Below are 104,337 nucleotides of genomic sequence, written 5' to 3'. Positions count from 1 at the left end.
ACCACCACCCAGCTCTCTCAACGCTCTCGGGTGTATCTCATCAGGCTCCATGGACTTATGAATATTCAAATTATGTAACTGATCCCTAATCCAGTCTTTGTTGACTAGTGGTAGATGCCCCGTGGAACTATTCCAGGTCAGATTGGATGGGGCTTTTGATCAACCTCATCTAGTGGAAGACATCCTTGCTTACTGCAGAGGGCTTGGACTAGAGGACCTTTAAAGGTCCTTTCCAACATAAACCCTTTTATGACTCTGTGATTAAAAATTAAATGTTAAGTGTGACTCCACAAATGAATATAGGAACAGCAGCAGAGGACCTAACAGAAATGAAAAACAAGGACAGGTGACCATTCAGAATAAAGCTCAGAGATTAAGGTATTCAAATAGCTTGCAGTCCACAACTTGACAGTTAAAAAAAAAAAGCTTGCAGATCTAGTGTCTAACTGGAGGTGGACATGAGGAGGTCCACATGAGGGAACAATAACTGTACCTCATCTTAAGTGGAGAAAAATTATCTGGATATCTGTAGAAAGATAGTTGAAGAATGAGCAGAAATAAGGACAAAATGGAATACATATTTGTTTTTGTTTTTTTTTTAAATACGACTCATCTCTAGACAAAGAAAATGTTCTTTACTGGGATTTCAGTAAGTTGTTTTTAAGAAAAGACTGGATGAGGCACTTAGTGCCATGGTTTAGTTGATTAGTTAGGGTTGGGTGATTGGTTGCACTTGATGATCTTGGAGGTCTCTTCCAACCTGGGTGATTCTCTGATCCTGTGATTTAATGTTATTTCAGGTCTGAGTATTACTTAAAGTAAAGAGGATAAGAACTGTAAAGATTCAATCAAACAGGAACATATAATAGGTTGTCTCAATAAAAGAGGCACTGAACAGTAAAGAAGATATTACTGAAACCCACTGAAATGGGTTTTTAGGATACACTTTCATAGGTACTGCCATTAGGGACCTTCACAAAATACAAGAATGGGAATCACTGCCAGTGCAGTGGAAAATCAAGTTGTTACAACAGGATGTTGAACACTGTCTGTAGTAGCACAGAACCTTGTGTTCCTGAGTGCTGATGAGCTGCTAATGAGAACTCCTGCCATAAACTACTGTAGCAAAATGAAAATGAAGATCAGGCAAACCACCTGATTATGTGCTTACAATGATCAGTTTCTCATGTAGCAGGAGAAGTATTTACCATGGAGGTTAAATGTATAATTTAGTATATGTGAATTGAGAAAACATTAATTAAAACTTGAAGAGGTGTAGAGGGTTAACGTGATTGGGGGAGGAAGAGGCATTTATTTTCTGATAAGCTAAGCTCTTTCAGACTTCTCTCTAACCTTTTAAAATAGTTTGAGAAGGGATAGAGTTACTGCCTGTAAATACAGCAGGGAATAAATGCTACCAAAAGGGCATCTTTCATATAGGAACAAATAAAAGAATTTTAATGGAAGTATCAAAGCAGATTCATAAATACTGAGGTTTTATCACAAGCCCAGGGACGTACAGGGCAGGAGGAGGACCATTGCTTTCCACATTTAGCTTGGTCAGGCTGTGAGGGAGGCCATGTAGTTGCTTTTTTACAAATGGGGATCAGACTCAGTGCCCAGGCAAGTGCTGTCAGTTCTAGTTTGCACATAGCTATAGGTAAAATCTTGTTCTCTTTGCTGTAATTAGAAAGACTCACTTAGTCACTGCTTAAGGAAGATCATGGCACAGCTCAGTGCTCCTGGAAGTGTCTGCCAGCTCCAAGTCTCCACATTTTCACCCTGCTGGGAAAACACCGTAGCTGGTCTTTGCCAGCAGCTGCTGAGGAGGCTGCTTGCCTAAGTGGAACAGATTGACTCAGGGATCCAGAGGCTCCTATGTAGACCTTACCTGGAGTAAAGCTTTGTAGTTTACAGAAAAAAAAATATTTTTAAACACAGATTTGGAATAAAATAAAGATGAAATTAAATAAAATTCAGTTTCTTGTTACTCAAAATTTTTCTTTTTCCTTTTTTTTTTTTTTTTACCAGTAAGTAACAATGGATGTGTAAATACTCAACATATGGAAACTTGCATATGGAAACACAAGACATTTATATTTAAAAACCATCTCTACTAGAGCTGTTAGAATTCATAGGTCCAAAGTAGCTGCCATACCACAGAGATGGCACTAGTCCAGGAGCTCCCAGGTCAGTTGGATCCTCTGGCTTCCACAGTTTGGTTACAGAGAAGAGCAGACCTGGATCTCAGCAGACTGGGTCTACAGCCCCATAACATAAGTGCCAGGGATAATCTGAAATTAGGACCAGTTATCCCAGAGAATCAAGGGTGTGGTGGGTTGAAATACCCCCCCCCAACCAATGTGGAGAACAACCTCTCCCAAAATAAAATTGCCAGACAGCTCAGTTTGGGATGGAAGCAAATGAAGCTGTATTTACAAACAACCCAAAATCTAAAAATATGAAATGCAATGAATATGTACAAAATATGCAATATTTACATATATTTATAATTTATAAACAACACCAGGACCCCCCTGGACAAAACTAGAGGGCTACCAATAGCTTCCACCTCTCTGCCCCCTTCCCCCTGTACAAGGGAAAAGAGAAAAGAGAATAGCAGAGAGTAGCTTGTTAGTTACTTAGCCACAACAAGAACACAGCCAAGGTCAGCAACAGCCAAGCAAAAGCCACCAGCTAGTATCAGGTAGAGTGAAGAGATGAGAAAGGGATGGAATAGTTTATACAACTAACTTTATGTTAGTTATCAGACCAATGGGATTATTTAGACCTTATCATTATTTTCCCTTTACATCCAATGGTAACTTATTTACATTCTACCACTTTCTACTCAGTATCTGTGGGAAATTTCCTAGGCATCAGCCTAAAACTGCCACAGAGACAGCAATGAGATAATTAATAGTCTCACCTCAAAATATTCTTTGCCATTCTAGATTTAGGCACTGCAAGTTTATCATTTGCTGGAGATAAGCTATACACTTGGTGATGGTGGAGACCTTGGGAAGCCAGTGGTACCATCATAATGAATGTAAAGCTGCAGAGGTGAAAACAAAACACCTGGAAGGAGTTTAATGCAAAATTTGGAACTGGAAAACACAGTCTAATATCACCTTGAAGGAAAGATTATTATTTAGGCAATTCTAACCATATCTCAGTAACTAAACACAATGCAGGTGGCAGCGTCTGGGATTCACCTTGGTGAGTGGCATAGATCAGCCTAGTTTCATTTGGAAGTCATCCAGGGAACTTCTAAGTGGTGAATAGGCACAACAGCAGCTCTGACTAACTAGTGCCTGCTACTGTTACATTGAAAAGAACAGAAAAATAAGCTCGAAAAAGAGCTCAGTAATTCATTAGTATATCCCACAGGAAAGGATTACTGATACAAATCTGAATCACACCCACAGTTCCCAAGTTTTTCTGGATATCCAAGCCTTTCCTTAGCATGAGCTAATTTTACTGGGAATGGATTCTTTTCCCTGAGAATAAACCATTTTACAAGCATTTAGAGGTCAGCCCTCCCCACAGCACTGGAGCTAAAACAAGACCAGCCAGTGTTTCTGGAAGCATATCCACTTAGGCTCAGCCTTGTGCACCTTAAGCCGCTGAGGACTGGAGAAGCTCCCTGGTGCATCAGTGGTTTGTGCCTCAGGATGTATCCATGCTGAGACAAGCACAGAGGTTTGATACTGTGCATTTCAAGATGCCTCAGAGCAAAGAAGGGCACAGAGCTGGCATGTTTACAGGGGCCTGAATCTGGCTGACCAGATCTCCTCTGACACAAGTCGATCAGATGAGCCCAGGGGACAGTTTTTGGTGAGGATAATACACTGGTCTGAACCTTGTACAGAAGGACAAGTGATATATTCTTCCACTTGGCTTGCAAGCCTTGTGGGATGGGGCTCTGATCCACAAACCCCTGTGTTCCCAGGGGGTACATCCAGACAAAGTGCCCTGATGATGGAGTCACTTTTCATTCTAACAGTATCCCCAGCTGCCAAGTGTCATCTCTACAAAAAAAGTTGATAAAGTTTAAGAGAGCACAAGTGGAAAGAAGACGTGTAATTACAGTTTCTTTGATATGACATGCTCAGCCTTGAAAGCAATGAAGATGGAGGACAATGAAACCTAAGAAAGACAAGGCAGCAAAAGTGACAGCTCCACAATTACTCGATTTGCTCAAAGTTGAAGCAGGGAACACAGGATAACCTCTCTGGGGAAGCAAACGGAAGGGATATACTCAGGTGTGAGGTGCGAACCACATGGAGGTTGTCCTGAAATGACAAGTGAGGAGTCTGTCCTTCATCTGCCATATCCAGATGTCTTCTTCCTTTTCTTCCAGGATAAAGACCATTAATAAGATAAATCTCAGGAAAATGAGAAGGAAAGAATGCTGGAATTGTGTTTTATGGTTTGTTTCCCTCACCTGGGCCTGTTTCCATGAGCCTTGGAAAATTAATATCTTCTTATCTGATGGTTCAGTTTATCAGGTGGTGGCAGGAGCATGGTGAATCAGGACAAAGTCAGCAGTTTGGAAGTGCATTGATCCTACCTGCAGGTCACCACTGGAGACAGGGCTCTCCAGAGTGGCCATGTACAAAGGAACGCCTCTGGCACAGCAGAAGACAGGAATCCATGGTTCAGCATCAGGTGACAGTGCCAGCACAGCAGCTTGTGTTCCCAGGGGCCAGCTTTCTGGTTCCTTCTGCTCGACACAAAATCCAGCCCCATCCCTAGCAGTATCTTCTGTTCCACTTGACAGGTCTCAAGCTGTCTTGCTGTGATGGAAAGTCTATAAATGTGGATGTATTCACATGGGCTACACTGAGCATGTTTATAAAGGAAGGTGCTGGGGAGACCAGTGATTTGGGATGAGAAACAGCTGGGACAACTGCTTTAGCAGAAGTGTGGGGACCATGGGGCATAGCACAGAGCTGAGACTCTGGCACTGCCACAGAGCAAGGAGTCCATTATCTTGTCTGATATCTTCTTGAGTGTGTAAAAATTGTTTGGGAAAAGGAGTTCCCCCATTCCCTTCTGCATCACATTAAAAAAAAGTGCTTTGCTGTTTGGACTCAAACTTCCTGCCTGATGATTTCAGTCGATCATGCAATAATTCTTGAGAGAGTAGGTTCTTGTTCCCTGCTCCCTGATTCCATACAAACCAGAAAGCTATGGGCATGGACTTCACCAAGCTGGGCAGCCATGCCTGCTTTGCTCCTTCCTGGTATGGAAGCCGTCCCTTCTCCCCAGACAGCCCTGGGGCCACAGATGTGCTTTCTCATTCTGACTCTTTTGTGATAAGAGAAGCAAAACTGTGGGCAATAACTAAGAGGAGGTTTCACCCAAGGTTTATACAACAACAGGATGGCGTGTGTGTGGGTTGTTTCATTTTTTTGTTCCTTTCTTGGTAATTCCTGATGCTTACTTCACTTTTCTTCTTAGCAAGCAGTGAGCTGACATCACCATGATGCTCTGTTATCTTCTTCAAGTTGCGTTAACTAATTTAAGTCCACCCTCATGCTGTGCATCCTTGATTACACCACCTGCGCATCCTTCATTGCACAACTTCGCATCTACCAACTCAGACTGCAATCTGCTGCTGATGTGCCAGTCACTCAGCAACGTTCAATAATAGCCCTTGAGCTCTTCAGGATAGCTTCAGTCCTATAATGCCCCAAAGTAGTGTCACAGCTAATTCTGTTCCATCACTGCTCATGTGCCTTTTCAGACAACTTATAAAGATGCTGAAAAGCACAAGCTTTATTGTAGTGTCCAACAAAGACATCTCTGTTACTTCCTTCCCACTTGAAAACTGACCTGCCATCCTACCTTCCATTGCCTGTCTACTTAACCATGGGGTCAGCATCTTAGAACATGAAACCAACTAAAGACACCTGGTGTGAGATCTTGTTCAAAGTTTTTTTGGGGATCCAGGTATACTATGTGCATATAGTGGGAAAATTAATATCTTCTTATCTGATGGTTCAGTTCATCAGGTGTTGGAAGGAACGAGGTGAATCAGGACCCACACATTTCCTGTTATCACTGAGGAGCAGGAGAAAGTCAAGATCTGCCCTGACCAGAGTTGTGTCATCCTCTAACCTCAATAGAAATAAATGTTCTTTCTCATCTGTACATTATTAAGAGGGGACATCCTCTTCTGAGGGATCATTCACCCGTCGGTGAGAAGAGACACCCATTGCTGAGGGGTGCCTCACCTATCACTGAGGGGACACCCACAACTGAAGGATTCTTCACCCATTGCTGGTGGAAGGAGACACCAACCGCTGAAGGGTCGCTTGTCGATTGCTGAAGAGAGGAGTCACCAACCACTGCGGCAACCTTCGTCCATCAGTGAGGAGAGGGACCACCCATGGCGGAGGAGTCCCAGCTCCACCAGTGAGAAGAGAAGACACTCCCAGCTGAGGAGAGGGGACAGCCGCCACCGAGGGGTCCGAGTCGCCGCCGAGGCTCCCTAGCCCTGTGCGAAGATAGGGGCAGCCCCCGGAACCTCCCGGATTCGAGTCCCGCGCCGGCAGCTCACCTGGCCGGGCCGGGCCGGGCCGGGCCGGTCGGCGGCAGTCTTTGACTCTAGCCTCTGTAAAAGGTAACGGCGGCGTGAGTCAGAGCCACCGCCTCCTCCCCGCCCGCTCTCACGTACGCGCAGCCGGGCGGGCAGGCAGGGAGCTGCCGCCGGCAGTCCCGCACCCGCGCACTTGCTGGAGATGAGGCGTGCAGCGCTGCGGGTCTGCCTCCTGGTCTTGGCCGCCCTGGGCCGCCCCGGCGCCGGCAGCGAGCACGACGAGGAGCACGACGGCGAGGACCTCTCGCACTCCCCCGAGAAAGGTGAGAAGGGGGTCCCCGGGCGCCCCCGCTGCATAGGGCACCCCGCTGTTGGGTTTGGGGCACCCGATGCACGGAGCATCCTGATGCATGCTGCACCCCAGTGCGGGGTTTGGGGTCCTCGGTGTCTAGACACTGATGCATGAACACCCCAATACTGAGTTTGAAGTGTCCTGATGCATGGGATGCCTTGATGCACGGGGATCCCCACTTGCCGGATTTGGGACCTTTGATGCATGGGGCACTCCAGTTGTATGGGGTGCTGGATCTGGGATGTCCGATGCCTCGAGAGGGTTCCCAGTGCTGTAGAGCTTTGAACATGCTTGGTTTGGGGGAGGTGTAGGGGACCGCTGTATCTCCTACTGCACCCTTGTTAAGGGCTCAAGTGTGCCCCGGTATGGAGAGCTCTTGTGAGGCTGTGCCCTCCCGGCATCTCCCATCTATAGCAGCTGCCCCCCCCTGCAGCACGTCCCTGCCTTTGTCCCTGCTCCCGCCAACTCCTGCGTGGCCCGACCCCTGCCCAGGGGCTGGGGGCCCTGATCGTGTGTGGAGCTCTTTCTCTCCACTAAGTTTGTTTTGCATGAGATCGTCGGGAGGGTCTCACGGCTGCTGGTATAGGGGCAGAGAGGGCTCTTCAGCAAGCAGTCTTTTGCTGGGGCTATTCGGTGTGTCCAGCCCCAGCCCCCGGCATAGTGAGACGGCAGCCAGTCCCCTTTGTCCCTCAGCATGGCCTCTCCCCAGTGGAGTCTGCTGTGCCTGGCTCTGCGTCTACGCTGTCCCCCCACAGCTCAGAGAGGAAAAGCTCTGGTCCTGCTACGGAGTTTGGTGAGGTTCTGCCTCATGGCTGACAGTGGGGAAACAGGAGATCTGAACTCGGGACGGGGTGGTGGTATGTGCCCCTCCAACCCTGAGAGCTGTCTTTCTGGCTGCACAGGGGCTTTCAGGCTTCAGGGACACAGTTTTTGGGGGAAAGTCCTGGGTCTTTGGTCTTGCTCCCTTTTTAGATTGAAGACTGTGGTGCTGCCAGAGCTCAGCAGGGATTTTGGGGCAGTGCCATGCATTTGCTCGCGTGGGGCTGAGCGCTGTGCTGGGACGTTCCTGTTCCTGGATTCACTACTTATCGCAGATTTGCCCATGGGTTTATTTCCCAGTCTCAGCCACAGCATGTCCTTGGCTTTTTCCTCTGGTAAAGAGTTGCCCTGACCTGTGCCAGGTCCACTGCCCTGTGGTATGGGCTGGCAATTGTTTGGTGCTAGGAACTGCTTTTGTTATTACAATGAATCACATTTCTTACCAGAGCCATTCTTGCAGGGCTGAGCACTGGACAGAGATGGGAATGCAGATGGTCCTTGCCACAGAGATGAAGTAACCCAGGCCACAGGGTGGGAGGGTGTCAGGCATTCAGCATACTGGTGTGCTGTGCTGGCAGTAAGCGAGTGGGCAGCATGTGGGGTTTGGGATGAGTAGCTGGAGTGATTGAGATGGAGATGAGAAAAGTAGATGAGGCGTGGGAGGTGGCAGGGAGGTAGGTAGGGAACAGGCCCTTGCTATACCATTACTACAGGCTGAAGGGTCTGTCTGGAGTCCTGTGAGGGTGCCAGTCTGGGTTGGGACACAGTAAAGCTCCTGCCAGGTACTACAAGCTCTGTCTCAGCACTACAGCTACATGATGTGCTGGCATCCTCTTCCTTGAGACTTGTGTGTGAGGTATGGCTGGTGGTTACTCAGCCCTGGGCACTCAGCATAAGCTGAGAGGTTGTCCCTGAGGCTTTGCTATAGGGTTGCTCTCTGAGGGGCCTCTGGCGTGCTGAGAGATCCAAGTCCTGTGTTACCGGTGTCTCTGGGAAACAGTAACTACCTTTCCCACTGCAGTCTGTTTACACTTTTCCTCCTATTGGGACCTGTCCTGTTCTGTGTCCTCTTTTGGCTCATTTCTCAATGCCCTTTTCCTCCACCTGAGCCCATTTCTCTTGCTTAATACCCCTTATTCATCTCATTCCCCAGCACTCATCTGTCCCCTGGAGTTTCCCCATTTTGACTCCTCATGATGTGATGGTCCTTTCTCTGCAGCACACTCTGATTGTTTTATCTTTCCTCCGGCACTTGACAGAGCATTTAGGTTCACAGAGAGCAGGAACATGCCCTAGAGTAAAGGCAGCCCTATGCTTTCTTCCACCCTTGCCCTCTGTGGGGGGGAACTGTCCCAGTCTTAGGTCCCATACCCAAGCAATCCTCCCCCAGGAGCATAAAAAACAATCCTCGTGGTGACCTGTGCTGGAAGTAGCAGATTAAAGGCTGATCCTAAAGGCTTGCAGTGGGTGAAAGTTTACAAACACAAAGGGCATTAATATAGCCAGACTTGGGAGTGATCAGTGCACAGGGTATGTGTCTAGGTAGAGAAACCAGAGTTGTGGTGGTGTGAGGTAGAGAGACACTCCTCATGGGGTTTGGTGGAAGGATGCTCAGGTTGTGATCGCTGCTGCCCAGACCTTGTACCTGTGCCATGCTTGCCACAGACTGGCCTAGGCAGCTGGCTGTGAGCACTGTGAGCACAGAGGCACAGCTCAGGTTCCATGATTAGGTTATTGCTTTGAAAGGACAGTGCTTACATGTGTTTTGTGGACTAGGACCTGGCTGCTGTGGCTGGTTCATGCTTTGGGAAATGCTTTCTGTGCACCTCTGCATGTCTTGCTACCTCCTGGGTCACTGAGCATCAGCAGTAAGACCTCACTCCCCCACTTCTCTGGGCCTCTGCTGGTTCTTCCACAGCCTGGGACTGATCTGCAGACAAGGACTTTGTCCTTGAGAGTACAGCAAGGTGATCATTCCCTGGAATCTTCTGCAAACAGGCTTCTTCCCCCAGGACTCTGGCCCATGGATGGTTTGCAGCAAAGAAAAGGATCTGTCAGGATCTTAGTGCTCTCTGTGGCTAAGGACAGGGCAGTGTGCCCAGACAATTAGAGGGCTGGGTATCTGAACTGGAAGCAAACCCACTGTCCTGCCCACCACCACACACGAGCTGTGAATGACACATGGGTTTCCATGCTGTCAGGTGCCCTGCAGCACGTTCAGGTTTTGTACCCCCTAAAATGCAAAAAGCTGAGGATGGAGTGGGACAGACTTACAGGGCAGACAGTTTCCCTCCTTATTGCCTGGCTCTGCTGAGGGGTAGCTCTTGCTCTATGCAAATGATTCCAAGCCCTTCGGGTGCAGGGACCATTTGTCTGTCCCTTTGGTAATGTCTGCTGGGAGCAGCCTGCTGCATCAGTGTCTTTTTTACTGGGATTAGCAGAAGCCCGTGGTTGTGCTGGCTCCTCACCCCGCCGAAAGCTGCTCCTGCCCTCCCTCCTGGGCTGCAGGACATGCCGAGCAGCACGCTAGTAATGGCAGCGTCTGCCTGAACTCGGCAGGAAAGTGTTGTTGGATGGTGTTGGGTATCAAGGAGGAAAGGGAGCCGACACTTGCGGCAGCAAAATGGGAGGGCTGAGAGGGAGTGGGCAACAAGGAGGTAGGAAGCACAAAGGAGGGAGCAAGCAAAAGAAGTAAACCCGGCTGGATTGCAGGCTGCTGGGGAAAGGGGGGTGGCCTTTAGTGGTCAGCTGGACCAAAGGGACTCAGTGTGACTGAGCGTGGAGACTTTCTCTCCTGCAAGGTCTGGCATCTCCTCTATGTTTTCCTGATGGGACCCTTGCAGGGAGTCCTGGGTACCTCCCAGTGCAGCTATCACAGCAGCAAGGTTGTTTCCTCCCAGATTTTTGGGAATGCTTTGCAGTCCCTGCTGAGACTGGAGATGTTTAGAGGTAGGGCAGGGCTTGCAAAGACCTACAGCACCCACTGCAAAGGTGCAGTCACGTCTATTGTGGTGAGTGGCAGCAGTCCATCAGAAAGGAGACATGGCACCACGTGGCTTTCCAACGGAGAAGACTTGTTCTGGCAGGGAGTGTGGGTGTCAGGCTGAAATTACGCAAATCAGCGTTTGGGCAGGGCAGTGGGTTAATGTTCATGGCAAAGGGCTGTGAGATTGAGAATGCCCCCAGGTGGAAGAGACTGGAGTACTGCAATACTCTGTGCCATGCTGAGGTCAGGGCAGATGTAAAGAGCCTGACCCAGTACCCAGGCTGTGCTTGCCTTCATTCTCTCTTGCAGCATTTGGTGCACGTGCCAAGCAGGCCAAGCTTGCACAGCTGGGCTTGTGAGATGCCTCCCCAGGTGGGTGGCCTGGGTGTGCAGTAGTTGCACCCAGATAGATCCACAGGATGGGGAAACACTCAAGTGCCTTCAGTGCACAGATAAGTGCGAGTGGGTCTGTCTGCTTCTGATGCCAAGAGACCTGTGAGGGAAGCCTGTTGTGTTGGGATGGATAGGACTAACTCCTGGGTGTTCAAAGCTATTGGGATGGGCTAGCAGGAGGCTGCAAGTAGGGTGTATAGCCCCACAGCCTGGGGTAGGTGGCACAGTGCTAACACAGCAGAGCAGGTGCCAGCATGGTGCTATTGCTCAATATGTCTTACAATGTTTGAGTTGCTCTCTGTCAACATGGAGGCCCTGGAGGTGAGGAGAAATTGGGGTGCCAGAGTGGGCCATGCTGGTTCAGGCATGTGTAGCAAGCTGAGGCACTGTATGCCAGCCCCAGGCTGCTGTGCCTTATCTGTGCCAGAAATACCCCAAAGGAGTGCCCCTCGTGGTGGCTCCACCGTCTGATAGACACCCTGGTGCTGCAGGTAATCCTGCCGAAGAAGGAGCACACATGGCTTTTGTGTGAGAACTATGACCATGCAGATAGTGCAAGGTGGGCCAGGAGACTGGGGACAGGATGTGGAAAGATATGGGGTGTTTCCAGAGGAGGTTTGGTGTACTCTAGATTTTGGTGCATAACCAGTGTCTGGGGAGCAGGCAACTTTTGCTGTGAGCAAGATGGACAGGATAAATCTCAGCTTGCTGCAGCTGAGCTGGGTGCATCCCAGCGTAGTGTTATGCAAACAGGCATGAAGAGGGCATCGCAAGCTGTCCTGGTGCACATGTTCCTATCTGATGTAGGCAACGGTGGCTTGTCCAGTCCTCTGTTTGCTTCTCCTTCTTCACATGCCTTTTGGAGTATCTGAAGGTGCCTGGCCAAGTGAATCCCAAGTTCCTGAGCATCAGAAGCTCTGCAGAGATGAGTCACCAGAGATTCTGGAGGGAGCCCAGAGGGCTGTTCCCATCTCTGCAACTCCTGGTGCCCCTAAGCTCCCTCCAGCCCTTCCCAGCCTGGCTTTGCTGTGGCCATCTCTTCTCCAGGGCAGCAGCTGCACCAAAGGCCCTCAGCAGTGCCCATGCCTGGATCCTTACTGAGAAGAGGGCAGGATCCTGCTGGGCTTGTGGCCTCACATAGGATGTCTGGGCCTGGGAAAGTGTGTGCCTCTTCCTTTCTCACCCCAAGCTGGAATCTGCTCCTATTAATAGCAAGTGACTGTTGATAGCTGGGATGGGGATCAGAGTAGTGCCTGCTGAAGCCCTTCTGCTTTCTAGCTAGGCTGGCAGGTGTTTGGCCTCAACAAGAGACAAAGATGGCATTGGGACTGGACTGCACCTGCTAAATGCTCCTCCATGTCCCTGCACCCTGGGAAGTTGATGCAAGTGGGTGTAGATGCTGCCACTTTTTCCTGGTGTATTTACCCCTTCGTCTCAAGTCTGCCCTAGCCTGGACCAGCTTCTGCCCTCATGGGCTAGGATGTGCCAACAGCCTGTCCGCAATGACAAGCATGCTGGTAAAGACAAGTCAGAGGAGCATCCCATAAATTACCTGTTGTGCCAGCTAGGACAGAGGCATAATCATTGTGGGACACATTTCTCTGCTTGGGGCAAATCCAAGCCCTGCATTCTTTTGCCTGGAGCTTGTTGCATGTGGAAGGCCTGGTGATGGCCAAGATGTTTGGCCAGGGGCATCTGAGAAGAGGCTCCAGGGCACCTCTAAGGCCAGCTGAGAGCCTGGACTTTGCTGGCAGGTCTGAAGGAGAGAGTTGGTATAAGGGATCACTGTTCTAGTCTTGGGATCTCCCCCCTGGGTCTTTTGTACCTGTATGTCTGCACACCAGGGACACCCCCATTCATGGGAGGCTCAGGACACACCACGACACATCCTATCGTGCCGTGGCCAGTGTGTGCCCCATGGGTGACATTGGACTGGCAGAGGTCATGTCACAAGCTCTCCTGTCCTCCCTCCTGCTTTTCCTGGGGAAAGGTTTGTGCACAGTACACAGCTTGATGTGGGAATTTGTGTGGTCAGGTGAGTTGGGGCAAGGGCCTGCTGTGTTGGGAGCTGGATGTTTGGTCTGGCACATGTTCCTGTGGCTGTCTGCCCCCATAGTATGTGCACTCACTGATGAGGAAGACAAAGTTTTTGTGCTCATTTGCCTCCTGTGTTCTGAGTCCTAGAAATGCTTTCACCAGTGAAAGGAGAATGCATGGTAGAGCACCACTCACTGCCCACACTCTTTGTGGTGTGAGAACTGTTCGTCCCCACGTCCTCTCCACTTGCCTGGCTGTTCTTACATACGGAGCCTGAACAGGGAAGCTGCATACCTGCCTCATTGAGTGATTTATCATGGGACAGTGGGAGGTTTTGGTTACTCCACAGTAGCTGCAAGTGCACAAGCACACTGCTCAGTGGCGGAAGAAAATACCTGATTTTTCCATTATGAAGGTAACAATGAAGCATCAAGCTGTGAGATTTTCCCTGTGGCCGACATCTGCAGGAGACGTGGCCCTGCTCAGACGAGGCAGTGCCCTCTGGGATCATCCCCTTTGCTCTGGAGCAGGGAGAGGGGTGGGAAAGTGAAGGTGGTGGGAGCACAGAGACCTGCTGCCGAGACTAGCAGCACTGACTGGCAGAGGTGTGTTTCCTGTCACCCTTTCTCTTCTATTCATGTAGTTCTGTTGTTTTATTTGGTTTTATTTGATTGTTGTTGTTTTTTTTTTCTCTCAAGGTCCTGGCCACAGTCACTGGAGCTATGAAGGTAAATACTCTGCAGTTACTACAGACTTTTTTCCTACCACTCAGCAGACCTGGGGCCTGAGCCAGCCCTGGTTAATAATTACAGGGCTCCTGTGCGCACTCACCCTTCCCTTCTGCCTGACCCTGACACTTCAGTGGTCCCTGAATACAAGCATGGATGGGTTGGAGAGCCCAGGGTTGCTCTGATTTGAGCAGAAAGCAGCAGCTCTTCTGAGGGTTTCCTCAGGTGTGTGGGATGCCTCCTAGAACCGCAGTGCCCCTAATCCTGTGCCAAGTGGGGAAGGAGGCTAGGTTCTCAAGGCTGGACTTGCAGCCCATTCAGGGACTTTGACCAGCCCAGGGATTAGGTTGTGTCCTCATCTCTGTCCTCTGTCACCCTTCCTTCCCATCCTGCCTGGCCTGGCCCTGCCCTACCCTGCCATTATGGCTTGAAGGCCTTTTCCACAGCACCCATGATGGGCATCACTGCAGTGGTGGTGCACCAGGCCACAGCGCTGTCACCCTGTTAGGGACCAGCCTGACTTGCACCTATTAATGTCCAGCTCAGTCTTTACAGAAGTCCTGCAAGGGGCTGGGGATAAGCTTGGGCTTGCGCTGGACCAAGATGTGCTAGAAGTACCCTTCTGCAGTGCAAAGGAAGATTTCTGGGGCATCAGTCCTGGTTATTCCAGCCATGACACTGGCAAGAAGTGGCATTTTAAGCAGTTATCCCAGCCATGTGAGTTGGCCCTTTGCAGGGCTATAATGGTGCTGTTAACCACTGGGAACTCATGAGAGCTGCAACTGTGGGCTTATGTGATCCCATTGGCACTGTGCTTTTGTGCCCAAGTAGAGGCACGGATGAAGTAGTGTGTCAATACTTGCCAGAGGCCAGGCAGTGCAAGACAGCGAGTGTATGATGAGCTACAGAACAGCAGCTCCTCAGCTTGCCAAGTCTACTTGTAAATGATCTTCTTGCACTCTTCCCAAACACCCCAAAAATAGACTTCCCTGGCAGCTCACCGCTCACCAAGACCTTTTCTGATACAGCTGTATGCAGTCACATGGTGACACAGAGCTGCTCCCAAGCAGCTCTAACTTAACATGCATAACTTATTCCCTGACCAGTGCCTGTCCCCTTACCCACCACACACCAAACCTCCTTTCCCGTGGGTTCCTTGCCTGGGCTGTCTCACAGGCACTACCTCCCTTCTTCTTCATACCAGAGCGGGAGCACTGGGGCGAGGACTACCCAGACTGTGCAGGCACTTTGCAGTCTCCCATCAACATCGACATGTCCAGAACCATCTTCAGTCCACAGCTGCGGCCAATACAGCTCTCTGGCTACAGTCTTCCCGCCAAGGAGAAGCTCAGGCTGAGGAATAATGGGCACACAGGTGGGTGCAAAGGCACAGGCCAAGGCTGAAACACAAGCAGAACCTGCTCAGCCTCTCCCAGGAGGACTGAACTCCTCTAGTGCTCCTCCCCTGAGCTCAAGGAAGAGATTATCTTGCAGGCTGCAGTCACATTACCTTCAAGGCCAAAAGGGAAGCATAGGGTTGTTGAGCCTGTGTAAGCCTGTGTGCTTTCCTGATTGGAGGGGAGAAATCAGGACATGGAGAACCTGCCAGTCACTACCTCTGGGAGCTGACTCCAGAGGTTTATAAAAACCCATGTTTTCTTTAAAAATGTGTCCCCAGTATTTCTGCAGGTTTGCAGCCATTGATTCCTCTGCTGCATTTCATTTTCAAAGGACTAGCCAGTCTCACTTAGCTTTCAACAGTCAGTCTTTCAGGATACAGCACTGGCAAACTTCAAGCTTGTGCTTCAGGATGCTACCTCAAGATCATAAGAAAATTTTGTGTGTGCTTTTTTGCCTCCTCCAATTTTAACATTTTTGATTGTTGGGACACAACTTACTCATAGTATTTTAATATCAGTCTTGCCATGCCAGATAGGGAGGAAAAGCACATCTCCTTCCTGCACATCACCTTACAGCTGAGTCTTGGTTGCTACCATCTTTCTGAGAGCAAGTTGAATGTTGTGTGCATGCTGGTGTCTGTCAGTCCTAAGAAAAGGTAGTGGAAAAGGGACTTAAACATACTGGGGTATAGTAAGGCTATCCCTTGCCTTGGTAGCTAATAAAACAGTGGAACAGGTTGCACAGGGAGGTAGTGGAAGCCCCATCCCTGGATATTTTTAAGACCAGTCTGGATGTGCATCTGGGCAACCTGATCTAGTGGAGGGTGTCCCTGCCCATGGCAGGAGGGTTGGAACTAGATGATCCTTGGGGTCCCTTCCAACCCTGACAATTCTGTGACTCTGTGAGGTGGAGCTGACCTGTGTGCACAGCAAACTCAACAGGTCAGACTCCCCATGCATGGTCAGATCAGCTGCATGGTGTGTGCACAGAGCTTTATATTATATCCTGCCCTAGCATGCCTGGAGAGTTAAACTAGTTGAGCTCAGTAGTTGCTATTTTAGACACCCTGGCATCTGATGTTGCTCAGTGTTTAGAAAAGCAGTCAGAGCATTTTTACTGGGGTGTGCTTATAAAGATGTGTGTTGGTGAAGTGCTTACAAAGATGCCCTTTTTTATTCTGGCAGTTACCAGTCTGCTGTGTGAAAAGCCATAAACAAACACAACACTTGCAAAGCCAGTACAATGTTTATATGCTTCCTATCACACACAAAAATAAATATGTTGTATAAGCTCATTTTAAAGACCTAAATATGACTCAGGTAGCTGATAGAAAGAATACAATTATTTAGATATCTGCCTTCACATTTCTTTTGTATTAATTCCCAGGAAGGGACCAGTCCCTCCCTTGCTGTATTTGAGTTTTGTATCTCTGAACCCAGTGTCAGGGAACATGGGAGAGGACAAATGACTCATTAGAACCCTGTTTCATGGTTAATCTCAAATCTGTGCCCTAGATCAGTAATGTGATTAAGGGACACATTGCCTATAAAGGAGGAAGGAAAAGAGTTGATACTAAAATGGGAAAAAGGTGCTTAGAAGAATAGGACAGGCTTTCTCAGGGTCTGGGGATGCTCTTGATACTTTTGTCATGTGTCCAGGTAACTCAGCTTTTAGATTTGCTACACTGCAGCATGACTCCAACATAGTTGGCTAAACCATGCCAAAGCAAAAGGCAAAACCAAGTATGCCTTTACTGTACTCAATGAGGCAAAATTTTAGCTCTAAATGCTCTTACAAGATTGAATGCTTCTGTGCCACCAGTCCAGTGCTGTCAGACACTCATAGGCTACTTCATTTGAAAGGTCCCAGTTTGCCAGGTGCTGCAGCTCTCTCTGTCCAATTGCATTGCTCTCATAGGCATTCACTTCTCTGCCAATCTTTCTCCATGAATTTTATCCACAGTCTCTTTTTTTCATTCTTCCTTACTGAATAAATTTTTCAGGGGCATTTGGCTCGAAACTGGTCTCTGAGAATCTCTACAGAGGATCTCTACGTTTTCTGGCATTTTCATAGCACTTGTTCTTGAAGCTGATGTATTTACTGGGGTGTCTTACAACCCAAAGTTGAGAGTTGAAATCTCCTGCATCAGCCCAGCTCTGGGTATTGACTTACCTATAACCTCATGAAAGATGGAAAGCAAGTTTAGTTTTGGTAATGTCTTCCACAAGCCCAGGGTGACATTTTCTTTGCATACCTGTGGGATAGACTGGACTTTGTGTTTTAAGTGAAAACCCTCTTCCTTCCACCTCTGCAGTTCAGCTCGATCTGCCAGAGTCACTGGCTATCACTGGTGGCTATGCCCAGCAGTACCGAGCTGTGCAGCTGCACCTGCACTGGGGCTCTCTGTCGGGACGTGGCTCAGAGCATACCATCAACGGGCACCGCTTTGCTGCAGAGGTAAGGACCCCTCATAGGGGTGGATAAATCCTCTCTTTTCCTGGTGCTGCACTGTTGTCTTGCTTCTAGCCTATGGACCTGGTTGTCACTGTGTGAATGCTGCAGCCCCTGTCCAGGATCCCTGCTCCCCAGGCAGCTCTGCAGCAGCAGAGTTCAGTGTAGGGGGCCATGCTTTGGTGCTGAGCCAGGCTCACGCCTCAGCCTGCAGTGCAGAGATGAGTCCACCCTCCAGGATTCCTTGTCTGTGTGAGCAGTGCAGCCTCATCTTGGGTTGATGAAGCAGGAGCTGCAGCAGCCCCTGGGCTGGGGGAGCCAGCTCCTCGGGGACTGTTTACTCTGTACACACTGTCCTTCTGCTCTGCTAGCTCCCGTCTGGTTTTATCCCTCCTTCTCTAGCTGCTGTCCTCAAAATGAGCTTTGTTCTGCAGTGTGACCCCCAGTATTTAGGGCACAGTTCTGGTTTGCTCTCCTGGACTGAGGAAGTTCCTGCAGGCAGACCTTTACACTTGGCTGCTTTGCAGCAGCACATTTTCTCAGTCCCACCAGCATATTCTGCTCCTAGGAGAGGTGTTCATCTTGGATGAATGTCTCTTCAGCCTTTGCTCCAGCAGGCTGGAGACCTGTGAAGGTGAGCACCTCCCAGAGGTGCCCATCCTGCATTGGAATTGCTTGTTTCCCTTCCAGATCCATGTGGTGCACTACAACAGCAAGTATGACAGCTTTAATGAGGCAATGGTCCATCCAGATGGCCTAGCTGTACTGGCAGCCTTCCTGGAGGTGAGTGCTATAGGTCAACCCTGTGTGAGAAGGAATAGGAGCAGGTGGAGGGTAGGACTGGTATGGTCAGTCTAGCACATCTTTGGGAACTGGCAAAGGTGCAAATGCTCCTGGGAAGAAGGATAGAACAGGCAGAGCAGCTCTGATAAAAGGAAGATGTCACTGGGTTAGGGAGCCTCCCACAAGGAGTGATTCCTCCCTGCTAGCATTGCTATCACTGGTTGCTCTCTGTTCAGCCCCCATCCTTCTCGTTCCTGTGATGTCTCTGTGTTGTAGGTTGGACCAAGGGAGAACCCATACTATCAGGAAATACTTGAACACCTGTACAAAATTCAAGGTGAAGGTAAGGCCTAGTCCCACCTGGTAGTTTTCTCAGAGGCTGCAGCCTGGCAGAGACCTGCTGCAGCAAGCATTTGCTTTATGGTATGTGAGAAGGGCATTGCACAGCTTGTAAAGAAGCAGCTCTCTGCAGTGCCCTTTGCATGCACACTCTTTTCCTTGCCTCCAGTGGAAACCTACTGCTCATTCTCCAGTGGAAATCCACTGCTCATTCTCCAGTGGAAATCCACTGCTCATTCTCCAGTGAACCAGTGTCAGCAATATGGACCCTGGCACATGCAGTGTCAGACTGCTCGTATTCTCCATGCATGTCCTGCTTATTGTCCTCCAAGGGGTTGCCTTTGTCTTACTCCTCTGGTGTTTCTTCCAGGTGAAGAAGTCTGGGTGCCTGGATTCAATATTGAAGGTCTGCTGCCTGCCAACCTGAAATTCTACTTGCACTACAATGGTTCTCTGACCACCCCTCCATGTTACCAGACAGTGAAGTGGACAATCTTCAACCAGACCATGCTGCTCTCTCATGACCAGGTCTGTCAGGACAATGAGCTCTGTACTGGGTGTTGCCCAGCCTCTCTCTACAAGAGTATGCCATCTGCACTGGTGCCCAGGGGCTCACCTGGCTCCAGAAGGTGGGATGCAGCCCACTCTGCTCATACCATTCTCCCTCCAGATGTCAACACTGGTGATGACCCTGAGAAATGATGACAACAAACCCCTGCAGAACAATTACCGGCCAGTGCAGGGCCTACACAGGCGACAGGTGCTGTCAAGTTTCCAGACCACAGCAAAGCAGCTGCCTCCTGGTAAGGAACACAAAGATGGCATTAGGTGCAGGAGCTGAGGCTTCATGTCTCCTACAGCGATGAAGCATTTGTGTGTGTTAGCCCTGTCCAAGTAGGTGACTTACAGTAGCACTGGTCTTAGGATCCTACTCTCCCACACTACTGCACTTCTCTCACTCCTACCTGGGGGAGATTGATTTCTAGGAACTATTTTATCCTTGGTCTTGCAGAAATAACAGTGGTAAGACTAGAGGATGTTTCTCAAGGCAAACAGCCAGGTCCTAGCATCTCAGCTAGCTTCTTCATCCCCAAACACAACAGTTAAATTCAGTAGAAGCTGTGGAGGTACAGGCTTGCAGCAAGCACCTATCTCCAAACCCTGTGGGACAGCCAGGGCAAGGGACCCCTCCCTAAAGGCTGTGTTCTGCCAGCAGGGCTCTGCAGCTGTCCTGGCTGGGCACCTTTTCCCCAGCCTGAGACTTCCCTGTCCTTGAAGGCTTTTCTTGTTAGTGGTTTCCAGCAAGGAGTAGAAATTCCTGTTATTCCTCAGCAGTGACTAGGGCTCTGCTTCACTCAGTTCTTGCCTGTTGCAGCTCTCTGAAGGCACTGGGTTTTTCTGTCCAATGTTCCTTGTCTGTTTTCATGGCATTTCCCATTGTTGGCGAAGGCTAACAGAAACAGCTTGCAGGCTTGGTCCCAGGCCTTTGGGCAATGCTTCAGTAACCACAAATTGCAGTGCAAGGCACTTCCATTCACCATCCCACCTGCAGCCAGATCACTACTGGCTGCAGACTTTTAATCACCATGCTCTTCAGCCTGGCTAGCAGTTTCCTGTGTGGCACCACATCAAATGCTTCACTGATGTTGGGAGAGATAAAATCTACTGCATTTTCTTTTGTCTAGAATATCACTTATCAAAGAAGGATATCAGGTTAGGCTGGCATGCTCTATCTTTGGTAAACCTGTTAGGTACTTTATCACATTTTCCATTTACCTCTAAGCCTTTCTTTTACCACTTTCTTGCGCTGTTCCAAAGCCTCCGGACACTGAGGCTGGGGCAGTGGGGGAGCTGCCCAGCTCACCCTTTTCTCTTTTTGTCTTTCCTTATTTGCTATGTCTACCCAATAACCCCCGCTTTAAGAAAGCCACAAAGCCTTTGTTCCTGGAGTGTCAGGACACCGACCCAGTACTTCCAGATAAGGTTACTGGTCCCACACTTTGTGTGTGTGGGAGTGTTGGAGTTTTCTCCCTACCTCGCTGCTGATAACTGCCTGCTATAGCCCCAGGGTTGCTGAGTACTGTGAGGAGTGATATGGGGTCATGTTTTGCTTCACTTGCAGCTGCACCTCTTGCACCCACGCTTGTTGGTCTTTCTCAGCTACCCTCAACTCAGGAAAACCATTCCTGCCACTGGGTGCTGGGTGAAGGCGGTGGTTTCCCCACAGCAGCTGCACAGCTGAATATGGCCTGCAGATAGTGCCACCCTGCACACCATATCCAGGGTGTGTGCAAATGATAGTGCAGCTGTTTAAAAGCCACACCGTCACACTAGGTCAATATTTGCCCAGCACAGCTCCCGCCCAGCATGTAGGGCAACCGAGCCATCCTGCGGGTACCTTGCTAGCTGCCTCCTCCTGGGGAGCTGCTCACTCTCTCATTGCAGCCAACTGTCCCTCCTGTTGCTGCCTGTTGGGGTAACTCCATGCACCTCTCCAGGGTCTCCCGCAGGAACTTGTGCAGCCATGGGGTGCTGCAGTGCTCCCTGATTGCCTGCTTCCGGAGCAGTGGCAGCAGTGATCAGGGAGGATCTGGCTGGGCCAAGCAAGGCTTTTGCATGAGCTGTGGTTCAGGAATTGTCCTTTTTATTTAGCCCCCTGCTTCCTTCAAGGGGTCCAACAGTGTCAGGGCTAGGATTCCTGCAGCAAGATGCTGCAAGCTACTGGGTGTCCAGCCTGCAGCTCTCCCCTGCCTGATGGGGTGTCTTGCTGGCAGCCCTGCTTTGGTAGCATGACCTGAAGCCCTGCAGGCTTAACACTTGCCTTGGGCAACCTCTTGACTGTGCTGTCTCTCTTCCAGGTAATGAAGGCTCAACAGCAACAGGTAAGGAGGGGCTGGCCACAAGGAAGAAAAGAGGGCTAGGGGGTGTACCTGTCTGGAAAGGGGGGTCCTGGCAGCCGTATAAAGCTGGGGTGGCAGGCAGCCATGGGGAGCTTCTGTACAGGGCTCACATCCTCCCATCTTTGTCTCCTTTGCAGAAGGACACACCAGCTCTTCATTTCATGCAGGTAAGTCTGGTCAGCTGAGGCTGCTGCCTTCCTGTCCCCTCTGTCTTTGGGGCTACTGGCCTGCTCCAGCCCTGTGACATCTCTCTGGGCCAGCAGCTGAAGGGGACCATTCCTGGTGTAATGTGCTTATGCTTGGCTCGCAGGGGATGTGCTGGCTGTGCTCTTCGGGGTGCTCTTTGCCATCACAGCACTGGCCTTCCTGCTGTACATCCTCAAGCACCGCAGCCAGAACACACGGTGAGAGAGGGGGAGCTGCAGGAGGAGGGGGCCTGAGGGGTGGCACAAGTCCATGGCATGAGATAGGGGGTAAGATGGGTTAGTAGGTTCACCATGATGGCTCTAACACTCCCTGTTACTCCCCACTAGGCTGGACTCACCGGGCAAATCCAAGGTCATCTACACAGCAGCTACCACTGAGAACACTGCATGAGCCCTGTGCCTCTGTGGCACTCTCAGCCCCACTGGCTGCCACCCTCACTCCCACCCCAAGCCAAGGCAGGGCCAGCATGGCAGCACCCCTTGGCTGCATGGGCTGTCCACACAGACTGTTTGCATTGGGCAGCATCTGGCTCCAGCAGATATTTTTGTTACAAAAAATGGTAAAAATAATAATTAAAAAAAAATTAAAAAGTCAGTGCCTCCCATGGTGCCAGCCCTCGCACCTGGCCTTGTGCAAAGCTGTGGGGCAGGAAAGGGAACCAGTGGAGCTGGACCCAGAGTGGAGAGGGGTGTGGAATGACTCCTTCCAAACCAGCAGAGACAGCATTGATCTCTCTTCCCTGGGCAGAGCTCCAGAGCAAGCATCACAGGACTCCTTGCACGGTCCAGCCCTGCCCTCCGTCACTCTGGGACTTCTTCCTCCTCTTATTTGCACAAAGTGTATGAAAAACATAACAGCTTGCTAGGGCTGGAGAAACGCTGAAGGTGGCAGAGCCACCGCTTCCTTGTTGGCCAGCCCTGACCCAGCTCTCTCTAGCTCTACTGTAGCTGGAGCAGTCCCAAAGCCATGGCTGCTTACCACCTTATGCTGGTGCCTCCAGTGCAGCTGGAGCCAAGCCGCAGGAAGCTCTAAAGCCATGCCAAAACAATGAGAAATGGGTCTAGATTGAGGAGGAACCTGCAGGTCTTCACCTCTCAGCAGCCACCACATCCCTGTTAGGATGAAGAGTGCAAAACCTCTAGGCAACCCAGGTCTGCAGCTGACAGCCTCTCCCCCTACAGTCACACCAGATGCACATAATACATTGGGTTGGAAGGGACCCTCAAAGGTCATCTTGTCCAACCCCTCCTGCAGTGAACAGGAACACACCTCCAACTACATCAGCCTGCCCAGGGCCACATCAAGTCTAATCTTGAATGTCTCCAGGATGGGGCCTCAACCACTCCCTGGGCAAATGGTCCCAGTATTTCACCACTCTCATTATAAAGAGTTTCCTCCCTATGCCCAGCCTAAATCTGCCCTGCTCCAGTTTCAAACCATTGCCCCTCATTCTATCCCTACAAGCCCTTCTCAACAGTCCTTCTCCAGCTTTCCTGTAGGTCCCCTTCAGATATTGAAATGTAGCTACAAAGTCTCCCCAGAGCCTTCTTTGCCCCAGGCTGAAGAGCCCCAATTGCTTAGGCCTGTCTTCACAGGAGAGGTGCTCCAGCCCTCTGATCATCTTGGTGGCTTTTCTCTGGACCCACTCCAGCAAGTCCATGTCTGTCTTGTTGTAAGGGCCCAGAGCTGGACAAACCACTCCAGGTGAGGCCTCAAGAGCAGAATAAAGTGGCAGAATCACCTCTCCTGATCTGCTAGCCATGCTTTCTTTGATGTGATTTGCCTTCTGGGCTGCAAGTGTGCATTCTTGGCTCATGTCCAGCTTGTCCACCAGCACCCCCAACTCCTTTTCTGCAGGGCTGCTCTCAGTTTCATCATCCCCCAGCCTGTACTGGTATCAAGCAAAACAATCACAAGGACAAGAGGGTCATTAGGAGCAGTCAACATGGTTTTACCAAGGGGAAGTCACGTTTGACCAACCTGATAGCCTTTTATAAGGACATAACCAGGTGGATAGATGACGGTAGAGCAGTGGATGTGGTTTATTGTGACTTCAGTAAAGCATATGACACTGTCTGCCACAGCATCCTCGCAGCTGAATGAGGCAGTGTGGTCTGGATGATCAGGTAGTGAGGTGGGTGTGAACTGGCTGAAGGAAAGAAGTCAGAGAGTTGTGGTCAGTGGGACAGAGTCTAGTTGGGGGCCTGTATCTATTGGAGTCCCTCAGGGCTCAGTACTGGGACCAGTACTATTCAATATATTCATCAACAACCTGGATGATGGAACAGAGAGCACTGTTAGCAAGTTTGCTGATGACACCAAACTGGGTGGAGTGGCTGACACAGCAGAGGGTTGTCATGCCAGTCAGTGAGACACAGGCTGGAGAGTTGGGCAGGGAGAAATTGAATGAAAGTCAACAAGGGAAAGTGTAGGGTCTTGGTCCTGGGAAAGAACAACCCCATGGATCAGCATAGGTTGGGGACTGACCTGCTAGAAGGCAGTGAAGGGGAAAAGGTCCTGGGCGTCCTAGTGGATGGAAGGTTGACCCTGAGCCAGCAATGTGGTCTTGTGGCCAAGAAGGCCAATGCTTTTCTGGGGTGTATTAGAAGGGGTGTGGTCAGTAGGTCAAAAGAAGTTCTCCTCCCCATCTACTCTGCCCTGGTGAGGCTGCATCTGGAATATTGTGTCTAGTTCTGGGCCCCTCAGTTCAGGAAGGACAGGGGAATGCTTAAAGAGTCCAGCACACAAATGGTTAAGGGAGTGGAACATCTTCCTTATGTGGAGAGACTGAGGGTGCCAGGGCTCTTTAGCTTGGAGAAGACTAAGGGTGACCTCATTAATGTTTATAAATATGTAAAGGGTGAGGATGGAGTCAGGCTGTTCTTGGTGATGCCCAGTGACAGGACAATGGGCAATGGATGGAAGTTGAGGCATAGGAAGTTCCATGAAAAAAGGAGGAAGTATATTTTCACTGTGAGTATGACAGAACACTGGAAGAGGTTGCCCAAGGTGGTTGTGGAGTCTCCCTCTCTGGAGATATTCAAGATCTGCCTGGATGAGTTCCTGTGTCACCCGGTGTAGGTGATCCTGCTCTGGCAGAGGGGCTGCAATGGATGATCTTTCAAGGTCCCTTCTGGCACCTGACATTCTATGATTCTGTGAAGTACTGCTGCAGGGTGTTTGCACCCTTCCCAGACTGGTTGTGTTATTGACTGCACACAGCCCTGCTTGCTTGTGGTAGTTCTTTTTATTGGTATAAAAGTCCACTATGGATAAAACTGCCTTCTCAGCCCTGATCCAGATGCTCAGTATCAGGGCTGGTGCACACCTGAAAATCCCTCTCCATTTCCAGGAGAGGGCAATGATCCCCTAGAATGGCCCCCTGAAAGCCCTCCCCAAGCTGTGCTGGCACCAGCTGTGGGGTTGTATCCCCTTCTGAGCCCTTCACCAGCCTCTATGTCTGCTGGGCCCTTTGAGTACCATCTCTTTTCCCCCCTCCTCCTCCTTTCATCCTGGGTGCTCCTGTCCCTTCAGGTCCCCCAGCACCATCCTCCCTGCACCAGGATGCCAGCCCACTGCAGCTACCGTAGTCCAACATTGGGGCCATACCTCCCAGTGCAGTGAGGCTGGGCAAAGAGGCAGGGAAAGCAGCACCACAGCAGTCAGCCCCAACCCAGAGCCTGGCAGCACTTTGCAAAGCTGCTTCCTCCATTCTGTGGTGAGAATGTGATGCAGGACCCTCCCTGCCCAGCACAGGGGACAGGACATCTTCAGGGTGAGGGAGGGGAGAAGCGATGGCTTTCTTCAGGCTCAGGCCCCTGGCAGTCCAAGATATCATCCTTCTGAGGCAGAAAACTGGGGCTGGGCTTGTGGTGGGGCCAGCAGGACTGAGTTCCCCAAAACAGCTGTTCTCTGGGGGCTCCCAAAGGTGTGTTGGAACAAGCCAGCTTCAGCCACACTGGTAGGCTGGCTGCCACAGCCAGATGCCAGTGCTGGCCCCACTGGGACTGTCCAGAGTCCCCCAGTCCAGGAGAAAAGATATTGCAGAGAAGGTGACAACTGCTCTTACTACCAGGATGGAAGGAAGGGCAGGGGTGGCTGGGGACAGGAACATCCCACAAGGCCTCAGGATCCTGGCTGGGGTGTGGATCCGCTCTTTAGACCTGCAGGAACCAAGAGAAGAGGAGGTCGCTTTTCACTAGACTCCTTTACCCCATCTGCTAATCCCCACAAGAGGCAAAAACTCAGCCACAACCCCAGAAGCCAGCTTCTCCTCTAGCCTGGCAGCCAAGGGGATGACATCCTTGTTCTAGCCCCAGGGGCACCATCTCTGCATCCCTGTGGTAGTTCTGGTACTCAGGGAGACCCACAGGGTCCCCCATCCCCTTTATGAAGCAGGACTTACAGAGGAAGAAACGACGCAGGTTCTGGGTAGATCCCCCCGAGAGTGAGTAAGCCCAGGCAGCGGCAGCAGCCATCAACAGGTAGGAGGGCACCAGGCTGCCCACGTAGAAGGGGTTGCAAAACGTCTGAGGAGACAGATGGGAGACAAGAGGGGTGAGCAAGCAGGAAGGGACAGGCATAGGATGGGTGGCAGCATCACTGCCTCATTGAGTGGGACAGGAGACACTAGCTCCAGGAGTGGTTGTGAAGGGGCAGCTGCAGGTTCCCCAAACCCGACTATTTTGCAAGTGCTGGAGGCTATTCCCATCCTTGTACAGGGATCAGCACATACTACAGCTGCCCCTGAACGCTGAGTCCCAGCACAGAGCTCTGCTCCAAGCTACTCACCGACCCTGAAACAGCAAGGTGCATGACAACAACCGCTGTGATCTCCCACCAGCGCCGATGCTCACAGCCATGGAAAAAGAGGATCCCCCAAAAGGTGTGAAGAAAAATCAGCACCATGGTCATAAAAGCTACAGGAAGTGATAAAGGTGTGTCACCAAGGCACCACCTGGCCTGCAGACTCTAGCACATTAAGTATGGAAGGAATGAGGAACAGGAGGGTCAGAGGTGACAAAAGGAAGGGTTTAGCATAGAGAATTGGGACAGGAGACTGTGAAGGGCTCATGTGGATAGAGGGCGCATCACGGAAGCAATAGCATGATGTCCCTGGCTCTGCCACCTCTGTGGTGCGGCAGAGATGTGAGCAAAGGGTTCAGGTTCCTCACCTGAGGTCAGGAAGTAGAGCTGTGAATCCCCATGAATGCCCACAGTGCCAGGGCCTAATGCATCTGCCAGGAGATTGATCATGGAGAAGGCGCCACTCATGAGCCCAAAGCCCACGCCAGCCACTGCCAGGACAGAGATACTATCAGGACCTGAGTCTCCCACCACAGATACTGTCCCGCCACCTCTGTCATGAAAAACCTCTCCTTCCCCCTCCAGCAGCTTGGCCAGCCCTGCCCAGATGATCAGGGTGCCCTACTCTGCACAGAACTTACCATATGCCATTTGCTGGATGGAAATGGGGGAGCAGCCATCCTCGCTGAGGGCCACAAGCCCCTCTATGGCCTTCCTGTAGGGGAAGAACATGCTAGAGAATGCCACAGCCCAGCCCACTTCCCGAGGCATGGCAGAGCACCAGGATGGAGCAGGAGGGACTAGGATCTCATTCTGCATCATCCCACCCTCCTGGTAAGCTCCTCCACCACCAAGCTGCAACCATGGAGACAATCCATGTGATGACCCTGAACAACAGGACAATGCATGCATGTGAAAACCACGTGAAGCCACATAGAATGACTTTCCACAGAGGAATGTGAATGCCTGCTAAGTCCTGCAGCAGCCTCACATGGAAAGCAGCCCCAATGCAGGCATGGGGGGGGCATGTGCCCAATCTCTCCATTTATAATCTTAGAAGATGTGGGGGGTAAAAAAACATGCCAGGAGTGCAGAGTAAAGTTCAGAGATAGAAAAATTATTTGGGGAGAGAAACTGGGATAGGTGGGCTTCATAATTTTTATCATCTAGGAGTTTGGCAGGTGAGGACAACATCAGATGTCTCCTCAACCCGGAAAGGACAGCAGCACATGCAACTGGAGATCCGCAGGACACAGTAAACAGGCTGTTTTGTGTCAGAGGATGCTCGGTGGAGCTCTGCTACCCTCTGCCTGCCAGTCTCTGGCAGCACCTTGCCACAGGCAGCAGAGCAAGCCTCTATTCTGTGTGCACTCAGCCTTCCTTCAGCCCCACACCAGTGCCCAGCCAGCTGGGAAGTCTGGGAGATATGGGAGATGCTGTCTCCAGTGTCGCCCTCCTTGGCTGCCTGCCCATCTCCAGCACAGCATCCACCTGTCCGTTCAAACGTAGGACAGGGTGCAGTGTGTGCACACCCACCAGGCAGCACAAGCCAGCTGGTGGTGCCAGGCAGGCTAGGAGCTGCTGAGGCTGCATTGAGACTTTGCCCTGGGCTCGCCAGGGCACCACACATGGGGCTGGCAGTAATATGCTGCCTCACAGAGCCCAAAGCGATCTTCAGGCTGCCCCTGCTCATACAAATCAGTCCCCAAGAAAGGAATAAGACTTGCCAGGAGATCAGGGCAGATCCCTAATCCTTTTCTGTCCCCTACACAGCAAAACAAGGGCATTTCCCGGTGCTTGGAGTCTCCTCAGGCTGTGGAAGCACTGCTGTTACTAGTCAGCCGGACAGAGAGGATGTGATAGGTCCCACAGCAGCCCAAACCCACAGTCCACTTGTCCCAAATTCAGGGAGACATTGCTAGCTACCTCAGCCCTGGGTCCTCCAGGCGTTAGGGCTGCTCTGCTCCACCACCTGAAACCTACTTGAGGTCAACATGCTGACACAGATACCATAGGCTCCTGGCAAGGATCAAGATGGCTTGGTGCCACACTTAGCATTCCAACCAGCCCAGCAGCTCTCAGACAAAATCTGGCAACTGCTGTGGCTGGGAGAATGAGAGGATCATCCAGCAGCATTGGAGCAGGGTGGGAGACGCCCTTACCTGAGGAGCTTGTAGTAGAGGAAGCGAAAAGCCTCCTGCAGCAGCACAGAGAACATCACCCCAAATATCAAGAGCCCCTTCTGCAATGGTTCATCCTGGGGGTCGCTGGCTTTAACAGCAATAAACCAGATGAGGGAGGAAAGCAGCAGTGACACCAGCCAGAAGAAAGCCCTGCATTAGAGACAGAAAGCACCTGCTGGCACTGGTGCAGGTGCTGTGCCCATCAGCACTATGCCTACATCCTTCTGTGCGGGTTCTGGCACTGGCAGCTGTGCCCCAGCCTTGCCCATTCTAACAGTACCAGCACTGCTCTGGGGCAGGTGGTGACTGTACTGGTACTGATGCTGTGTCTGCACTCTGATGGTAACCAGAACTAGAGCAGTGCTCTTGTTGTGTCCACATCAGTACCAGCACCAGCATCATATCCCTGTCAGGCCGACAATGGTACCGATTACAAGTACCCATGCTTCTGCCATGATTCCAGTACAAGTATGGACACTGGTGCCCCTCTCAAACTCACAATGGTATGAGCACTGGTACTCTTGTCATGACCACCAACCATCAGTATGTGTACTGGTTTCCTCAATGTGCTCAGAACTGTACCAGGAAGAGAAACAACATTGGTGCCCCATCATACAAGCAATGGCACAGTATAGTTAAGTAAGTGGTAGTCATACCCTCATTGTGCCCACAAAACAGCACGAGTACTGGTGCACATGTTGTATGCCCAATAGCCCTGGCACTGGTCCCTCCGTTGCACCTTTTCCAGTACCAGCTATATCCCTGTCATACCCAGAGTGATACAAGTGCTCCTGTGATGCCCATGTTGGTACTGGTACCAACACCCCATTGCACCCATATTGCTACCAGTACCTGGACTGGTACTAGTGCCTCTATTACAACCGTATCGGTATCAGTATCGGCTCCGATACTAACCCCACTATCATACCCACACTGGTAACAGCACCAGCACTAGTACCGGTGCCCCTGTTACATCCGTACTGGTACTAGCACCGCCACTAATACCAGCGCCCTAGCACGCCGATACCGGTACCAGCACCGCCACGGGTACATCAGTACCGATTCCAACACCAGTGGCCCCATCACGCCCACCCCAGGATCCGCGGTGGCACCAGTGCCGGTGGGGTACTGACCCGGCGATAAGGATGATGATGCGGAGCGGGTCCCGGGCAATGGTGAAGAGGAAGAGGCCGAGAGCCGGCCCGAAGGCGATGAAGGTGCACCCGAAGAAGACGGCGAGCGTCATGACGGCGGAGTCTGGAACACGAGAGCGTGGACGGGACCCGGAGGCTCTGACCGAACCAGCCCCACAGCCCCCTCCCCTTTCCTTTCCCTTCCCTTCCCCCTTCCCCTTCCCCTCTCCTTTCCCCTTTCCCCTTCCCCGCCCTTCCGGAACGCCTGACGTCACCACCTGCGCGCGCCGCCAGCGGAAGCGGTGAGTGCGGTGAGTGCGGCGAGGCGGGGCCGCGGCCAGGGGCCAGGCGCCGGGGGCGTGGCCGGGCGGGTGAGTGCGGGTAGTGCCGAGGGGTGCGGCGGTCGTCGGGTTCGGTGACAGTGACACGGTGTGCGTGAGGGTAGAGGGCTCTGCAGAGGGACCTGGACAGGCTGGATCGGTGGCCCGAGGTCAGCTCTATGAGGTTGGATAGGATTAAGGTGGACGGTGTCTTTACAAATGAAGAGTCGGCTAGACCAGACAGTCCGCCTTTATCTGTGTTATATGTAAATCACAAACGGCCTCTGCTAGTGCCGTGCCAGGGCTCTGGTTGTAAATCAGCAGGGTGCTCCCCAAAGACGCTGAACACAGCCTGAACTTCTGAACTTCATAAATCTTACGAAGAGCGACTGAAGGAGCTGGGGCTGTTTAGTTTGAAAAAGGGGGAATGAGGGGAGCCCTCATCACTGGGATGTAAACAGTTAAGTTAAATGGACTGGTCCAAACGAGGGGGTGGCAGCGCTAATGGGGAAAAACAGCGTGTGAAAGGGTTCTTTGTCCCAACAGAAGGTCTAAGGCCACCCAGAGGCTAGGCCCTGGAGACACAGCCTGATAGAACCACGTGTCAGGCTTGTTTGCCGTGCAGGGTACAGGCTCCTGGAGAAGAGATGGGGTTTACACTGTTGTTCCTTTACAAGCTCCTCCTGGAAGGTGCTTTGACCAAACAAGGGAATGGCTCCACAGACGTGCTGCAGAAAAGCAAAGTGGACCCAAGGACGCACTCCAGCTCTTGTTCAAGGCCATCTCTGCAGGCCAGGACAGCTGGGCACTTCTGCAGCCCGTGGTGGGTTGCACACCCTTGGAAGACAACATGAAGATAAGCACCCCATGCAGGGAGAGCCCTTTTTCCTTTAGGAGAAGGTCTTGCACCCACAAACTAGAGGTGCTGGGCCAGGGAGAGGGCAGGAGGCCGGCAGCACCTGGGCAGGAAAGAGATGCAATCTCACCACCCTCCTTTCCTGAGCCGAGAGGTGCGGGAAATAAAGGAACACAGATAATGAAAGCTATCCCTGCTGGCTGCTCACTGGAGCGATGGCCCAGTTCAACAAGGGGTCATCCTGAATTGTGTTTCCTGGCAGCAGGAGGCTGTGGATTTAGAATGATAGCCGTTTGGCAGTGTGAGACAACAGAGCTTGATGCAGATCATGGAGGGCCCTGCAGCTGCAGGCAGGACTAGATCACGACTCTGGGCATCCCCAGGAAATAACAGTCCATTTTGGTGACAGTGATGAGACACATCCTGCTGCTTTTCTCTTTGTGTTGGGGAACATGTAGAAAACCACGAGGAAACTTCCTGAACACTTTGGGAAATGGTTGCCTACTGTGTTAGTATTTGCTAGCTCATACAGCTGTCCCTCAGGCAAGGCATTCAGTGACTGGCAACAGAAAATGCAACGAGTACACAGGACAAGCAGCTAATCCCAGACCTGGACTAGACCCTGACAACTAATGATGTGTGCATGCATGATCACAGGCTTATATGCCATATATGACACTCAGACAGTGTCATGAACATGAACCATGAGGCAGACTCCATGTCCAGGTCACAGACCTCATGGCTTCCCCAGGTGCCATACATGTAACATGCTGGCTCTGGAAGAGGACACACTGATGACCATATTGGTGGCCACTTTAAGAAGACTGACAGTTAGAATTTAGTTTCTAGCTGTGGAGGTTTCCTGTGCATCCCAGGAAAATAATGGAGACAAGAGAATGCATCCCAAACCATCTGTGTTATCACTCTCAGCCTGCCACAGCCATAGAGGACATCCTCATGCTGGCCGTAAGCACCCTGAAATCAAACCCACACAAACTGGGCATGGAAACCCCACAATGTCTCCTGGTGTCTTTGCCTGCCTGCAAGGACCAAATGCACCCATCCATCTTGTCAATTTGCTTTAATACTTGGACATGAAGACAGGACAGAGGCAGTCAGGCTGTGCACAGACAAGATGCCCCTGAGCCACGGTGTAAGGCTGCAGGGCTTCCCTTCTCAATGGATGTGTGGATTTGGCCAAGACGCAGTTCAGCTGATGATGTCCTGAGCGTGCCAGTGGGGTGCATATGTGGGGTAGGGAAGAGGAACTCTACTCCCCAGGGCAGCTCAGAGGTTGTTCAGCTCCAACAAGGTCTGATCCAGGACCTGGTGGATGCCCACGTTCTCCTCTTTGGCACTGGCCAGACTCTCTGTGAATACAAGGACACCCAGCCACGCACACAGACACAGCCCAAGTGTACCCAGGTGCAGCCAGACCCAGGCATACCACACCAAGCACAAACACATGCACACAGATGGATGTTTCAGTATGGCAACATCCTCCAGCTGAGATGGGCATCCCTGCAGAGCAGAGTCCACACAAGCAGCCCCATCACTGATAGGGATGAGCCCAGCTGCTCCAAAACCTGCTAGGGCAGCCAGGCCAGTCACTGGGGTAGGTGGTCCTCGTGCCACTCTTCAACATCTCCATCCTTTGTGGTGCCCTGTTGCCCATGGCCAAGCCTTCCACAGTGCAGATACTGCTGGCAAGTACCATTCCTTGACCAGCCACCAGCATGTCTTGCCCTTGGGCATCACCACTGGCAGACTGAGGGCATGTGCACAAACCCTTGGCTAGCAAAAGAGGAGAGCCAGTGCCTGCTGCATGACCCAGCAGTGCTCCGTGAAGAAAAGGAGAGAGAGAGCAGCCCAGGAGGGTGGTCAGAAAGGACAGCAGAGAGACAGAAGGAGCAGAGATAATGAGGCTGCAGGGACAAGCTCTGCCAGGCAGCCTGCTACCAAGGCAGCCTCCTCCAGTGTTTGCTTCCAAATGCCATCCTCCTTTGCTCCAGAGACAGGGCTGGAACATGAGTTCTGCCCTCCCAGCCCCAACCCCCAGCACATTCTGCTTGGCTCTTCCCAGTCTACTAGCCCAAGTTTGGGTCAGAGGGTGCTGTTGGATCCTCTGCTCCTATCCCAGCCCTCCCAGCACTCTGCAGGGACCCTACTTCGAGGGGATCCTCCCTGCACAGTTTGGGGTAACTAGAGTGAGGAGAAAGAGGCTGGCCACTAATTCCTGGGACAAGGGGAGGAAAGCAGTGCCACAAAGGACCGCATCCCTCCCTCTCAGGACCAGGCTGATGATGGGCAACAACCATCACCACATGGGCATCCCAGGACATCACAAAAACCCTCATTCCTCTCCCAAACAAAAACATTCAACTCCAGAGGGACTCCATCTCCCATCGAGGCAGGGGGTTAAGCCAAGGCTTCACACCCCACCTAGCCATGGCAGGAAGCAGATGGGGGCTCCCACCCCTCAGCCACCCTGGTCAAAACAGTGCAGGGGGGCTGGGCTGGGGCCAGGAGCTTTGGGCAGCTCAGTTGTTAAGTTCGGTAAGAATGACCCGCAGCTCGTTAGTGAGAATGCGGTTTTTCTCAGCCTCCCGCCGGGAGCGCTCTGGAGAAAACGGAGACATCAGTGCAGCAGAGGGGAAAAAAGAGAGAAAGGTGAATTAGTGAAAAGAGACATGTTCCACAAAGCCCTCACTGGAAATCCCACAGCTGCCCAGCCAGCAGCAGAGATGAGCTGGACTGTCAGGAGGAGACACCTGGTCTTGGGGTAGGGTTGGGATTGTGAGCCTATGAATTTGGGAGCTAGGTTCTGGTGCAGGGCAGAGTGCTGAGGGAGGAGGATCAGAGCCCCATTTAAGGAGTGCTACTAGGACACAAGCTCAGCCCTTTCATGGAGGAAGGATGATGCAGGGGAGATGCCTGGGCTGAGATTGCTGCTTGCAGGCAATGTCTGGGAGTGGGGACAGGGAATGGACAGGACCAGGTCTAACCCTGGTGTTTCAGGCCAAAGGAATCATGGAGAAGATGACGAGATGACGAAAGCTGTTTGTGAGAGCTGGGGGGTGGTGGGGGTAATGTGCAAGGCTGAGGCACAAGGGACCCTGTCTCACTCAGCCTGGCAGCTCAGGAGCCACTTGATGCTCAGCCACAACCATCACAGGGATCTTGCAGCTGTGAGCTGCCTGTGACCACCTACCACCCCACTGCCAGCACCCACATGAGACAGGCATCAGATGAGGGACAGAGCAGCATGAAGGAAAATAAAAAGAGAAAACAAGGAAAGAAAACGCTTTATTGAGATAAATTCAGTAACTTGGAGGGACAGAACATAAAAGTCATGAAATGCAAACTGAAGAGCAATGTGCAAAGGACAGAAGGAAGGCTGGGGCAAGGGAGTAGGCATCTGGGTGCTGCCTACCTACCTGCCTGCTTGGGAAAGGGCTGCCTGTGCAGCTGGACCAAACCCTCCATCCCTGGCCCTAAGCTTTGGCAACGGAGGTACCACTTTCCCCATGCAGGTCCTCCCTACCCTGAGTCCAGAAAGCAGCATTGAAAGCCTTTGCAAAAGGGATGTAGAGGGCAGGTGGCCACTGAGCCATGCAGCTGTATGGCTACCAGTGCTTCTGCTGCTGGACAGCCAAAGAGGAAGCTGCTGGATTGAAGGGCTACTGCTCACAGTCCTGGAACCCACTTGGCAATGCTAGGGCACAGACTTGCAACTGGATATGCACTGTCTGCTCAATGCATGTGGGTTCCAGGGGCTGCTTTCCTGCCTAAAAACACCCCATAGCACCTAGACCTTTTATCCCCACAAAGAGGGGTATTGCAGGAACACCCCAGGCTGGCTTTTGTCCCAAAGGAGCCAATGGAAAGGTCACAGGTTAGAAAGGGCAAAGGAGAACAGACAGGGCAGGGAGAGCAATGGGAGGGCCAGTCAGGCAAGCAGCCAAGCTGAGGAATGGGGAGGCAGATGGGGAATAGGAGGAGGAAGAGGCGAGGGAGTGCAATGCTGGTGCCTCACGGGGAGCTCAGAGGGAGGTGATGTCATTAAGTGCATTGTCCAGCTCCTCGCTGATGGCTTTGTACTTCATCTTCTGTGCATACACTTCGTCTGCAGGTGGGGGGCAGGTGGGGGGCAGATGGTGGAGCAGGGTGGGGGACAGGTGGCGGAGAGAGAAAGAAAGTGGCTGTGAGCAGGGGGAGCATGCAGGCACAGGATGTGTGGATGCGAATTTATTCCCCATCCAAGGGCAGAGCCCAGACTCCAGCAGCTCTGCATTCCCATACCAGACACCATGGCATCCAGTGTCCCCCCTCCCAGGACCCCTGTCCACCCCCTCATCCTGGCCAAGCACTGACTGGCCACACCAGGGGCTCGTTGTGGCCAGTGCTCCCTAGGAAAGAGGGACACGGGCCTGGCAGGGACATTTTACCTTCTAGATCATCAATGGTTTTCTCCAGCTTCGCCACAGACCTCTCCGCAAACTCTGCCCGGGTCTCTGCCTGCAGGAGCACAGTGGGGAGAGGGTGAGCTATGGGGTGCAATGAGGACAGTGTAGGTTGCACCACACTCCGGGTCTGCCCCATCTGCACTTCTGATACCCTTCTCCATGAACTCTCCACAGGAAAACGTAAGGGACAAGGACCGCATTGGACCCCCACATGCTAAACCATAGCATGTTGATAGGGGAGCATCCTGGACCCAGGCACTCACCAGGATGCAGGGCTGCAATTTGGCAACAGTGAGAAGACACACACAAACCCACACAGGATGGCAAACTCTTGCCTGCACCAGTGTGATGCTGGCACGGCACCCCTTACCTCCTTCAGTTTTTCCCCTAGAAGCTTAATTTCCTCCTCATACTTGTCCTCCTTGGTGGAATACTGCAGAAACAGAGACAGGTATCCATAAGACCAAGGGGACATGTCTGTCTGTTCTTCACCGCAGCAGGAGACCCCAGCACCCTCAGATCCCATGCACTCTGCCCAAACCCAGCAACCCCACTGGATCCTACCTTATCAGCCTGGGCCTCCAGGGACTTCAAGTTGTTGGTGACAATTTTCAGCTCCTCCTCTAGGTCACCACATTTACTACATCCCAAGCAGAGGCCACCAGGAAGGGGAGCAGGACCAAGGGGCAGGAGAGAGGGGGGAGCAGAAAGAGCAGCCATGGGGAAGAAGGAAAGAAAGAGAGAAAACAAGTTGAGAGAGAAGGAAACAGTGCAGGTGGAGGAGCAGAGCCACCGTGAACACGAGCTGCCAGGATGCATCTGTTCATCCATTCCTTGTGCTTCCTTGCACACTGCTGTGCATCACTGCTGACCAGGCTCCCACTGGCTCCCTGAGAAGGAAAGCAGGCATGGAAGGATGGAAGAGCGTGCCCAGCCTGCACCCGCTGGATGAGAAGGCAAGGGGAAGTTGATGGTGGAGGCAGCAGTGCAGAGAGGAGAGAGGTGGCTTGCACTATCTGAGAGACAGCGACAGAGAAGAGGGGGCTGCTGCATGTCACCCTGTGCCCCAGTACCTCTTCTTCTGAGGCAATGAGAGATTTGAGACTCTGGTCCATGGTCCGCAGCTCTTCTTCCAACTGTCTCACTCGGCTGGGATGGAAGAGGGGCAACCCAGGCAGGGGACAGCAGAGAACAGGGTCAAGGATGTGCTGCTGGTGGGCCAGCATCCCCCTGCCCTCAGCCTGAAAGCCCAAGGACCACCCCAATGGTGGATCCTGCCATGCCTTGGGAGGGACATCTCCATTGCCATGCAGACTGTCCTGTCCTCATGGCTGCCAGGGATCTGGGGCAAGGGCTACATGGAACACCCATGTGCTGCCCACTGGGAACCCTGCTCACCTCTCTGCCACCTCTGCCCTCTCCTCTGAGCGCTCCAGCTCTCCTTCAAGGACGACCAGCTTGCGGGCGACCTGTTGACAGCAGCAAGATGCATGCATTGGCCCTGTACTTGCCACAGCTGGGGACACAGCTCAAGTGCTGCCTGGGGGTCAGGTCTGGGGGAAGGGGACACAGACCTCCTCATATTTGCGGTCAGCCTCCTCTGCTATGTGCTTTGCTTCCTTCAGCTGCATTTCCTGGAGCTCCATCTTCTCCTCATCTTTCATGGCTCTGTTTTCGATGACCTTCATGCCTCTGAGGAAAGCCCAAGACAGAAGTTACTGCCATGTGTCAAGGTGGCACCTGCACCTCCTGCCTACCCCGTATCCCCACCATCCTCCAGCTCCAGAGACATGCAACATTGCCTAGGGATTCCAGAACTCACTGGCCACCCCACAGTGTCACACCAGCGGTACCCCAAGCACAACTACATCAGCAAAGCTGGAGCCAGAGCCTCAACCAGGCAGGCCTTCAACCCATCATTTATGGAAGAAAATGTCTGCACCCCAGGAGGAGCCAGCTGCAACCTGGCAGTCCAGCAGCCTTCAGGAAATGGCAGAACACTCCCGTGTTCCTGTACCTTCTCACATTCAGGGGCAATACTCACAAGCAGGGGTTCACCAAACCCTCAGAAACCCCTGCAGCAGGGGCTCCTGCAGACTGCTTTCTCACTCAGATGTTGTTACTCAAACTAGTCGTTGCCAATGGAAGGAAGAGCTCGTGCGGAACATGGAGACATGTCTAGGCACTCCCTCGCATACAACCTCAGTGCCCTTGCCAGCACAGCTCCTGCCTGGGAAATCTACTTGCCACAAGGATGGGGCAGTACATTGTACAGGACTGTTTTTTCTGACTGATGCTGGTTCAAAAGCTGACCTTGCTTACTCAGCACAGATATGCACACCTGGAGTGTTGATCCTCCCATGAGCTGAGGAGGCTGCTCTAGCTCAGCACCCTCTGGATTTGGTTACAGCCTGATATTTGTATGAACACCAGATGAATTTTTTTTCATGATATTAAGGGTGCCTTGTAAATTTCAAAGCCTTTTTAAGAATGCCTGTATCTGAGGGGTTCTCTGTGTTGTAGCGCTGCTCTCTCCCTTCAGAGTCTGCAGGAACACAGCCCCAAACTCACTTCAGAGAGACCCCACTACAAAACCAAGGGGGCTGCCTGCATGTGACATGTTGCCACTTTCACTGTCCTCTTCCCATCACACCTCTCGCTCTCATCAGCTGCCTTCTCAGCCTCCTCCAGCTTCTGCAGGGCAGTGGCCAGGCGCTCCTGGGCTCGGTCCAGCTCCTCCTCAACCAGCTGGATACGGCGGTTCAGAGAAGCCACTTCAGCCTCAGCCTAGGGGAGCAGAAATGCCTTGATCACTCCATCTCATACACATATATATTTTAAAATAATTTTCAGTGGTTACTTCTACACTCACTACCCGGAACAGCCCCCCATGGCATAGTGTGACAAGCCAGTACTTACTGGAATAGGATGTCTGATCATGCATCCCCTCATCTTTCTATAGAGACAGTGGGGTTTTCTCCATCCCTAGTGCCCTGTTTGATGCTAGCTCCTCCTAGCCATGAAACTCCCAGCCTAGCATATGCATCTCTCCACCATATCTTCACACCTGTGGCCCCAGCCCCATAGAACTAGGTGTGTTCACTGAGTTAGTGGCCTTGTTGTCATGGGGATGGTGTTTGGGGTTTGCAGAGCAGTGAGTGAAGGGGGAGGAATGCCCTGTGCAGCTCTGCTCCCAAAAAGGAGATCTCAGTCACTTGTGGATTTCCTGTTTATGGAGGCAGCAGAGCAAGCCAAGAGCCTGTCCTGAACCCACATTGGGAGCCATGGCTGGGATCTGGGGCCGGCTGGGATCAGTGGCCCTGGTCCCTCTCCAGCCTCTTGACACCTGGTCTTCCACACTTTCCCTTTGGTAAGGAAATCCATCTTCATTGCCATTGCCAGGAAGCACTGCCTCTGCAGCTCCCAGGTCTGCTCCCCATTGGGAGGGTTGTGGGAAGACAAATCCTGGGTGCAAAGGGATAGGTGGCAGTGAGGCCTGACTGTGGGGAGCAGTCCCACGCACCAGGACAGAGGGAAACATGCACCAACCCAGGGGGATAATGTTTCCTGCTTATTCACAAGCTGGAGCATGCCTGACTGGCTGCAGCATCTGGTCCCATCCAGCTTCATGCTCCAGTGCTGGCAATGCCCTGGAGGACACTGGCCAAGCAGGGGGACTGGGAGGAGCAAGGCCTGCACAGCCCTGCTAAGCACCTGTGGTCCCCCTGTGGCACGCTGGCAGGGTGGGGAAGGGTGCAACCAGCATCTTCCTGTGAGACAGCCCAGGAGCATGCCAGGAGGGCGACCAGCCCTATGGCTGACATAACAGCCACCTCCACCCCAAGAGCTCACTGGCTCGTACCTTGCCAGACTGCACAACAGGCAGCTGAGGTTGGCCCCCGCATGCCGATGCTCTGCCTGCCGCACCAGCCTCACCTCACCGGGAGCTTTTTTCCCAGGAAATCACCCCCAATGCAGGTCAGAGCTGCCCGGATGGACGCTTGGCAATATGAGCTCTCTGGCAGCCTGGCAACCTGATCTGTGGCTGAAGGAAGGGGCCATTTCCTCTGCACACAGCCTGAGCGACAACAACTCGGGTACCGCACCCAGCTCTGCCGCTCCTGATATTGTGAGGATGTTAAAGAAGTGGACATAGGAAAAAGAAAGAAAAAAACAAACAACTAAACACTCCCAACAGCAATTGAATGAAACAAACCAGGAAAAGGCTGCCGTTTGGAAATGCCATCCCACTGCCAGAGTGGAAATTTTGGTATGTGGCATCATGAAAGGCTTGTCTGCACGAAGGGACACATTGGAGAGCTGAAGACTCAGCGACTGCTGTAGTCTGGATCTCAGACCCTGCAGGAAGCCAGGCAAGAGCCTGGCCGTGGGGTTTTCAGCTGTGCACGCTGCTGGCGCTGGGGATCCTTTCCCAAAATCTGCCCGACCTCAGGCAGAGCTAAGGCAGAGCTAGGCACCTACCGCTCCCTAGTGACCCGCCAGCCGGGGAAGCCCTAGGCAGCCTCGCCGCAGAGCATCCCTAGCAGGACGCATGGAGGAAGCAGCTGGAGGAGGCAGCCCGCAGGCAGCATCGCTGCCCGAAGCCCCCCTGCGCCGCGGCACCTGGTGGCAGCCTGCCCAAGCCCACCCGGCGTTCCGCCCCGGTGGAGCCAGCCCGGCCACCGGGGCCGGGGCAGCAGAGCCGAGCCTGAGGTGAGGGATGCCGGCGGCGGGGCCGGAGCCGGTGGAACATCGCGGGGAGCTGCCGGGGCACAGCCCCCAGCCCCGCCCCGGCGGCCCTTACCCGCTCCCGGGCCTGCCGCTCGGCACCGGCCTCCCGGTACAGGGTTTCGGCGCGGTCCTCTGCCTCGTCGGCCACCTGCTGCAGGCCCTGAATCTTCTTCTTGACGGCGTCGATGGAGTTGATGCTGACCATGGCGAGGGGTTACCAGCGGAGAGGCTGCGCCGCCAGAGCCCTTTGTGGAATCCGCCTGGCTCGGGCAGGAAGCGCACAGGCAGCAGCCGCTCCCGCCGACCGCCCTGCCTCCATCCCTTCCTGCTCCTCCTCCTCCTGCTCCTCCTGCTGCCACCCGCCGACCTGTGCCGCCGCCCCGCCGGACAGCGCACACAGACCCCCAGCTGGGCAGGTTGTACGATGTCCACCCTCGGAAGGGTACAGTCGTGAGGGATACATGATCCCCTTTACCACACACAGGACACAGACTGCCCCCAGGCCTCGGGCAGGGGGTCACTGTCCCTAACACCCCTTTAAGGCAAGATGCTAACTGACTTCTGGGCAGTGCACACTTGTCCTCCCCATCCTAGACAGGGTGCATGATGCCTCTAGGCAGATACACAAGTTCCCGCTGGCAGGGCACATGGTGCCTCCCAAGATACGAGACACAGCCCAGGGTAGGGTGCATGATGCCCCCCAGGCAGAGGTGCACAGTTCCACTGAAGTCCCCCAGAGCAATCAAGAGGAGCCCAGGGTGTCCGTTCCCCTGTGAGAAAAAGGGCCGGATGAGTCTGGTGATTCCGAAATCTGGAATCCAGCCAGTGAGTTCCAATGGACACAGAAGCAGTATACTCATGGGTGCTCCCTAAGATCTGTTCCTCACACCCTTGCTGTAGAGTTCAGGGGTGTCATGTGGTTTCTCCATGGTGGCCATATGTAAGTCAATGAGAAGCACAGAGCAGATGGTCATCCTCCCAGGGTGCCCCAGGGCACGGTCAGCTCCCCAAAAGCCATCCTGCTCAGCCCCTCAGCATCCATTCCTGCAAAGGAGGATCTGGCTGGCAGTCAGCCCCACAGAGATCCATAAGTCCCATTGAGTCCCCTGCACCTATCAGCTACCCTTGGGGCTATACTCTATTGGGTAGGCCAGTCCCCCAGCTCCCAGCTCTGTATTCTGGCCAAGGCACATGCCTTGATCCATCGGGAGAAGCTGGTGCTGATGGCATTCAATCCTCCCTTAAGGAGCTCTGACAGCTCCCGGGCAGCTCCAGCTGCACTTCACACCTTCCTTCAGACATGCCAGTTCCTGGGCTGACCCTGCCAGCTGCCTTCAGCTCCAGGGCCAGGGGTCCTGGTGGGGACTTGGTCACACTTCCAGCAGTGTCCTGTGTCTCTGTGTCCCCCTGCCAAATGGTGATCAAAGAGGCAGTGCTGTGGGTCCTCTGGGAGCACATGGCCCTGGCCTCAAGTGCTGGCCAGTCCAGTCCCACTCCCCCCCGATGCTTGGATGCCAAGTGCTCCCAAGCCAGCAGTGCATGGGGCCCAGAGCCAAAATGTAAGTCCTCAACAACAACGGAGCTGGAGTGAGCAGGCTGCAAGCAGGCAAGGGGCAGGTTGGGAGAAAGGTTGGGGCATAGCCACACTGGTCCCTTGGCGGTCAGACTGGGTGCCTCCTTCTCCAGCCCCACCCAAGGATGCAGTCACTTCCCAGCAGAGCCGTGTTCCCTCCCACTGTCTCAGGGAATCTCCAAATAAGAGCAAAGTCTTGGCCAGGGAGAACAACTTGGGGCGGGAACTTGGGTGAAGTTTTTGGGATCATGGCCTGGGAACAGCAGAGTTTCCCTGTGTCCCTGCTGGGGTAGCTGGAGATGGGCCACGGACTAGGGACGTGGGAGGCTGGAGAGGACTGCTCCGGCTAAACCCTCTGTACCAAGCCCAGCAATCCCTGTCCATGTCCTGCCATGAGCATCACAGACTGTCCTTCTTGGGCACAAGAGGTTGTGGAGTCATGGTGGCCTCACGGAGCTCATGGCAAGGAACTGGCAGCAATGTGGAGCTGACAGTCAGGCACTCCACAGAGTGTGCCACCATCTGACAGCCCTCCAAATGCCCAAAGGGTCACTTTGCACCCCTTAGTGTGGTTCTTGTAGGATTCATGCACAGCCTTCTGGTGCCAGAGGCAGGGAAGTGCCAGAGCAGAGGGACACTTATTCTTTTAAGGCATTTGTTGATGATTTTGCTGAGAGCAGCAGTGTGCCTGGATCATTGGGATGGGCCCTGACCTGGCTGAGGGATGGGGGTGCTCCATACTTACAGGAATACACTGTTCTGGTATGAAGAGGGGCAGAAAAGTCCCTGGGAAGGCAGGCGATTGGGCTTTGTGTTCTACCCTGTGCTTCTGCTGCTGGATGTAGGAGCTACACTCTGCCTCACCCCGAGGGGGACGTGACACCAGCACTGGCACTTAATGCTGTCACCACATCCAGACCTCTGATGTGGAGACATGGTAACTCCCAGAGCCTCATACATGGTGCAGGTTGTTGAGGCTTCATCATGGATCTGGGGCAGCTGTTCTCGTGGCAGGCTCCCAGCCCTGCCCACAGCTCCCACTGAAGCCAGCATGCCCTCCCTAATGCTGCTCCCACACAGAGCCTCCTGCTCCAGCCCTTCCCTGGAGGAGCTGGTGGCTCCTATCCATTGTATCTGCTGGGATGCGACTCTCCATGCTGAAGCCTGCAGACTTACCGAATCACTGTGGACCAAGAGCAGGGTAACACACACTTCCTGGACAGGTTGGCATAGCATAGCCCACTCCCAGCAGCAAACTACTCTACACCCTGGACCTCTGCCCAGTGATACTGTTTGCCCCTTCTTCTGAGCCCCACACTGGGGACATCCCATCCACACCCAGCCTGTCCCACACCAGCACCAATCCAGTCAGACTAGTGCAAATCCCACTACACAGAGCAGCTACCTTGTCCAGCTTGACAGACCTGCCCCACACCAGGATAGATGTGCCCTTCCAGAGGATTTCCAGTATTTTAATTACTTGGTTTAGTATTTAACTAAACAGGGGCACTCTTGTAAGGTCAGAAAATAAATCTGGGAAGTCCCTTGGCTGCTTCCTAAGGCTCCAGGCCATGCCAGGGACTTGTGCTGCCACTGCTCGTCCTTGCCTGCTCAACCTTGTCCTTGGCAGAGGCCTCAGAGATTTGACACTTCTCCCTCATTTAGCTCTGTAAACCAGCTGGGATTGAATTTTTTGTTCTCAATCCTAAAAAGCCTGGCCATGCCCTGCTGGCTATACTCCAGCCAGCTCCCCTTCAGCTTCTCCTCCAGTTTCCAAGGTTGGTTTTCATCTAAGAAGGATTGGCTATCAAAAGGAGGATTTATTTATAGGGTGTCAAATACCCTGTGTGACAGCACAGGTGGTTATACCCTGTTCCTGAGTAGCTCAGTGGCCACACACAGCTGTTCAACCCTTCATCCTGGCCAGGCGCAAGCCAATTTCAACACCTTCCTAACATCTTTCCATCAGGATACATTTCCCAGGAGAAACATCAGTCATGACACTAAATAAAACTCTTTCTAGCTTTGCCCTTCCCAGGGCACAGGGTGGCACATTGGACTCCAAAATGACTGAGTCCCCTCGACGCAACCTGAGCATCCATCCTTGTAGGCAGCATTCAGCAGCTGGCCACAAGCAAGAGCATTTTCTGGTTTTCTATTTTTCATTCTCCTGCCAGGGTTTATCAAGTGCCACAGGGTTTTCCTACAAGCACCAATTGTGAGGTGCATGCCTGGGAACTAGTAACAAAGCTCAGGACACTTATCCCCATTAGCTTTGGGCAGCTGGGCAAGTGGCTGCCCACAAAGCTCCAGGTAGGACCAGTGATCTGAGCACTGCCCACTGCAGCTGCCCTGTTCCCCACACCCCAAGCAGGATCTGTCCAGCCTATGCCATGCATCTAAGCCCAGTTCAGTGCCAGCATTGCAGGAATGGGATCCTGACAGTCTTCCCCACGGACACTTGCCATATAAGGCCCTCCTCTTCCTTCACCCCCACCCCCCCCACCCCAAGGTCCGGCGCCTGTGCAGGGGAGGAGTTGCTGGTGTGTCTACATACGTCTGTAGCTTTCTTCTCTGCCTGCTCCAGCTTCTCCTGGGCCTCCTTGACAGACTCAGAGTACTTCTCCACTTCATCCTCAGTGCCTTTCAGTTTCTTCTGCAGGCCCTGCTGTTCCTCCTCCAGCTGGGGGACAGAGGGCAGAGATCAGGGGAGGATGGCAAGGGTGAGTGGGACACCCTCCCAGGGACACCCAGGGTCCCTCTGTCAACTTGGGGTCAGCATGCTCTTGTGGAGCCCTTGGTCTGAAGGGCAGGAACCGCACACAGCATCCTGAGCCCAATAGGGGTAACAGGGTGGTGGGTTCCCTCCCTGTATAGCAGACTGGAGAGGTCCCAACTTTGAAACACAGCTCTAGGGGGCACCAAGAAGGTCCCTGCCTCTGTGTGGCTGAGGTGGGACTGGCTGTCCTCAAAAGTCTCCTTGGAAAAGGGATAGGGAAGTGTCCTGCTGAGATAAGGCATATTCGGGAAGACCAGTGAGAGTGGTCAGGGGCAAAAGGCTGGAGTGGTGGTCACTGGGGACAGGCACACAGCTGGGCGAGTTCCCCAGGGATGGGCACACAGTGGGGTGAGGTCCTTACGTACCCAATGAGGTGAGGTCTTAAAGGATGGGCACCCCTAAATTTGGGATCTGCATCCATCGGGACAAGGTCCCCAAGGCTGTTTGCCACTAGGACAGGGGTCCACAGTCTGGACACCTCTAGGACAGAGGATCCACAGGCTGGCCACCCACCAGGACAGGCAGTCACAGACTGGACATTGGGATGGGGTCCGCAGTCTGAACATCAAGCAGGACAGGGTCCTTGGACCTGAACACTCTTGTGGTGGAGGGTCTTCAGGCTGAACACCCAGTGGGACAGGGTCCCAGGGGCTGAACACCCAGTGGGACAGGGTCCCCAGCGCTGGACACTGGCTGGGATGTGGTCCTTATGGCTGGTCACCCAATGGCTAGAGGGTCCCCTGGCTGGACACCCAAGGGGAAGGGTCCCCAGTCTGAACGCTCATCAGGACGAGGTCCCGAGGGCTCAAGACCCTTAAGGCACTGGTCCCTGGGCAATGCCGAGGGAGTCCGTGGCACACCCACCTGCTTGCAGCGGTCCTCTGCCTGCTTTTTGTCGGCCTCTGCTTGCTCGGCACGATCGATGGCATTCTCCTTGTCCAATTTCAGCATCTGCATCTTCTTCTTGATGGCCTCCATGGTGGCGGTGGGACAGCGGCGAGGCTTGGGGCGACGGCAGTGGAGCGCGGAGCACCGGGGGCGGCGAGAGTACCGGGGGTGGCGGGAGCACCGGCACTGAGCCTCCCGCCCCGCCGAGCCGCCTAAGAGCCGGGGAGGGGCCGCGCCGGGCGGGGGCCGCCCCGGCACCTCCCCCGCCGCCCGCCAGTACCTTTTAGGGACAGACTCGCCGCTGGCCCCCTCACCGAGTCGGGCGGGGGGGGGCAGCACCTCTGACGAGCATCGCCACAGCCCCTGCGCCGGGAGCCCACGAGGGCAGCAGGGGAGGGACACCGTGGGGACAGTGCACTAGGGGTACCCCAACGGCACCGGGCAAGGAACATCCCTGGCAACGCCTTAGGGGTACCCCGGAGGCACTGGACAAGGGACATCGCAGGGACAGTGCTAGAAGGGAACACCAGAGCACTATGCTAGGGGCACTGTATGAAGGACACCCTGGGGCACTGTGAGACGGACAGCCTAACGCTATTGCACTAGGGACAACCCAGTGGCGAGAGACACCCGGGAGCACCGCAGTAGGGGCATTTCTGCCGGCATTTCCCCCGTGGTGCAGGTCTTGGGGGACTCCCTGTGGTCTCTCACTGCATGGGCTGTCACTGTGCTGTTACTGCGCCCCAGGGACACCACCAGCGATCCACCCCCAGGGTTTGAGACCTGTCTCTGCTCCAGTCAGAGCTGTCTCAGTACTGTCCTAGGGACATGCCATACTTTGTTACTGCATCCTGGGGCCTGAGGGACCCTACTTGCTGGACTAACTTGGGGGCACATCAGGACCTGGCATAGCACTTGGGGGCACCCATGAGCTGGTACTGAAGTTCTGGGGACATTCTCAGGCTTGTGATTGTGCTTGGGAACACCATGGACTGGCATTGCCCACATGGGGAAAATCCCCCGGGAGACAAGCAAGTGGATCCTCTGACCACCCCATCCATCTCCTCCATCACTATGGGGCAGGAGGGTCCCAGCTCCATGCAGGCTCCCTGGCACACACGTCCCTGCTGCTTGTACCCTGGTGCTGCTTGTCCCTGGCACTCACAAGGACACCTGGCACATGTACAACCAGGTGCAGGGTGACATTTCAGGGTGACACATGGTGCACAAGCAGCCCACCGTCCTGCTTCATCTTTCTGCTCTAAATAAACCATATTCCACAGGCAAAAAAAATGCAAGCCCTTCAGATCCCAGCTCCTCCAAAAATAACCCTCACTTTAATAACACTTGTAGATGCTTCTGGCGCATTCCCAGCTGCAGGGTGGGCTCCGGGCCGGGGGGGCTGCAAGGAGGGGCCACGGGAGCCATGTGGCACATGGGGAGGTTGGGATGGGACAGGGACAGGAGGGGTGTGCACGTTCTGTGGCTGCATCCAGCCTTGCCTGCTGCAACTTTTTGGCCCTCTGCTCCAAGCAGAGAGGAGCAAAAAGAGTTTGAAAGCTGGAGAAAGTGGCTTCCTAGGAGCTCTCAGACCTGAGTTATTGGAGCACAGGAAGGACAGGAGAAGTAGAAGCCTGAGGGGCTGCTGGCACCATGGGGAAAGCAGCAGAAGAACCGCTGCTGGACTCTTGGAGAGCAGCTATTAATACTGACAAATTAGGCACATATTTGGACAAGGAGAGTCAGTAACCACCAGCACGTGGCTTCTGAGAGGAGGGGGAAGATCTGTCTCCCATAGTTTCAGGGAAGATGGATGGTTTTCTGCAAGATGCTTCAGCGTGGAGCAATTTCATGGGCTTGGCACATGGGGGAAGGACGATGACGTGCATGGTGTGAGCAGCCAGGCAGTTGTCCTGGAACCATGCAGAGCTTCAGCCCTCAGATATTCCCCCTAAAGGATGAAGTTTTTGCTTGCTGCCTTCTCCCATTCGCTCCAAACATCATGGCCATGTCCAGGCAGCACAGGTTGGGCCATCTAGGTGCGCAAGCCCCTAAGTCTGCCCTCAAAGCTATCCTTTCAGTTGACCTCTAGGACAACAGTGTGCAAAGGGATGTGCAGGTTCATCACTCCCCTTGCTGCACCATGTCCAACGCCACCCTGCTCTAGGGTCTGACATGCTCCCAGGGAGAAGTTTGTCCTGCCATCTAACCAGAACTTTCCAGATGCAACCCGTGCCGCAGCCTTTCACCCCATCTCTGAGATCTTTGAGAAGCTGGGCTGCAGCTTCCATGCTGCCTCCACCTCAGCCAGGTTTGGGTCCCTGCGGAAGTGCTGGCACCTCATGACTGTGACATCCCAGCTTCAAGACTCAGTGTGTGCTCACGCAAACCTGCCTGCCAAAATAACCCCTCACTCTAGCAGACAAATCACACCCTGTGTCCCTCCCCTGGTGCTGCCAGCCCTTGCCTGTATCCCCGCCTGGAGGGACACAGCAGAGTGTGCTGGCAACCCTGTGCAGAGGGTGCCAGAGCTCCTTTGGGCCTGTGGTATCAGGCTGAGGCTGGGGCCACTGCCACACTGTATCTGCTCACTGTCCTTGCTGGCCACTTAAGAGGGCCCCATGCCTAACTAGTACCTGGGTGAGAGCCTGGTATTGGGTCAGACTAGTGCAGATTGTCAGGGGACAGCTGGGAGGACTAGGATGCCTGCAAGAGCCACAAATCCACCCTGGAGACCAGCCAGAGGTGAATGTCTCAGGGGCCAGCCCCTCTGAGCCCCCAGGGATGTGCCTGCAAGGTGACAGGGGTCACTGACTAGGATGCTGCCCTTGCTGCTTATGGTGCCAGGGACAGTTCCTGGACAAGGGGACATGTTCCAGCTCACCCAAGTCTCCAATCCACCTCACAGCATCCCTGCTTGCCCTGCTGCCACTCACGCCCCCCAAACCCCTGCTGAGTGACAGGGTGGGAACAGGTGGGGACACGGTCACTCGGGGCAGCTGCTGCCTGTGCAGGTCGGCCCTAGGGGGCTATTTCGGGGTTTGAGCTCAGCGCCGGCAGCCGAGAGGGCTCCAGCCACATTCCCAGACCCACAGCATGCAGATCTGCTGCTTCCCCACCAGTGGAGCACCCGTGACCAGAGCGGTCCCCCACCTACACCGCTGTAGCACCCTACCCAGGGACATTTTCAGCTGACAGCAGGAAGGGGGACAGGAGCCCAGCTGCACTTGACCCTCACCTCCCTCTTCACTGTGCCTCACTTATCCCTAAATCCCAAATCCCCAAGCAACAAAATCCCCAGGTCCCCCTCCCACAGTGATGGCCCCCCTTGGCAGCACCTGCAAGGGCTGGCACATGGTTGGCAGCGGGGGTCCAGGCTGTTGGGTGCCTGAGACTGAACATGCCGCAAATATTTTCCATGCTGTATAAGCAGCCGTGCAACACTCCCCCTTGACCTCTGCTGGGAGGGCAGGTGCCTGTGGGCCCCCTGCCCACCAGCCCTCCCTTTCTCTCAGGGGGTCCCACTGAGTCAAGCAGCAAGAAAGCAGGAAAACCAGATTTTATTGATGAATGCGCCTTTTCACGGAGACACTGGCATCCCCACCCCACCCCAGAGCCTCGGGGGGAGCTGGTTTCCTTCAATGTTTAATATGGGATGCTTGAAGTATCAAAATAGTGAGAGAAGCCTCAGCAAGTGCAAAGGGGGAGGGATAGGGATCCCGAAGCCAAGGAGGGGTGGGATGCTGGGCTGCGGGACCCCAGCAGGAGACAGGTGTTAGTGGGCAGGGCATGAGCTAGGGGAAGCAGGAATAAATGAACTTTGAAAGCTGCAGGCTCAATACTAGAGAAATGGAAAAGTTACAAAAATACTGCAGATCTTGGAAAACAATGCAGGCACTTGGGAAGGAGGAGGAAGGCAGAGCTGGCTGGGGCAGGGGGAAGCCCCACAGGAAAACAAAGAGCAGCTGTGGGGGTGAACCCATCGCACTCCCCCCAGTACTGAGCACAGGCACCATGGCTTCCAGTCCTGCGGCTCCCCAGAGAGGCCCAGGCTGATGGAAGATGCTCATGGAGGGGGTGGGGGGTGGTGCTCAGTGCCTCCTAGGGAAGCTGTGGACCACATGGAGAGGAGGAAGGAAAAGAGTAAGACTCAGCCAGCAATAAGGCATTGGAGGTGAAAGGCAGCTCTTTGTGAGAGCTCAGTGAGGGACTATGCTGCTCCCTGCACCCCATCGCGCAGGAGAGGGCAAGCTGCCTGCCTCTCCCCCTCCCGCATGGAGGAGAGAGAAGAAAGGAGCCCAAGTGGGAACAACAAAGGCACACAGAAAAAATCCCCATCAGTAAAGAGCTCTCCCGCCCCACACCTGGTGCTGGCGGTTAAGCTCCGAGTTTGTGCAGCCCTGTCTCCCACCCCAGCTGGGGCCCTCTGGGCGCTCTGGCCCTGCCCTGGGTGTGCACGGGAAGGTGGATTGGGCGGCAAAGCGGAGTTGCTGGTGCAGCACCGGCTTGGAGCAGCAGGTGGGTTAGTCCCAGCACTCTGGGTGCAGGCAGAGCTCTGGTCTAGCCCAGTCAGCCCATCTTGAGGCGGGTTGTCTTAAATAGGAGCGGGCGGGCAGGCAGCAGTCTGTGCAGTGAGCAGCGGGAGGGCGTGGGGCTCAGTTCTGCTCCTCATCCCGCAGCTCCGAGGGCAGGAACTTGTACTGCTGCTGCCGGATCATGGCCAGCTTCTTCCGTGCCTCTTCCAGCTCTCGCTCCTTGCGCAGCATCTCCTCCTGGGCAGCAATGATCTGCCAGAAGAGAGCCCTGTGTGGTCATGGCTGCCTCTGACATGGATGGCTATAGCCTCTGCTGCAGCAGTACCAACCACTCTGCTGCCTCCCCTCTACCAGAGCCACAATCTCCCTGGGCTGGCGTGGCCCTAGGCACAAAGCACCACTATCTGCAAACAGCAGGGAAGCAGCACAGCTCCCAGAGCTCAGCCTCACGTACCCTGTTGAGGGTCTCAGCTGTAAGCCTGTAACCAGAAGGCCGTGTTGGGACCTGTGCCCCCTATATTGGGCAATTCTTACTCCTTACCGGATGCTCTGCCCTTCACACGTCATGGACACTGCACTAAGGAGAACTGTGGATGTTACATTGAGAGTATGTACCAGCACAGGCTGTGCCCACTGCTACGTGTGGCAAGACAAAATGAAGCTACAATGTTTAACTGGAACTGGGTGGGATGGGGGTGCCCACAGCACATTTCTGAGGCACTTTTGAGATGTGCCCTGTACTTGTAGGTGGTAGGATACACTCCTGTGAGAGCCACACTCAGGTTGTGGTGGCAGCTGGAGCCACCCCTATGCCACCAGAGTGGCCCCATTCCTCACCTGTGCAATTCCCCCGACCATCTTCTCCTTCACCACCACCGTTTCATCATGGTCCTGGAAAGCAGCTGCCTTCTGTGCTGCCTTTACCAGATTGTCCGATGCTCTCTTTACCGCATTGCCAGCAGCCTGCAGCAGGGAAGTCGGGGAGCAGCAGCATAAGTGACACTTCCAGTGTATGATGGGGGGATGGAAACACCCCTGCTCCAGGCCAGGCTGGCAGGCAGGACAGGCAGCCTGGTGTGCTGGGAGCTGCAGGCAGGGATTCCTTGGATCGCTGCCTTGCCACCCACTCATGACCATTTCAGGCACTGCTGCTTCCAGCTGGGCTCTGGATCCTGTCTGAGCCACAGGGCAGGGAATGGGGGGCAGCCCTGCAGACCCTCCTTGGCTCTTGGCTTGAGAGACTGACGCTAGGGTTGGTCCTTTGTCAACCGCCCCCCGACACACGGGCATTAACCTTTTGTTTGCCATGACTGCTAAGGATTAAGGCTGCTACAAAGCATGGCCCCCAAACATCAACCTCTGGAACGTCTGTGATGCATGGCATGCACTCCAAGGCATTGCTGTGCAAGTTCATCTTCCCTGAACACTTCTGGGCTTAGCAGCACTCACATGCCTGGCAACCAGCTAGCAGTGAAGTCCAAGCAACCTGGAACCTGTGTTCTAACGAGCTCCCTGCTGATGGTACTCAGGCAGGGAGTGTTAAGTCCTGGGGAACACCCACATGCCCTCATCCCACTGCCACCCATCCCTTGAGTAGCTCAGAAGAAGCAGCTGGGGCTAGCAGGGCAGCCTTGGACTCACCTGGAGCCGCTTCATGGCCTCTGAGTCGTGGTCTGCCTTCACCTTGCAGGCCACCAGGAGCTGTGCTGTGGAGGCAGCCACTTGCTTTGCAGAAGAGATGAGCTTCTCCTCACTGGCATGGCCCTGCACCGCTGCATTGGCCGCTTCGCATAGGTTGTTGGTGGCAGCAGCCACCATGCGTGCCTATGGTGAGTAAGAAAGCCTGTCAGGGAGCAAGCCAACCCTAGGGAAGGTATGCCCTAACCAGCCCCAAGGAGGATGTGGGGCAGTGACAAACAGTTTTCATGCCATGTCTCTGCTGGTGCGATAGGGAGCAAGAAACATGGCTGCTTCTTCCATCGAGGAGAAGTGCAAGGGGAGAGCATCCACATTTTTGCAGCAGAAATCAAGAGAAGAGTCCCTCCCCATCCCCTGAGCAGCACTGTGATACTCACAGCTGAAATGAGTCCCTGGGACCACTGTCCATCATCCACTGCGTTGGCGGGGATGGCACCCACCTGCGAGGGGGAGAGGACGAGTGAGGTTCATTGCCTTGTACAACACTTGCCATGGAGTACAAGGGCTACAAGAGGCCTGGGGAGAAGGTAGATTCTGTCACAACCCTACATTTTATTATTTCTTTCAGTTTTCCAGCTTTACCTTTCCTTGGGCCACTAATTCTCGCTGAGCTGCTGAGGCTGCCTTCACCAGGGCACTCGTGGCTGCAGCAATGGATTTGGCAGCTTCCAGGATCTGCTCCTCGAAGTTCAGGCTCTCGTCTGCTTGCTGCAAGCAAAAGCATGGTGTGAGGCCCACAGAGGGATGCTGGGGCAGACAGAACAGAGAAGGATGATTGCTGCAGAGTGTTGAGGGGGCACATACAAAGCTGGATTAAGGGATGCAGGGTGCAAGGGGGTGCAGGCTGCCCAATTAAGATGCAGTTGGGGATGTGGGTGGCAACAGGCCTGCAGGTTGTTGGATGCGCTTCACATCTCTCTGAAGCACACACAGGAGAGCCCCAGCCCACCTCAAGCTGAGCACAGGTTCAGCCAAAGCTCAGCACCACTACCTTGGGCTTAGCTCTTGGTTTCAGCTGCTCCAGCTTCTTGGCTGCAGCCTCAATAGCAGCTGCTGCCCCCAGCAGTTCATTCTCAGCGATGACGGTGGGGTCTTCTGGGTCAACCCACTCTGTTCCTGGAAAAACCAAGAAGGCAGGCAGGTTAAACCTACAGGTGGCCTCACCTTATTTCTGGCTTATCCTACTTGCTCCATCAGCTGCTGATACCTCCACCCTTATCCTAGCCTTGTCCTGCTCCTCTGAGCAAGGAATTTCCTTACCTTTCATGGCCTCAGCTGCCTGTATGAGCTCAGTGACAGAGCTGGCGACACGCTTGGAATAGCCTGCCAGCTGCTGCTTCAACTCGTGAGTTGGCTTCTGCAGGATCTGTGGGGAAGGCACAGACGTAAGCACCTGGAAGAGAAGTCTCCCCAAGGAAGGACATTGGGATCCCCCAGCTTTCCTACACCTATATACATCAGGTATTTGTGATGTTTTCCTGAGTGACTCTGGCTGGTCTCCTCTCCAAAAACAGGATGAGCTTCCCTTTAACCCTCCTGCATCCACAGCCTCTGGACCATCTCACAGGTACAAGACCCTCAATGCAAGCCTTTCTGCACTTGGCAGCTACACCCCTCCAGGATTCCTTCTTCCCTCAAAGCATTTCAAGCTCCAGAAGCATTTTCCCGTTGCTGTTCCCATTTTGGAGTTTTGTCTGTAAACACAAGCTGAGCAAAGGGGGAGACTCTGGAGTCACATCCCAGCCCAGGAAGGCTGGTTCTGTTGGGCTAAGGTGGCCCTTAGTAGGGTCCTTCAGTGGGGTGGGAACACATGCACACACCACAGCACACGTGTGCACACACATGGTGTCTGTACGCACAAGCAGAGCTCACTGCTGGCCTGACTCGTGTGGCACAGCTGGCAGCTGTCCGTCAGCTAGAGCAGGTGTGAGTACATAGACATGGACCCTGGGGTCCCTGCAGACACACGCAAGTGCCACCCCAGCACTGGGCTGGGCATGCAGACACACCGTGAGCAAGGCTCATGCTGAGGTTAGACACCAGCAGGCACCCCATTGTCACCTTACTCACCGGCTGACAGAGAGAGAGGGAGAAGAAAGAAGAAAGCAGTGAATGCCTTGGATAAAACAAGCAGGAACTGGGGACAGAGGGGCACAGGGAGGGCAGGGGAAGGTGGGTGCTCTTTGTTGAGGGGTGAAGGGCAGCCAAGAGGAAAGGTGGGAGCAAAGAATCAGAGGTCCTGGGTTAGGGAAGTGTGCTACCATCATCAGCTCATACTTCAGTCTCACAGGGCTGGGGGAGCTGGGGTGCCTGAATGAGGCTCCTATGCCTGCAGGAGCCACATACACTCTGAGCAGCCACAGAGCTGCTTTCCTCCCCACCCTGAATTGCTTCACTGCTGTTTTCAGCCACTGGATCTCTCTGCTTTTGCAGGGAGAGACCTATTGTTACCAAATACCAAGTCTTCATGGAGGTTCAAATTCCTTCCCCTCTACAATGAAACATTCAGGCTTTCCCACTCCTCCACTGGGAGCCACGTTTTCCACTCCAAGTCAAATAACCCTCTTTCTTGAGCTCTAACCACACTTGCTCACACTTTGTGCAGGGCACTGGTTCCCACAAGGCCACAGCATACAGCAATGGAGTTGTTGCTGCTGGGGAACAGTGCAGCATTGCATCTATCATCTTCCTTCCCATTACCCTACAACCTTCCTGCTCATGGATTTCCAGGAACCTGCTGCCCTCCGATAAATGGGATCCATGGTGCTTCATTCCTGCCTGTGCAAACTGGAGCATTGTGGAGTATGAAGAGGGTTTCATGGCTTTATATGTGTGATGGTTTGAAACTGTCTTTTTAATTTTTCCTTGCAAAGTTCAGAACAGATAAAGTGAAAGAATGTAAATAAGTCACTGTTGGGTGTAAGAAAGCAAAATACTGATTGTTCTAAACACTTCCATTGGATAGATAGAAATGTTTAAGAACTATTACCCAAAACAAAGTGGGCACTCTGCACATTCTGCGTTCGGCAGTGGGGGCAGTTGCTGGGCTGTCTGGCTGCTGTTTCTTCTTCTCTTCTGGCTGAAGATAACACACTGACCTTGGCAGCTAACAACTTTCTGCTCTAACTAAACTCTGCTTCTCTGTCCAGGGGGGTCTGGGGGGGAAGCTCCTGGGAGAGGGAGGCCCCTTTGGGAGGGTCCCCTTGGGGGGAAGCAAAGGGAGATCGGTTGTGCTTTTCTGTTGATTGTATATATTTGTAAATGTTGTGAATTTTGTATATTTGTACATATTCATTGCATTTCATCTGCTTGTAAATACAGCTTTTCATTTGCTTCCAGACTGGGCTAGCCTGGTTATTGTCGGTGGGGGGGGGAATTTCAGCTCACACTGACACAATATGGGACTTGTGTGAGGTCATCCCAGCAGAGTTGCCAGAGCTACACATGCACACCAGAGCTGCAAAGATGCTCCGAGTCCCTGAGCTGATTGGCTAGTTTGCCCTCTTAAGTACATTGAGACTATACAAATGCCACATCATTAAGTCTTCTATCTGCTCCAACAATGTGTTTAAAACTGCCAAATGGTTTCTTTCCATAGCTGAAAGCACCCTGGAGGCTACGAGTTTACTAAGATGCACCTTGGGTGGATGTTTCATGGGACGTACCAATGTACAGTATTCAAGAGACACCACAGAGTAGCTGGACGGTTACACCCAAAACACAGCCAAGTGTGTTCCTGCAAGTAGGCTGGGCCTCAGGCACTGCCACATGAAGTCACTAGCCCAATCATCTGCTAACAGGTCAGCCAGAGCAGTTCTTAGCACTCCAGCCTTGGCTGCCATGACTTACATGCTAAAGCATCTTCCAGAGAGACGTTTGATCTAGGTGCAGAACATGGAAAACTTACTGCTCCCCTCCTGCAGATAAACCACCTTTTGACTTGTCCTCCATCCAAGTTCACTTTCTAGCCACCAATTCCTGCCCACCTCCTCTTTGTACTGCCAGTGTTGGTTACCCTCTGCATAAAGGGGCTTTCCCTGCAGGAAACCACAGTCTGAGTTCCACTGCCTTGCATCCGCTAAACCTGAGTGGCAGACTTTCACCCAGCCCTTCTAATCAGGTCAGTGAAACCTTGTCATGGAGCTGACTGCTCTCAGTCTTTGCCCTCCCCCGACTGAGGGCTCTAGGAGTTCCACAAGGTGGGTCTGCACATCCCACCAGTGTTGACTCGTCCCTGTAATTTTGCCAAGAATGGAAATCACTGGGAGAACCTCAGTGGATTTTTTTCTACTGCTCTATGGTCTTAATTTGCTTTCTGTAAACTACACTAATCTTGTAGGACAGCTATTTAAAGCAGCCAGCTGAAGTCCTTGGGAGGATTAATAGATAAAGACCAAATGAAAAGGGTTCAGCTGGTGTTTGCAGTCATCACCTCTGCTGTCGTGGGCAGTGTCCATCTACCATTCTGTTATGAAATTAACAAGCCCTGTTTTCACACTTCCTAAAGTCTCTCACACCCACCACTTTTACTGGAAGCTGCTTCAGGATGTTGCTTCCATGTTGTCAAATTTCCAGCCTCTATCTGCTTATGGCAAATTAATCTCCATCTGTTGTTATCTAAATACCTTTCTTCAGAGCCTGCTTATCTCTGACATCTGCTTCCACAACAGTGGGTCAGCCATGTTGTTGTGCCAGCACAAGTAGTGATGGGGAGTCATGTGAAAACCTCAGTGGAAGGGGGTGCAGAGCCCAGAGGATCTTGGAGTTTGGGGATCACCCTGGTATCCATGAGCAGACTCTGCCCACCCAGGAACTGGAGTGTGGACACTCACCACCAACACATGCTCCAGCAGCTCCAGATAGCCATCAGCGCACTCCTTGCCAAAACGCAATGCCCGCTGCCGCACATCCCTGCTCACCTCTGGGTGGTAAGCAGCCTCCTGAAACCCAAAGACAAGAAAGCTCTGATTCGCATCCAGCTCCATCTCTGCTGGTACCCACAGCCACCCATAAACCTGTGACAGACCATGTCCCCTGCCTGCCCTACCTTGCAGGCACGCAGCATATCAGCGATGGCACGACGGCTCAGGTTGGCTGTGGCAATGACATCTTCCTGCCGACACGAGTTGCCAGCAGCCACTGCTTTTGCTGTGGCCATTGTGATGCCTTTTGTCATACGGATGAAGTCCTCTGGGGTGGAGACCTTGGCAGGTGGCACAGGGGAGGAAAAGACCTGCAAAGCAAGAGGCAGCAGTGAGGCACAGGGCAGCCTGTGCGTGGGATGGCAGCCACAGTCACAGCTGTACTCACTGCCAGCTCTTGACGTATGTGCTCTATTGTGGCCTCCAGTGCCCGTGTCCCCTTTGTGGCCTCATCCTCAACAGCCTTCACTGTCTTCAGCAAGGAAGTAACATTTGTCACCATCACCTGTGGAAGAGAGAAGGCCCGGTGAAGACCCACACAAGCTCTGTGCTGCTCCTGGCACCTGTCCCTCTCTCTTGGTTTGGTCCAAAATGGCCCTGTCTCCACACTCCACTTACACCACCTTATCTTGTTCTCCCATCAATGCCGCTTCTGCATGTTGTGCCCCGCCTTTTAGGTGCTCCTTTCTCCCCTACCTTGCCCTGACTACCCCCAAGTTGTCCTCATGTGCCTAGACAGGCAGAGAAGACCCCACTGGTCTTTTCTCCAGTGCCATCTGCCCCACCCCCTCCTTCCCATTGCATCCAGCTCAGACCTTTGCAGAGTTCTTCAGCTGGTAGACAGCAGGATCATCCCCGGCTTTGCCAGCAGCTGCTTTGGTGGCACCAATCAGGTCTCCAAGCGCCTTGGCCACATCCTTCACAGCATTGATTAGCACTACCTGCCGAGAGCAAGACAAGAACAGCTTGCTACAGTCACACTCAAGCTGAGGCTGGTATGTCCCAACAATGGGAAACTTGGGCACCCCAGGACACACAGGATATACATATACACAACATCCAGCACAAGACAAGGCCAGCCAGCCCTCTCCATGACAGAGTCCAGACTAGAGCACCACATAATACTTTCAATCCTCAGTTCCTTCAAGCAATCTACAAGCTGTCTCTGTTTGCCTCAAATCTGTCAACGCACCTGAGTCTCTGGGTCTTCAGATCCCAGGCTGGCGGCACCAAGTTTCACCACCTCTGCCAGGCGGGTGATGGTAGACACTGAAGACTGGGCAGCCTGGGCTAGTTTCTCCTGGCTGGCTGTGGCATTCTGCACCAGCACCTTGGTGTCCTCCACCAGTGCTTTGGCTGTCTTCAAGATGCCCTCCCTGAGGAGAAGTGAGTGAGTAGACACAGTCCTCTACAAACACACAGAGTCCTTGGGGGATAGAGAGACTGTGGACTCTGCCTTCTCCACATACAAGCTGGAGTGGAAACAGAGTTGGTGTGACCTGAACTTGTAGGCCTCCTTGGAGCTGTTTTATAGCTCAGAAAAATGGGAGGCCATGAGACACAGTCTGACTCCTTGTCCCTGGCTGAGCAGAGGATAGACAAAGACCATGGATACCTGTGATCAGCAAAGGTCTCAGAGTTCTCCCGGTTGAGGGTTCCTGCTGTGGCAAACATGATGGTGGTGTCGAGGTCAGCAATGATGCCAGAGACAGCGCTGGCTGCTGTGATGCAGGCTTGTGTCCCGCGATTCCCAGCTTGCAGTGCTGCCAGCACATGAGACACCTGCAGGATACAAGCAGAGAGACTGGGGAGAACAGCAGGCTCAGGCAACCCCCACTGCACATGTTTTCTGACACCTCCCAGCATGGAGCTGCTTCACATCAAAGAGAGGAATTGGGAATTGCATGGTCTGGACAACTTTTTTTAGCTTCTCTTTTTATTTTTTACCTTCCACCTACCATCTTGGAGTGTGTGTGGGGGGGTGGGCAGATGATACTGGACTCTGCTAATTTCCAAATGATTAATGGTTGCATGACAGGTGATCAGAACACTGTAGCTCATTTCTTCTTTAGCTGCTAAACTCAAGTTTCTGTACCAAGCAAGCACTTACAGGGGAACAAGTTTCCTGACGTAAAGCAGTCTTGGAAAGGAAGGACCTATAGGAGGTCCTGAGCATGCAGGCATGTACTAGGCACTGTGAACAGCTGTTCCACATTTGTACTCTTGCTTATAAGCCTTGCTGCTCTATCACTTCCTTATCTGTTATTCAGAAGTGTGTTCTTCATATTGACTGATGGACAAGATGCTTTCCACCAAACCAGCAAAAGCTGAAGGGGAGATCCATCATCCAGCATGAGTTGCAGGTTTGTCTGAAGGTGCAGCAAATGCTATGCCCAGCACTGCAAGAGCTGATTTGTAGAGCCCTGGGCTGCTACAAGTGTGCAAAGTAATCTCTCTTGCCAGGTCATCATTGTGTTGGCAGGAAGCACCTGGATATCACACCCATTGCAGCACCAGCTGCTGTTATGGTGCTTGGAGAGGGAGGATCCATCCTGTTCCCCACCAGCTAGGAAAGGTGAACATGGCTGAAAGAGCCAGCAGAGCCCAAAAGGATCAGAGAAGAACATAATGTGGTGGCTCCAAGGATACATGGCTCAATCCAGCGTCCTTCCAACCTCACCCTGCCATTGCCTCTCCCTTACCTTCTCGGAAACCTTGCGTGCACTCTCTATCAGTTCCTTCTTGGTATAGGCATCACTGGGGCTGCACTGCAGAGCTCCAGCCTTGGTGACCAGGGCAGCGCAGCCATGACCTAGCTCCTGCACCCGGTGCTTGATGTGGGAGCCAATCTAGAGAGGAATGTGTGTGAGAGAGCCAGCAGGAAACTAAGGCCCACATCCATACACCCACCGCAAAACACCAGGCAGCCCCACCCTCCCAATCAGGAAGAGGAAAAAGGAAACATGGGTTTGCTCCACATTTCCACAGCATGTTGCAGAGGTGTGAAAGCTGCCTGTCCCTAGCTCTGATGTGAGGTTCAAATGCCCTCGCCCTCTGCTCTCTCACTCCAGCAGACCCTGCTCTACCCCACTGCATGCTCTAGCACTGCCCCCATGCTCGCACCTCCTCATTCTCAGCGGTGAGTGCAGCTGGCTTGGCCTCCTGTGCCAGCTGCCCATAGTCATTGGTGAGCTGGTTGGCCAGTGTGCCCAGTTCGTCTGGGTTGGTGGTGGATTTAGTGACCTGCCAATGGAAGAAAAGCAGGGGTTGGAGGAGTCCTGCATTAGGATGAGCAAGAAAGGAGGGCAGCTGCCCTGCCTGAGTGGCCAGCAGCACCTTCTGCAGTGGTGCTTGCTTCTACCCACCATTTCCTGCACAGTCACTGCGATGGCCTTGGCTGTCTTCACCATTGTGGTCTGGTAGTCCACAAATGTCCCCTCTGGCTCACCCACTGGCCCCTCATCCAGCTGCAAGATACCATCAGGAAATTCACTCCAGTGTCAGCACAAAGACCTTGCAGGGTTTGATTCTGAGTTTTCCTCAGGTCTAGTCCACTCTTCTCACCTGGTTGATGGCCTGGGTGATGGAGTCCACCATACCACCCACAACACCTGCAGCACTGGCTGCCTCATTCAGGGTGGTGGTCAGGTCCTCCACTGCTTCCTTCATCATCTGCATGGCCTCCTCCAGAGCCTCCTGTGTGTGGGCAGCTTGCTGCAAGGAAGAGCCAGAGTGAGGGAAGGTGGGCAGTAGCTCTGCTCCTGACAGGGATGCTGAACTTAACCCAGGTTTCTATGTCTGGCAATCCCATGCATGCACCATGCAGCACCCACATGAAAAGGGCAGCACACCACTGACACATGCCCCTCCTGCTCACCTTGGGATTCCCACCAGCCTCCTTGGCTGTGTAGAGCATCTGCAAGGCCGACTCGGCCAGTGTTTTGGTCTGGTCCAGGAGGTTCATCTGCTGCTGGTGATTGGGTGTTTTGGAGGCAGCACCGATAGCCGCCATAATGAGCGGCTCAAAGTACTGAGCCATCTGGGACACCTAGAGCAGAACAGAACAATATCAGCACCAGCCGCTTCCAGCCCTTGCTAACTTGTACCTCTTCTCCCACCATGGGCTCCTTCATGTGCACTGAGTGCCTGGACAGCAGCTCCCCATGCCTGTGTTACCTTGTGTCCCAGCTGTGAGGCCTCAGCCCGTGCTGCGCTGGCCACGGGCTCAATCAGGTTGCTGATCTCCTGGACAGCCGTGATCATCTGGTTGTGTAAAGCCTGTTGCAAAGAGAGGGCACTGTGTGAGGGTGCAGCAGGGCTGCGGTCACTGTGTGCCACCGTAGCTGGGGGAAGCATGCCTGCTCTGTTAAGCTTACAGCGGCACAGTCACAACCCACCTCCTGTGAGATATCTTCTCGAGGAGCCAGCTGCTGGCTGATGGCTGCAAGGGAGGCCTGGTCCACCTCCCGCATGCATCTATTCAGGACGTCGATGGCCTCGTCACACTCCCGCTGTCCTGGAGCTTTGTCCCTGCACGACCCATGGATCAACCCAGTGCTGAAAGGTGCTATTCCACCCCTTTGCCCACAGTGTTGGCCAGTGATGGTGAGGAGCAGGACCCCTCTCCTGGGCTTTAGGGCAGCTCAGCCTCATGAAACCCAGGCACACCAGCATGCATTCCCATAAACCCATGCAAAGGCTGCAGGAGCAGCTCCTGTGCAAGTCAAGAGGGCCAGCATCTTCTGTCCCACCCCTTGGCCTCTCCCTGCTGGCAGCAGCCAAGGAGGCAATGAGCCAAAACATCCCCAAGAACACTCATTCAGTGCGGGGGTACCTGCTAGCATGGACAGGACCACGGCAAGCATGCAAGACTCTCCTCACCTCATGTTGGTGATTAGTTTCTTGATGGAGTCTGAGACAGTGCGAGAGTGGCCAGCTAGCACTGACCACTGTGGTGGGTCCTTGGGGTTGACAGCCAGAGAGCGAGCAGTCTGGATGAGGCCAGCAGAACTCTCCAGCATGGTCTTGGCCGAAGAGACAATGGGTTCCATTGCTCTGCGCCCCTGCAAGAAGAGATGACAGATCAGTGTCATGTACGAGGGACTGTGCTTGGGAAGTTACCCCAGCTCCTGTGACCCTCACCTTGGAGCAAGCCTGTTCAAGGTTTGATGCCAACCTCCCTATCACACTCCCCTAAGACTCTAGCCCCACATTGGCACTCCATCCCAAACTTAGGAGAAGGGACGCTTCATCCCAACCCTACAGCCAGGCCACACGAGCTCTGTCCCTGTGGCATCCCACCTCTGGGCTGATCTGAGCAGGAACAGTGGCAAACTCTGGGTTGGAGGCAAAGGCTGTCAGGTTATCCACGGCCTCTATGAGAGGAGCGGTGGCAGCACGACACCGCTCCCGATTCTCATCGTTGAATTCGCCATCCAGGGCCTGGCGAGGAGAAATAAGAGCAGTTAACCCAACACCCAACCATACCCCAAATCCCATCCCCACCGTAGTACCCCAGCAGACAGGCCATACCTTGATGGTCTTCACCAAGTTGGCTGTGCTGTTGGCCACTTCCTTGGCTGACTGGACGAACTGGCGCTTGGCCACAGGATTGGCAGTGCGGGAGGAGGCCAGGCGGCACGTGTTGCACAGAGCTGAGGTGTGCTTTGCTACAATGGTGGCTGCTGACAGCACCTTCAGGGAAGAGCAATGTGAGATGGATCTACCAAGGCTACCCATTCTAGCAGATTTCCCTTCCTGCCAGCTCCATGTTGGGCACCAGTGAGAAGAGGGGCCCCTCTGGGGAACGAAGGACCGCCAAGGTCCTGCAAACTTCCAGTCTGGATTCTCACTGTTGCATCGAAGCTGCCAGATGGTTCCCAGTACAGCTGACGGGGCCTCGTGAGACACTAGTAATAATCCTGACCCAACTCTTGTGACACAGGTCTGACTAGCCTTATACCCTGTTTTGTGCAAGAAAATTCCCAATAATGTTGTCCCAACTCATACTCACCTGTGACTGGGTGCATGCAGGATCCACTAGGTTCTGGCAGGCCATCTGGATGGCTTGGTTAGCTCTAGCAAACTGAGTGGGATCTACCAAGCCCTGCTGTCCAGCCTGGCTGTTGGGGTCTGAGACCCCTACGAGGTAGGCAGCCTGGAAGTACAACAGAGGTGGTGAGAGAGCTTGCACACAGAGGGGAGGTTCAGAGCAGGCACTGGCTGCAGAGGGTGCAGGCAACACCATCCCACACAGCCAGGCTTGGAAGGACTTGGGAGGGATGCACATGGCAACTGTGTACCAGGGTAATGCTCAGTGCTGGGACCGAGCACATCTCACCTGGGCAGCTGCCTCCGTCAGCCCACAGAGAGCTTTGGAGGCGGCACTGATGGAGTTGCCAAATTCAGGCAGTTTGCTGTTCTTGGCGTTCTGGGAGATGCCAGCCATGGACTCACCCAGCACCTGCAGGACATGCCACCCACTGGTTATGGAGATGACCTCCTGCAGTGCTCCCAGGCTGAGAGTTCAGTGTACCTCATCAATGGAGGAGGCACCTTTCCCTTTACCCCACATCCTTCCCAAACCCTCTCCATTCTTCTCCAAATCTCATGCCTCACCTTGGAGTTCTCCATGACGCTGTCGAGGCAGTTGAAATAGGACATATCATTGACAGTCTGAGTGGGATTCTCCAACAGCTCCTTCACCGTCTGCAGGGACACAGGTGTCACATCCAAGGCAAAGGTCCATGCCCTCCACTTGCACCTCTTTGCTCCCTCCTGCCCCTCACATAGTGGGTGCGGCTCCCACCTCCACACCCAATAATCTGAGCCCTCCACTGCCTCATCAACATGTGGTTTCTCACCTCCAGCTCCCGCAAGGCGTTGTCACACTCCTTCTGGCCTGGCGCCTGCTGGGTGCACATGGTGATCAGCTGGTTAATGCTGTCAGTCACAGCCCTGCCGGAAACAAGGGAGAAAGACACACAGATCAACGCCAGCTCCACCACTTGGTCCCACTGACAGAACAAACAGCTCCCAGGGAGTAGTTCCTCCTACCGTGCTGCTGCTGCCAGCTGGTTCTTGAGGTTGGGGGCCGCAGGGTCGGCAGACAGTGCCTTGGCAGCCAGCAGCAGCTTGCTGGAGGACATGGAGATGCTCTTCAGATTTGACACCACCTGTGCCTGGTCTTCCTTATTCTGCAAAGAGCCAAGAAGAGTTACCTGTAGCAGGCTTCCAAGCTCCACACCCACCATGGGTATTCTCCAGCAATTTTCAGGCTGAGCTGGTTCACTTCATCTAACTTGTCCGCCAACAGCAAAGATACAGAGGCAATGCTTGCTGAACAAACCCAAGCCACTTTCTCCCTGCTGTTGCCATTTTGCACAGCTCCAGACCCCACCTCACTGGCTGCACTGGTCACAGCTACCCTAAACACTGCTGCCCAGTCACCCTGCTTGTGGTCGGTCACCTTCTCAGGCATCCCAAACCCCTCAGCTCTAGCCATGATTCCCCAACAGGCGTTTGCTCTCACCGGGGACTGACTGGCCATCTCTACTCCTGCCTGCAGGAATTCATTGAAGTCCTGCCCAAATTTGCCAGAGGACTTTGCCAGGTCTTGAGGAGTACCACGTGATGCCTGCACCAGCTCATTGGCAGACTGGTTGAGCCCGGCGGCTGCCTGGTTCAGCTGGCTCTGCACCTCCTGGAAGCTCTTGGTGCTGGGAGGGAACTGGAAGAAGGGAGAGAAATTAGAGAGACAAAGAGGAGACAAAAGAAGGTCTGGCACATGTTTGGGTATGTGCTACAGAGGAAGCTGATGTGGACAGACCAGCTCACGTCCCTTTGAGGCTTCCCTCCTTCCCCTCCCAGCTCTGCTCAGCTCACCGAATCTGCGAGCAGCCTCTTGCTGGCCTCTCCAACCACACGGATGGCAGCATCCACGTCCCGCTGACCTGGCAGGCAGTTGACACAGCGACTCAGTGCCTGTGACACTGCCTTGGCCACCTGCAGAGGAAGAAAGAGAGGTCACCATCCCTCAGTCAGAACCACACTCTTCCCATGGGCTGGTGGAAGGCACTGGGATCCTTGCCCCCATTACCTGGGCCAGACGCTGCTGGCTCTCTGGATCACCAGGCTTGGCCACTGCTTTCCGTGCCTCCTCAATGAGGTTGTTGGCTTTATCCATAACGTCACTGGCACACTCCAGCATGGCACTCTGTGCCTGAGGGTCAGGGGTGCTGGCTGCTACACCGCGGGCAGCCTGGCTGAGTGAGCGCAGGGCCTGGGCCACTTCTCGGGCAGCTATCCCTGGGGAGACAGAGGAGTCAGTGGCTGCTGGCATGGCCTCCTCCCTTCTCCCAGTTATGGCACAGAGACTAGTACCTGTGTAGTTCTCATTGCCCTGGGCCACCTCTCCCAGCAGGTGAGCAATGGCGGAGCTGACGGCTTTTGTGCTGTTCCCCAGGTCCTGGGCACACTTCTCCATCTGTAGGAGTGTCAGTGGGCCATACTGGTGGGTTGCAATCCCAGCCCCATGGCTTCTCCACCCAATGCTCACCCCGTGTCACCCTCTGCCACCCTTCCATGTGCCCTCACCGTCTCCCCTGGTAGAGGCTTGAGCTTGCCATCACGAGCTGCTGCCTTGGCTTCCTGCAGGTCTCTCTCCAGGCTCTGCACCAGGCCCAGTGCAGAATCTATCTCCAAAGGTCCACAAGCCTCCTGAGCCTGCAGTAAGGAAGAAGGGAAGGTGATTAAGGTGACCAGTGAGCTCATGCTGCTGCAGCAGAGACTAAGATGTGCCACTGGACCATCTCCATTGTCCTGCCTCTGCTGTCCAGGATCCTGCTGTGGGTCATGACCCAGCCTCTCACCTTCTGGGCAGCTGTGCGGAGCTCAGCCAGAGCTGCAGCCAAGTTCTTGGCACACTGGCTGAGTTGCATCGCAGAAGCTTGGTCTGTGATGGTGGGGACAGTAGCCTTCGCTGCAGCTACCATCTTCCCACCAGGCTGCCAGGCCAGAAGAAAAAGAAATTGTGAGAAGGGGACAAATACAGAGCACTTTTCTTCTGCCCATGTGCAGCAGGTTTCCCAATATTTTGGGAGGCTCAGACACAGCAGGAAAGGTGTACTGCCAGAGCTGGTGAGGGGAGCTCTGGGCAGCACGTGTACCTGTAGGAAGTTCTGGCTGGCAGCAATGAGAGCCAGCTGTGCACTGGGGCTATCTGGCTGAGATTGGCTTCCTCGTACGCCCTGCACAAGCATCGGGATCTGCTCTGCCACCACCTGCCAGAGAGGAGAGTCACTGAAGAGGCTCAGACAGAAGACCAGTGACCAAAAGATCAGCTTCCAGACCAGCTGTGTGAGGATTCTAAGGTCTTGTCTGCCCACTGCAGCCTGGCATAGCTGATGGAAGAAAAGATGTGGAAGTACAGGAGATGTCAGGATCAGGCCTGGGCTCTTACCTTGCAGCTCTGCACCAGCTGCTGCTGTGCAGCAGGGTTCTTGTTGGAGGAGGCAGCGTGCTGCGCGGCGGCGATGGTCTGGGTAGCAGAGGCAGCAGCTTGTTTGGCTGCGTGCTGGAATGGAGGAGGTATGGGTTAGCACTGCCACCAGGGCAACCTGCCCTGAGGCCCTCTGATGTGGACCAGGGCTCAACTTCCCCACTCATACTTCTGCTTGTGACACTGAAGCAACCCCAGAGCCCTCTATGCAGAGCAGCACCAACACTGTCCATGAAAAGGACTTCCAGCCCTCTGGAAAGCAGAGGGATATAGGGGCTCCCAAACAAGTCTCATTCACGCAGTGTCTGCTTGTCCTTTGTGGCCCCTTCTGTGCGGCATCTCACCTCCAGTTTGTGCACAAGCTTCTTCTTGATGGCATTTTGGGCTGCAGCATTGGTCGCCATGCGGAGCCCCTCTGCTGCCTCACGCAACCGCTGCTGCTGCTCCTCACTGTCTGGATGGGCTGCAGCTCCCTGGAGAAAGAGGAAATCCACCATACCTCACAAGAGCCATAAGGTCCCTCGCACTTCTGAAGCAGCAGCTGTGCTGTAGTCTGACACTGGGGCACATCCTCAGGCAGTCTGGTTGCCTGTGGTGCCAGAGATGTCCAAAGCCTCTCTGGGAAAACTCAAAAGAGCCAACAGCTCCTCTGCTACCACCCACAGCTACAGGAGGAGACCCACTCTGCTGCACAGGTCCTCAGCTCGTTGCAAGACTGATCCCCTACCCAAGGGCTAGGCCCCTCCACGACACTGAGCTGATGGCGTAAGATGGGGCAGGGGACCAAAGCCAGCATCCATCTTCCCCCACACTGCTGACCTTTGCAGCCTCCACCATCTTGGCAGTGGCATCAGCCAGGATCTTGGCTGCACTCAGCAGCTTGCGTGAGTTCTCCAGGTCTGTCTCTCCCTCTGCATCAGCTTTGATGGCATTGACAAGGTCGGAGGTGGCCTGGGCCAGAATACGAGCCTGACGTACCATTTCCCCTGGGGCAGAAAGGAAGGGTGGCCTGTTAGCAAGTCCCATGAGCTCCCCAGTACCTCCCCATTCACCTATTCCAGGTGCCATTTAGCTGCTCTCACCAGCATCACCCATGGAGCTGAATATGTTCTCGGTGACGTTGAGGATGGTATCAGTGGCCTGGTCGTAGCGCCCGATGGGCTGCCCGCCCAAAGCGTGCTGCTTGATGTGCTGCAGCAGGTCATTTAGGGCCTGGGTGACGGCTGTGGCCGCCACCCCCACCTGCTTCAGGAGCTGGTCATCGTTGGTGGCTGCCTTAGAGGCCTCCACACAGCCCTCTGCCGACTTGGCCACCAACTTGCCTGCCTCAATCAGCTGCTCTTGGCAGACCGGGGAGCTGATTGTGGGAGCCACCACCTGGAGGGAAGGACAAAGACTGGGTAGAGAGCATGCTGGGCTCCTTGTAAGAGCTATTCAGGAACAGCTGTCCCCAGCTTCTGCTCCTCCAAAGAGCATATCCAGGGCTTAGACACAGTGACAGAGATCTCAGCCTGAGGCAGCCCATGCTTCTGCTGCCATACCCTTATGTCCCACCTGAGGATGTGCAGTCCTGGCACATATGTGCCTTCACCATGGAGTTGCCACTAGCCAGGTGATGCTTGCACCCACGTGTGGCAGTTTAGGCTGGGTGCCCCCTGCCACTGCCGCATGAGATACACCTCTGGTGTCCTGGGTGCCCACCCACAGGGGTGGACACAGGAAACGACATATTTCTACCCATAAATCCTGCACCCTATAAGGCCATCTGCAAAGTCATTCTCTTCCTCTTTCTTCCCTCTCTGCTCCCCTGGGAGATGTCCTCTCTTATCGGGTAATGCTGGGGGAGTATCCTCAAGGCCTCTTAGGCCTGTCTAGGCCTAATGCCAGGAGGAGAATGGAGGGGGGGCAGTCTCAGACCTGGCCAGCCTGAGACTTGCCTAGCAGCGGGAGGGGGAAGAAAGAGCCCTGGGGGGTTTGGGTTTACCCTTAGGTGGGAAGAAGGGAAGGATTGGGAAGCCTTTGGGAATTCTGTGAGGGGTTCTGTACGCTTTGGGATACTCTTTGTCACTATGCTTTGTAGTTTGTAGTTCTCTGTAGCTTCACCAATTGCTTTTCCATTTAAACTTTCCATCACTCTCCAATCCGTTTGTGTGAGTCTCATTCTTTTGTCCCTTTCGGGGGCAACAGACGATCTGTCTGGCCCTAAACCAGCACACCATGTAAAGACAAGGGTTGACTTCGGTGCTTACCTTGGTGCAGGCTACCAGCTGGGAGGTGGAGAGGGCACACTGGGTGGCTGCAGCGATCACCTGCGTCTGCAGTGCTGAGTCTTCTGTTTTCTGAGCCACATTCTTGGCTTTGAGCACCAGCGCAGCAGCAGCGCTGGCCACTGCCTTTGCCAGCTGCATGAGCATGTCCTGGTGAGAATGGAGAGGGTCAGCAAAGAAGCCACAGCAGAGGGAGCACTGGCAGCTGCCCACAGGACTCTTGTGCAGTATTCATTGGGAAGAAACATGAGTTTTTGGGGGACCTTTCATCCACTGTCCTAGCACCAGTAGCATGAACACCTGGAGTGGCTGGGACCACCGTGACCCCATATCTACTGTGTGCTACAACCATCGATGAGGCTGCAGCATGGCCCTGATCTACAGCCTGCACCATGGCACCACCATGAAACACCCAGAGCAGCTTGGGCACTACTCAGCATCACCCCAACATCTACAGTCACTGGCTATTCCCCAGGGAACAACCCATGCCAAGTTCCTAACAACTGTACCACAGCAACAACCTGCTGCAAGGCATTGCCATCACTGCTCGGCTTTGCACGGGGTGCAAAAATGGCAAAAAATAACAAAGCCTTACTGCCAAAAGGCAGGGGCAAGCTGGTCATGGCACAACCACAGTGGGGACAGCTGTCTGCCCACAGCCTCACCCTACCAGCAAGAGGCAAGCAAGAGATGCTACCTACACTGGTCATCCACACTGCAGGCATACCAGCTATTTTCTAGCTTGTCTGTGACAGGCTAAACATCTGCTGTCATTCCCAGGAGAATGAGAAGAAAGGAGAGTTAAGACAGAGCAACCAGCCTCTTCTCCCCAGAGGGGTGGTGGGGAAGGCATGGGGCTGCGCTGCTGGCACCCAACAAGCAGAGACCAGCACATAGCAAACTACTTTCCCACAGGACATCAGAACTGATGGCACACTGCAGCCTTCAGGATCCTGTGGCATGCTGCCAGTGAAAGCTGGCAGCACCAGCACTAGACAGAAAAGGCCCTAGGGCAAAGACCTTGGTAGGCAGGGCAGTGCTCTGCCTGCCTGATCCGGAATTCTGCCAAGCATGTGATCACAGCAAGCAGCCCCACACCTTGTGGCAACTAAGCCTCCAGCTACCAAGCCAGCACTGTCACAGCATCCCCTCATCTCCTGCGAGACAAGACTACTCGCACTACAATCCGCCACCTCTCCAGGCAGCAGGAAAGACCAGAGAGTACATGCACCCAGCTCCACAGTCCCCAGATAGCTGCATCCAAGCCTGAAAAGGGAAGTAGATACACTCGGGTCTGGCAGCTGGGAGGCACAGCATCCTGCTTCATGTGTTCCAGGTTCTAAAACTGCCCTTTGGGACTGCGTTGCCCTGGCACTGCCAGCCAGCCTGTTCAGGTGTTAGCTTTTCTGCTCCCCTTGGCTATCTGTCCAGGCTTTTCTGCTTATGCTGAGTCTGTGTGTAGACACCACAAACAGAAATTCTTTCTTTCAGGAGTCTGTTTTGATCTATAGCACAGCTGGATCCTCCCCAGTATGGTGCGCTACCTCCCTAAATGCTGGAAAGCACCATTGTGGGAAAGCAAGCTCAATGAAGTCATTCTGGGCAAAACAAACCACCTCCCTCCAGCAACAATAAGTCTTTGATGGAGGCAGGCACATAGCTCCTACAGGCAGGGAGCGACAAGCAGAAGCCAAGGTGGCTGCAAGGGAATACTCCCAGCACAGCACCACCCAAGCAGCAACCCGAGTGCATGGACTTTTGAGAGCCAACCACCAAAAAAGCAGATTTTTGACAAGAGCCCATCTCCAAAGAGTTCAGCTGGTAGTCCCCAGAGGAGTGCCCCTGACACTGGAAAGAACAAGGACCACCAAGCCATGCCTACAGTCCCCTTTTACCGTCTTTGGGTCAGAGGCTGGCAGGATCCAAGCACGCCGGCTTTCTGAGATCTACATGGAAATCCACAAGATAAGAAGCATTATATCACAGTGGCTCTAGAGATAGAGAAGGGCTATGGCCTGTTCCCCCCCACCCCAGCAAAGTCACTGCTGGGCACTGGCTAAGCTTCAGCCCAGAGTCCTCCTGCCAGGTCCCGTGCAAAGGCTGATGGTTTTAGGGAGTGGGTGTCCCTGGTTGCTACCTGGAATCGTGGATCAGTGTCGCTCTCCCCGATTTGTTGCAACAGCTCCCCACTGGTCTGGCCCACAAGTCCAGCAGCCTGCAGGAGATTCTGGCGAGGCTGCAGGGAACAAGGCAGAATCAACACTGGGCTTGCAAACAAGACCTAAAACCTTACTCAATGGTTCCCTTTGGCTTCCAACCCTACTCTCAGCCACACAGCCCCTTCCTGCTCCCACCTCAGCACTGGCAGGCTGTGCTGTTTTCAGCAGGTCCGAAACAGCGCTCGCCAGGTTCTTGGCTGCCTGCAGAAGCTGCCTCCCATTCCCTCCCTCGTCCTCCATCAGAGCGGCCAGCAGCTTCACGCCCTTGGACATCTCAGTCAGGTTGGAAGAGATGGTGGTGACTGCACAGCCCACTGCAGTGTAGTCTGTGTCTGCTGGATCCCCTGAAGAGGGAGGAGACAAGTCAGGACGGGATGCACACACTGTAAGCGATGCTTCAAGAGCCTTCTTGCATCTGTAACTGATGTGGTTCTCCTTCCTGGGACTAGGGAACTCCTAAACTCTGTAAGGTTGAGTTTGGGTAGGACAGCCTGCAGAAAGAGACCTCTACTGTGCCATGACTGTGCCTGGAGCTATGGTAGGGACCAGACAACATGTTCCTGGTTGGATGGCTGGTCAACCAAAGATTACGAGGAAGGACTGAGCTAGTCACAGGGAGAGAGCTAAAAGGAAGGAAAGTCAGCTGCAGGGGCATGGCCAGCTCTACAGAGACACTAGCAGAAGCTGAAGTTGATTTAGCTCTAGCTAGGGCAGGCTGGCTCGTCCAATCTCTGATGGAGGGCAGAAGCCACTACTTCTAGCCAGACAACAGAGACGAAGCTTTACTCAGCAACAGGTCTCTTCTCTAGCCCTCCACATACCTGCAGTGAGGTTGACCACTGAGGCTGTGCCAGCAGTGATAGCATCCACTTGGGAGTGAATCTCATGCTTTGATTCATCCATCTTGTTTTTGCGCCAAGCTTTAGATGCCTGAAATGGAGAAAAGAGGGTCAGGAAAAGATGGTGGAGGCGGTGAGTAACTGCGCTCATGTTCACAGGGAGATGCAGGAAAGAGGAGACAAGAAATAAGGAAGAGATGTGACCATACAAAACTCCCCAGCCCATCCCGATCAAGCAACATGACCAAATGTTTTCTTTGCTACTGTCCCCATTGTGGGATATAACTCTATCTCCTTGCAAGAAGCAGATCTTTCCAGGAGCTGCTGACACCTTTCCTGGGAATGTGGCCAGCCTCACCCAGCCCAGCCAATGACCTCCAACAAGGTCCCCCTCAACAGCCTGCTTCCACTCAGTAACTCACAGCATCCTGCCCAAGAGGTGGTAAGGTCTCGAAGTCATCCAGTGTGGCCTGGGCTGCATGTACAGCCTGCATGCTGGAGTTGATGGTACCAGTCAGGGCTTGCTGGGCTGAAGTCTGCAAGAGAGACAGATCGAGGTACATCAAAGGATCAGTATCTAGGTTTAAATATTTGGCTCATGGTCCCCTGCAACAGTGTAATATGCTATTGATGCCTGTGCTCTAGGTAGATGTTTTCACAGAGCAGGGTGGACCTAGCAAAAAGGGGATCTCTCTTCTGCACATACTACTAGGAAATGCCTCATCCCACCACTGGTACAAGTGAGTCTCACAGTTAAGCATCTCTTGGGGAGTGGGAAGCAGAGGCAGTGGGACCCCATATGGGTTTTATGGCAAATGACACAGCAAGATGAGTGGGACCAAAGAAAACAGCCCTTTCATGGCCTTTTCCAAGAGCTCCTTCAGCTGCAGAGGACATAGGTGGCACTGAAGCCAGGCACAATGCTGTGGGCAAACCACAGAACTGGGGGGACTAGCCAGGCACAGCAGCTTGGGGCCACTCAGCCAGAAGGAGAGACTGCAGCTGTCAGAGGTAAACACCGGGGTAAAGCTCAAATTTGCAGAGTGGGTATAGGAGAACCCAGCCAGAGTTCAGCTCAGCTCAGCCAGGCCAGCAGTACAGAACCCCTGCTCTTCATGGCGAGCCAGCACGCAGCCATGGACCCATGTGGACAGGTCTGCACAAACCCAGTGGGAACTTCACAGAATTTGTGCCCTGTGGAAGACAAAGAGAGCACTTACCAGGGGAGGCATATGTCCTCGGTGCATCTGGCCACTGGTGATTTGCAGTTGGGGCTGTGGCATCGTGCCTACCTGGAAGTTTTCTGGCCCTCCAGCCCCTGTCCGCATGATGGCTGGCAGGGCCACTGAGCCCAGCTCTGCCTTGCCTACACGGTTGAACTGCTGCTGCAAGACAGTTGACCTGAAATGGGAATAAATGCCAGGTCAAGTGATGCCCACAGTGCCAGCACCAGGCTCTGTGGAAGTGCTGTCCCTGAAGGAGTAGCAGGTCTTCCTCCGGACATGCTGTGCTGCAGCCCTGGCCTGTAACCTGCTCTCCATTCAAATTCTGCTTGGCAGCTAACTTACTCCTGGAGGACTTACTTCTTTGGAGACACAGAGTCTTCCAGCATGGTGGACTCCTCATCCCCCTCCAATCCAAAGTGGTCTTTGCTCTTTTTCTGCACATAGAAAGAGAAAACATGTCAGCAAGCACATACCTTACCCTCCTCCTGCAGCCCAGGCACTGTATCAGAGCCACGAGGCTGCCTGCCCTGTCTCCAGCTCGCCCAACAGCAACATGTGCCAATGGCTGTCTCGAGGCAGCAGTAAAGGGCACCCTGCACATATCTCCAAAGAGGAGGTGCTTATCAGAGCCCCTCTCAGCACAGCCTCACCTTTTTTAGGATAATATCGATGTAGCCAGCGATCAGCTGGGCGATCTGCTCCCCCTCTGTCGTCTGCACTGAGTAGTAACCATCCTGGTAATCTCCAAAATCCTGCAATGGCACGGCACAGGGTAGAACCGCGGCAGGGCACTGGCTGCCATCCTGAGCCCCTCTGGTATGCGCTAAGCACCTGAGCACTGGCCTCAGAAACAAATGCCAGAAGAGGCACCAGAGGAGGGCCAGGCTGTCCCACTGTGGTGCAGTACCCAAGAGAGGGGTCAGCATGAGAGCAGCCCTCCACAGGGGCACCACTAGGAAGCAGGGGTGGAAGACCAGGCTGATCCTTACCAAGGTGAAGCTCTTGGGTGAGGCTGCCCAACGCTTGATGTTGGTCAGGTTCCACTCCTGAATCACCTCCTTGGTCTTCTCATCCACACGCATCACACACTCCTTGGTGATCCCCAGCAGCCGTGGCACCAGCTTATTCTTCCCCTTCATCTTCTCCTGTGGGCCACAACAGAAAGGTTGTGGGCCTACCCCAGGATATATCCACCGAGGTAGAGATGTTTAAAGCCTCTCCTGGCTATCTGACACTTCCAACATCACACTTTCAGGTGTTGACAACCATGAGATGGGGCTTGAAAAGGGCAGGAGAAAAACAAGAAGTGGGAAGACAGAGCACCTTGAAAGCCAAGGACAGGCAAACAGTGGGGATGCAGTGATAACTGAAGCAATGTGGGTTGAGGCGGTAGCAGCATCTCACAAGTGGTGAGATGCTGGAGAAGGGAAATTTTGGCCAGGGAAGGTGCTGTTTTACCTTGACCAGGAAGAAAGAGACCCCATAGGTCTTGAGGGAACGGGCAAGTTTCACATAGCGAACTTTGGCCTCAATCTCAGTCATGTTCCCACAGTTCTTGTGGGCCTGCAACAGCAAAGACAGAATACCACACTAGCTCCACAGGCACCTGGCTGTGCCACCACTGCCCTGTCACAGGTTCTCCCCACCAGCATCCCATGCCCACCCTTGCTACAGTATCCCTTGCTACAGAATCGCTCTGACCTATGACCTCAGGAGCTGCCATGTCTGACCACCTACAGCTTCCTGTTACTGTCTCTCTCCCAGCAAGCTGCTATATGCTGCCTCCAGAGGCAAGAGCAGATTCCACTTCCGGTGAGGGGGAACAAGAAGCCCAGGTCTCAACATCTTCCCCTGTACATACCATGAAAATCTTGCGCTCCCCTTTCTGCTTGATGTACTCCTTGGGCAGGAAATCCTTGAGTCTGTCAAGAGACAGCCACACCAGCTGTTAGCAGCAGAGCCCAAAACCAGCATTTGTCTTCAACTACAAAGAGGCCCAATCCAGAGCCTTGGACAAACCTCTGCCAGGGCATGGGCTGGGAGTTTTTTAGGAGCAGGAAGGGTGTGAGACATATGGCTGCAGTAATGGAAGCTCCCCCAGGATGTGCCCTGCTGAGTGGTGTTGAGGTGCTCAGTATGCAGCCCCTCATGCAGCATAAGGGAAGGCTGGATGGTGGGCTGGGGTCCCATGGTCACACCCCATCAGAGCAGGTTACATGTCTCTGAGTGATACCAGAGGGAGCAGAACTGAGGGTTGGCATTCCTTGCAGCCATCATGGACCTCCAGTCTTGGGCACTGTGCTGCAGCGAGGCAAGAGGTCACCCCAGAGACAACCACATGTCCAAGCCCCCATGTACCAGTGCAGTGCTGGGGGCTGCCAAGCTACTCAAGCCACCTGGGGCTCCCTAGGACACTCACTCCAGAAAGCCTGGCTTGTGCTTCTGTTCATTGTGTGACCCGAATTGGATCTGGCACTGGTAGCCAGCAAACTCGCAGGCTTTGTCAAAGGAGACAGGGTGGGAACCGTTCAGGATATCATCACGAGCCTGGATGGGAAGAGAAGACATTGCCATGGTCAGGGCAGCTACACAGCCCTGGCACCATTCCCCTTCAGACCAAGTAGGACCCATTTTCCAGATTTAGAAGAAGGGGCCCTGAAAACAAGAAGGGTCTAGGGCCAGGCTGTCCCTGACAGATACCATCACCAAGTCTGTGAGAGGAACAGCAACAGGACCTCAGGATGACAGAGAGGAAACAGAGGATCCCCTGGAGAGCTTTAGAGTACACAGAGGGCAGGGCTGATACTACCAGAGTGCTGTTACTCAGAAGATAACTGGGCATCCTGAAGTGTCCCTCATAGTGGCTCCTGGCCAAAATAAAGCCTCAACAACCAGCGCTGGTAAGGGGCCGGTGTGGGGCAGCAGAGCCAGATGCTCCAGGGAGCCATACCTGCACATAGAGTAGGTTGAGCTGCACTGGATCCCGTGAGTCCACGTTCTGGTCAGAGTAGAAGAACTTGCGTCGCAGCAGCAGCGTTTCATTGTCATCAATGCCTTGCTCACGCAGGGTACGGCCGTGGTCCAACCAGTTCACTGCAATCATCACCACGGCATGAGAAGGAATGGGCACCAAATCAGGTCTGGTTTCAGTGCCAGGGCAGCTCATGCAGAGCACCCGCTAGTGCATCGCAGATTTCACCCATCGCACATCCTGGGCCTCCAGGGAGTGTGGGCACATGTTCTCTCATCACAGTCCTCTCCACTTTCCTGTACTGGCTTTTCTTCCCTTGCAGCGGTCCCTGCTTCCCTCCCTGCTGCCCTTGGCATGGGCTAACCCCAATCCCAGCACATGTGGGTACCTACACTCATCATCTGTGTGCAACTTCTGTTTGAGCTTCTCCATCTTCTTCTCATCTCGCAGCAGGTTCTTGTCCTTCTTGAGGGTGCCAGTAACCTCCTCCTTTTTCTCTTCCATGATCTCCCGAACAAGAGAGTACTCATCATAGTTTGTGATGCCTGGAGGAATAGAGGACCAAGCTCATCACGACTCTGCTGCCAAATACGGAGCATGAAGCAATACAAGGGTGCAGTAAGTGTCCCTTTGCCAGCATAATGGACCTCTTGGACACACCTGCTGCCAGGCCATCTGCTGCAGAGCTCCTGCTGCTGCCTTAGTAGCCCCCATCAGACTCTGCCATCTCTCCCCACCTCCCTCTTGTTGCTGCCCCCTTTTCTCACCTATCCGGGCACAGATCGTCATGAGCATGTCTGTGACAGTTTTGGAATCATCCACCATCACTGTTTTCACTGTCCCATCCAGCATGCGGATCTTCAGGGGCCGCTGCTTTTTCTTGTACTCCATGGTGTCCTGTGGGCACAGCAGAGCACAGCAGTGGCACCAGCACAGTGTGCCCACATCTCACCATCATCCCAACAGTTCTCTTCTTCCCAGTGTAATTGTTCAGGGCACAATGAGAGGTCACACAGTAAGGCACCCACACCAATTCCACACCATGGGCAGAGCCAAGACAGGTGCCAGCTAGGACAGGGGACGGATGCTTACCCCATTGCGAAGCATGTAGTAGTCCAGAGCCTTCCCGGCCTCCAACCAGATCCCTTTCTTTGGGTCTTCATCAGAGAGGAACAGCCCAAAATCATTGGCTGAAAAACAGGTAAAGTTTCTGCAAGGGTAATCATGAGCAGGATAGGGCCACTAAAATATTAATCTGTGCCCAGTGATGTACATCAGTGCACAGCAGTACCACGAACTGGCTGGAGCCTGAACCTAAGGAGTGGGCACAAAACTGGAGAGCAAGCTTTCAGGTACATGATTTACTGTAGTTATCTACACAAAAAAATACTCTGAAGCATGCCTATGCAATGCTGAACTTGGAACTAACAGTCACAACAGAAGGAAGAGCTTGGAGTTGCAGCTGATAGCTCACTGAAACTCTTGGTGTAATGTGTAGCATTGGTGAAATCAAAGTAGTAAAATGCTGGGGATCACCAGGATGGGTGGTGACAGCTAGTTTGTAAAACCTGGGCACATCCACACTGAGTACTCCATGGTGGTGTTCTGTACCTCTCTAGGCCACAGCAAAGTCTGAGAAGATACAGAGAGGGGCAGTTCTCGTGATGGTATAAGGGAGCAAAGGAGCTGGGATTCATCCATTCGAGGAAGAGAACCCTGAAGAAGGATGGGATCAAGGCTTACAAGGTCTTAGAGGTGGTAAATAGGTGCTCCCTCAAAGCTGAGGTACCCAGTGAAAGTGCTGCGGCTGGAGCCAGGCACCCTGGCTTGGGCCCACAGGGATAGCCCTGTTCTCCTGCTACAAGAAGCCAGGACCACGCCTGGCTTTGCCGCAGGAAAGGTTCTTCTCCACCTCTGCAACAACCCTGTGCTGCAGGCTGTCTTGGCTGGCTGTGTTTATAATGCGTCATCTTGTTGGCAGCTCTCTGCGGGGAGGGACAAATTCCTGAGCCGCCCCACTCCTGCCTGGTTAACATTGCCAGTGGGATCCCTACTAAACAGGGAGCAGAAAAATCTTGAAGGCTTGCCATTTTATTTTTAAATTGAGAAAATCAAACAAACAAACACTTCTTTTCACAGCAAATTCCAGAAGGATAACTCTAAACCACCGAAAATTGAGTAGCTTGCCCCAGATCCATAGCTTGGGTGGGGAGAGGCATTTCCTGAGACAGAGCAAGAGCAGAACTGGAAACCTACACTGAAGCTCCCTGAGTCCAAATGTCACAAAAACCCCAGCAGCTCAAAAAGGGACCCACAAGTGCCACTGGGTAAGGAGAGCAAAGAGAAATAAAAGCTGCAAGGAACTGATAGGAAAAGAAAAGCTGTGAGCAACTGAAAAGGAACTCAGGAATAAGCAGTTCCCTTTAAGGCTTTCTCCTTGCCTTTTTTTTTTTTTCTTTAAAGCATGCTGGCTCACACCCATGAGCAGGAAATGCAGTACTCCTTCCAACACTGCTACGGCCTCCTATGCACACAAACATCCAGTCCTTCTCTGAAACTGAAAGCCGTGCTCTGCTGGACAGCTGGCCAGCTGGGCACAGTGTGAGAAGGCATTTCCTTTCATCCTTAAGGAACTTGCTGTTCCCAGATGTTGCAGCACTTCCCCTCTTCTTCCCACGACTCCTGACCTCCTGTTTGCTGCCTCTCCCCTGTGGCACAAGCATTTTCAGGGGCAGCAGGAACCCAGGAGAGCCCCTGCAATGATGTCCCAGTGTTCCTGTGTCCTCATCCCCGGTGAGGATAGGCCGCATCTGCGTAGACGTGAGTCACATCACGAGCTCGTGAGCTGTAAACTTAATTTTGAGCCTGGTGGCAGCAGGAAAATATCCAAGCTGACAAGGCTTAGTATGGCAATGGAGCACCAGCACAGGTCTGTCAGAGAGCTGACAGTAGAGGACAGACCCAATGGAGGATTACATATCACTGAAGAAAGGAAAAATTAACTTATATGGTTTACTAATGCTCACCATGACCCCTACAACTGTTTAAAGCCACCTGGTCCTGTCTTGTGGTGACAGATGCAAGTAGAACAGAGAACTGGAAACAGAAAGGGAAGCAGGATCAAACTGCTTGATGAGTATTTCGCTTCCAAACGTAGTTTCCTACCTTCCAAACTCCCAGATTTTTTCTGGGGTGTCAAGAAGGGAGCCTGAGGAGCTCTGTGCCCCACTTCACCTGGGCAAGAGGACTTGAATCTTGCTCCCCCCACCCTTCCATTGCTCTGGGAAAACCCAGACAGCCACAGAAACAGGAGAGGAAAGAGAGAAAATTGAAATGCCAGGAGCTAAGCTGGGGTGGCCCTGGCACAGCAGCCAGCCCCACTGTGGACTTACGCTGTCCCATCTGAGCCTCGGGCACCCGCTCACGGATCATCCGGCAGGCATCATAGACCATGGTGGAGGGCTCGAACTGCATTGTCTTCACCACATTGCCAATGCTGATCTTCAGCGAGAGGGCAACCATTGTGGCAGCTGGGCTGTCCCCACTCTTCTGTCACCTGCCAGAGGAGACAGACAAGTTAGCTCTCACTGCAACCCCTCTGGTGCACGGTGTCCTTCCTTCCCCTCCTTTCCAGCAGCACTTCTGCTCCCTGAAAGCCAGAGTCCAGCTTCTACTGGTAAGCAAGGTCTGCACCCCACAGTGAGTAGCCCATGAGGGACTCTCACTTTCCAGTTTTGTGCTGACCCTGGGGTCTCCAGCCAGTGTGGAGACCCTTGTTCTCTCATCCCTCGGTTCCAAAGCTGATTTTACTTGCCTCTAGGACAGCAGCTGGTACCCAGGGGAGATGCTGCCAGGGAGGAGGAAGTAAGCATGCAGGAGCACACAAGATAAGCTGGGAGAGCATGACAGAAGGGTTTATAATTAAACCTGCCATGACACAGAAGCCACAAGAGGAAAACCAAGCTTTGACCCAGAGCTGGCAGGGACATGCCCCAGCTATCAGGGCCCCCCATGTTGCCAGCAGACTGTATTGAGTTGGCAGCCTGAGCAGAGAGAGACCCACGGGACGGAAAAGCCTGGAGCTGCTCGGGGAGGTGAGATAAGGACACCAGACACCAAACTCACTCATTAAAAATAATTACCTGGGGAAAGCATCACTCACACCAAAGATCAGGGTCTATGGCAGCAGCTACTGCACAAACCCAGGGGGACCAGCTGCTGCAGGTTTTAATGCAAGGGCACACAAGAATTGCACCAGATCATCTAAAACAGGCCCCTAGCTGGGTCCAGTTTAAAGGATCAGCTTCAAGCTTGAAGGACTGCATAGATCAGCTTCAGAGCAAGCACCCCTCAACAGGTCTCCAAAGGATGATGTTTAATAACATGTAATTAGAACTGCAATAATTTTGTATCAACCAGAAAGAAGTAGCAGAAGGGTTGTAAATAAGCCCCTTATTTGCCTGATGCAGCTTGTAGGGCTTCTAAGTGCCCTTTCCTAAGTGGATTTACCTGCTGTGCAGCAACTTTCAGTGCTTTGCCAGGTTGCCACATGCTTCAGGGTCCTTTTGCTGGTCCTTTGCCCGGCCCAGTGTTCCCTGCCTTTAACATTCCCCATCTCCAGCCAACTGCAGCCCTAAGCTCTCCAGCAGTGACATGACTCTTCACCTCACTGAGAGTGCTCATGGAGGAGTCCCCTGCTCTGCATAAACCCAGGCTGCCTTTTCCTTAAACCTGGGCTGGTGGGAGGATGCAAGGGCACTGGTGGGTCACACTGTATCTGCTTGTTCTCTTCGAGATTGATTTTATCCTAACAGGACTCCTATTATGGCTGTCAGGGAAAGGTTTTTGGCCACGTGGATCCCCAGCCTGTCCCAGGAATGCTCTTGGGCAAGACTTGCTGGCAGTCTCTTTCACACCACAGCAGCACATGGTGACCCTGTGCATCTCTGCCCAATGCTGCCAGCTGTGGGCTCCCATGGAAGGTGGTACACCAATGCAGGCTGCTCCTAGCCTGCATGACCTGAGTCGATTAAGAGTAAGATCTGTGATGGATAAAAAGCTCCTGCATCAGATTTTGGCCAGGAGTCAGAGGGCAGGGGTCCTGCTCCTACAGAGCCATAAAGCCATGCCGGTGGGGTGGGAGGCAGGGACGGAGGATCGTGCCGCCTCCACCAGCACATGGAGCAGCTCCAGCTCCACATTCCTGAGCTGTTCAGCAATGTTTCTGCGGAGGCCCGTGGCCCCCACTGGCTCCACTGACAAGGAATGTTTGGTCTGGAGTGACGGAGCCTGGCTGCAGCAGGAAGGACATGGCAGAGGCCAGCCTGTGCCATTGCCATCTATTCAGAAACATCAGCAAAGCTGTGGAGATAGAGAGGAGGAACAGATGTAGATAAGGCTTTCAGGACATTTCATATGCAGGGCAGGCTGCTCTGGTCACAAGGCCATCTTCTCTGTATCTAAAAATATGCTCAAGTTGAGCATAAAGCTGCTTTCCATCCCTCTGCAGGAAAAGGAGAACATGCCACTGATAGGACAAGGTCAGAGAATATGGAGGAAAGAGAGGGGAGACTGGACAGCAATGAAGAACCCAGAGTAGCCAGGCCATGCCTGGCCACTTTTGCAGACTCCTCCTGCCCTCCCAAAGCTACCCAAAGATCAGGCCCTACATAGAGGCACCACCAAACACACTCTTTACAGGGGCTACCACACTTTCCAAGAGCTCACAAGAGGATGACTGCTCAAGCCTCCCCACTCCTGAGTTCTCATAAAATTGACAGAGGTCAGCAGGGAAGGTGCTAATGACATCAAAGAATCTCTCAGAGAAAAGGGAGATGATTTTTTTTTAATTCCAGTATTTTATGGAAATAATTGAAGCTCCACGAGCTGAACTTTACTGACATCAATGTCTAAAGCAGAAACACTCTCTGCTACATAAGAAGTATACCTCTTCAAACCCTGGAGATCAGTCAGCAAATGCAGCATTTTATCACACCGCATTCACAAACCTACTGCCTTCCATGAGTGTACCAAGACAGGGTTTGGCCCCTGCAGACCTCTCCCCTCTAGGCTGTATATGGGGATGAGACTGCGGGAGCCTGGCGCTGCAAAGCAGAAAACTAAAGGAATAAAGAACTGCAAAATTCAAGCTGTCCCTCTGGAAATAAAAAAAAAAAAAAAAAAAAAACCAAAAAAACCCCAAACCAAGTCTTGATGAACATATACCAAATTTCTGTGCTGGCTCGCCTCCAGAGCAAGCAAACCCAAAATCAATCGGTTGTTGGTATGCAAAGTCAGATAAAGCACTGGAGCAGGGAGCCGGCCAGCCAGCTGCCAGATTAACACACTTCTGCATTTTATAGCAAGCTACATGCAACCCATCGAGCCATGAGCATGCTCCTCAGCCAAACTCAAAATGGTGGTGTGGGTGCTTGAGGGGGTCCCACACTCCCAGAGAGCTGTTCTGGCTGCCTCCCATCTCACCCCACACCAGGTGAACAAAATGATCCCGGTGGTGGAAGTTTCTGGGCTCTGCTTCAAGGCAGGGGCAGCACAGGCAGGGATGGCCATAGGCAGGCAGCGCCCAAGGAACTACGGCGTCACTGCCGGGACCACTGAGAGCAAGTTTTCCATCACGTGACAAAACTGCTATATTTGTACTGGCTGAGTTCAGCATGGCAAGAACAGTTACAGAGGAGGGTTGGTATCTTAAAAGAAAAATCCCAAAACACAACAAACAACCCCAACCCCCTCTCCCCCCCCCCAAAAAAAAACCCCACCACAATTAAATAGCAGCCTGCTAGCACACTAACAGCCAATTTCCAGAACAAGCTGCAAATCTCCAAATGCAACAATTTTGCCATTTTTAACATGCTCTTTCTAAAGGAGACTCCCTTCAAGTTTTGGAGTTTGGGGTTGTTATTAGTTGTGTTGTGGGGTTTTTTTTGTTTTTTTTTACAGTAATGCCAAATTTTACTTGGGAAAGGTCCCACTCACGACCACTCCCAGACTGGGATCTGGCTGCAGGAAGCTTTAATAGCTGCAAACCACCCCACTGCTGGGGTTTGCCACAGACACAGCCAGGCGGCTACCAGTTCACCATGATGCCTGCCAGCAGCGGCTTTGCTGGCTCATCAGTGTCTGCAAAACAGCACAATGAAACTAGTCAAAAATTAACCTGGTAAGAGGCCGGACCAGGCTCTGGCCAAGTTCTCTGGTATGGGACTAGTATACATGGCAGGCACCAAGGGCACAGGTGGCTCAGCCACACAGATAGGAAGGCTGAGCTGGCAGCCCTGGCTAGTGATGGTGCTACAGGCTGCTGAGCCAATTCAGCTCAGTTCCTCTTTCCCAGCCGCATGTCCATGTCAGACAGGAAGACGGTTTCTTCCAGCTGAGGCCAAGATTGTTCCTGAGGAGCGTGAGCAGCCAGCGAGCCCAGCTCACGGCAACTCTGCAACATACCTATGGCTGGGGCTGGTTCATCCTCTCGCCCTTGCAGAGAGGGGAGCCCTGCTTGGTGCAGGAATGAGGCAGGGGATGGGCAGCAAGGCTGCAGCCCGAGCCTGTCTACAAGCTCACCCATACCATGGTGAAGCGCTATCTGTATTTCCCACAAATTCCTGAGCCTATCCACTCCTGACAGGCATTCTCTGCCCTCCAAAATGAGGGGGCACAAACAGCAGCACTCCTGGGCTGCCTACCACCAAGGCAGGCATGGGGGCAAGCAAGGGCAGGATTCTCTCCACAGCCCCTTGCACTTAGTGAGCCAGCCCTGCAGCACAGCACCCTGCAAACAGGGCTCAAAGGGTAGCAGGTACTCCCACAGCCTCCAAAGACCACCACGTGCTCTAGTCTGGGCACACAAGGTTGCCAGGGCAACCAACTTGCCTGCTGCTCTGCTGCTGGCTAGACAGAACGGTGAAAGTGACAGAAGAGTGCAACCAGGTTTCAGGGGTATTTGTCCATCCAGCACTCTGCAAAACTCAGCTCAAAAATACCTTTCTGCTCCTCTTTCTCAATTCTGATGGGATGTGCCACTTTGGGACGCTATAAACTCCTGCTGCCTGGCAAGCAAGCTAAATGCTTGGCTAGTGCTCACCACACAGTGGCCTGCTCATTTAGCACTTTGAGCATTTTTGCCCCTTGGCCTGCAGGGAGGTTTCTGGACCCTGTACCAGACAATCCGTGGGCTTCAGCAAACCTGAAGATCCCAAAAATATGTCCCCTCCCCTTCTCAGCAGCGAGGCTTAGGGAGAGAGCAGAACGGAGTAAACAGTTATTGCTACCAAATATGGGTCTAACGGCCAGTGATGAAGCCACAGCAGAAGCATGTAGACATCCTGCCGGCAGATTCAAAGGGCCAGGGAGCTCGCAAGGGCACGGGCAGGATTCGGCAGGGAACAGGATTGGGTAGGGATCAGGCAGAGAACGAGTTAGGGTTTCCCTCACCTCTTTAGCCAGGGCATGGTGGGCACCCAGGCTCATCCCCGCCCCACCAGCACCCACCCCAGATGCATGTGTCCCACCCCAGCGCCCCGTCCCGGGAGACTACGACCAGCTGTCCGTCCCAGCATGATCGGTAGGCGCTGCCGGGGGTAACTATGAGGAGCGTAGCCTCTGGCGTCCCCACCCAAAACCGCGCAGCAGGCCAAACACTCTTCCCACTCGCTTCCCCTCCGCGTACAGGCAGGGTGAGCAAGGAAGCTTCGTCAATACTGCCCGGCCAGCACCGAGGTGCATTCTCCTCCGACGGCAGGGCTCGTGGCCGAGGCCAGGACTCTCCTTATCGGCCCCTGCGCACCCTGAAGGCCGGGATGCCGGCTCGGGCCTGGCAAGGGGAGTCTTTGGGCCGAGGTGGCGGCGGCGGTTGTTGGGGGGAAGGGCAAGTATAGGGCCAGGATCAACGGAAGCAAGCCCGGTCCGGCCGTGCTTGCCCGTTTTGCACCAGGGATACCTGAGTCTATCAGTGCTCGGGAGCTGCCAGGTCCATGGGGCCATAGGGCGCGCCCCAGTACCAAGCCTAGGCGAATACGACAGCAGGAAACCCCTAGGTCACCGCAGCCAGGGAATGTGCTCCGGTGGGAGCAGGGAGGCTCCAGTAACCGGGACACTGCTTCCACTCCTCCCTACAGCCCGCTAAGTGGGAAGGGAGGCTCCCCCCGAGACATCCGTTTCCGGCAGCCCCCCGTGGGCAGGGGCGCTGCCGGTCACTGTGCCTCCCGTGTTCCGTCCCCCACCCCTTTCCCGTTTACCGAGCCCCTGTGTCTCCCCCGTTCCCGTACCTGTGCGCGAGCAGAAGCAGCGCGGCGGCAGCCCCGCCAAAGCTGTGCGGTGGGGAGCGGGACGGCACCGCCCACTTCCCGCCCCGCCGCCTCCCGCCGCGCATGCGCCGAGCCACGACGCCGTCGGGCGGCACGGCTCGACACGGTACCCCGGGGCTGCGCTCCGCCCGGTTCCCGCCCCCCCGGCAATGTCGGCTTCACACACGGGGCTACGTGCTGTTCGGTGCCCCACGAAGCCCGCCCTGCGGGCTGGGGCTGGTCACAGCTTTATGTCCATGTCTTGGGGCCGTGCTTCTCGCCTCTGCTCGCACTCTCGGGCCTCCGCACGGCCGCGACGCATACGCCGCCCCGCCGTGCGCTCCCGCCACCCTTGCGCCACCGGCCAATGGGCGCCCCCACCGGCTCCGCCGGCTGAGCCCCGGCGGGGCGGGGCTGCGAGCGAGAAGGGCCGGCTGCGACGGGGTGACATCACTGCCGAGGCGGCCGGGCCGAGCCGGGCCGTATCGCGCTGAGCTGAGGGGCGGAATGGGGGCACCGGGGCCTTGGGGCCTATGCCCTCCCCTTACGTCGACCCCGGCCCCGGGGCTCTGCGAGGCGGCAGGGTCGAGCGCAGCCGGCCACGAGAATACTTACTCCGGCGCTGACAACCTGCCCGCGGGCCGCCTGGATCTGCGGACCTCTGCCCACTCTGGTTCTCGCTGCCAGGCCTCGGGCCATGCTGTTCGGCCCTCACAGGCTGCTGCCGTGCCTCCGGCAGCGTGGCGCCCTGCTTGCTCGTGGGCCGACCCCGCGGCTAGGGCTGTGGGAGGCTTCTGGTCTTCCCTCGTGTTGGTGTCCTGGCGAAGGAGACTGTTCTTGCCAACCATTACCGTGTCACCCTTCCTTTTACTTCACCTGCTGCTCTGTGCTCATGTTCTCGTCCTCCCTTCCCGGCCCAGTGCAGGCATCCTGGGTAAAACATACTCGGAGTCTCTGGAAACATTGCCTGATCTCGACCCAGCTTCCCTTCCTGTCAGCGTGCCACTCTCCGCTGGTAAGGCTGTGCTGGCCGTGCCATCTGCAGGGCAGCCTCGCACACCGGCTTCCCGCTTCCAGGCAGCTGGCCCAGCAGCCCTGTGGATGGGGTCTGCCTTGGTCTTTTTTTTTTTTTTTTCTTCGTACTGTGACCCATGCCAACTAGATGTGAAAGCTTAACAGTGCTAATGGGGAAGTATGACAGATGCCCCCACTCTTGACTGCTGGAGCAGTGCTTTGGTTCAGGCACCACAAACAAGCAGGCCTGACCAAGACCAACTCTGCAGTGCAAACCGTGAGAACCATGTTAGGATGCATCTTCTCAGGCCTAGGCCATGTCTTATCAGAAGATAACAGCACCAGCCTGAGCGGGGACTTAGACAAAACTAACACTGCCATCTGCACAAATACCAAGGCGGAGTTTGAATACAAGTCCATTTCTTTGCTCTATAAATGCCTATAAAAACCTTCTAAACTCTCCTACACATTAGTGATGTACTCTTGAGCAGGGACACCTCTTGGTTGCCTCTTGAGGGTGAGGGACTGTTTATCTGGCACTTGAGACCTACAGGGAGGTAAGCATTTTACTTTTGACCTAAATGTGTGTTTTATGCTAGCAACATTTATATACACGTGTTCAGCTATAGCTTAATTATTACGAGTGTCTTAAGTAGTAGAGGTTTGGCCACTGTCTGAATTACTGTTTAAATCATCATTTAAATAATTGTCAAAACTGTTTAATTACTACTCAATTATCAATCACTTTTTGGTTGCTGTTTCATTTCTATTCAATCACTGATTAATTGTAATTTGATTACTAATAAAACACTTTCAATTCACTCCACAGTGATGACTTCTCTTAAAAATTTACCTGCAACAGGAGGCTGGCCTTGTTGGCTGCATGCTGGGGGTACACCATCTTCAGTGGAACAGGAGAATTATGCATGCTTTCCCATCACAGAAAGTCTGAGGTCCTTCTACTTTCCCTCTTCTTTCTGAAACTTTTGCATTCTCGGTGGAGCATGGCTCCTGTGGATGGGCCCCAGTAGTTTGGTGGGGAAACTAGTGTGGTGGGTCTACCAGTGCTGCTATAGTAGCCTTGTTGGGGCTCTGTGCTTGTGGGTTGGTCATCACTGCAGGGTCCTGGCAGATGGTGCCATTGGAGGGGGAGCCTTTGTCCATAGGGGCTGGGGGACATCTTGAAGGAGTACTAATATCTCCCTCTATGCCTCTGCTCAGTTTTGAATTTCCTGATCAGATGTTGTTTGAAGAGCAAGTGACTGCCCTGGGAGGTCAGAATCTCATTGACTTCCTCCTGATGGATGATATTCCCTGCCCCGAAATCCTAGGGGAGGAGAACTGTCTCATGGAAGACTGTAGCATATCAGAGCCTGTGGTGAGTTCTTTGGGAGGAATCACTGCTAGGTTGTGGTTCAGGAAGTTTGAGTCCCCACTGAGTAAAAGGTTTTTCTCCACAGCTCCTGAATGAGGAGATTGATGACTTAATTGCCTCCATGCTGAGCCCTTCTGGAGACATGCTAGAAATGCTGCAGGAATATTTGCTTGCTGACGGTGACAGCAGCATTTCTGAATATCAGCATCTGTTCTATAGCCCTGGCAGCAACTTTGACAGCAGCTGTTGGAACTCAGACATTGTGCATATTGATCACAACTATTCCTGCCCTGTGGATATGTCTATGCTGGAAAACATGAGCTCTGACATGGCAGAAGGAGATGCTTCCACTGAGCTTGGTAAGTCCATGGCCTCTTTCTGTCTTGACTACAGACACAAAAGCAGTCCCACTGTGGGGTTTTTTTGGATGAGTGCCAGGCAACAATAGGGAAAGACAAGTTTAGAGGCTTTTTTCTGTGTGTAAAATCGTGGTTTTGTGCTACTCAAATTGGCTAGTCAGGTGTTGCCTTGTTGAAGCCCAGTACTTGACTCTCCTTCCCCAGAGACATGGATGGATTTGGAAGGCACAAGTATGGCTGCAAAAGAGAGGTCCTGTTTCCCCATTCCTGTTGCTGTGAGTGCCGGACCCCAGCTTGTGCCTGAAGTTGTTGCACAGGTACTGACTGCCATGTGTGAGGGCCTCAGCTTTTGCTTCTGCTCACTTCTCCCCTCCTCTCCTGGCGTGGCTCCTGATGAAAGCATGATGCTGCTTTGGGAGAGCTTTTGTGTGCTTTCTGTGTGTGCCCTCTGCCTGGGCTGGACTCCCTTTACTTTACATTCTCAGTAGATGTATTTTTGCTATTCTCTAGCCCAGCATGCCAGGGCTGGTCCTGTCAGAGGCAGAGATGCAGGTCCTGGAGAAAACTCTTGCCCTACCAACCAATCTGCCACTGCTCAAAGTGAGTTCTCACTACAGGCTGTCATTCCCAAACAGATAGGGACCACTTAAATGCTTCAAGCCAGAGAAGGGATTTGAAAATACAGGATGGCACATTGATAAGAATATTGGTGCCCCGGGGCTGTGTGCAGTACAGCTTGGTGTTCTTTTCCTCCTTCCAAGGCCTGAGGAATGCCCATATACACAACAGCCTCTGCCTTGCTGGTCAGTTAGAGCAGTAAGCCCTGGCTGCTGTCAGTCTCCCCACTCATGACTGCTTGCACCACAAGTGCTTACAGCCTATTCTTTCTTGCTCACCTAGTGACTTGTGAGCTCTTGTGTTTTTCATCTCCCTTTGTTGTACCTCATTTTTGCTACACTGGGGAAGCTGCTGGCTGCATAAGCAGTCCAGGGTTTGCTTTGGAACTCCTGCAGTTCATTCAGTGGTGTGGGAGGGACAGAGAATCACGCAGCCTAAGTGCCGTTGCATGTTGGGTTTGTGAGGGCTGTATTGCCAATGCCCTGGGCTGTTGCTAACAAGAGATGATACTTGCAGGCTGAAGTGCATCTTCAGGAGAATGTGCATCAGAAACACTCAGCCCAGGATAGTCAGGACAGTGAGATCAACATGGACTGCCTGGCAAACAGGTATTTGCACAAATCAGTGTCACCCAACGCTGAGGGGACAGACAGGTTCCTTTGGAGATCCTTGGCAGAATGGTGACTATTAAATCATAGTTTCAATTCAACTTAACTTATGGTTTCTAGTCACCTGCACTCTGCAGATCCTAACACAGGTCTTAATATGTGGTTTGTTGTATCAATATAACAATCATAATACAGACTTGAAAATGATATAGAGGAATACAAGTCACTGCTTCAGTCATGGAAGGAGGCTGACAATGGTGGAGGAGTTCCTGGCCAGGAAGGCTCCCAAGTTTCCCCAAGTTGATTTTATTGGACAGTGCTTTGTGTGTTGTTAGGCTTTACTGCTCTGTGCCAGAGTGGTCAACAACATCTGGCTTGCTGAGTTCCTGGGACCTTCAAGGACATTCCGGAAGGGAGGCTGGTAGGGAGGGGAAGAAGAAATCTTTGTTTTATCCGCTTGGTGCACAGAACATTCAGGGCTTGATAATGAGCAGATAGGAATGAGTATGTGACCTCCTCAGTCACAGATTGCAGCCTTTTGCCTGATTAAATGGCATTAGTTGTGAGTCTGGAATGAGAGGAACAGATCACAAGTGGCTGTGCTGCTGTGCAGTCTTGCCACCTTGGGCAGAATGTGAGGCTGACCCTGTAGGACAGCAACTGTCTTCAGATGGCTCAAAAGATCAAGTCGTAGCTGTTCCTGCTCTCTTATGTTTGGAGATGGTTCTCAACTTGCACTGTTCAAGCCAGGTGCTGGCCTGCCAGGTCCAGCATGTTTTCCATGTCAGGCTGCTTTGCAGTAAAGCCTAACATCATGGATCTGAGTGGCTAGTGTTCTGCTAGGAGCAAGCATCCTTCAAGATTGGTCTGGTGCTTCTCTGTAGGACCGGGCAGGTCTCACCCCTCCCCAGTGTAAGATATCACTTTCTGGGCTTTGTTCCAGGTGGTGCCTTGTAGACCCCAGGGGCAGTTTTATTTGCCCCTTGCCCCAGGAGTGGTGGCTGATTACCTGAGGAGAGATTCTGGTGAAGTCCCTGCTTTTGACTTGCAAAATGTTTCTGGTTTTCTCTTGTGCTGCTCATCTTTTGTGGGAAGTGTGGTAGCCTGCACAGGTCAGAACTACAAGCTGGGGAAGAAGGTGCAGGTACGACATAAGCAGAATATAGAAGTTCTTGTTGTAGGACGTGGCAGGAGATGTGGTGGGGAAGACTGTTCCTTTTCTGGAGATTGTGGCCTGGCTGCAAAGTGGTGAGGAGCTCTTCGATCAGCCGCTCTGTTAACTTGCATTGCTTGCTCTCCTGCAGGTCACTGAGCAGCAGTAGGAACCACACGCCTCAGCCTCACTGACATAGTCCACCACTGGAAGCACAGCAAAAAACAGCAGCATGGTGAGTGGCTTCAGGCCCTTCTGTTGTCCTTGTAAGTTTGGGAGAGGGGTGCTTATTGCAGCTAACAATGCCTGTCCATATCCTTTGCTGAGGCCTGTGCTGATCCCTTCTGTTTCCAGCTCCTGGTTCTGTCCCTCAACCTCATTGTCTCCTCCAGCCTCTTCTATCTTGATAGTCAAGAGACAGCAACAGAGGCTACAGGTGAGTGCCCACAGGCAGAGGGGTGAAGCACTGCCCTCTGGGGCAGAGCACCTTCCTCAGAGTAGCCTGAACTCTCAGGCACCTCCAACCCATCAGCTCCTTGCCTAGGGTGATCACTAGGTTTGGCTATGCTGTCTCACCCCAGCTCTAAACTCTTCCTCAACCCTACATGGGCTCTGTGGTGGGCAGGTGTTCAGAGCAGAGCAGCAAGAAGCTGGGAATGACAAGGCTGGCTCTACTTCCATTGCAGTGCTATCACAGCAGATCTCTGAGTTCCCAGACCACGTGGTAGTTGATGTCCGGGAAGACACTGTGCTGAAGTTGTTCTTCCCAGACTCTGAGGACCCCTTGATGTCCATCAGCGTTACTCAATCACAGGAACAGGAGCAGAGCCCACCCGACCTCAAGCCCAGATCTTCTTTCAACAGCAACCTAGTTCTCTGGTGTTTAGACAGAGGCAGGCTCCAAGCTGAGCCCTCCCCAGCCTCAGAAGGAACCTTTTGCCAGCAGCTGTGCTGGTGGCATGGAAAGCCAAAAGGCAGAAGTAGGTGGAATGTGCTGCCAGAGCTGTCATCCATCAGCACTGTGCCAATGAGCAAATGAGATGTGACCACTACAATCTTCTGCCTCTTGTGGTGATGCCTCATGCCGCTGCCAAGCAGGGACAAACAGCTATATTAACAGATAATTAGCAAAGCAGATTCTTTTGAATGCTCTCCAGATTGCTGGGTTTAAGGCTGACCTGACTCTGTACATTTTATGCCTATAATAGGGCTCTGCCTGAGATGGTGTGGGGAACTCTGGAAACTTTACCCTGGCTTCTGACAAGGCCTACAGCCCAGGGTGCATCCTGTGGTTTGCAGGGGTGGTCTGTGGCATGAAGGGTGAAGGTGGTTGGACCCAAGGTGCCTGTACATGGTCTGACTGGATGCAGCTGGTGATGGAGGCCCCTGCCCTGCTTCTTCCCTGCCCAGATTGAGGTGAACAGGCTGTATCTGGTGGCAGCAATCATCCACCCCTGGTCCCTTCGATGGTAAACTGACTTTCAGTGACTTCATAGGGAGTGGTGGTGCAATTTCAACAGACCCTGTGTGTCACCTGTTCCTGCTAGCATATGAGCCACAGACACAGCTCCTGTCCTGGCTAGAGGAGGTAATGTGGAGTCCTTCCCAAGCCATGTCTACTGTTTCCCTTTCTTAGAGGCTGAGCCTTTCATCTCCCACAGCCCTGGGACCAGGTGTTCTGGGCCTCAGGGAGAATCTATTCCTCAAACTGGACTTCTAAGGGGGCATGGAGCAGAGAGCAGCAGAGCCACTGGCTGTTCTGAAATCTTTTGCAGTCACAGGATGGTTTCAGAGCTGTGGCCTTGCTTGTCCAAGCTTTGCTGAGCTTACCAGTGATGCAGTGAGCTGATTTTGGTTTCTTCCCAGGGCTGAGCAGAAACACTTTTAGCTGGTGTGCGATGTCTTTCCTAGAGTGTGTTTAGTGATCCCTCTGTAGCATCTCCATACTGCTTCAGGATATTTCAAAGAATCTATAAAATGGTTTAGACTTAAAAGGATCTTTAAAAGTGATTTAGTCCAAACCCTCCTGCAATGAGCAGAAACGTTTTCAATGAGATTGGGATAGAATTTATTAGTTTCCTTATTAGTAACACAAAAATAAATACTATAGGTGTGTGACTGTGTCCTCTGTAGTTACTTTGATGAGGAGCTAGGTGGAGTGAAAGGGCAGTGCCATGCGCTGGGGGCATTGTGTAAGGAACCCTTGGAAGGCTGGGGGACAATCACTTGTAGCTTGATGAAGAAGCAGGTGTGCCGCCTTCCCTTCCCATATCTGTGCAGAGGGGCTTGTTGCAGCACCCTGCACGTTTCCAGGACAGTTGCTGTGCTCTAACCTCAGTCAGAGGTGCAAAAACAGTCTTAAGCCACTTTTGAAGAGAAGTGGATGTTGTGACCACCCTGCACCCACGTGTGACCTGTGTGCGCCCAAGCTGCCGGTGCTACGGAAGCGAGCAGCTTCCCGAGTAGGAAGCACAGGGAGTGAGTGTCTGCCCCCAGTGCTGCTTTCGTAATGGGGAGCTGCACAATCACAGGAAGCGGAGCAGAGTGTGGCAGTTTAGGCTGGGTGCCCCCTGCCACTGCTGCATGAGATACACCTCTGGTGTCCCAGGTACCTGCCCACTAGGGGTAGACACAGGAAATGGCATATTTCTACCCATAAATCCTGCGCCCTATAAAGCCATCTGCAGAGTCATTCTCTTGCTCTTTCTTCCCTCTCTGCTCCCATGGGAGATGTCCTCTCTTATTGTGTAATGCCGGGGGGGTATCTCAGGCCTCTTAGGCCTGACTAGGCCTAATGCCAGGAGGAGAATGGAGCGGGGGGGGGGGCAGTCTCAGACCTGGCCAGCCTGAGACTTGCCTAGCAGTGGGAGCGGGGGGGAAGGAAGAGCCCTGAGGGATTGGGTAGGCCCTCAGGTGGGAGGAGGGAAGGATTGGGAAACCTCTGGGTACTGTGTGGGGGACTCTGTATGCTTTGGGATGTTCTTTTCCACTATGCTTTGTAGTTTGTAGTTTTTCTGTATTTTCACCAATCACTTTTCCACTTAAACTTTCCATCACTCTCCAATCCGTTTGCGTGTGTCATTCTTTTGTCCCTTTCAGGGCAAGAGATGTTCTGGCTGGCCTCAAACCAGCACACAGAGCCAGGGTGGTGCAACAGCCACAACCCCTCGGCCAGGGGCTGCGGGGCCAGCCCTGCCTGCTAAGGGGTTGCTAAATCAGGGCTGGACCCCGGGTTTGGATGGGATCACTGGGTCCATTGGAGGCACAGGCAGATGCCGAGCTGAGGGTGTGGAGCTCAAGTGTGGGGTCTGGGAGTACAGCAGCCCAATGAGGCAATGGTTCCAGGGAGTACCTAGCTTGAAATACACCTGGGAAGCAAAAGGTGCCTGTGCAGGTGAACAAAGTATTTAAAGTGAATTTTATTTCTCTGCCCAGGAATGACAGACAGTTGAGAGGTAGCTCACACGTGGGCCCTGTCTCCAGGCAGGTAGCTGCAGACTTACACTAGGGTCAAGTGACAGTATTGTCCTGGCCAGGGCCAGCAGCCCATAAACCTCCTCAGGGAGCCACTGGACCTTTTTCTCCCGGAACCATGTGCAGTCACAGGAAGGTCAAGGACCCCATCCTTCCTTTTGTTTCATCTGGTGCAGTTCAAGGCAGGGTTTGTAATGCCACTGATGTCACCTGCAGTCCTTGGCTCACTACTGCTCGTTAAGTGTGAGTCATCTAATGGTGGTGTTGCCAGCAAAGCAGTGAGTGGCCACCAGAGCTGGGGTTTGGCAAGGGGTGACAGGGACAGCGCTGTGCTTCACAGTACTATGGCTTGCTTGGCCAAATGTGAGGAGGGAAGAAAGCTCATAAAGAGTGCTCAGAGAGCCAGGTGAGTGCAGGGGACTTCTCCCCAAACACAGCTGAGCAAATGGTCTGGCTGCCAGGCACTGCTTGCCTCAGCCAGTACAGCCTTCCCATGCAGAAAGCTTGGGGAAGAGGCTGGGGTGTTGCAGAGCCTGAAGCTGGTCCCAGTACTGCACCGGGGATGTGTCTGTGCTGGGAAGCTGTGAGGATGGTTGCTCCATGCTCTCAGCCCATGCTGCTACAAGGATGCGGCTTGTAATTGCTTTCTGTTTTCTTGTGCTGGTCCCATAGTGACTGGCTCTGACCAGCAAGAAGAAGGAAGCCCATCATGAGCCTCACACCTTGCAGTAAAAGTCGGCATTGGTAAAAATGCCCAGAATAAGTCCTTTGGCCAAGGAGGCTCACAGCTTGTTTCCATCAAGCAGAGGAGCAGGAGGCTTCTGCTACTTTGGCCCCCCTTCTCTTGGCTGCATACCCCCTATGACATCTCTTCCCTTGCTGGCTGCAGGGACCAGAGTGCATGCAGTGATGTGGTTCCTGCTTGCCTGCTGTGCCATGTGTCCTCCATTTTTCCCAAGGTCAACCTGCATCCCACACATACCTCAGCCAGACACATGAGCCTTTCAAGACAAAATATTCTGCTTGGCCCTTGGCAAGTCTCGGCCAGGTGCTGCTGAGTAAAAGCCTTCTCTCTTTAGCTTGGCAGCTCCCTGGGTGTGGGCAGTGCCATCTCCTTTCCACACCACCAGCACCTTGAAAGTTCTGAAAGCATGAAATGAAAATTGCCTCCTATTGCTGAGGAGAACCTGGGCTGCATGGCTGGTAGAAAACACATCCTGCTCGTAGCTTGGAAGGAATCCAGTTTCTTGGAGAGGTGGGAATTTCAGTCAGAAGCAGAAGTGAGGCTTACTCTTCTTTTCCAAGGAAACCTAAGTCCTGTGTCAGCGTCCATCCTGTGTTTATCCACTAGCACCGGCTGCTGGACACTGGAGGAAAGAGCAAAACCAGCAGAAATCTGAGTGGGTGGCTGAAAAAGCAGCTGGAAACACAGTGAGGGAGGCACTGCCCTACCCCAGCTGCAGAAGCTGGGCACCTTGGTCCCAGGGCTGCTGAGCCCCCAAGTGCTCAGGCCATGCTGGGACCACTTTGGCAAACTGCCTGTGGCAGAATGCCGAGAGCTTGGGCTGGGATAACCAAAAAACCCAGGCAGTGCCAGACACATCTCCCCCCTTTCCCCAGCCAGGCAGGTGTAGCAGGGGTTGCCCTGGAGATGCTGTTGTGTGCATTGCTCAGGGACATGGCTGCAGCACAGACCTCTCTTCTCTGGATGGGCAGTTTGGGATCCTTCCCCACCCCGTGGCAGTTGGCAGCCACACTGCTGGTGCTGGCAACAGGATGCTGCTGGCCCTGCAAATGCCATTCGTAGCCACCCTGCACATTTGGCTGCCAGAGAAACTTCCTCTGCCCTGCTTGCAGCAGGAAGGCTCTGCCTGGAGCCAGTCCTGCAGTCCTGCCCATGGCGTCCCACCAAGGCCTCGCCCCTTGAACCAAGGAGCATGTGAAAGGCACAGGAAGGTTGCTTGAAAGTGTTGAGGCTGGGATGGCCACTAAACAGTGAGAGAAGCTCTCTATTAATCCCTCTCCCTTGCCAGAAGGTAAATGGAAAGGGAATAAGGGAGAGAGACTTTATGGGTGGGGACAAAAGCCCCAGAAAAATCAGTAACAAAGAAAAGAACAGATAATGACAGGAACAAGGAAATAATGAATATATATGAATATGTATGAATATGTATGACACCAAGGTGGAATTCCCTTAGTGTCCAGACAGGACTGAGTGGCAGACCAGAACTAGGATTGAGGAACTGGATTTGGGAGCTCACGTGCTGGGATTGAAGGCAGAACAGATAGAGCCTTAGCTGAGAAGGAAAATCACTGAGGGACCTGGAGAAGCTGAGGAAGCAGATCAGCGCAGGCCTCATCACTTTCAAGTCCAAGTTCCTGAAGGACAGAAGGGTGGATGCACGGTCTGTAACCATATCAATACCAGGAATTTCTTGGTTCAGGATCACTCCCCAGAGGCACCTGGCTTGAGCTGACCATGCTGCTGTACCATTCCATTAAACTATTCATATTTGTGTGAGATTCTGTGCCTGAGAGTGCCCGAGGAAGCCGGGGGCTCGGACCGCACTTGTCTAACAGCTGCATGAAGGCTCCCCATAGGAGGGTGACAGAGGGGCAAGACAAACCCCATGGGTTTGAGGGCAGAGCCAGAGCCATGTGCTGCATCCCCACAGAAAGCCTTTATTTGGCACCTGGTGCCCAGCCTTCACAACTGAGCTGAACTTGCCTGAGGCAGCATGAGGCTGTGAGCTGAGAGGTGCTGCATGTCAGTGTGGTCAGAGCCTGCCTGGAAGGTGGCTGTCCAGGCTGTCTCAGAGTCTGAAAGGGTCCAAGGAGGCATTAGGGGGATGAGACATGAAGCCATCCCCTGCATCCCACTGGCATTCCTGCTGCAGCCTGATCACCCACTCCCCTCTACTTTGGTACTGCCATGGCACAGTTCCCTGTCCTGCTAGTAGCCCTCCAGTGGAGAGGTGAGGATTTTGGGAGTCGCTGGTGGCAGGCCCTGGCAGGTAGGAACCAGAGAAGCTGCCATCCTTGCTGAGAAGGAAATGACCATGTGGCAGCTGGGGTCACTCCACCGTGACCCAGAGAGCAGGCCCTGCAAGGCCAGTGCTGTGGCTTGTGGTGCCTGTCCAGACAGGGGGCAAACTGTCTGCCTGGGGGTGCCTGTGGCACTGGGGGATGTGCCACAGGCCCTGTGTGAAGCAGTGCCACCAGCATCGGGATCCCATTGGGAGCAATGTGCCCGCAGCAGTGTCTGCCTTCAGCCCAGCCTCTGCACTGAGCTGTTTGCTGCTGCCACCCGGGATGAGCAGGGCCTCCCTGTGCCAAAGCAGAGCGTGCTGTTGTCTCTGCACCCTGGCTGGGAAATGGGGTTTCTCTGGGGCATTGGATGGATTCCCACAGCAAGGACCACCCTTGCAGGGGTGCTCCCTCCCTCCCAGCCTCTCTGCCACTTCCCTCAGCACTGGTCCTACCAGCTCCACCAGCCCCATCCCAGCATCCCTTCCTGCCCACAGGCACAAGGCATGCCACCAGGGCGAGAATCAGGGCAAAGGCACCGCTGGCCGTGGCAATGGGGCTGCCAAGTGCCTGCTGTGGCTCCTTCCCAGCCCCTTGCCCTGGCTCCTTTTACAGGGCTGAAACTGGAGCCCCATGGGCAATCAGCTGGCAGCTGCAGGTGTTTGGCTGGGTGGCCTAATGGCAGGGTGCCTGGGCCAGGACAGGACAGGTGAGCTGAGGAGGTCTGCATGACCCAGGCAGTGCTGCAGGAACATAGTTGAACGTAGCTGATCAGAGAGGCAGGGACATGGTGTTTTTTGAGGTCCTTATAGCAGACTGGAAAGCATCAACCTCCTTCCTTGGCTTACAGGCTGGAAATTATTACCTGTTTAATCGTTTAATCTGGCACCCTGCTTTGCTGGTGCCAGTGCCCGGCCAGCATGCCGATCCATGGTACCTGGGCATCCCTGGCAAGGGCAAGCTGCAGCCCTGTACGGGAGAGAAGCCTCATCCTGCCTTCTGCTTGACCAGCAGAAACATTTCCCCAGCACCTTCATCTTGGGAGTAGCAGCTGCTACTTGTGCTGCATTGGCTTTTGCAGGGTTGGAGGAAGGAGTAACCGCAGAGGGGCCCTGGGCTACAAGTAACTGTGTTTGCTAAAGACCCCCAGCACTCTCTCCAGCCTTGTGTTTGCACCTCTGCTGTTCATCTGCTGCTCTTAGGGGCTTTGGAGGAACAAAACACAGTGCTCACTGTCCCTGTGCCCCTGAGCTGCTTCCCTGCTCCCCGCAGTGTCTGCAGCAGGCGCGGGGGTCTGGGCCACTGAAAATGAAGGTGGGTTTCAGGTTCACAAACATCTGCTGTTTACTGGATGTGCCCCGTCTGGGTCACTGGATGGCAGCAGGGCTGCGCTGCACATACTTGGGGGTACAGGAGCCCCACCCTGGGGTGGTACCACCCACTGCTCACCACAAGACCTGGCACAACACAGGACCTTGCTGCCACTGCTGTTGTTGCTCAGTGCCTGTCCATCTGGTCTGCGTGGTCCCAAAAGCTGTGGCACGTGGAAATCATCCCTCCTCGTTGCCTTCAACAGTTCCAAACTCATGGTTTATCCTGGAAGCCTGAGATCTTCCCCTCTGGGAATCCCTGGGTCTTGCCATGGACGCCATGCTTCATCTCTTCAGCCTGACAGCAGCCCCTGTCTCTCTGTGCTGTTTGGCAGGGACAAGTTGCCCTGTGTGAGGTGCCAAGGTGGTGGCAGCCACACTCCAAGTCACGGCCACAGGCACCTGCCTGCTTGAGGCTGTACCAGGCTCGACAGACTGTACAGCTGATGTGCTGGCATCCGTAGGGCTGGGTTGTATTTGTAATTCTTCTGCAAGAGGTTTCATCTTCACCCATGAACGAGCCAACTTTGCACCAAAAGTGCTGGACTAAGTGTGGCAGGTGTCCATAGAGGCAGATAGAGCAGCCCTGCTGACATGCAGTGGCAGAGAAGGGCACAATTACTGATTGTAACACAGGAATGGGATGGGGACTTCAACTGTACAGAGCAAGCTTTGCAGAGCTCCCCGTCTACAGTTTGCGAAAGTGCATCACTTGCTGGGACTGTGGCTGCCTGTGGGCTTTGCAAACTACTCAGACCCTGTCAGTACTGAAGCTGTGCTGCAACATCCCAGAGCTGCGTCACAGCCTGGCGGAGCCCTTCTCTGGTGAAGAGTTGGCAGGAATGCAATAATCAAATTAGAAGCCTGCATGGACTCAGGCTGCAGGCTTAATAGGATGCCCCATTGCTGAGCTGTCAATGCTTCAGAGACAGAGGTCAGTCCTCTGGTCTGCTTGTCCCAGCCTACAATATCCAGAAAAAAGAACCCCTGGCTGCTCAGATTGTGCCCCAGTGCCACGAGTGCATGCCCCCATCACCCCTGTCCTCATACCTTACTCTCTGCAGGGATGACACATGCCACCAGGGCCAGGGCAAGGACCAGGGCAAAGGCACCGCTCCCCATGTCCATGGGGCTGTGAAGCACCCAGCGTGGCTGCCTCCCAGCCCCACGTCCCAGCTCCCTTTATAGAGGGCTGTAACTGGAGACATACATGCACTGGACTGGCAACTGTGAGGTGGCTGGCAGGGTGCCCAGGTCAGGAGAGGCACAGAGGTCTGCATGACCTGGACTGCAGTGGAAAAATGTGGGGATGAGCACGGATCTGCAAGGAGGTAGGGGCATGGGGAAGGTTTGTACAACCACTATCCAGGAGGTTCTGCCAACCCATTCCTTGCTCTGTGCAGCTGGAAGACATTAAAGTGTGCTTGTCCCCATGGGTTGCCCTCCCTGTGCATGGTGGTCCATGCACAAGCCCCGTGGCAGGCTGGACCTGCCTGGACAAGAGAGCCAGAGGTGGGGACTGGGAGGTGTCACCAGACATGCAGATCTGGTGTTGGGGATGAGGGAGTGCTGGGATAGCACAGGAGGGCAGAGGACCAGACATGGAGTCCCTGAGTGACCTGGGAACTCCTCAGCTCTGTCTCCTTAGGTGAGACAGCAGATGGACTGAGACAGATGCTGGGCACTGAGATGTTCAGTGTTGAGACATTTCAAACAAACCCTGTAGAAACAGTTGTGTAGGACAAACTTCTGCACATGGTTAAGACCAGGCAATTGCTGGAGAACCCCTGCAACAAAGACACCTTCTCCATTTGGACAGCAACCAGTTGTTGAGGGATTTGATCCCCTGCAAGAACATTGCCCCATCCCAGTAAATCTGTCCCTTCTTTAACCAAAGCACAGTGTGAGCACCTGGGCAGCACAGACATGGCAGCAGTGTGACTGCAAGAAGCTTTCTGCCTCTGCCAGCTCCCCGAGCCCCTGAAGGTGTTCAAGGGATGACTGTGACTGGGGCTTGCCAGGCAGCACGAATGGGTGGTTTTCCTCCTCGAGGGAGGTCTGCAGTGAGGCTGAAGAGCATCTCACCTTGGTTGTGCTGATGGGTCTGAGCTGGAAGGAGGCAAACTGTGCTGGGTTTGCAGCTCAAAGGGGCAGAGCAGACGTGAGCAGTGGACAGAGTGCTGCAGGCAGGTCTTGCAGCTGGGTAAATCCCAGCGCTGCAGAAGGCTCAGTGCTCATTGGGAAGCATACTCTGCCTCAGCTCCCTGCAGGCACCCTGACACATCATGTCCTGTCACCTGCCACCCCAACATCAAAATGCTGGATGCCTCACAGCCTTGCTGGCTGCCTTTCTCTAGGGACTGGACACACAAGCCTCTCTGCCAGCCCATGCCTGCTGCAAAGGTTATGGGCACCGTGGCTGCCTACAGGGTTTGCAGACAGCTTAGGCCCTGATCAGCACCAGTGCTGAGCTGGAGCATCCCAGAGCTGCTTCACAGCCACAGGGAGCCCTTCCCTGGGGAAGTCTTGGCAGGAAGGCAATGATGCTGTAGGCTTAACAGGATGCCCGAGTGCTGAGCTGGCCACACTTCAGGATCTGAACCGTGTCCTCTGTTCCCTCTACCACTCCCTTTCTTAATTGTCAGGTTCCTCCACATCAGGTAAGGGGCTGTGCAGATCCTGTGGCAGGGGGCTGGCATGGAGGTTGCTCAGAAAGGCTTTAAGGGAACAGAAAAAGACAGCGAGGAAACAGCACCATGTGTCCAGAAGCAGGAGGCAGACCCAAGGGAAAAAGGTGTGAAAAACAAGCCACATGCAGGTCTGTAACAAGGTGGGCTAAAACAGAGCAGGGGAAAACTTGCTGAAGCCACAGGTGCTGTTAGCAAAGCTCTCCCAAAGCATTCATGGCAAGAATCCCAGGAGAACATTGGGAGGTGGCAGTCCTGCCAGCCCCCTGCTGCCTTTAGGCTGCTCAAATCCTGGGCAGGGTGCCAGTAAGGGACGTGCATCACCATCCCAGGTTAGTCTGGGACTGGGCTACTCTAGTTTCAGATTCAGACCCAGAGATGAATTTCCTGGAAATCATTCATGCTGGCCGGGAGGGGTGACTCAGGCAGCACTGGCCTTGTCCATTACCATAAGTTACGCAAGGTCTGGCAGGCAGGGGTCTGGGACTGTGTTTGCTGGGTGCCTGCTTTATAGGAAATCCCACATTTGGGAGCTGGATGTGCTGCCGCTACCAGCGCCGTGCTGCCGGCAGAGAGCAGCCGGTGCCGCTTGGCCCGGAACACAGCCAACACTGCGCATGCCTGCCAAGGGCTGCCTCGGAGCTCAGGGGAGCTCCCAGACAGCCTTTTGAGATGCAGAAGAGCCTCCCAGCTTACTCCGCCACCACGCTCACCCCATGCCTAGCAGGGAAGAGCCAGTGCTGGCCTGTGCCTGGCTCCAGAGGGTCACTCTGGGGAGGCACCAAGAAGCTGGGGTAGAAAAGGAGCTTTGCTGGGGCCGGTCTCTTCCCAGAGCTACAGGGTGAGAGTTTCATCCTTCACCCACCACAGTGCTTGAGTCCAGCATTCCCCAGGACATCTCCCCAGGCTACATATGGTTAATTTTAAAAGGGTAAAATAATAATTTATTTGGGGTTTGGGACTTCATTTCCTGGAGTAGATAGCAACCCTGATGGTGGTACATACTGATGGGCTCTCCCACGTCCAGCTGAAGCAGAAAGGTTCTCTCTCCTCCTTTCATTTCATCCGAGTGAAGATATTGCGGCCAGTCCTGTGGTGAAACAGAAGCCTGTCAGTGCCCAGCTGGAGGTGTGGCAGTTATCCTAGATGGGTTGCATGTCCTTTGGCTCACCTGGTGGCTTTCCAGTCGCTGGACTGGGAGTCAACCTTCTCCCGCAGGAGCCAGGAGGTCTGCAGGACCTCCTCCCCACTGTCCTCAACAAAGCACTGGCCCACAAAGACAGCTGTGGAGTCTAGGAGAGTAGAGACTGTTACTCTAGTGGGACCTCAGCTGCTTTTGGGGCTTCACAAGCATCAGCAGGTTGAATGCTCATGGAGCCTGGGAAGGTCTTTTTTTGCAGAGCAATGCTCTGCAGCAGAGATGCTGTCAAAGCACCTCTCCATGCCATCTTGCCCAAAAAGTGGTTTGGGAGGTGTGCTGCTGTCTACAGACACCCCCACCCCCCGAATGGGAGAGATCAGGGAAGGACAAATTGGGGAGAGAAAAAGGCCTGGGGTGGGCACGGGATCCCATCTGAGCTTCACTCCCCAGGCCACCACCCTATGCTCACAGAGACTCCACTGCAGCTACTGACCAGAAAACATCTTCCAGTTGACAGTGAAGCCGAATGTGCACTGCCTGTCCTTGTCCAAGTGCTGAGAGCCAACAAGAGGAGATGACTTGATGGGTTTCTGGGCACTGGACACAGCAGTGTGGTACTCGCCAGAGAAGTTGCCCTGGCTGTCAACTGCAGACACATGCATCCTGGAGCCCAGGTCGTTCTCCCACCAGCCAGTCAAGTTGCACTGCAGGGGCACAAACAGACATGTCCCCGGGCCGCCTGTGTGCAGCACCTACCCCATGTGCTCAAACCCCTACCCACACACACCTGATGCCCGTGGGGTGCTGGCACCCACCTTGCCATTCCTTGTGGAGTGTTTCTGATCCTGGCCCTGCCACCACCTGTTGCTGGCTGCCTTTGCCTCCTTTGCACTGGCCTTCTCTCCCGTGGGGATCTCAGCTGCCTGGCAGAGCAGCTTGTAAAAGGAAGAAAAGACAGGACAAGCTGTGGTCAGTGGCACAGCGCAGTGTCTCCAGAACACTATGAGTGCTCAGCACTTGTTATTAAGAGAAAATATCTAGGAAGCTGCCAACACCTTGGCCACATCAGGAAGGTCACAAACTGGGGTAAACTGAGCAGAAGGGGAGAGGTGAGGAAGATAAAAGAAAGGCAGGAGCCCCAGACAGCCAGGAGTACAAACAGCCCCCCTGCTCTAGGCCTGCCAGCTGAGCTGTGTGACCCCAGGACAAGGCTGCCTGTGCCTGCGGAGACATATGCTGGGCTCAGCATCAGGGTGTGGCACGAGTTGGGAGCCCACTGGGATCGGCAGAGCTCTCGGGTTCATGGTGGGGTCCCGTTTAGCCAAAGAGGGGGGCACAGTCAGAGCCCTGCAGCTCCCCACTACGAGCTCTGGCACCAGCTCCATGCGCTGCCTATGCACACCCACAGCACAGCTCCTTGGCCAAGCCACCTCACTGGGTCACGGTCTGCAGGTCACCCCTGCCCCAATCCCCTGCATGTCTCCACATGCGCACCCGCCTGTCCGAGAAGGGATGTCCGTGCGTAACCCTCCCGGGGACACGAATGGCGGCTGGAGTCTCTTGCTGCCCCGCAGGAGCTCCCCTCAGTGTCCTCCCGGGAAGAGGGGTGCCTCCCGCTGCAAGGCCCGTCCCCCCGCGGTCGCTGTCCCTCTCGCGTTCTTCCCCGCACCCTCCGTCCCAGGACGAGGTTCTCACGAGTGCCTCCCAGCCACATCTGTCCCGCTCCGCCCGGCCCCCACCTGAGTCCCCGCCGCGGCGGCAGCCAGGCCCGCCCCGGTGGGCAGGGCGAGGGCGGAGAGGAGGCGGCGGCTCATAGCGCTGCAGCAGTCGGAAGAAATCACGACGTGCCGGAGCCTCCGCCGCTTTATAGCCCGGCCCGGCCCGGGTTGTGCTGGGCGGCACCAGCGGGAGGAACCATGTTGTGGGGTGGGCATAGACACGGAATGGGAACAGGGGTGGGGTGGGGATGTAGTGGGGGTTGCCTGGGGCTGCTTTTGGTTGTAGGCCGTCCTGCCTGTCTCTGTCCCGGTATCTCCTGGCTGAGGGCTGTACCTGGGCTTCACCCCTCACTTGCAGGAACCCCTATACCCTATTCCCCCCAGCTCGCTGCACGGCTTTGGGGTGGGGAGAGTGTCAGTAAGACTGTCAGTCATGGCTTCCCGTAAACCTTAGGGTTTTGCTTTCTCTTTCTGCTCCCCTGGCGAGCAAGCATCAGCTTACATCATCTCCTATCCCATGAAATGAAGTAACTGGCCTTAGCCACCCAGCTGCCCAGTAGCTGCTCATGGAGCTGCAGGCCCTTGCCCTGGGCCCTCTGGTGTCCAGCATGGACTTTGGACCACCCCAACACCCCAG

The 104,337-nt window shown here is 53.7% G+C and overlaps 6 protein-coding genes across 19 annotated transcripts; 2 read left to right on the top strand and 4 right to left on the bottom strand.

The window, feature by feature from the left end:
• Window positions 1–6,397: 6,397 nt before the first annotated feature.
• LOC128979310 (carbonic anhydrase 9-like) lies at window positions 6,398–22,333 on the top strand. Its single transcript, XM_054397527.1, has 13 exons — window positions 6,398–6,423; window positions 6,692–6,870; window positions 13,833–13,862; window positions 15,067–15,237; window positions 17,578–17,720; window positions 18,405–18,497; window positions 18,774–18,840; window positions 19,207–19,364; window positions 19,507–19,639; window positions 21,695–21,718; window positions 21,874–21,903; window positions 22,047–22,140; window positions 22,270–22,333. The coding sequence occupies exons 1-13, from the start codon at window positions 6,398–6,400 to the stop codon at window positions 22,331–22,333; spliced, it is 1,212 nt and encodes a 403-aa protein (XP_054253502.1).
• Window positions 22,334–25,210: 2,877 nt separating this feature from the next.
• LOC128979461 (gamma-secretase subunit Aph-1b-like) lies at window positions 25,211–30,212 on the bottom strand. Its single transcript, XM_054397681.1, has 7 exons — window positions 30,066–30,212; window positions 28,912–29,082; window positions 27,391–27,464; window positions 27,118–27,240; window positions 26,735–26,862; window positions 26,349–26,472; window positions 25,211–26,106 (listed from the first exon to the last, which is right to left on the bottom strand). The coding sequence occupies exons 1-7, from the start codon at window positions 30,176–30,178 to the stop codon at window positions 26,069–26,071; spliced, it is 771 nt and encodes a 256-aa protein (XP_054253656.1). The 5' UTR covers window positions 30,179–30,212; the 3' UTR covers window positions 25,211–26,068.
• A 2,102-nt stretch (window positions 30,213–32,314) lies between these two features.
• On the bottom strand, window positions 32,315–45,832 carry TPM2 (tropomyosin 2). 14 transcript variants are annotated; one of them, XM_054397702.1, is made up of 9 exons: window positions 45,655–45,832; window positions 44,569–44,694; window positions 38,361–38,494; window positions 37,282–37,399; window positions 37,106–37,176; window positions 36,781–36,856; window positions 36,078–36,140; window positions 35,690–35,759; window positions 32,315–32,611 (listed from the first exon to the last, which is right to left on the bottom strand). In XM_054397702.1, exons 1-9 carry the CDS (start codon window positions 45,766–45,768, stop codon window positions 32,529–32,531), a joined length of 855 nt encoding a protein of 284 aa, XP_054253677.1. In that variant the 5' UTR covers window positions 45,769–45,832; the 3' UTR covers window positions 32,315–32,528. The 14 variants fall into 14 exon arrangements, with proteins under 14 accessions (XP_054253677.1, XP_054253681.1, XP_054253686.1 ...); XM_054397706.1 differs by lacking the exon at window positions 36,781–36,856 and adding an exon at window positions 36,272–36,347; XM_054397704.1 differs by lacking the exon at window positions 32,315–32,611 and adding an exon at window positions 33,554–33,861.
• Window positions 45,833–49,231: 3,399 nt separating this feature from the next.
• Window positions 49,232–85,174, bottom strand: TLN1 (talin 1). Its single transcript, XM_054397485.1, has 57 exons — window positions 85,139–85,174; window positions 79,247–79,410; window positions 76,947–77,044; window positions 76,622–76,751; window positions 76,247–76,399; window positions 75,834–75,976; window positions 75,303–75,430; window positions 74,745–74,805; window positions 74,342–74,446; window positions 73,873–74,028; window positions 73,534–73,635; window positions 73,241–73,317; window positions 72,878–73,058; window positions 72,080–72,193; window positions 71,640–71,748; window positions 70,954–71,162; window positions 70,737–70,835; window positions 68,582–68,749; window positions 67,415–67,709; window positions 67,152–67,318; window positions 66,677–66,805; window positions 66,294–66,407; window positions 66,001–66,114; window positions 65,704–65,838; window positions 65,429–65,557; window positions 65,216–65,318; window positions 64,932–65,140; window positions 64,718–64,837; window positions 64,365–64,562; window positions 63,890–64,029; window positions 63,697–63,790; window positions 63,452–63,541; window positions 63,174–63,296; window positions 62,847–62,990; window positions 62,366–62,527; window positions 62,135–62,275; window positions 61,715–61,896; window positions 61,231–61,363; window positions 61,010–61,111; window positions 60,711–60,881; window positions 60,398–60,547; window positions 60,199–60,300; window positions 59,957–60,076; window positions 59,536–59,682; window positions 58,449–58,615; window positions 58,026–58,209; window positions 57,649–57,774; window positions 57,222–57,338; window positions 56,959–57,144; window positions 56,744–56,851; window positions 53,172–53,277; window positions 52,903–53,027; window positions 52,494–52,619; window positions 52,289–52,351; window positions 51,855–52,037; window positions 51,051–51,176; window positions 49,232–50,465 (listed from the first exon to the last, which is right to left on the bottom strand). The coding sequence occupies exons 2-57, from the start codon at window positions 79,374–79,376 to the stop codon at window positions 50,334–50,336; spliced, it is 7,626 nt and encodes a 2,541-aa protein (XP_054253460.1). The 5' UTR covers window positions 79,377–79,410; window positions 85,139–85,174; the 3' UTR covers window positions 49,232–50,333.
• A 2,236-nt stretch (window positions 85,175–87,410) lies between these two features.
• On the top strand, window positions 87,411–91,411 carry LOC128979309 (cyclic AMP-responsive element-binding protein 3-like protein 4). Its single transcript, XM_054397526.1, is given in 10 exon segments — window positions 87,411–87,548; window positions 87,631–87,904; window positions 88,109–88,221; window positions 88,415–88,504; window positions 89,039–89,130; window positions 90,226–90,307; window positions 90,638–90,719; window positions 90,970–91,154; window positions 91,156–91,214; window positions 91,216–91,411. Coding segments are annotated over 10 exon segments (1,311 nt in total).
• A 10,486-nt stretch (window positions 91,412–101,897) lies between these two features.
• Window positions 101,898–103,796, bottom strand: LOC128979635 (avidin-like). Its single transcript, XM_054397961.1, has 5 exons — window positions 103,722–103,796; window positions 102,798–102,917; window positions 102,476–102,686; window positions 102,013–102,133; window positions 101,898–101,931 (listed from the first exon to the last, which is right to left on the bottom strand). Exons 1-5 carry the CDS (start codon window positions 103,794–103,796, stop codon window positions 101,898–101,900), a joined length of 561 nt encoding a protein of 186 aa, XP_054253936.1.
• Between the last annotated feature and the right edge of the window lie 541 nt (window positions 103,797–104,337).

Source organism: Indicator indicator, chromosome Z, assembly GCF_027791375.1.
Source record: "Indicator indicator isolate 239-I01 chromosome Z, UM_Iind_1.1, whole genome shotgun sequence".
Taxonomy (NCBI): domain Eukaryota; kingdom Metazoa; phylum Chordata; class Aves; order Piciformes; family Indicatoridae; genus Indicator; species Indicator indicator.
Note: the sequence above shows the minus strand (reverse complement) of the source record. Positions and strands in the feature narration are given on the sequence as shown.

Coding starts and splice junctions, on each gene's coding strand:
- LOC128979310 (XM_054397527.1), top strand. CDS start 6,398: ATGGCGGAGGAGTCCCAGCTCCACCA. Junction 6,871..13,832: donor CTCGCACTCCCCCGAGAAAG/GTGAGAAGGGGG, acceptor TTTTCTCTCAAG/GTCCTGGCCACAGTCACTGG. Junction 18,498..18,773: donor TACTGGCAGCCTTCCTGGAG/GTGAGTGCTATA, acceptor TCTGTGTTGTAG/GTTGGACCAAGGGAGAACCC.
- LOC128979461 (XM_054397681.1), bottom strand. CDS start 30,178: ATGACGCTCGCCGTCTTCTTCGGGTGCACCTTCATCGCCTTCGGGCCG. Junction 26,863..27,117: donor GCTCTACTTCCTGACCTCAG/GTGAGGAACCTG, acceptor CACTTCCTGTAG/CTTTTATGACCATGGTGCTG. Junction 26,107..26,348: donor CCTGCGTCGTTTCTTCCTCT/GTAAGTCCTGCT, acceptor TGGTTCCTGCAG/GTCTAAAGAGCGGATCCACA.
- TPM2 (XM_054397702.1), bottom strand. CDS start 45,768: ATGGAGGCCATCAAGAAGAAGATGCAGATGCTGAAATTGGACAAGGAG. Junction 44,695..45,654: donor CAGAGGACCGCTGCAAGCAG/GTGGGTGTGCCA, acceptor TCTGTCCCCCAG/CTGGAGGAGGAACAGCAGGG. Junction 36,857..37,105: donor AGGGCAGAGGTGGCAGAGAG/GTGAGCAGGGTT, acceptor CTTCCATCCCAG/CCGAGTGAGACAGTTGGAAG.
- TLN1 (XM_054397485.1), bottom strand. CDS start 79,376: ATGGTTGCCCTCTCGCTGAAGATCAGCATTGGCAATGTGGTGAAGACA. Junction 65,558..65,703: donor TCCGCACAGCTGCCCAGAAG/GTGAGAGGCTGG, acceptor TCCTTACTGCAG/GCTCAGGAGGCTTGTGGACC. Junction 63,297..63,451: donor GCGTCATGGAGAACTCCAAG/GTGAGGCATGAG, acceptor CATGTCCTGCAG/GTGCTGGGTGAGTCCATGGC.
- LOC128979635 (XM_054397961.1), bottom strand. CDS start 103,796: ATGAGCCGCCGCCTCCTCTCCGCCCTCGCCCTGCCCACCGGGGCGGGC. Junction 102,918..103,721: donor CCGCCGCGGCGGGGACTCAG/GTGGGGGCCGGG, acceptor TCCTTTTACAAG/CTGCTCTGCCAGGCAGCTGA. Junction 101,932..102,012: donor AGCGACTGGAAAGCCACCAG/GTGAGCCAAAGG, acceptor GTTTCACCACAG/GACTGGCCGCAATATCTTCA.